At 42.2% G+C, this 127,685-nt stretch overlaps 2 protein-coding genes across 5 annotated transcripts in view; one reads left to right on the forward strand and one right to left on the reverse strand.

Moving 5' to 3' along the window:
• MCTS1 (MCTS1 re-initiation and release factor) overlaps window positions 1-13,383 on the reverse strand; it is a 19,394-nt gene extending 6,011 nt beyond the window's left edge. The window contains exons 1-5 of the mRNA XM_075834340.1: window positions 13,160-13,383; window positions 12,342-12,494; window positions 11,116-11,213; window positions 9,203-9,336; window positions 3,874-3,941 (exon numbers count right to left, since the gene is read on the reverse strand). Of these exons, the coding sequence (XP_075690455.1) occupies window positions 3,874-3,941; window positions 9,203-9,336; window positions 11,116-11,213; window positions 12,342-12,494; window positions 13,160-13,170 (464 nt within the window). The 5' untranslated portion in view covers window positions 13,171-13,383. The remainder of the gene's footprint in view (window positions 1-3,873; window positions 3,942-9,202; window positions 9,337-11,115; window positions 11,214-12,341; window positions 12,495-13,159) is intronic.
• A 24,295-nt stretch (window positions 13,384-37,678) lies between these two features.
• On the forward strand, window positions 37,679-100,762 carry CUL4B (cullin 4B). 4 transcript variants are annotated; one of them, XM_075835759.1, is made up of 22 exons: window positions 37,680-37,948; window positions 38,251-38,631; window positions 50,122-50,237; window positions 55,752-55,855; window positions 56,743-56,812; window positions 67,834-67,907; window positions 68,753-68,915; window positions 70,064-70,153; window positions 73,525-73,607; window positions 73,761-73,841; window positions 74,194-74,261; window positions 74,591-74,709; window positions 74,798-74,990; window positions 75,131-75,235; window positions 79,656-79,766; window positions 83,663-83,748; window positions 88,622-88,729; window positions 89,946-90,059; window positions 93,366-93,471; window positions 93,563-93,735; window positions 97,752-97,904; window positions 100,605-100,762. In XM_075835759.1, exons 1-22 carry the CDS (start codon window positions 37,897-37,899, stop codon window positions 100,698-100,700), a joined length of 2,646 nt encoding a protein of 881 aa, XP_075691874.1. In that variant the 5' UTR covers window positions 37,680-37,896; the 3' UTR covers window positions 100,701-100,762. The 4 variants fall into 4 exon arrangements, with proteins under 4 accessions (XP_075691876.1, XP_075691877.1, XP_075691874.1 ...); XM_075835761.1 differs by lacking the exon at window positions 88,622-88,729 and having other exon boundaries at window positions 37,679-37,948; XM_075835760.1 differs by lacking the exon at window positions 73,761-73,841 and having other exon boundaries at window positions 37,682-37,948.
• Window positions 100,763-127,685: the final 26,923 nt, after the last annotated feature.

The raw sequence follows: 127,685 nt of genomic DNA on the forward strand, positions 1-127,685 counted from the left end.
GTGAGTATCCATGAGTGCTTATAAATGTGGGCATCATAGTCAGTTGTATGTAATATCTGAATGAAAAGGTTTATAAACAGGTTATATAAAAAAAATATATAATAAAAGAACAAAAACAAATATGCTGTTAAAATAGAATTTAAGAAATAGAATATGATTACTTATAAGAATATGATAAAAGTAGCTAAAAACATTATTACAGTAAAAGCATATAAATGTAAAGTTACTACAGTAATAATAATAAACCTATTCGGGCAATGAAGGTAGGGATAATCATGAGTTGAGTTCATTTTAATGTTTTTAGTTTCGAAGGTAATTTTTAGTCTATTTGTTACAGTGCACATGTAACCTACAATATGTAGTACACAAACATTAAGGAACCGCATCAATAAGCATAGATTTAATGTTAACAAAGGTTTCCTGAAACAGAGTGTGTCACAGCACTGTGCATTAAAACATAAATGCAATTTTGAGGACATAATGGTCACTCCAATCGAACAAATACCATCTGATATACCTGATAGAGTCATCAGACTTAAAGAGGCTCTGTCACCAGATTTTGCAACCCCTATCTGCTATTGCAGCAGATCGGCGCTGCAATGTAGATTACAGTAACGTTTTTATTTTTAAAAAACGAGCATTTTTGGCCAAGTTATGACCATTTTCGTATTTATGCAAATGAGGCTTGCAAAAGTCCAAGTGGGTGTGTTTAAAGTAAAAGTACAACTGGGCGTGTATTATGTGCGTACATCGGGGCGTGTTTACTACTTTTACTAGCTGGGCGTTCTGATGAGAAGTATCATCCACTTCTCTTCAGAACGCCCAGCTTCTGGCAGTGCAGATCTGTGACGTCACTCACAGGTCCTGCATCGCGTCGGCACCAGAGGCTACAGTTGATTCTGCAGCAGCATCGGCGTTTGCAGGTAAGTAGCTACATCGACTTACCTGCAAACGCCGATGCTGCTGCAGAATCATCTGTAGCCTCTGGTGCCGATGTGTCCTCGCTCGTCTGACACGATGCAGGACCTGGGGCAGGAAGTGAGTGATGTCACAGCGTGATCTCTGGAGAACACGGCTGTGTCTGCACTGCCAGAAGCTGGGCGTTCTGAAGAGAAGTGGATGATACTTCTCATCAGAACGCCCAGCTAGTAAAAGTAGTAAACACGCCCCGATGTACGCACATAATACACGCCCAGTTGTACTTTTACTTTAAACACACCCACTTGGACTTTTGCAAGCCTCATTTGCATAAATACGAAAATGGTCATAACTTGGCCAAAAATGCTCGTTTTTTAAAAAATAAAAACGTTACTGTAATCTACATTGCAGCACCTATCTGCTGCAATAGCAGATAGGCGCTGCAAAATCTGGTGACAGAGCCTCTTTAAGCAGAGGGAGAATTTTTGGATATTTAAATTGGGAACTCTACATCCCAATAGTCTGAATGACCTCACGGAATCTTCCTTGGAATAATGATTATCCCTACCTTCATTGCCCGAATAGGTTTATTATTATTACTGTAGTAACTTTACATTTATATGCTTTTACTGTAATAATGATGTTTTTAGCTACTTTTATCATATTCTTATAAGTAATCATATTCTATTTCTTAAATTCTTCTATTTTAACGGCATATTTGTTTTTGTTCTTTTATTATATATTTTTTTATATAACCTGTTTATAAACCTTTTAATTCAGATATTACATACAACTGACTATGATGCCCACATTTATAAGCACTCATGGATACTCACCGTTTGTCGTACTCCTGCGCTCGACTGCTGGTTTTTTGCTGTCACTATTCTCCGTGTTCCATCTGCGGTTCACCATGCGTTCCAACGCCTGCTTTTTACCCCACTTCGGCCACCATACTTTTCATATGACCTAGCAACAAGGGACGCTTGTTTAGCGTCCCCTTAGCGATTTTGTAAATTATTTGCTTATTATAATTTCATCTCCTTGTCTCCACAGACATGATGGGTTCCATGTTTCTCGTCCATCCTAAGAATGAGGATTTCATATAGTGGCCGTATAAAGATAGTTCTTATCTGTATTGTATACCGTTTTTAAACGGCATCGCAGTTTTCTTATTTACTTTCATTTATTATTTTCATTTATAACCATTTGTGATTCTAACTATCTCACATGTATATATGTATGTGTATATTTGCTATAAATGTGTTATGTATGTGTTTGTATTTTGGTGACCTTTGACCTGCCTTTTTTGGCGTTTTTTTTGTTCCCTTTGTGTATAAATGTGCATGAACCGCACAGTCTGTATTGGCCTGATGAAGACACTGGTTCGGTGTTGAAACGCGTAGCCTCTGACAAATAAATATCCTTCTTTGATGCCCGTCTAAGCCTTTGGATTTTTCATCATCCATTATAGCAGCGCCGGTGGTCCTTGTTTTTCTCCTTCAAGTCTCAAATCTGACAACAAACTTTGTTTGTTTTGTGTATGGACCTGGCAGCAGCTTCATTTGCATTTGTGACACTTACCAGTGTCTACAATACAAGGTGAGCATACTTTTATCCTCAAGTTTGCTCTCCTGTCCTACCCCGCTTTTATTTGCACTATGTGGCGCCGTGTCTCTTTTTCATTCTATGTTAGACATAAGGAAGGCAACACGGATTAAGTGTACATCGGAACACTTCCAAGACAACCCCCAACCCTCCCTCCAATGACCATGTGTCATTAAAAAACATACAAAGAAGCCACGTGTGTGATTATTACTTAAGTTTGAATAACAAAAGATCAGATCTGTAAACAATACTATACCTCTACCACTGCAGATGACCGATCACATCTTCAGCAGTGTCGGTCCACCATGCTCAAATGTCCGCATAATATTTGCCCACAATCTTTCATTTTGAGCTAGTGTGTGTGTGTGGGCAGCTCAATCATTACAAATGTTCACTTCTTCTATCCTCAAAAATACACGTACAAAAAAAAACCAAAAAAAACGCTTATACTTACCACCCGCCGTAGTCATGGCGACGTGTCCCTCTTTTCTGAGCACAGCCCGGACTCCTGGGATGAAATTTCATCCCATGTGTTTCTGCTGCAGCGGTCACATGACTACAAGGTCATTCCAGGAGGCCAAGCTGCGCGCAGAACAGATGGACTTGTCGACAAGACAACGGCCGGCATGTATAAACTTTTTTGTTTTGTTTTACTCCAGCAGTGTTTGTGCAGCGGACATGCCACCTGAATAACTGCACCAAGATTTGGTACAGTTTTCAGGACGGATATGTTATGTACTTTTACACAGCGTATCCGCCCTGTGTCTTCCTACCCTTAAGGTTGTGGGTATGTTGGGCCTTTAGAACCAGACTATATAGCTGCTTTTAGTATGGGTTGGCTACGGTTTCCCCATGACCAATAGGGCTTTTTTAAACAACAAGGGAGATTTATTAAAACTGGTGCAAAGGAAAAGTGGAGCAGTTGCCGATAGCATCCAATCAGGTCACTGCTTATATTTTTTCAAAAGGACCTCTGAAAAATAAAAGCTGGAATCTGATTGGTTGCGATGGGCAACTCCTCCACTTTTCTTTTGCACCAGTTTTGAGAAATCTTCCCAATAGTTTTTTGCCATACCCAGCAGTTCCTTCATATTATGTGCTGCTCCTGCAGCATTGCTGCGCGCTCATGTCCTGTGGAGAAGTTCTCATGACCCATCTGGGAACCTGTACAGGAGCAATGAGCCAAATGTGCCTCAGTAAGGGGGAGACTGGAGATTTGTATATATTCAAACTTCCTAACAGTAGTTCAGCTCCACACTTCAGATCTTACACCACAACGAACAAAAAGGAAAGCTCTAAAAATGCAGACATTGGTCTTAAAAAAGCTTTGAAATCTTTGGTAAAACTTACATATCATCTGCAGACATCTTCATGACACCAACACACAGGGCGTGCTGCTTTCCCTCAGCCATTATTGCCTGATTGTGAAAGTTAAGGGCGCCAAAATAAAAGCTTGTGAAGATTCAGATGTATTATACAGTCAAAAACATTTTTATATGGTCATACAATATAAACAATTAGTACTAACTTCTGGAGTCTATGCATTTTACTCAAACATGGGCTCTTCACAGTCACGTATTTTTAAGTGGGAAAAAAAAAAGCTTGTATAAATACCGTACCACATATGTACGCCATTCACGCAGTAATATGACAAACAAGAAGAAAAAAAAACTTTTCATTGTGACATTATTTATGGCTGGGGTTATTCAATGTATTTCCCTGAATTCTTAGCCCCATGGGTGATGTCCACTATTTTGCACAAATAGAGGCACCTGCTCTGGCTGCCACGTAACGCTATATACCAGTTGCAACTCTAATCTGGAAGGAGCGGTCTCATGAGACAGACCTGTACATTTCAAATCTCTATTGTGGTCGGAGCACGGTATTTTTTGAAACAGAGCTCCAAATCCCCTGGACAGAATTTAATATACAATTTCAGCTGCACAGTCACCACTTTTGAAAGATTCTGAGCTTACTGCACACAATACCGTATGCAGTTATCTCCAGAGCTCCCCATAGTGGCGGCTTCAGGCAGACAGAATTTTATCATACAAAAGGTCTTTTTCCCATCTCAAATATTTATGACAAATCCACAGGCGGCCCACATCTGCAGCTATATTGACTGACAGTTTGTGTGGAAATCCTATTTAATCCTTTTAGAACCAAGGCCTCTTCATATGCTTGAATGCCCACAGTAAAACTTCACCTTTTGGAATGACACATTCCTAGTGTAAATTTTGTTTAAATTTTTTTTTTTTATACTTTGGCTTAAAAATGGTTTGCTTTTTTTGCGGCACATGTGGGGCTTTAATATGGTGTTAAAACAGACCCAGTGGCTTAATTTTTTGGGTTAAATAAGGAGGGAAAAAGGAAAAAAATAAGACAAAAAAAAAGTCCAAATGTCCTTTTTTTCTCCTAGATATTTAATATAATTACTTTGACTAGAAGACGTTACAGCACAATACAATCCCCTCACTTTCTCATGTATAGGAATACCAAATATGTGTACATTGCACAACATACATCGTTGTTAAAACCCCCAGAGAACAAAAGGTCCCAATATTAATTCTAGGTTGTTCCCCGATGTTAGGCCCCATGCACACGACCATAGATTTCGTCCGTAATTACGGATACATTAATTTCTATGGCCAACTAACACCTTCCCGTATATTTACGGGAAGGTGTCCGTGCCATAGAAAGCTTCCGTAAAAAAATAGGACATGTCCTATTTTTTTATTTTACAGACCGTGCTCCCACTTTTCATTGGGGTACAAACTGTATTCTGCAGATGATTTGCAATAAATGGAAGGGGGTCCGCTGTGTTGGGGGGAGAGAATTCTAGCTGGGGTGGCGGAGTATTTAAACTAGGGCTGAGGAAGGAGGTCAATGTAGAAAATAAAGGGGTAGTTAGGTTAGAGAGGGGTCAGACTATATTGGTGGGGGGAGAAATAGACAACAGGATAAGGAGATCCTTTTGTTACAAAACAGCAATGAAAACAAAAATGCCCAAATAATGTCAAATAAATCACATTTCTGATACTGAAAGTGAAAAACTGAAAGGCAAGTTAAAGTGAATGTTCACAAATGCCAGAAGTCTAGCAAGCAAAATAGTGGAGCTGGAGGTCTTGATACTGGAAGAAAATATAGATATTGTTGGTGTTTCTGAAACATGGCCGGACTCTTCACATGACTGGGCTGTAAATCTACAGGGTTTCACACGGTTTCAGAAAGACAGGAGAAATAGGAAAGGTGGAGGTGTATGCCTGTATGTGAGAAGTGATATGAAGGCGGTGGTGTATGTCTGTATGTGAGAAGTGATATGAAGGGGAGTGTGAAAGAGAACGAGGGTGAAGATTGTGAGGAGGTTGAAACGTTGTGGGTGGAATTACAAAGGGAGGTAAACACTGGAAAAAAATTACTTTTGGTGTAATCTATAGACCCCCCAATATAACTGAGGAGATGGAAGGTCAAATATATAAACAGATGGAGTGGGCTGCACAGGCGGGTACTGTAGTGATAATGGGAGATTTTAATTATCGGGACATTAATTGGTGTCATGGTTCGGCTTCAACTGCAAAGGGAGACATTTCCTCAACCTGTTGCAGGAAAATGTTATGGGCCAGTTTGTGGAAGACCCGACTAGAGGTAAAGCTCTGTTGGATCTGGTCATTTCTAATAATGCAGAGCTTGTTGGAAACGTCAATGTTCATGAAAACCTCGGTAACAGTGATCATAATATAGTTACATTTTACCTATACTGTAAAAAAAAAAACACAGGCTGGGAGGGCAAAAACGCTTAATTTTAAGAAGGCCGATTTCCCCAGGATGAGGGCTGCAATTCAGGATATGGACTGGGAAGAACTAATGTCAAATAATGGGACAAATGATAAATGGGAAATCTTAAAATCTAGCTTTGGTAATTATAGTGCAAAATTTATTCCTATAGGTAACAAGTATTAACGGCTAAAATTAAACCCCACATGGCTTACATCTTCTGTAAAAAGGGCAATACATGACAAAAAACATTTGAAAAATACAAATCTGTTAGTACATCTGCAGCCTTTGTAAATTATAAAGAGCTTAATAAAATTTGTAAAAATGTAATAAAATCAGCAAAAATACAAAATGAAAAGTAGGTGGCCGAGGATAGTAAAACAAATCCCAAAAAATTCTTCAAGTACATAAATGCAAAAAAGCCAATGTCTGAACATGTAGGACCCCTAGATAATGGTAATGGGGAGTTGGTCACAGGGGATCAAGAGAAGGCAGAGTTACTAAATGGGTTCTTCAGCTCTGTATATACAACAGAAGGAGCAGCTGATGTTATTAACCCCTTAAGGACACGGCCAATTTTGACCTTGAGGACCGAACAATTTTTTTTATATTTCCCTCTTTGCGTCCCGGCGCTTATAACTTTTTCATTTTTTATCTGACGTATCTGTAGGAGACTGTTTTTTTGTGGGACGAGTTGTACTTTATGTAGGTACATTTACATTATCGTTTAATTTCTCAATTTTTATTTTGGCAAAAACGTAGAAAGAAAAAATAAATAAATTTAAAAAAAACAGTTCCGCTGCAGTCTTCTTTATTGTTTTTACACCAGACACCGATCATAAATAAAATTACATATTTATTGTACAGGTTGTTACGGACGCCCCGATACAAAATATGCGTATATTATTTAATGTTTTGGGACTTCTATTTAAGTTTATTTATTGTAAAAAATGTGTATTTGTATAATTTTTTCTCTTTTTTTTTTTTAATTTAACAAAACTATTTTTTTTAATCCCATAAAGGGATTTTCATTTAGATTTTTTAACTTTAATGTACTGGCATATATCTATATGCCAGTACATTAGCCTGTGTACTGATCATGCACAGGTTAGGGCATACCTAAGTATGCCCTAACAGGAAATATGGTCAGACAGCCCTGGGATCCTTCAAGTACCCGCCACTCAGGACGAGTATTCTCGTCCTGTGTCCGCCATCAGTTAATATATCAGTTGATACACTGAATTGGCTGAATGTAGATATGGTCCAAGCGAAGTTAAATAAAATAAATGTACACAAGGCCTCGGGACCAGATGGGTTACACCCTAGAGTTCTTAAAGAGCTTAGTTCGGTTATTTCTGTCCCCCTCTTCATAACATTTAGAGATTCTCTCGTGACTGGTATAGTGCCAAGGGACTGGCGCAGGGCAAATGTGGTGCCTATTTTCAAAAAGGGCTCTAGGTCTTCCCCGGGCAATTATAGACCAGTTAGCTTAACATCCATCGTGGGGAAAATGTTTGAGGGGCTATTGAGGGACTATATACAGGATTATGTGACAATAAATAGCATTATAAGTGACAGCCAGCATGGTCTTACTAAGGACAGAAGTTGTCAAACCAACCTGATTTGTTTTTATGAAGAGGTGAGCAGAAGCCTAGACAGAGGGGCCGCTGTGGATATGTTTTTGGACTTTGCAGAGGCATTTGACACTGTCCCCCATAGACGCCTAATGGGTAAATTAAGGACTATAGGTTTAGAAAGTATAGTTTGTAATTGGATTGAGAATTGGCTCAAGGACCGTATCCAGAGAGTTGTGGTCAATGATTCCTACTCTGAATGGTCACCAGTTATAAGTGGTGTACCCCAGGGTTCAGTGCTGGGACCACTATTATTCAACTTATTTATTAATGATATAGAGGATGGGATTAATAGCACTATTTCTATTTTTGCAGATGACACCAAGCCATGCAGTAATGTTCAGTCTATAGCAGATGTTCGTAAATTGCAAGCTGACTTGAACACACAGTGTTTTGGAATCCAGTTGGCAAATGAAGTTTCATGTAGATAAATGTAAAGTTATGCACCTGGGTACGAACAACCTGCATGCATCATATGTCCTAGGGGGAGCTACAGTGGGGGAGTCACTTGTTGAGAAGGATCTGGGTGTACTTGTAAATCATAAACTAAATAACAGCATGCAATGTCAATCAGCTGCTTCAAAGGCCAGCAAGATATTGTCGTGTATCAAAAGAAGTATGGTCTCGCGGGACAGGGATGTAATATTACCACTCTACAAAGCATTAGTGAGGCCTCATCTAGAATATGCAGTTCAGTTCTGGGCTCCAGTTCATAGAAAGGATGCCCTGGAGTTGGAAAAAATACAAAGAAGAGCAACGAAGCTAATAAGGGGCATGGAGAATCTAAGTTATGAGGAAAGATTAAAAGAAGTAAACCTATTTAGCCTTGAGAAAAGACGACTAAGGGGGGACATGATTAACTTATATAAATATATGAATGGCGCATACAAAAAATATGGTGAAATCCTGTTCCATGTAAAACCCCCTCAAAAAACAAGGGGGCACTCCCTCCGTCTGGAGAAAAAAAGGTTCAACCTGCAGAGGCGACAAGCCTTCTTTACTGTGAGAACTGTGAATTTATGGAATAGCCGACCGCAGGAGCTGGTCACAGCAGGGACAGTAGATGGCTTTAAAAAAAGGCTTAATTTCCTAGAACAAAAAAATATCAGCTCCAATGTGTGGAAATTTTTCCCTTCCCTTTTCCCATCCCTTGGTTGAACTTGATGGGCATGTGTCTTTTTTCAACCGTGCTAAATATGTAACTATGTAATATTAAAAAATACTTCTCCTCAACCTCCCAATCATAGTCTTCTATTCTAGTCAAAGGATACAACAACCTTGTCAGCGGCTGCAGTGTAAAGCTTCGCTCCAGGAGATGTTAAACCGGGGCACATGATATTTGCTCCACTTAGTACAAATTTTATTGCACCTTTATCAACTTGTTGATGTGGAAGGATGAAAGGATCTAGAAAAAGATGAAACAAAAATTACAACAATAATCACGAGAGGTTCTCCATTTAAACTTAATGCATGTAAAATGACGACCGATCATTAGTTGTTACCCGCCTGACATGGTCCCACCATGCTCTAGGACACGTAATAACCTTTTCAAATGAATGCCCGTTTGTCCCCAGTAGCGCAGAATACCTTAAAACAAAGTTTTGAAATGTCCCATGCCATATGTAAAGGAGGCTGAAGTGTCCGCCGGGCGTTTACTCAGCTCAGAAGTTTCTGGGGTTTTCATCTCTAGCCCAACCCATCTTTCCCTAAGTTACGTCAATTACGCCTCCTGCGTCATCCACAGTCTTCTTCAAATCGATGAGAAATTGGAGTCTGATATAACCTTCCACTTACGCTAGTCAAAGAACAAACAATTAGCCCCTTATCAGACTGGTGTTATAATATTTTTCACTATTGGGACGCAACAAACAGGGAAGGCTTTTCCCTTTAAATTTCATTTCTATGCCAATTTGCACAGGTATTTTCTGATCCAATAACGGAACAACTCTACAACAGTAACAGCCGAGAAAACATTTTCAACGTCCCACAACTGTTATGACTGATGTAACAGCAATAATTTTTCAGATTGCATTATTAATTAGTTATGTCAATGGCCAGCTTCACACACACACAATATAGACTGATGTAGAGTTGGGTTTACATGATCCCGATCAGACCAACACCTTACACCCTAAAAACCTTCCTGGATAAGACACAGTAGAACTACTACCAAAGTCACTGAATTATTCACAGGAAAGAATAAAGAAGACGCTTGTTAACCCCTTACCACTAAAGGATGTGCCATTACATCCGGGTTACTAGATCTTAGCCACAATCCAACATAATGGTATCCTGGTGATCACAATGGCACAACAACTGTACCCATGCAATCGGCCTGCAATGGACAGCAAAACATTTGCTGTAATAGCCGGGGGGAAAAAAAAAATCTGATCCTGGTTATTGAATCCATTCATCTCCAAAATCAGTATTGTTTTATCTTAGCTCTGGTACTGTGATACAAAAAAGTTTAAATGTTATTTGTGGTACAAAACAATGGTGGGATTTTGTTTTTGTGCATAAACCCCCGCACAAATTTGGAAACGAAGTTATTAGAACGGATTTATTTACGGCTTTGCTGACTTTTTGGCTCTGTTCACACTAGTGTTTTCACATTATCTTCTTCATATCCCCTATTTTTTGATTTTGCTAATAAAATGTATTTGAATTTATTCTTACAAGAAACATTTGTGTGTCGAGCACAATTAAACAACTGGTTTTGTATTCACACGTGTCCATAGTGTACGCTGAGGGGCACTACCCGGTAAGTGAATACACCCCAAGAAAGGTTTTAATTTGAATCACTTACAAATGTCAAGGATAAAAGGTTTATATTTTGACCTAGAAGACTGGGTGTCTCAGACTGAAGAGACCTGGTGACCAGAGTGTCCCCTCCCAAAGAGGTTGCCTCATCTTGTCAATCACTTTCCATATGGACGCCACGCAGGGATTTCCCAGAACTGCTGCAGTTCACATCTGCGTCAGGGCTCCGTTCAGGGGTTCCGTCAGAGTTTTCTGTCAGGGGAACACATGAACGGAACCCTGACAAACCAAAAACGGCCGAAAAACCGGAAGCAGAACGCCGGCAAACATCTGCTCATTGATTTCAATGGGAAAACGGCGTTTTGTTCCGAGGGGCCGTTTTTTAAACGGTAGTGATAGGTGAAGGCCGAGGCTGAAAACTTACATTTGTGAAGCAGCCTCAGTGTCGGATAGAACGGACCTTCCCTTTGTCTGAAGAACAGCAGCTCACCATTTACAGTTAATATTTCAATGTGTTCATGGCTGGGAAAGAAAAAACACAATTCATCATGTTTACTATGGAAATGACATCTGCAGTCAGTAAATACAAACAGAGCTACTGTGTACAGCGCAGGGCCTAGTCAAATAGAACACGGTGCGGATGTAAATTCACTTTACTATAGGTGAGCTTCTGCCACCTGTTAATATGGAGGCCTGCACCAGTCAAACAGCGGACTTTAGTTAAATGAAGTATTACATGGCTCCCATTCAGTTGCTTGCCACCGCTGGCTCTGGCTCAGAGGGTAAAGCGTTCCGAGGGGGACAACCCCCTCATGGAATTGAAATATGAGCAAGTAGGTCTGTACTATCAAAGTGAAACTCTACCTTTATCTCCACGAGCAGCCATAAAGATATTACATTCCATACAGCCACAGAAATAATACAGGCGACATTGACCCCAGTTGCATTCTGTCAATGGAAACCGAGCAGAGGAGCTGTTTCAATGTGTTAACGCACAGTATGACGGCCTCTCTTCTATCACCATTCACAGATTAGGCGTTAACCCTTACCCGCTCTCCTCTACCACCTGAATCACTTCTACTTCTGAAGGAAGTAAATTACATAAATGACTCCGAAGCAGCCTAAAATAGTACAATTAAGAGCTCTGCCATATACTCTCCTTTTATAAGGGGCTCCATTCCGTGCTGTAGTCTGGGGCAGTACCCCTCCTCCAGTTACACTGTAACGTGTTATCCATAGGGACGACATATCACAAGAACGCGCTGCATCAGTCATGTGCCATCCATCTCAACATCCCAGCCCGCAATCAGTGTCTGTCCCCACTAACGGCTCCTCCTGACAGTCTTAAAGGGGTTTTCCTACAAGGGACATTTAGGACATATTCACAGGATATGTCAGATAGATGCAGGTCCCACCTCTCTAGAACGGGCCCCCTAATAATTTCAAAACGACGGAACCCTTGCACTAACAGAAACCAATGGCACCGGATCCGTCACCATAGAGATCAATAGTTTTGCAAACGGAAACCTATGGTTTCTATTTGTTTCCGTCAGGGCTCCTTTCTGACGAAGCCCTGACGCAGATGTGAGCGAAGCCTAAGCGGAGACGGGCCAGCGTACTCTGTGCATTACTCGGGATCTTCAAACTCACCATCGTACTATTTTCACAGGGTCCTTCTTTGGCATTATCTGATTGAGCCATTGGTCAATCCCAGGGAACTGGTCATTTAGCTGATTTTTTATGCCCTTTATTACAGATGTCTTTAATTGAATGCAATTGGATACATTTTCCTTTTCATCAAATCTGTAACAAGGAGAAAAACGTTAACTGTGAAGTTGGTGAAGCAATGTTACACTGTGCCGGTCAGATAATACATCGCCTACCATCATAGGGAATATGGACAGGAGTTGTCTTCTTAACACCGGCCCTTTAAGTTTAATAACTTTATAGATCTCTCAAACTGTTAGCGGTCAGTGAAAGGAAACATTCTTTTTGACATCCAGAGCCTTAAAAACCATGCAGTTACTTCTCATAGCTTGTAGCCAGTGTAGGAAATCCTCTGAGCGAAATACATCAGAACAGACCTCCAATTTATCATGTCCAGACAGTTTGCTGCAATGTTTCAGATTGGAGTCCAGATTATTTCAGCTCACAAATAATTATTTACACTGGATTCACCTATATCCACTCAACTGTGAGAAGTGTTAGGTCGTGATCCTCTGGATGGAGAATGATTTCATTCACTGACAGCAATCACACTTTGTAAATGGTGAAAAGTCAAAACATATAGTATATTATTGCGTTACAGAAACTTCCATTATTCAATGAAAACCTATATGAAATGGTTACGTTCAGGGTAATAATCCAGAGTAACGTGATCAGCACAGCCTCCATAGCCGGCTGTATTCTCACACCGCTGCATGTCCCCTGGTAAAATACAACAGATAAACCGACATTGATGCACTCACTTTTTAAACATGCTGATGCCTTCTAGGCCCGATGGCTAATGGGAAAGTTAGGGTGAAAGGTGAGAGTATTACATCCGGGGTAGCGCACACTGTGGCCCTCAGACCACGCCGGCTCCGGATTACACTCACACCTCGCTACTACAAAACCTGACGGATGTGAGGTGATCCGGGCGGAAGCTGACAACTACTGGCGGAAGAGACCTTACGGGGGTGGGACATTAGTGGACGCGGTCTGCAGAGACTGTTGCCATAGAGACGTTATGCACGTTTGACGGCAAGTTCCTCTATGGCTGTTAATTAAAAGTGTACTGCTCTAGAAAACCTGCAGGGGGCAGTATTCCAAAGGAAAGTCATACAGTGCGCTGCAATGTATAATTCAGTGGTGCGCAGCTGTTGTAAAACACTGTTCACATGCTGAGAGTTGTAGTTAGAGAGTAATGTATTGCAGACACTGATCTGATGTGCATATGTATTGTCCTGAAAATTATGTATTGGTGCATAGAGTATACCAGAGTACTCATATTCTGAAACTAGAAATACAGCTGATCATACATGGGACAAGACATGCGATCTGACAAATACTTGATTTTTCTCTGCAATCTGAAATACTGGGTGCGTTGTAATGATCTCATCATGAATTATTAATCATTTACAATCCTTTTTTGAAAGCCCGAGCCGTGCTTTCTATCACCCAAGTGCATAAAAAGTGCAGAGGTGCCACGCAAAAAGTGCACAAGGATGCGGTCTATCTCAGCCCTTCTCTTAAAAGAGAGAGGCCCCGCATAACCATTCCCCGACCCTCCAAACCATAGGCCTAGAGGATCGAGCATGTCACTTCTTTAGCTTTTGGAGCTAATTTTCCATTGAACACTATGAAAAACGCCTCAAAAGAAGCCTGAAAAGAAGCCTCAAGAGAAGCTCCAAATTAAGGGTATGTTCACACGGCAGCGTCCGTAACGGCTGAAATTACGGGGATGTTTTCAGGAGGAAACATCCCCGTAATTTCAGCCGTAACAGCATGTGCAGGCGCTTGAACGCCGCGTCCATTACGGACGTAATTGGCGCTGCTATTCATTGGAGTCAATGAATAACGGCTCCAATTACGCCCCAAGAAGTGACAGGTCACTTCTTTGACGCTGGCGTCTATTTACGCGCCGTCATTTGACAGCGGCGCATAAATATACGCCTCGTGTGAACAGACAAACGTCAGCCCATTGCTTTCAATGGGCAGATGTTTGTCAACGCTATTGAGGCGCATTTTTCGGACGTAATTCGGGGCAAAAACGCCCGAATTACGTCCGGAATTAGTGTGTGTGAACATACCCTTAAAGAAGCTTCATTTTCAGCTTCAAAAACGCCTGAAAATCAAAGTAATTTTCAGCCGTTTTTGACTCAGCGCGTGCACATACCCTAAGAACTGGGTGAGAACACCGGCACTGACATGATAAAAGGCACTTCATGTCTTCTCACTTACATTGTTGAGGGATTAGATTAACGTCTATTCCTAGAAACAAAATACATTAAAATGAACCCTAATGTTATACTTTGTACTGCATGGTTAATTACTTTTCAATCCAACCTTTGGGCTAGGATCACACACACAGTTTCGATGCAGTTTTTGGCTCACTATTTTTGTTGTTTTTTTAACCAGTTCAGGACCGGGCTATTTTGAGCCTTCAGGACCAGACACCGTTTAGCCATTTTTAGCACGTGTTAGTTAAATGGCTATAACTTTTTTATTTGTTGGGCTAACTGTGTGATTTTTGCGACGTTTTTTCCGTAGACAATGCAGGTTTCTTTTTTTTATCGTTTTTATACACACCATTTTTGCTATTTTAGAATTTTTATTCATAAAGTTTGAAAATAATAGTAAAAAAATAAGCTTTTTTACGTTTCAGCTATTTTTTTTTTTTTGGTAATAACATAGTTTTACCCTAAAATAGACCTTTTATTTGTGATCGTCCTCGTCTACCGTAAATTTTAATATATTACATGTCTATATTAGGGTAATTGGGTCAGCGCTAGCGTTACAAAAATGATTGTCAAGGGGGAACGTTTTTTTTTGGGGTGGGTATTTTAGGTGTATTTATTAAAAAAAAATTTTACACTTTACTTTACTATTTTTTATTACTATGGTCTGTCCCCCAAAGCTCAAAAAAGACCTTTGGGGAACTTTATATATTTTTTTTCTTTCTTTTACATGTTTTTCCACTGTAACTGGAGCTGCACAGCAGCCCCAGTTACAGGGGAAATCAGCCCTCTCATAGTGACGATTGTCACTAATAGGGCTGTGCTGGGTCTAGTGAGACCCAGCAGCAGTCTGTCAGTAGCGGCACCCGGCGATCATGTGACCTGTCACATGAACATCGGGAGGAATAGAGACAGCGGCGCGGCCGCTGCCTCTATTCCTATACACAGCTTCATTGAGCGCTGTGTACAAGTGATCAGAGAAGACAGAAGCAGCTAAAGCTGCTTCTATCCTCTCCTCAGGGTCCCCGGCAGTCACTGACAGCCGGAGACCCGACATTCAGCTGCCCGATCGCGTGGGCAGCAAGTTAAAACCCGAGCCGTAAAAAGTCTATGGCTCGGGTTTTAACCCCTTTAGGACGCAGCCTGTTTTGGCCTTGTGGCACAGCCGTTTTTTTCAAATCTGACATGTGTCACTTTATGTGGTAATAACTCCGGAATGCTTTTACCTATCCAAGCGATTCTGAGATTGTTTTCTCGTGACATATTGTACTTTATGATAGTGGAAAAATTTGGACGATAAATTCTATATTTATTTGTGAAAAACACCAAAATTTAGCAAAAATGTGCAAAAATGTGAATTTTTCTAAATTTAAATGTATCTGCTTGTAAAACCGATAGTAATACCACACAAAATAGTCACTAGTTACCATTTCCCATATGTCTACTTTATGTTTGCATCATTTTTTGAACGTCCTTTTATTTTTCTAGGACGTTACAAGGCTTAGAACTTTAGCAGCAATTTCTCACATTTTCAAGAAAATTTCAATTTTTACAGGGGCCAGTTCAGTTCTGAAGTGGTTTTGAGGGCCTTATATATTATAATACCCCAATAAATCACCCCATTTTAAAAACGGCACCCCTCAAAGTATTCAAAACAGCATTCAGAAAGTATTTTAACCCTTTAGGCGTTTCACAGGAAATAAAGCAAAGTAGAGGGGAAATTGACAAATTTCTCTTTTTTTTGCCGAAATTCATTTGTAATAAAAAAAATTGTATAACACAGAAGGTTTTACCAGAGAAATACAACTCAATATTTTTTGCCCAGGTCCTGCAGATTTTAGGAATATCCCAGATCTGGCCCTAGTGCTGTAATGGACCGAAGCACCGGCCTCAGAAGCAAAGGAGCACCTAGTGGATTTTGGGGCCTGCTTATTTTTAGATTATATTTTAGGCACCATGTCGAGTTTGAAGAGGTCTTGTGGTGCCAAAACAGTGGAAACTCCCCAAAAGTGACCCCATTTTGGAAACTAGACCCCTCAAGGAATTTATCTAGGGGTATAGTTAGCACTTTGACCCCACAGGTATTTTGCTATATTTATTGGAGTTAGTCTGTGAAGATGAAAATCTACTTTTTTTCTGAAATAACATAGACATTTTTAATATTTACAAGGAATAAAGAAGAAAATTCACCCCAACATTTGTAAAGCATCTTCTCCCTATTACGGAAATACCCCATATGTGGTAATAAACTGCTGTTTGGGCCCACGGCAGCGCTCAGAAGGGAGGGAGCGCCATTTGGATTTTGGAGCACAGATTTGCTGGATTGGTTTTTAGTGCCATGTCGCGATTGCAACCCCCTGGTGGGAACAAAATAGTGGAAACACCCCAAAAGTGACCCCATTTTGGAAACTAGACCCCTCAAGGAATATTTCTAGGGGTTTAGTAAGCATTTATACCACACAGGTCTTTTGCAGAATTTAGTAGAATTAGGCCGTGAAAATGAATATAAACATTTTTGTCCACTAAAATTTTCACAAGGGATAAAGGAGAAAAAGTCGCCCTAAATTTGTAACGCAATCTCTCCCGAGTACGACAATACCCTACATGTGGTAATAATTAATTTTTTTAATAGAAATTAATTCAGGACTGATCCTTTTTTGCTTTTCCATTTTAGTTTTTCACTCCCCGCCTTCCAAACGCCATAACTTTTTTATTTTTCCATTAATTGAGCGGTGTGAGGGCTTATTTTTGGCAGGACGAGCTGTAGTTTTTATTGGTACCATTTTTTGGTAGATGCAAATTTTTGATCACTTTTTGTTGCATTTTATTTAGAGCTTTGGTGGCCAAAAACAGTGATTTTGGCATTTTAAATTCTTTATTTCTTACGGCGTTCATAATGCGCTATAAATGACAATTTTACTTTATTCTGCGGGTCGGTACGATTACGGCGATACCATATGTATATAGTTTTTTTATGTTTTGCAGCGTTTGCGCAATAAAATCACTTCTTTATAAAATAATTTATTTTCTGTGTCACCATATTCTGAGAGCCGTAACTTTTTTATTTTTCAGTCAAAAAAGCTGTGTAAGGACTTGTTTTTTGCGGGACAGGTTGTAGTTTTTATTGGTACTATTTCCGGGTACATGCGACTTTTTGATCACTTTTTATTCTATATTTTGGGAGGGGTGGTGACCAAAAAATAGTGATTCTGGCATTGTTTTTAGTTTATTTTTTTTGCCGGCGTTCACCGTGCGGTAAAAATAACATTATAGTTTTATAGATTGAGTCGTTATGAACGCGGTGATACCAAATATGTGTACTGTTTTTTAACGGTTTCATTTTTTCCCTATAAGAGACTTATTATAGGAAAAAAAAATCTTTTATTTTTACACTTTTGTAAAACATTTTTAGTAACTTTATTTTTTCTTTTTTCTTTACTTTTTACACTTTCTTTTTTTACCTGCAGCTCTGATCGCTGCTACAATACATTACACTACCTAGGTAGTGTAACGTATTCCAACTGTCAGTGTGACGTCACAGTCACTCTGACAGTTAGTCTACGAGGACCAGCCAGAGGCTGATCCTCATAGGCTTGCATACATGGCAGACCAGGGGGCCGTTGTCTGGCCCCCGGGTGCCATCACAAGCATCAGCAGCCCCCACAATTGCATGGGGGCTGCTGATGTGCTACAAACCCCCTACATGCGGAGATCGCAATCGAGCCCCGCATGTAATGGGTTAATTGCCGAAATCAGCGGCAATGAGCTGCTGTTCGGCAACTAGTGGAGTGTCAGCTGTCAGGGACAGCTGACCTCCCGGTTCTCGATGCACACTGTCGCCGACACTGTCACAGACACTGTCATCGACAGTGTGCATCGCGAACGGCAGTGACGTCCTGTCACTCTGACAGGAAGTCTATCAGGAGGCTGATCCGATCCTCCGATCGCCATCCTAGTCATCTGCAAACCTCACGATTTCATCGTGAGGTCTGCCGATGAGCTAGAAACCCCTGAATGCGGTGATTGCAATCGATCACCGCAATCAAAGGGTTAATTGCCGGAATCAGCGGAAATAAGCCGCTGATCGGCATACAGTGGAGTGTCAGCTGTCAGGGACAGCTGGCCTCCCGATTCCCGGTGCACACTGTCGCAGACAGTGTGAATCGGGAACCACTCAGTAACTGTACGTCCCTGTGCCTTAAGACACTGGCCGCATGGACGTACAGTTGCGTCCTCGTGCGCCTAGGGGTTAAGGACCCTGACCGATGGCCGTAAAAACACAGCAAGCGGGCGGGAACCAGTTAAATCTCAGGCCTCCTTCAGACACAGATTTTTTTCATTTAGGCTGGATTCACACACATTTTGCTGCATTTTTCATAGCGTTTTTAATGGCATTTTTTAGGTAGTTTTAAAGAGGCTCTGTCACCACATTATAAGTGCCCTATCTCCTACATAATGTGATAGGAACAATGTAGGTGACACAGTGCTTTTTATTTAGAAAAACAATCTATTTTCACCAAGTTATGACCAGGGGCGTAACTAGGAAAGACTGGGCCCCATAGCAAACTTTTGACTGGGGCCCCCCCTCCCCTGGGTGTCACACAACCCCCCCCTTGTAGATAGTGCCTTTTTTACAGCCCCCCCTGTAGATAACGCCATACAGCCCCCCCTCTGTAGATAGCGCCATACATCCCCTTGTAGATAGCGCCATACAGCCCCCCTGTAGATAACGCCATACAGCCCCCTGCAGAGAACGCCATACAGCCCCCCTGCAGAGAACGCCATACAGCCCCCCCGTAGAGAACGCCATACAGCCCCCCCTGTAGGGAACGCCATACAGCCCCCCCGTAGAGAACGCCATACAGCCCCCCCCTGTAGGGAACGCCATACAGCTCCCCCCCTGTAGGGAACGCCATACAGCCACCCCCCCCTGTAGGGAACGCCATACAGCGTCCCCCCTCCCAAAAAAATGCGACCTACAGTGTGTCCTACAAAATACATGTATCCCCTCTCCACAGGATCTCCACAGGATAGGGGATACATGTGTGATCGCTGGCAGCGATAGGGAGAACGGGGGACTGAAAGTCCCCTGAACTTCTCCATGACAAACCTCTGACTTCCGGCGTCTGCGCAGCTCAATAAAAATGAAAGGAGCGCTGGTCACACATGCGCACAAGCACGACCGGTGCTCCATTCATTTCTACGGAGCTGCCGACACAGATCCCGGAAGTCCAAGGTTTGTGATGGAGAACTTCAGGGGACTTTCAGTCCCCCGTTCTCCCTATCGCTGCCAGCGATCACACATGTATCCCCTGTCCTGTGGAGATCCTGTGGAGAGGGGATACATGTCCTGTGGAGAGGGGATACATGTCCTGTGGAGAGGGGATACATGTCCTGTGGAGAGGGGGGGGGGGATACATGTCTTTTTGCTCTATTTTGCGCCTTCAGGACCAGACACCGTTTAGCCATTTTTAACACGTGTTAGTTAAATGGCTATAACATTTTTATTTGTTGGGCTAACGACGTGATTTTTGCAACGTTTTTTCCGTAGACAATGCAGGTTTCTTTTTTTATCGTTTTTATACACACCTTTTTTGCTATTTTAGAATTTTTATTCATAAAGTTTGAAAATAATAGTAAAAAAATAAGCTTTTTTACATTTCAGCTATTTTTTTTTTGGTAATAACATAGTTTTACCCTAAAATAGACCTTTTAATTGTGATCGCCATTGTCTACCGTAAATTTTTATATATTACATGTCTATATTAGGGTAATTGGGTCAGCGCTAGCGTTACAACAATGATTGGCGGGGGGGAACGTTTTTTTTTTGGGGTGGGTATTTTATGTGTATTTATTATTTACATTTTTTTTGCACTTTACTTTATTATTTTTTTATTACTATGGTCTGTCCCTCAAAGGTCAAAGAAGACCTTTGGGGAACTTTATATATTTTTTTTCTTTCTTTTACACCAGGCTTTTCCACTGTAACTGGAGATGCACATCGGCCCCAGTTACAGGGGAAATCAGCCCTCTCATAGTGACGATTGTCACTAATAGGGCTGTGCTGGGTCTAGTAAGACCGAGCAGCAGTCTGCCACTAACGGCACCCGGCGATCATGTGAGTCACATGATCACCGGGAGGAATAGAGACAGCGCCGCTGCTGCTGTCTCTATTCCTGTACACAGCGCGCATTGAGCGCTGTGTACAAGTGATCAGAGAAGACAGAAGCAGCGAAAGCTGCTTCTATCCTCTCCTCAGGGTCCCCGGCAGTCACTGACAGCCGGAGACCCGACATTCAGCTGCCCGATCGCGCGGGCAGCAAGATAAAACCCGAGCCGTAGAAAGTCTATGGCTCGGGTTTTAAGGACCCTGACCGCTGGCCGTAAAAATACAGCCAGCGGTCGGGAACCAGTTAATGGCAGAGCGGGGAGATACCTCCCTGCTCTGCCGTAGTGTTCAGTGGCGTCCCGCTGTAGCAGCCATAGCGGCTGCTAGCGGAGCCTCCGGCCATGGTGGGGGCCCGTGCCGGCGGGCGACACGGGCCCTCTCATGCCGCGGGCCCCGTAGCAGCCGCTACTGCTGCTACGGCGGTAGTTACGCCACTGGTTATGACCTATTTTAGCTTTATTCTAATTACTTTCTTAATGCCCAACTGGGCGTGTTTTTACTTTTGACCAAGTGGGCGTTGTGGAGAGAAGTGTATGACGCCGACCAATCAGTGACCAATCAGCGTCATACACTTCTCTCCCTTCATTTACTCTGCACAAAGTGATCCTGCGTTGTTCACTATGTTCAGCCACATACACTAACGTAACTCAAGTGTCTTGACAGTGAATAGACATCGCGTCCAACCAGGACGGGATGTTTAGGGTATGTGCACACACACTAATTACGTCCGTAATTGACGGACGTATTTCGGCCGCAAGTCCCGGACCGAACACAGTGCAGGGAGCCGGGCTCCTAGCATCATAGTTATGTACGACGCTAGGAGTCCCTGCCTCTCTGCAGGACAACTGTCCCGTACTGTAATCATGTTTTCAGTACGGGACAGTAGTTCCACGGAGAGGCAGGGACTCCTAGCATCGTACATAAGTATGATGCTAGGAGCCCGGCTCCCTGCACTGAGTTCGGTCCGGTACTTGCGGCCGAAATACGTCCGTCAATTACGGACGTAATTAGTGTGTGTGCACATACCCTTATTCACAATCCCGACACTTCGGTAACGTTTGTGTGTGACTTACAGCACAGCAAGTGTAATCTCGCTAGATCACGCTCATAAATGACAGCACAACATGATCTCGATGTGCTGTGCTGTAAGTCCCACACAAATGTTACGGAAGTGTCGGGTTTGTGAATAGACATCGCGTCCCGGTTGGACGCGATGTCTATTCACTGTCAAGACACTTCAGTAACGTTAATGTGTGAGTAATGCCTTATTCACACGAACGCGTATTACATGCGTGATACGCGCGTGTCGCACAGACCTATGTTTGTAAATGGCGCTGTTCAGACAGTCCGTGATTTTCACGCAGCGTATGTCCCTGCATAAAACTCATGACATGTCCTATACTTGGCCGTTTTTTGCGCATCACGCACCCATTGAAGTCAATAGGTGCGTGAAAATCACACTGCACACGGAAGCACTTCCGTGTGTCGCGCGTGATTTGCGCAACAGTAGATAAAGAAATGAAGGAAATGAACTTCAAAACCGCGTGTCATAAGCATGGCATATGCGTGAAAATTACACAGCACATACTGATGACACACGCAACTGCAATCCCGCAAAAAACACGTTCGTGTGAATGAGGCCTAAGTGACAGCACACGCTGTGCTGAGTACAAATGGAATGAATGGAGAGACGTGTATGACGCTGATTGGTCACTGATTGGTCAGCATTATACACTCTGTACAACGCCCACTTGGCCAAAAAATAAAAACACGCCCAGTTGGGCATTAAGAAAGTCATCCGCATAAATCTAAAATCGCTCATAACTTGGTGAAAATAGATTGTTTTTCTAAATAAAAAACACTGCTGTTACCTACATTACAGCACCAATCACATTGTGTAGGAGACAGGGCACTTATAATGTGGTGACAGAGCCTTTTTAACCCCTTCAGGACTGAGCCTGTTTTGGCCTTCAGGACGAAGCCGATTTTTCAAATCTGACATGTGTCCCTTTATGTGGTAATAACTCCGGAATGCTTTTGCCTATCCAAGTGATTCTGAGATTGTTTTCTCGTGACATATTGTACTTTATGTTAGGGAAAAAATTTGGTCGATAAATTCAATATTTATTTGTAAAAAACACCAAGATTTGGAGAAAATTTGCAAAAATTACAATTTTTCTAAATTTAAATGTATCTGCTTGTAAAACAGATAGTAATACCACACAAAATAGTCACTAATTAACATTTCCCATATGTCTAATTTAGTTTGGCATCGTTTTTTGAACATTCTTTTATTTTTCTAGGACATTACAAGACTTAGAACTTTAGCAGTGATTTCTCATATTTTCAAGAGAATGTCAAAAGGCGATTTTTACAAGGACCAGTTCAGTTCTGAAGTGGCTTTGAGGGCCTTATATATTAGAAAGTCCCCATAAATCACCCCATTTTGAAAACTGCACCCCTCAAAGTATTCAAAACAGCATTCCGAAAGTGTTTTAACCCTTTAGGAGTTTCACAGGAATTAAAGCAAAGTAGAGGTGAAAGTTACAAATTATTTTTTTTTTTTACAAAATTCATTTGTAATAAAAAAAATTCTATACCACAGAAGGTTTTACCCGAGAAATGTAACTTATTATTTATTGCCCAGATTCTGCAGTTTTTAGAAATATCCCACATGTGGCCCTAGTGCGGTAATGGACAGAAACACCGGCCTCAGAAGCAAAGGAGCACCTAGTGGATTTTGGGGCCTCCTTTTTTTTTAGCATATATTTTAGGTACCATGTCAGGTTTGAAGAGGTCTTGTGGGGCGAAAACAATAAAAATAAACAAAAGTGACCTCATTATGGAAACTACACCCCTCAGGGAATTTATCTAGGGGTATAGTTAGCATTTTGAACCCACAGTTTTTTTGCTAAATTTATTTGAATTAGTATGTGAAGATAAAAATCTACTTTTTTTCTGAAAAAAGGTAGCCATTTTTAATTTTTACAAGGAATAAAGGAGAAAAAGCACCCCAACATTTGTAAAACAATTTCTCCCGATTACGGAAATATGCCATATGTGGTAATAAACTGCTGTTTGGACCCACAGCAGGGCTTAGAAGGGAAGGAGCGCTATTTGTCTTTTGGAGCTCAAATTTAGCTGAAATGGTTTTTGGGTGCCATGTCGCATTTGCAAAGCCCCGGAGAGGCCAAAACAGTGGAAACCCCCCAAAAGTAGAAATTACACCACTTAAAGAATCTATCTAGGGATATAGTGGGTATTTAGACCCAACAAGTCTTTTGCAGGATTTATTAGAATTAGGCCGTGAAAATGAATATCGACATTTCTTCCACTAAAATGTTGCATTTTTTCAATTTCACAAAGGATAAAGGGGGAAAAAGCCGCCCAACATTTGTAAAGCAATTTTTCCCGAGTACGGCAATACCCCACGTGTGGTCATAAATGGTTTTTCATTAGAAAGTAATTAACCCTTTCTGGACTGATGCATTTTTTTCTTTTCCTTTTTAGTTTTTTCCTCCCCACGTTCCAAGAGCCACAACTTTTTTATTTTTCAGTCAATAGAGCGGTATGAGGGCTTATTTATTGAGGAACGAGCGGTCGTTTTTATTGGTACCATTTTTTGGTACATACAACTTTTTGAGCACTTTTGATTACATTTTTAGGTAGAGCCAAGGTGACCAAAAAACAGTGATTTTGCAGTTTTAAATGCTTTATTTTTCACGTGAGACGCGCCATACATCACCCCCCACAGTAAGACATGCTATGTCGTGGTGCGCGCAGGGGTTAATGTGCAGCGGATGGTGCAGAGTGAAAATTACAATTTTCCACTCATATGCCATTTTAGTGCACTACATGTTATGCCCAGTTTGTGCCACTGAAGACAAATACCTCATAAAATATTAACCGGGTTCTCCTGGGTGTGGCGATGCCATATCTATGGCCGTAAACTGGTGTTTAGGCATGCTGCAGGGCTCAGAAGGGAGGGAGCGCCATTTGGCTTTTGGAGCGCAGATGTAGCTTGGTAGTTGTTCTGTTTGGGGTTTTACTGGTGTTTCAGTTTATAATGTGGGGGCATATGTAATCTGTGCGGGGTACATCAGGGTATAATAAGAGGGTATAATAATGCAGTAAATAAATAATAATCCGCAGATATGTGGCCGGTGTCGCACTGATAAGTGGCGCCCGATCTTATCTGCTTTTGGACACTCTTCACATTTTGCATCGCCATATTCTGAGAGCCAGAACTGTTTTATTTTTTCTCCACCGGAGCTGTGTGAGGGTTTATTCTTTGCGGGACAATCTGTCGTTTTCATTGGTACCATTTTGGGGTACCAGAAATTTTTGTGATCACGTTTTATTCCATTTTTTGGCAAGCAAGGTGACCAAAAACCATTAATTCTGACAATGTTTTTTATTCTTTTTTTTATGGCATTCACCCTGGGCTATAAATTACCATTATATTTTATACTGCGGGTCGGTACGATTATGGCGATACCAGATGTATATAATTTTTTTATGTTTTGCAGCGTTTGTGCAATAAAATCACTTATTTATAAAATAAATTATTTTTTGTGTCACCATATTCTGAGAGCCATAACTTTTTTATTTTTCAGTCAAAAACGCGGTGTAAGGGCTTGTTTTTTGCGGGACGGTTTGTAGTTTGTATTGGTACCATTTTGGCGTACATGCGACTTTTTGATCACTTTTTATTGTATATTTTGGGAGGGTTGGTAACCAAAAAATTGTGATTCGGGCACTGTTTTTTGTTTATTTTTTTCATTAACTCTATAGAAAAACAGCTCCAAAAATGGCCGTGAAAAACGCACCGAAGATTGCCAGTGCCTTAAAAAATGTCTGAAACTCAGGAGCCATCACTGATTGGTCACTGCTTGGTCAGCGTCATACACTCCTTGGTCTAAAGTAAAAACACGCCCAGTTGGGCATTAAGAAACGAATTATCATAAAGCTAAAATCGCTCCTAACTTGGTAAAAATAGATCATTTTTCTAAATGAAAACCACTGCTGTCACCTACATTACAGCACCGATCACATTAAGTACAAGATAGGGCACTTCTAATGTGGTGACAGAGCCTCTTTAAATCTCACACACGCACCGACGGAGAAGTCAATAAACGATTTCTCAGATTTTATTATAGACTTTCATGCAATATCTGGCCGTAGCTATTTTCGTGACAAAAAAACAAAACGTAAACATGGTGTGTGAATCCAGCCTAATACACACAGTTCGGTCGGGAGCAGTGCAAATAGTTTCTTTATTCTGCATATAAAATCCAAGTTTGCTGAAGAACTTTAGGGATATGGTTAACTGCATTTTGAAAAACAATAAAACAACAAAACAGGTCATAGAACGTGTTCATGTTGCCCATGGCAACCTATCAAAGTTTAGTATTTATTAATTCACCTGACAATGGGATGTGACATGTGTCAACGTAGTGGCTGATAAATCCAGGTGTTCGATTGAGGCCTTGTGTCAATGACTGGAATGTTATCAGCTTGAATTCCCAAATGTTTCTTTCTCTGTTGTTCTTAAAATGACCCTTCAGTATTAGGACCTTTAAATCTGCCCAACTGTGGTCTGGTCTAGAGAAGTGTTTTCCCACGGGTGTATCCAGCTGCTGTTTTATTATATGTCTGTGAAGATTCATTCTGGTTTGTAAATTTTGTTTTGTTACTCCAATGTAGATTCCTTTATTGATGCACCTTGTACACAGGATCATGTACACTATATTGGAGGATGTACAGGAGAACATGCCAGTGATTTTATAGTCCTGCTGCGTGTTTGGTATCTGGATGGTGTTTGATGACAGGTTTGGTGGCTGTTTGTATCCAAGGAGAGGTAAATACGGGAATATTTCCATCAGTTTATTGTCTTTGTTAATTATAGGTTGGAGATCAGCAGCAATTTTGCTCAAGACGTTAATTTGGGGGTTGTATGTGACCACTAGGGGCACCCTGATGTTGTCTTCCTTCTTTTTGTACTGAGTATTGGTCCTTGGAATTCTTGTTGCTCTGTAGATCTGATCATCTATAATCCTTGGATGGTATCCCTGTTGTAGGACTGTATTCCACAGTGATAGCAGGTGTTGTTCTTGTCTTCACTGTCTGAACAGATCCGTATGTATCGCAGAGCCTGGCAGTAGATGATGGATTGCTTTATGTGTCTCGGATTAAAGCTGTTCATTCCCAGATATGCTGGACGGCCTGTAGGTTTATGGTAGATTGTTGTTGTTTGTATGGTATTGTTTCTCATGTATATGGTCATGTCCAGGAAATGTATTTGAGATGTTGAGTAGTTGAGAGTGAGTTTGATGGTAGGATGGAACTTGTTAAAGTTTTTATGGAAAGAAAGCAGTTCATGTTTAGAGCCTGTCCAGATTATCAGCAGGTCATCAATGAACCGGAAATATGCCAGAGGTTTAGTTGCGCAGGTTGATAAAAACTCCTCCTCTATTTTGGCCATGAACACGTTAGCGTACTGTGGTGACATTCTGCTACCCATAGCGCTTCCCCCCACACACTGCAGATATATATCTTTGCAGTGGCGTAGCTATAGGGGTCGCAACGGTCGCCCCCGTTGCCACACAGCGCTGACTGCGCTTCCATTTGCGTCCCCAGGACGCAAATACAGTTCAGTGCAATGCTGGAGCCCTTCTCCAGCATTCTCTGTGCCGCGAGCGGCTCGGCGCAGGCAGGCGCGATTTAGTGACGTCATCGCACCTCTCTGCGCCGAGTCACTCACAGCACAGACCGGAGGAGAAGGATTCTCGACCCGTCGTGGGAACGGGAATAGGTAAGTAATTATGTTATTATTTTTCTATTAGGTACATACATATGGGGGCATTATACTGGGTATGGGAGGGAGGCTCATACTGGGGCATTATACTGGGTATGGGAGGGAGGCTCATATTTGGGCATTATACTGGGTATGGGAGGGGGGCTGATATGGGGGCATTATACTGGGTATGGGAGGGTGGGCTTATGTGGTAGCTGCTGAGGGGGCATTATACTATATGGGGGGCATTATACTGTATAGGACAGCTGAGGAGGGCATTATACTCTATGGGGGCCTTATACCGTATGGGACAGCTATGGGGGGCATTATAATGTATGGGGATTTAAACTGTGTGGGACAGCTATGGGGGGCTTTATACTGTATGGGGGCATTATACTGTATGTTGCAGCTATGGGGGGCATTATACTATGGGGGCATTATACTGAATGGGACAGCTATGGGGGGCATTATACTGTATGGGGGGCATTATACTGTATGGGACAGCTATGGGGGGCTTTATACTGTATGGGGGCATTATACTGTATGTGGCAGCTATGGGGGGCATTATACTGTATGGGCATTATATTGCATGGAGTGCATTATACTGTATGGGGCAGCTATATACTGTGGGGACAGCTATGGGAGGCATTATACTGTGTGGACAGCTATGGGGGAATTATACTGTGTGTGGGCAGCTATGGGGGGCGTTAAACTGTATGGGGCAGCTATATACTGTGGGGACAGCTATGGGAGGCATTATACTGTGGGGTCAGCTATGGGGAGCATTATACTGTGGAGGCATTCGTGGGGTCTGTCGGGGAAGGCGGCTGGGCATAGGCGTGTGCAGGGATCTGGTACTGTTGGGAAGGGGAATTCTTGCACCAGGGCCCATGGGCCTTTAGCTACGCCCCTGTATCTTCTTGTAATTGTGATGGAGTATAAACCTGATGAGTGGTAGATTGCAGAGGACACATGTGGTGCCCTGGACATAACTGGGTGTGCACCTCACCAAGGGCTTTAGAAGATTTTCCACCCGACCACAAATATTCTTAGTTAAAGTCCCAACACCTGAAATGATTGGTCTCCCTGGATTGCCTTCTTTATGTATTTTAGGTAACATGTAGAATGTACCTATTCTGGGATCGTCCGGTATAAGGTCCAGTACACTGTCTGACACAGCGTTGAAACTATTGATGATATGGACAAGTTCCTCTGTTTATTGTTTGGTGGGGTCTTCATTAACCCCTTCCCGACATCCGCCGTATATATACGGCGCTGTCGGGAGGTGCTTCCCGCAAAACGCCATATATGTACGGCGCAGTGATGGTGCGGGCTCAGAAGCAGAGCCGGCACCATCACCGCGGGGTGACAGCTGTATTATACAGCTGGCACCCTCCTGTAACTGCCAGGACCAGAGCTATTCTCCGATCCGGCAGATTAACCCCTCAGATGCTGCGCTCAATAGAGCGCAGCATCTGATAGGTTTTCACCCGATCGGCAACCCAGTGATGCAATCGCTGGGTTGCTGTGACAATCGGACGCCAGAAAATGGCGTCCGAGTCTGCCTTGTACGGGAGCCGATGAGGACCCGCCTACGGCGTGTCCTCATAGGCTTGCTGTCAGTGAATAACTGACAGCGCTAATACACTGCACTACGTATGTAGTGCAGTGTATTAGAGTAGCGATCGGGGCATCAGGCCCTCATGTCACCTAGTGGGACAAGTAAAAAAAGTAAAAAAAAGTTAATAAAAATGTGGTAAAACAATAAAAACACACACATTTCAAATAAAAATAAAGCTAAACTGACTTTTTTCCCATAGTAAGTCTTTTATTATGCGAAAAACCGTAAAAATAAAAAAAACTATACATAATTGGTATCGACGCGTCCGTAACGACCCAAACTACAAAACTATTATGTAATTTATCCTGCACGGTGAACGCGGTAAAAAAAAACCATGAAAAACAGCGCCAGAATCTTTGTTTTTAGGTCACATCTCCTTCCCAAAAATGCTATAAAAAGTGATCAAAAAGTCACATTTACTCCAAAATAGTACTAATAAAAACGGCAATCCGTCCCGCAAAAAATAATCCCTGACACCGCTTTGTGCACGCAAAAATAATAAAGTTATGGGTCTTAGAATATGGCGACACAGAAAACAAATGATTTTATAAAAAAAGTGATTTTATTGTGCAAAAGCTGCAATACATAAAAAAAACTATATAAATTTATCGCCGTAATCGTATCGACCCGCAGAATAAAGCTAACAAGTAATTTAGGGCGCACTGTGTATGCCGATAAAAAAAACCAATAAAAAACTATTCCAAAATTGCTTGTTTTTAGTAATTTCCTTTACCAAAAAATGAAATAAAAAGTGATCAAAAAGTCGTATGTGTTCTAAAATGGTACCAATAAAATCTACAGCCCGTCTCGCAAAAAACAAGCCCGCACACCGCTTAATCAACTGAAAAATAAAAAAGTTACGGCACTAGTAATGCAGTGATGAAAAAACATCTCAATGCGCAGGCCGGAGGGGAACATTCCTTCAGTTTCAGGGCCCTAGTATTTAGGAACTAGGAAGGTAAGGGACATAGCACATCCGCTGGAAACGAGGGCGCCCGTATTATACCAGCGCAAAACTTTCCCAGTAAGATTTCCCAAACTACAAAGGAGAAAAAGTCCCCAAAAGGTGCAGAGCGTTACAGAAGGGGGATAAGAAAGAGAACCGTTTATCAGTGTGACACCGGCCTGCGCATAACGGATCGCTTCACAGCGTAACACACATCTATGGATAATTGTATTATTTACCCCATTATTATACCCTCTTATTATGCCCTGATGTACTCCGCACAGATTACATATACCCCTGATATACTCCGCACAGATTACATATACCCCTGATATACTCCGCACAGATTACATATGCCCCCACATTATAAACGGAAATACCAGCAAAACCCCAAACAGAACTATTACCAAGCAAAATCCATTCTCAAAATGGCGGTCTTTCCCTTCTTAGCCCTACAGTGTGCCCAAACAGCAATTTATGTCCACAAGTAAGGCATTACCATACCCGGGAGAACCCGCTTAACAATTTATGGGGTAAGATTCTCTAGGGGCACAACATCATGTGCGGTGAATGGGCAGATCAGTGGAGAAATTGCAATTTTCACTTTGCACCATCCACTGCGTATTCATTTCTGAAAAACACATGTGGAGTCTAAATTGTCACTACACCCCTTGATAAATGCCTTTAGGGGTGTAGTTTCTAAAACGAGGTCACTTTTGTTTGGTACATCAGGGGTTTTGCAAATGCAACATGGCATCCGCAAACCATTCCAGCAAAATCTACGCTCCAAAAGATAAATACCGCTCCTTTTCTTCTGAATGCTCCCATATATGTAAACAGCTGATTATAACCACATATGGGGTGTTACCGTACTCGGGAGAAATTACTTTACAAATGTTGGGGTGCTTTTTCTTCTCTATTCCTTGTAAAAATGAAAAATGTGTATCTAAAACTACATCTTGTTGGAAAAAAAAATATTTTTCATTTTCATGGCTTAATTCTAATTAATTCAGCAAAAAACCTTTGGGATCAAAATTTTCACTATACCCCTAGATGATTCCTCAGGGGGTGCAGTTTCCCAAATGGAGTCACTTTTGGGGTGTTTCCACTGTACTAGTACTACAGGGGCTCAGCAAATATGACATGACACCCAGAAACCATTCCAAAATCCAAATGGTGCTCCTTCCATTCTGAGCCCTACCGTGTGTCCAAACAGATGTTTGTGACCACATGTGAGGTATTGTTTTACTCGGGAGAAGTTGCTTTACAAATGTTACGGTGCTTTTTGTCCTTCAGTCCTTGTGGAAATGAAAAAAAAATACCTAAACCTACATTTTCATTGAAAAAATGTAGATTTTCATTTTTACGGCCTGCTTACAATAAGTTCTGTAAAACACCTGTGGGGTCAAACTGCTCACTGTACCCCTAGATAATTTCCTCATGGGGTGTAGTTTCCAAAATGGGGTCACTTGTTGGGGGTTTCCACTGTTTTGTCCCCTCAGGAGCTTTGCAAATTTCGACACGGCCTCCGCAAACCATTCCTGCTAAATTTGAGTTCCAAAAGCCAAATGGCGCTCTTTCCCTTCTCAGCCTCACCGTGTGTCCAAACAGCCGGTTATTACCACATGTGGGGTATTGTTTTACTCGGGAGAAATTTCTTTACAAATTTTATGGTGCTTTTTCTTCTTTAGTCCTTGTGGAAATTAAAAAAAATTACCTAAACCTACATTTTATTTGAAAAAAATGTAGATTTTCATTTTCACAGCCTACTTGCAAAAATTTTGGCAAAAAACCTGTGGGGTCAAAATGCTCACTATACGCCTAGATAATTTCCTCAAGGGGTATAGTTTCCAAAATGGGGTCACTTGTTGGCGGTTTCCACTGTTTTGTCACCTCTGTGGCTTTGCAAATGTGACATGGCCTCCGCAAACCATTCCTGCTAAATTTGAGCTCCAAGAGCCAAATGGCGCTCTTTCCCTTCTAAGCCCTGCCGTGTGTCCAAACAACCGTTTATTACCACATGTGGGGTATTGTTTTACTCGGGAGAAATTGCTCTACAAATGTTGTGGTGCTTTTTCTACTTTAGTTCTCTTGGAAATGAAAAAAAATTAGCTAAACCTACATTTTATTTGAAAAAATGTAGATTTTCATTTTCATGACCTAGTTCAAAAAATTTTTGCAAAAAAACTGGCCGGTCAAAATGCTTGCTACACCCCTAGATAAATTCCTCGAGGGGTATAGTTTCCAAAATGGGGTCACTTGTTGGAGGTTTCCACTGTTTTGTCACCTCAGGGGCTTTGCAAATGCGACATGGCCTCCGCAAACCATTCCTGCTAAATTTGAGCTCCAAGAGCCAAATGGCGCTCTTTCCCTTCTAAGCCCTGCCGTGTGTCCAAACAACCGTTTATTACCACATGTGGGGTATTGTTTTACTCGGGAGAAATTGCTCTACAAATGTTGTGGTGCTTTTTCTACTTTAGTTTTTTGGAAATGAAAAAAAATTAGCTAAACCTACATTTTATTTGAAAAAATGTAGATTTTCATTTTCATGGCCTAGTTCCTAAAATTTTTGCAAAAAAACTGGCCGGTCAAAATGCTTGCTACACCCCTAGATAAATTCCTCGAGGGGTGTAGTTTCCCAAATGGGGTCACTTTTGGGGGGTTTCCACTGTTTTAGTTCCACTAGACCTGTTCAAAGCTGACATGGTGCCTAAAATATATTCTAATAAAAAGGAGGCCCAAAATCCACCAGGTGCTCCTTTGCTTCTGAGGCCGGTGCTTCAGTCCAGTAGCACACTAGGGCCATATGTGGGATATTTCCTAAAACTGCGGAAACTGGGCAATAAATATTGAGTTGCATTTCTTGGGTAAAACATTCTGTGGTACAAAAAAAATGGATTCAAAATGAATTTCTGGAAAAAAATAATGAACTTTGTAAATTTCACCTCTACTTTGCCTTAATTCCTGCGCAATGTCTAAAGGGTTAAGAAACTTTCTAAATGCTGTTTTGAATACTTTGAGGGGTGCAGTTTTTAAAATGGGGTGACTTATTGGGGGTTTCTAATATCTAAGGACCTCAAAGCCACTTCACAACTGAACTGGCCCGTGTAAAAATAGCATTTTGAAATTTTCTTGAAAATGTGAGAAATTGCTGCTAAAGTTCTAAGCCTTGTGAGGTCATAGAAAAATAAAATGATGATCAAAAAACGATGCCAATCTAAATTAGACATATGGGGGATGTTAGTTAGCAACAATTTTGTGTGTTATAACTGCCTGTCTTAGAAGCAGATACATTTAAATTGAGAAAAATGCTAATTTTTGCAATTTTTCGCTAAATTTTGGTGTTTTTCACAATTAAATACTGAATGTATCGGGCAAATTTTGCCAACAACAAAGTCCAATGTGTCACGAGAAAACAATCTCAGAATCGCTTGGATAGGTAAAAGCATTCCGTAGTTATTACCACATAAAGTGAAACATGTCAGATTTGAAAAATGAGGCTCTGTCAGGAAGGTCAAAAGCGGCCAAAGAGGGAAGGGGTTAAAGAGGCTCTGTCACCACATTATAAGTGGCCTATATTGTACATGATGTGATCGGCGCTGTAATGTCGATTACAGCAGTGTTTTTTATTTAGAAAAACGATCATTTTTGACGGAGTTATGACCTATATTAGCTTTATGCTAATGAGTTTCTCAATGGACAACTGGGCGTGTTTTACTATATGGCCAAGTGGCCGTTTTACAGAGGAGTGTATGACGCTGACCAATCAGCGTCATACTCTTCTCCCCATTCATTTACTCTGCAGATAGCGATATAGCTATATCGCTATGTGCAGCCACATAAACACACTATAACGTTACTGCAGTGTCCTGACATTGAATATACATTATCTCCAGCCAGGACGTGATGTGTATTCAGAATCCTGACCACTTCTGTAGCGTCTGTGTGAGACTACAGCACAGCACAGCGCAGCGAGATCTCGCTGTAAATGACAGTTTACAGCGTAATCTCGCGAGACTACGCCTGCTATGCTGTAAATCACAGAGAAGTGCAGAGAAGTGGTCAGGATTCTAATTAAACATCCCGTCCTGGCTGGAGGTAATGTATATTCATTGTCAGGACACTGCAGTAATGTTATAGTGTGTTTATGTGACTGCACATATATAGCTATATCACTATCTGCAGAGTAAATGAATGGAGAGAAGTGTATGACGCTGATTGGTCACTGATTGGTCAGCGTCATACACTTCTCTCCACAACGCCCACTTGTCCATATAGTAAAACACACCCAGTTGTCCATTGAGAAAGTCATTAGCATAAAGCTAATATAGGTCATAACCGTAAAAAATGATCGTTTTTCTAAATAAGAAAACACTGCTCTAATCTACATTACAGCGCTGATCACTTTATGTACAAGATAGGGCACTTATAATGTGGTGACAGAGCCTCTTTAAGCAGGGTGTAGTATTTTTTTTGTCTGAGAGTTGTCTGTATTCCTCCTTGATGTAATCAGATGTATTCAGAATTACTACAGCCTCTCTTATCAGCTATTTTGATGATGATGATGCAGATGTCTTTGTTGGATTTTAGTGATTTTGTAGTGTTCCTTTCCTCCATGCTATTATTAGGAAATTCAGGAAAAAGGACCAACGGCGCTGCTATTAAATGTCGAGGCAAGGAAATAAATAATTAATATTTATTTGTAGGACAGGGCTACGCGTTTCGACGCCGGACCGGCGTCGAACCGCGTAGCCCTGTCCTACAAATAAATATTAATTATTTATTTCCTTGCCTCGACATTTAATAGCAGCGCCGTTGGTCCTTTTTCCTGAATTTCCTAATAATTACCTGACAGCAAAATTCTTTTGCATGTGTACGGACCAGGCTGCAGCTTTATGCTTTTTTGATACCTACTGGTATCCAATCCTCAAGGTGAGCAATTTTCTTGTGGTCATATTGCACACTATACTCCCTCGCTTTATTGCACTATGTGGCGCCGTGTCTTCTTTTTATCTTTCTAAATTAGTATTTTCCTCCATGCTGAGATTGTGTGTTACCTTGTGCTGTTGGTCCAAGATCTCAGATTTAACTTTTTTTCTGAAACCGTCTATGTAGTAATCCAGAGTTGGATTGTATCCAGGTTGCGGGGTCCAGTTTGTCGTCTTCTTCTTTTTTTATGTTTCTTTTCCCATCCCGGCTTGTGATGTCATATCTGTTTTGTCAGAAAGTCATTCTTTCAGCCGCAATCTGCGGTATTCCTCCACGTCACTGCAAAACTGGGCTGTCAAGTGGTTTAGTGGAACAAAATGTAAGTCCTTTAGACAGAACATTCATTTCCATTTTGCTTGGTTCATACTGAGAGAGATTTACAACAGAGGATGGTATATCCAAATGGTTATGTGGATTTTGCTTTCCTTCTGGTATGTTGGGAACCCCTCTCTTCCTTAGTCTGTTGAGCTTCTTTTGTTTGCAGATGATAAGTTGATTTTGTAATTTATTGTAGAATTCCTTTAATACTTGCTTGGTTAGACTTGATCCAGGTCCTTGTATTGCATCATTTAGGGAATTAATCTCATTTTGGATGGTTCTCTTCTTCTTGTAAAAAAATCCAATAAAGTGATTCCGCAGTCTTTCAGATGATCTGTAGCAAAGTTTGTGAAAAGTGAGTGTTGTAGGTATATTCAGTTGGATTCCTGATCATGAGGCCTTTGGGGATAAGATTCTCCTTTTTGCATCTGGTTAGGAAGAATATACTATTCAGTTGTGCCAGTTTTTTCAGTAGGTTTTTAAGAACCATCTATGTTCGGTACATTGGGGTATCCTCCATTTTGACGAAGTACAATAAAAAATAGTGCTGTACCATGTTAGCCAGAAACAATATGCGATGTTAAATACTTTTGTGTCAAAAAAGACAAAAGTATTGTAGGTACGATTCCTTTATTGGCTAACCAGAAAAATGATATATGCGGCTTTCAGAGCACAGAGGCCCCTTCTTCAGGCAAGTTACAAATGAATGACTTAGAAAGCACAACATTTAATGTTACACAAAGACAATTAGTACATGAGGGGATACATCATTAAGATAAGCCAGGGAAATAAAACTGAGGTTATAGGGGCGATGAATTAGGAGATAAGCGATCTTGAGCCATTCTGATGGGGGATGTGATGTGTGTCCATGTAGTGGCTCATAAATCCAGGTGTTAGATTAATTCACTGGGAAAATGACAGCTAAACGCTATATGGACAGCAATTACACATTTCCTGTGACACTGTTTTGGTAGATGAGGCCCAATGAGTTATTCGCTGCATTGTTTTTATGTATGTGGTTGTTATAAATGTATTAAAGGGGTTGTCCGAGATACCATCATATTTTCAAAAACCCCTTTAATGCATGTCATTTATAAATGTAAATACATTTGTAATATACTTACATTTTCCAAAGTGGCCCCGCTTCCAGATCCTGCCGTGGGGTACTTGATGCGTGACGTCACTCTCTGCACTGGCTCTGGCCGCTGTGTTGATCTTCAATTCTTTGCCGGGTATACGACACGTCACTTGTGACATGCCGTGTATGGGCTGTTCTGCTGCACAGCCCGTAACGCGCATGCGCTGTCACTGCTGTTCTCGCGGTCCCTGCTGTTCTGGAGAGAACAGCAGGGGCCGCGCATGCGCTTTACAACAGAACAGCCCATACATGGCATGTCACAAGTGACGTGTCCTATGCCCGGAAAAGAATTCAAGATCAACAAAGCGGCAGAGCCAGAGCAGAGGGTGACGTCGCCAGTCAAGTTCCCCACGGCAGGATCTGGAAACGGGGCCACTTTGGAAAATGTAAGTATATTACAAATGTATTTACATTTATAAATTACAAGCATTAAAGGGGTTTTTGAAAATATGATGGTATCTCGGACAACCCTTTTAAGTGTAAATATGTTATAATGTAGAGGAACACAGGAATGCTACATAAATAAATAATAAATATATATGCAATATGGATGGATCCAAGCATACATTATGACACATGAGTGGATCACATGCTATGTGGATAATAGACAAAATATGTAGAGAGAAACAGATCAAATATGTATATAGGACAGATCACGATCCCAGACAGATCATGTCATATATTAATACGTGTCATATGGAACCATAAGGTATAGGTGTATACTGCATAATAGATGGGATATATAGAGTCAACAAGTAGTTATATATATATTTATTTATCTAATCTATCTATCTATCTATCTATCTATCTATCTATCTATCTATCTATCTATCTATCTATCTATCTATCTATCTATCTATCTATCTATCTTCTTCACACAGACACAATGTGAACGAGATATTCACTTGACACCTGAGGGGTATATAACGGATGTGGCGGTTGATCTTGATACATATATATTTACGTTGTATCACATAGTGCGATCAAGTCACGTGATATGTATGTATCATGTTTCACATGTATCATCACGTGATACGTTCTCCGTCTTCCCGAGAGAACCACAAGCAGTGTGTGCAGCAGCAGCCGGGTGACGGAGAAGGTTTACAGCACGCTGATGAGCTCCCGTCAAGTGGCTCCACCAATCAGCGCTCCATCCCACGGAGTGACGTAATAACCTAAGCAGCGAGCTGCCTCACAGTGGCTCCGCCCCTCCCGTTCTCCAGTGTCCCTGTTCTCCAACTCCCCGCCGGGACCAATCAGATCGGCAGCTCGGCGAGGGAAAGGCAACGGATGAGGCCCGCACGGTCGGGCATTATGAAAGACCTCGCCGCCAGCCCTTCCGGTAGGTGAGAAGAACGGGTACTGGTTATTTCACCAGCCGTAGTGGAGGGGAGGGTTCTGGGGCCGGGAGGTAGAGGCATAGCGGCCGCCGGTAGTCACTTTAGGCCGTGCTACCCGAGATGCCTTGAGAAAGGAAGTGAAGCCATCTTTGGTGGCTTTTCTTCTGACAATAAACAAGCAGAAAGTGGAGTATCCGGAGGGTAGTGGGAGGCAGGCCGGAGCCTTGTCAGTGTAGGGACCTGGGCTCACGCTCCTGCCAGTGCTTCAGCTCTCCTATGTCTGGTGTTTTCATGTTTCCCACAGGTTTATCATCCCCCAACCCTCCCACTCCGGAGGTCAAGTCAGAGGGAAACAGCAAGAAGAGAAAGCTGAACAACAACAATAACAGCAGCGCAGACAAGGACGACTACGACCCCATCTCCCCTCCCAAGAACTCCAACCACATCCAGAAGAAGTTGAGGTTTGAGGACACTCTTGACTTTCTTGGACTCGATGTGAAGATGACTGAGGAGTCCCCCTCCTCCTCCTCTTCCACCCCCCAGCCCCTGAGGAGTAAAAATGTGCTAATATCTCCAGTGGCCGCAGGGCATCATGCCAATGGGCTCACCAAAGCCTCTCCTGTGGCCAGCTTTGTCAACAACAAGCCTGGCTCAGCCAAGAAGTTAGTCATCAAGAACTTTAAAGGTAAAGCGCGGACTTGTGGATGGCGGCTTGTAGATCGTAACAATGGCATGTTTTGTTGGTTTCACGTTTTTGTTTTTTTTGGTAAATGATTTTAAGGCTGACCTGCATAAGTGGAAAACTGTTAAACCTTCTTGAAACACTTGAAGGGTACGGTTACCTATGTACGCCACTTTAAAGTGAATTGGGGTGATAAATGGAAAGTAGTGGGGTAGTTTCCCATAGCAACCAATCCCAATCCATTTTTTTTTTATCGTCCCCTCTTTCCGTTGACTGATTTTGATAAATATCCCCCATTGTTTACATTGCATTCTTTATCTTGTGCTAGTCCATCCTGTATTATAGCCCAGAGCTGCACTCGCAATTCTGCTGGTTGTTGCTGGGTACGGTTAACAAGCTCGTCATCAGACACCTCCCTAACAGTTTAGCTGTGGTCCTATAATGCAGCGGGACAATGATTTGTTTACTAGATCGGACTACTGTATAGTACCTGTAAAGACGACACTTCCAAGTATCCCTTCTCTGTGCAGACCAGAAAGCTGCTTGATTTGAACGCAGAAACGGTTAGGCTGGATTCACATCACGTATTTGTTGCAGATTTTGCTTCAGATTTTTGATCCAAAGCCAGAAGTGGATCCAGGAGGAAGGAGAAGTACAAGTTCTTTCTTTTTATAGTTCTCATTCCTTTTGAAAACTCTTCTGGCTTCGGCTCAAAAATCTAACAAAAACTTTTTAGGTAATCAAATTCTACATATAAACGGTAAAATGGTGTTTAAAGTGGTATTCACATAAAAGTTTAGGTTCAGTGTACCTGAGAATAAAAGTCCTTTTACACGGGTCAATGATCGGGTAAACCGGGCAACAATCAGCCGATGAACGAGCAAACGCTTGTTCATCGGCTGATCTTCTTCTCATTTTATGCAGCGTAAACTATTATCGTTGTCAGCGGCACATCTCCCCGTATAAACGGGGAGATGTGCTGCTGACATGATAGAAATGTATTGGGACGTACGATCACTTGTGCTCATACGTTACTGATTATAGCTCCTTGTGAAAGGAGCAAACGAGCGCCGATCAACGAGCTGTCTCATTGATCTGTGCTGGTTTTTACGGCCCATATTGGCCAGTCTAAGCCCTTACTCACACGACAGGGTTTCCCGGCCGGGTGACGGCCGTTCATAAATCTATGGACTTATTTTTTGCGTAACGAACTGCAGTTTTGATCAGTACCATTTTTAGGTACATGCGACTTTTTGATCTTTTTTTATTCCATTTTTTGGGACTTGAAGTGACCAAACAATTGTGACTTTTATTTTCTTATTTTTACACCTTTTTTTTTTTATTTTTTACTTTATTATTTTGTCCCACTAGGGGACTTAAGGGCATGAGGCCCTGATCGCTATTCTAATACACTGCACTACATGCGTAGTGCAGTGTATTAGAACTGTCAGCTACTCACTGACAGCAAGCATAGTGGGTCCTGACTTTGTCAGGACCCACTAGGCTTCCGTCGATGGCATAGCCGGACGCCATTGTTTGGTGTCCGGTTGCCATAGTCACCATCGCCGGCCGCTATCGTGTAGCAAGATGGCGATGGCAGCTTAACCCCTAAAAAGCAGCGATCCCTACTGAACGTGGCCTTTAAGGGGTTAATCAGCGGGGACACAGCGATCGGTCCCCGCTGTAGGAGCTGTGACAGCTGCTGAACAAGACAGCAGCGTCACAGCTCCTGTATGTGTCGGGAGGACGGCTGAAACGGCCGTTACTACCGAGACGTACTATTAGGTCATGGAGCGCGAACGATACAGCTACCATGACCTAATAGTACGTCCAGGAGCGGGAAGGGGTTAAGAAGGAACATGTCAATGACGCTGATGTTATGGCTTCAGTGTTAACAGGAGCCACGATGGTTCCATTACTATCCATGTTGTAATAGATCCCAAAGGATGGCATTGACTTAACTGGTTGAAGACTCTTGACGAGTATGGTCGTCATGAGTGGCTGGACGTTGATCCATCATGACGGGCATAGACGTCATTCTGAACGTGTGGGCACATCAAGTATGCCTGTGCGATCAGGCTGTAATACACGGCCGCAGCCCTTCTCTAAGAGTGGAGATAAGAGAGACCTCTGATATCCATCGTTAAAGAGGCTCTGTCACCAGATTTTCAAACCCCTATCTCGTATTGCAGCAGATCGGCGCTGCAATGTAGATTACAGTAACGTGTTTTGTTTTTCAAAAACGAGCATTTTTGGCCAAGTTATGACCATTTTTATATTTATGCAAATGAGCCTTTCTTAAGTACAACTGGGCGTGTATTGTGTATGTACATCGGGGCGTTTTTACTTGTTTTACTAGCTGGGCGTTGTGAATAGAAGTGTATGATGCTGACGAATCCGCATCATCCACTTCTCTTCACAACACCCAGCTTCTGGCAGTGCACAGACACACAGCGTGTTCTCGAGAGATCACGCTGTGACGTCACTTCCTCCCACAGGAACTTCATCGCGTCGGATGATCGAGGACGCGCTGTGTGTCTCAACTGCCAGAAGCTGGGTGGTAACGAAGAGAAGTGGATGATGCTGATTCGTCAGCATCATACACTTCTATTCACAACGCCCAGCTAGTAAAACAAGTAAACACACCCAGATGTACGCACACAATACACGCCCAGTTGTACTTAAGAGGCTCATTTGCATAAATATAAAAATGGTCATAACTTGGCCAAAAATGCTTGTTTTTGAAAAACAAAACACATTACTCTTATCTACATTGCAGCGCCGATCTGCTTCAATAGGAGATAGGGGTTTGAAAATCTGGTGACAGAGCCTCTTTAACCCTTTGAATTCTACGAACAAAGCTGATCACAGCATTCAAAGGGAAAATTCCTGTGGCGTGATCTAGTGACGTGCCATATATGGGCAGACAGCCCAGGGTTCATTGAAGGACCCCAGGGCTGTCTGACCGGATTTCATGTTGGGGCATACTTGGGTATGTCCTGACAACTGCCTGTGTACTATCCATACACAGGCTAATGTACTGACATATCTAGAGATATCCATAAAGAAGCCCCAAAAACAAAATAATATACACATTTGGTATTTTCACGACTATAGCAAATTGCACAATAAATTTATAGCATCATTAATTATGATCGGTATATGCTATAAAAACAAACAAACTTGAAAACTGCAGTAGAATTGTTTATTTTGTTTTGTTGGGACAGTAATAACATGCACAACAAATTTATAGCGTCATTTATGATCGGTGTATGCTGTATAAAAAAAATACGGAAATTCAAATTATTTTTTTCTGCTGAATCGTTTATATAAATTAAACTATAATGTAAATGTACCAAAAAAATGGTACCTACCCAAAGTGCAACTCGTCTCCTACCACTATGTCGAACAAAACCTAAAAAAGTTAACAAGCGCTGGGACGCAAAGAGAAAAAACTGTTCTGTCCTCAAGACCAAATTTGGCAGCGTCCTTAAGGGATTAAGGTCCTTTTAGACGGTGCGATACTGGCTGTGAAAACGAGCGCCGATAGACTTCCCAGTATGGCGGTTGGCGTTCCTTAGCTCCATTCACAAGAAGCAATCATTGGTAATGTATGGCGACAGATGTACGTTACTCCGATCGCTCATCATCTTGGTGGTACGTCTCCCTGTTTACACAGGGAGTTGTGCTGCCGAATAGTGACTATTTTTTAGCTTGGCATAAAAGAAGCGATCATCCGATGAACTAGCGTTTGTTCAAGCGCTCGTTCAACTGATCGTTGGCCTGTGTGATCGGGCCTTTATAATGGGTCTGTCGGTTTCCATGTTTTTATTTACTGCTGTCACAAATGCTAAATACTGTCAGCGTCCACTAGGTGGCCATGTGAAAAATATTAGTTATTTTGATTTAACTGACTGCTCAGTAAAAATAGCTACTAATGTTTTGTGGTGTAAATACTTTTTGATAGCGCTCAGTACGTTGGCATCACATGTCGTGTTCACTCCTCCCTACCGACACCCTCATACATTTAAAGCCGATCTGGGGATCCACAGTTTTAGGGGATTTGGGGGGCAGTTTCTTTATATCCATTTGTCCATATAGATAAAATATGTACATGGTTATGTTTTCTGAATTTAAGCTGATTCTCCAGAACCCCTCCATCTTACTAAACTTGACTTTGCTATGAAAGAAATGATCTCCCTATGGACTGACTTCATGGTTCGCTTAAAATAAAATTGGAGCAGCACTATTGCGTATGCAACGCTCGTCTGCTGGGGGTCTAGGTCCATCTCGTCAACTCCAACACCTGAATATAAGACGTAAAAAGTAGATGACAGCACACATAGACCAGTAGTAGTTTAGTAACAATTGTCTTTATTCCAAACGTTTTGGCTATATAAGAATTTGTTTTCATGCTGAGGAGAGTGGCTTCTTCTTTGAATGATGTTCGAGCAACGCTCAGCAGTCTCAGCCAATCAGATGTATCCCCACAGACACAGAAAGACAGACACTGACATCATCTTCCTCCTCCCTGTCTATTGTTTACAGTGTTAGTCTGCCGCCACACACACGTTGGGTAAGTTGTAGACCGTGTAAACTTTAGACGAGGTAGTTAGAAAAGTGGAGCATGCTGCATGATAAATTAGGTTCATCAAGCTAGAACTTTTTCCTTCTACCACCTAATGGTAGGCTTAGTTTACACATGTTTTGGTGCAGTGTGTCACATTTTAAGTCACGCCCCTTTTTGGCTATTCTCACCCCTTGTTGAGTGGCAAAAAAACAAGTGTCTAAACACGTTAATAAATGTGGTGCAATTTTAGCCAGAATCCGGGCACATTTTCTGAAAAACATTATTTTTTTCTCTTAGGGTGGTTTTTATTTATTTTATTTTTCTCAGGTGTTTCCTTTCAGGCATTTTCTCATAGGCTTCCCTATAGGAAAGAAATGCATGTAAAAAAAAAGTGTGGCGTAAAAAAAACCACCCTAAAACGCTTGTTAAAATGCATGAAATTCATAGTGATTTTTTTTACAAGCTCAAATGAGTGTGTGTGTGTGTGTGTGTGTGTAGTCTGAACTCCTTAAAGGGAATGTGTTGCTAGAATTTTTTTTTTTTTAGTTAAACAATTATTATTTAAGTGCTTACACATTGTTTTAATTTTTTCACAAGTCAGGAAATATAAATTAGATTCTCATTTATAACATTTCCATGTGCTGGTCACTAGGGGGAGCAGTTCCCAAAATTGCAGCATGGTCAATGTGCTAAAGCAACCTCATTGCTTTATGCTGCAAATTTAGGGTAGACATACTCTAGTGTCCTCACACAATCCCCTCTCCCTTATTCTGGCTAGTGCCAGGAGAAGGAGGGGCTGAATCTTCAGACCTCCTACACTGTGTGCCGCCATTTTCTGTGCGAATGCACAGTGTAGGAGGATTAGATACAGTGCTCAGCAGACAGTATAACACTAACCTACACGAACATAATACACACATCACATAAACAAACATAAATTACCTGCTCCTGCCGCCTCCGCTCCTATTCCTTGCGCCTTCGCTTCCTTGAACATATGGCCGGAAGTCGTCATCTGACTGTCTGGCAGTGGCTTCCGGTCCACATGAAAATGGTGCCGGATTGCGCTCTAACGAGCTTCGTTTTGGTCTGTGTAGGAGCGGCGCATGCTCTGTTCCCACACAGACGGCGTACACTGCAGCGAATGGAACGGCTCCCGTTCGCATTCTCTATGTATGTGCCGTATTCCATCTCTGTATGTGTCGTTAATCGACACATACAGAGATGAAAAAAAAAATGGCAGCTGCCATAGAGAAGTAAAAAGTAGAACACACGAACACAAATATAAATTTTTATTTTTTTATCCTACTAAAAGCAATATGATAAAAAAAATAATAATTTCATGACACCTTCCCTTTAACGCTCCACTCAATACTATTACCATACACCGAGCTGAGCGCGTCATTCGTGCTCCGCTCAGTAATCGTGGATTTAATCCTGCGCCAGTTTCCCCCCCGCCACATGTATGAGCTGTCATAACTGCTGTCTCGGACAGCAGTTATTACAGCTTCTTTCCCAGGAACTAATCCTGGTGGTTCCGCCGATTCGCCCCTTAAATTTCGCGGTCAATAGCAACCGCGACCTCTAAGGGGTTAGGAAACTATTAGCGCCCCCCTCCCCACCCTGCGAACGCGTCTATGGATGCTATTCTGCCATCTACGGAATCCTATTAGGCCCTGCCAGAGGCATGTCCTAATAGGCTGGCTGTCAGTGTAAAACTGACAGATATAATACACTTCAATACATAAATATTGCTGTGGGACTAAAAAATAAAAAAAATAATGTTGCAGAAAATTAAGCAACTATGGAGCTAAACCATTGGGAAACAATTAAAAATTCTAGGGACAGGTTCCAGTGATAAGGGGGTCGTTCTTTTCAGAACGGGTGCCCGGATACGTTATCAACAGTTGAGGCAATTTCAGATTCGCTATAGGGAGTGAGACGAGGCACCACTGTGTGATCCCAACATAATCAATAATTTTGCCTAGTACTGTGGAATCGAACACCTAGTGCTTCATAATTTCAGTGTGCATGTTTTGTATGTAAGTGTGGGTTAAATACAAAAAACTTTTTAAATAACCAAGCTTGATTTTATGGGCTTCAATAAAAACTATGTTTTAAAGAGGCTCTGTCACCAGATTTTGCAACCCCTATCTGCTATTGCAGCAGATAGGCGCTGCAATGTAGATTACAGTAACGTTTTTATTTTTAAAAAACGAGCATTTTTGGCCAAGTTATGACCATTTTTGTAATTATGCAAATGAGGCTTGCAAAAGTCCAAGTGGGTGTGTTTAAAAGTACAAGTCCAAGTGGGTGTGTATTATGTGCGTACATCGGGGCGTTTTTAATACTTTCACTAGCTGGGCGCTCTGATGAGAAGTAACATCCTCTTCTCTTCAGAACGCCCAGCTTCTGACAGTGCAGATCTGTGACGTCACTCACAGGTCCTGCATCGTGACGGCCACATCGGCACCAGAGGCTACAGTTGATTCTGCAGCAGCAACAGCGTTTGCAGGTAAGTCGATCTTACCTGCAAACGCTGATGCTGCTGCAGAATCAACTGTAGCCTCTGGTGCCGATGTGGCCGTCACGATGCAGGACCTGTGAGTGACGTCACAGATCTGCACTGTCACAAGCTGGGCGTTCTGAAGAGAAGAGGATGTTACTTCTCATCAGAGCGCCCAGCTAGTGAAAGTATTAAAAACGCCCCGATGTACGCACATAATACACACCCACTTGGACTTGTACTTTTAAACACACCCACTTGGACTTTTGCAAGCCTCATTTGCATAACTACAAAAATGGTCATAACTTGGCCAAAAATGCTCGTTTTTTTAAAATAAAAACGTTACTGTAATCTACATTGCAGCGCCTATCTGCTGCAATAGCAGATAGGGGTTGCAAAATCTGGTGACAGAGCCTCTTTAAATACTAATCCTTCCTTTCTATAATTTTAATGCAGAAAAATAAAGTTTCAACTTAAAAAAAAAACAAAGGCTTTTATTATAGGAAAACAAATAAAAAAAACTGAACAGATTTGGTATTGCCGCATCCATATCGACCCAAACTATAAAAATATTACGTTATTTACCCCACATGGTGAACGCCATAAAAAACAATGCCAGAATTGCTATTTTTTTATTTTTTTTTGGCCACTGCACCTCCTAGAAAATGAAAAAGTTTCACAAACTCACGTGAACCCCAAAATGGTACCAATAAAAACTATACAGTTTTTCCCGCAACAAGAAAGCCCTCTCACAGCCTTGTCGACTCAAAAATAAAAGTTTGGGGCTCTTAGAATACGGCAACACAAGTTTTTCTTTGTTTTTTTTGATTGTTCAAACCCTATAAAACGTAAAAAAAAAATTTTTTTTAAGAAGTTACATTTACCCCAAAATGGCGCTATTAAAAACTACAGATTGTCCAACAAAAAATAAGCCCTCGCACGGGTCCATTAAAAAAAAAAAAAAAAGTTTTGGCTCTCCATATATTTTATTTTGACACAAATAGTGCCCAATCTTATCCCCTTTAGGAACACTGTATCTTCTATCATGCGACACTGGCCACATATCCCAGTAAAACCCCAAACAGAACTACTACCAAGCAAAATCTGCGCTCCAAATGGCACTCCCTCCCTTCTGAGCCCTGGAGTGTGCCCAATCGGCAGTTTACGTTCACATATATGGCATTCCCATAACCTGAGTGCGCGCTTAACAGTTTGAGGCAGTTGTCAAGATTGGCACAACCTATTGTGCACTAAAATGGCGTGTCAGTGGAAAATTAAAATGTTTTCATCATCCACTGCGCATTAATTTCTAGTAAAAAAGCAAAACGCGTATGGGGGACAAAATACTCGCTGCACCTCGTAATAAATGACTTGAAGTGTGTCGTTTCAAAAATGGAGTCACTTTTCAGGGGGTTTCCCTTGCTCTGGCAGCTCAGGGAGCTCTGCAAATGCAACATGGCGCCTGAACGCCAATTCTGCCAAAAGCCAATTCTGCATAAAAGCCAAATGGTGCTCCTTCTGTTTTGAGCCGTGCCGTGTTCCGTTCTAATAAACTCAATAAAACACCTGTGGGGGTCAAAATACTCAATATACTCCTAGATCAATGTCCTCATAGATGTAGTTTTTCAAAATTGTCCCTTCTGAGGCGTTAACACTGTACTGATACCTCGGGGGCTCTACAAATGCGACATGTCACCCAAAAACCAATTCCGCAAAATCTACATGCAAAATATTGCTCCTTCCGTTCTGAGCCTGCCGTGTGTCCAAAGAGCAGTTTATGAACACGTGGGAGAAATTGCTTTACAAATGTTAGGGTTCTTTTTCTCCTTGTAAAAATGAAAAAAACGACACATTTTAGTGGAAAAAAATTTAGATTCTCACTGAATAATTCTAATGAATTCTGCAAAAACCCTGTGGGGTCTAAATGCTCGCTATACTTCCTAGTTAGATTCCTTGAGGGGTGTAGTTTCCCAAATTGAGTCACTTTTAGGGGGTTTCCATTGTTTTGATCCCCCAGGGGCTTTGCAATTGGGACATGGCACCTGAAAACCGTTCCAGCAAAATTTGAGCCCCAAAAGCCAAATGGCGCTTCTTCCCTTCTGAGCCCTACTGTGTATCGAAACAACAGCAGTTTATAACCACATAAGGGGTATTACCATGCTACACCCTTACATGAAGGGGAGTGTAGTTTCCGAAATGGTGTCTTTTTGGGGATGTTTCCGAAGTTTTGGCTTCACACAAGCTCTTCAAACTTGACATGGCGCCTAAAATATGTTCTTATAAAAAGGATACTCCAAAATCCACTAGGTACTGCTTCATTTGTGAGCGCACTAGGGCCACATGTGGGATATTTCCAAAAACTGCAGAATCTGGGCAAAAAATATTGAGTTGGGTTTCTCTGGTAAAAACCTTCTGTGTTACAGAAAACAATAATGAAATTTGATTTTCTGCAAAGAATTTTACCCTCACCTTGCTTTAAGGGAGTCTGTCACCAGAAATTGGCCTATCAAAGCAGCACAGTAATATAGTGTAGCCTCACCAGAATTATTATATATAATATAATTTATTTTTTTTCAGATGAGTGGCTCTGTTGCAGCGATAATAACTTTTAGGGGTATTTGCTGACAAAATCAAAAACGTCTGAAAATACGGAGCTGTTTTCAAGGGAAAATAGCTCCTGATTTTCAGACGTTTTTTAAGCCACTCGCGATTTTTTTTTTTTGCGGCTGTTTTTCTATAGTCAATGAAAACCGGCTCCCAAAACGGCTGAAGAAGTGACATGCACTTCGTTTTGACTTCAATGGGTGCGTGATGCGTGAGAAACGCACAACTATAGGACATGTCGTGAGTTTTACGCAGCGGACACACGCTGCGTAAAAATCACTGACTGTCTGCACGGCCCCATAGACGAACATAGGTACGTGCGAGGCGCGTGAAAATCACACGCGTTGCACGGACATATATCACGTTCGTCTAAATAAGCCCTAAAATGTAGTGGGAAATTTAAAAAAAAATCTTTATGGGGTGCAAGTGGAAAAAAATCTAATTTCCTCCCATAGTTTTTACATTGTGCTTGAGGAAAAATGGCAAAAGGGTTTTTTTTTTTGTACTTTTTAATGCTTTTTATTTTTTTACACTCCTGAAAAATTTATTTTTAATTTTTTACACATTCTATTAGTCCCCCTAGGGGACTTGAACCAGCGATTTTTACAGGCTTCCGCTAAGCCCTGCCACAGGCAGAGCTTAGCAGAAGCAGACCTGGGGGCCTTTCATTAGGCACCCGGTCTGCCATGACAAACATCGGCGCCCCCCTCGTAACGGTTTAAATGCTGCGGTTGCTATTGACCGTGGCATTTAACTAGTTAAACAGCCAAGAACAGTGTGATCGCAGTTCCTGGCTATTAGAGCAGCGTGTCAGCTGTAGCTGACAGCTGCGATGTATTGGGCGGGCTCAGCGCGTGAACCCGCTCCAAACATCACCACACCCGCTCCATGACGTGTATTTTTGTCATGGGTCTGGAAAGGGTTAAACCTTGTAATAGGGGGTCATGCAGGCCGCTGTAATTATGTACAATGTCTGTGAGGTCAGAGAAGAATCGTTGAAACTGTCGTCCTTTGCATGGTAATCCTGTCCACAAAAAGCCTTAGCAAAATGAAAACCGAGCAGGGCAACATAATGAAAGAGAACTGCCGCTGAGCTCGGATGGCACAGTCTTGTGACCATTCGGACACGTATTAGTTCTGGTCTGTTTTTCGTATGCTCTGAAAACCTCTTCACTATCACAGTGATCATTCGAGTCCAGTAATGTGACCAGTTCTGAAATATGTTCAGTTTCCAAAGTTTTTGGAATACCTCTGTTTTAGAAGGGAACATGGATATGGCAAGAATATAAACGTGAAGAACATTCAGGGCCGTTCTTTCACTCGGTTGTCTACCTTTTATCCATTGGGCACATTACGTGGCAGATGTTTTCAGTGACCTGCTTGTGATGTTAGTTGGTGAATATGTCTATTGCATCTTGCCTGCACTGTTAGACTCTGTTCACATGTGTGTCATGGCTTCGGTATATAACAGATGCACTGCTGGAATAGTCGCACAACATTTACCAGTGGCGCACAACAGACCATGTTGACTTACACTGGGGTCCATCAGGCTCGTCAGCACTATTTTTCTTGCAAAATTTGTTGGGATCTGCAACGAAGCCTCCAATGCAGATGTGAACAGAGCCTAACACCCAACACAACCTGAAATAATTGAGTCAACTTTGCAAGCTACCACTGTTTCTGGATGGATACTACTGCAACTTGAATGTTTATACATATTGATCCCTGCTGTATTATTGTGGGATAGTTATTTTTGCACATCTTAGCATATCTATATTTTTATATTCTGACATTTTAAATTCTTATGTCTTTGCAGAAAAACCAAAACTGCCTGAAAACTACACTGATGAAACCTGGCAGAAACTGAAAGAAGCCGTGGATGCCATAGAAAATAGCACTTCAATAAAATACAACTTAGAAGAATTATACCAGGTTAGTAAATGATCACACTATGCGAAAAGTAAAATGTGTTTTATCGAAATGTCCTGTGTGACTGATTCTCCCCACAATGTAGCGTTTCCTGTTGTTTGATGACTTGTACAGATGACAGAAGTGATTATATAATGTAAAAGTCGACTTTTGCCTATAATTATATAACCCTTCAGTGTTACTCTAAGTAACTTCTCAAATACTTTGCTTTTAAGAGGACCTGTCACTAGGCCATATAAGTTTAACGGAGTAACTCCTATAAATAGTTCCGTCTCCCTGATTCCAGCGCTGTTTTTGTTGTTTCTGTCCTGGAACCCCCCTGTTCCAGAGATATTGCACACTGGTGTTGGCTCCCTATAAGCTAATTTGCTGTAGTTCGCCAGTGGTATGAGATTCCCTGCCTCTGATGCTGACAAATCAGCGCAATGCAGCTTGAGTTAGTTCACGCTAGGTCTGGGCATTCAATCGCAAAATAACCAAAACCTAAATTCAGTGTAGATAACCACTGACGTCAGTAACTGCATTCTATCCAATTAGAATTCCTGATATGTGATTAACATATCAGCGATTCTGATTGGATAGCATATAGTTACTGACGTCTGGGATAGCCAGTCGCAGAGCAGGCTTAAAGAGGCTCTGTCACCAGATTTTGCAACCCCTATCTCCTATTGCAGCAGATCGGCGCTGCAATGGAGATAAGAGTAACTTTTTTTTATTTTTTATTTTTTTTAAAACGAGCATTTTTGGCCAAGTTATGGCCATTTTTATATTTATGTAAATGAGGCTTTCTAAAGTACAACTGGGCGTGTATTGTGTCTGTACATCGGGGCGTTTTTACTTCTTTTACTAGCTGGGCGTTGTGTATAGAAGTATCATCCACTTCTCTTCAGAACGCCCCCAGCTTCTGGCAGTGCAGACACACAGCGTGTTCTCGAGAGATCACGCTGTGACGTCACTCACTTCCTGCCCCAGGTCCTGCATCGTGTCGGCCACATCGGCACCAGAGGCTACAGTTGATTCTGCAGCAGCATCAGCGTTTGCAGGTAAGTACCTACATCGACTTACCTGCAAACGCCGATGCTGCTGCAGAATCAACTGTAGCCTCTGGTGCCGATGTGTCCTCGCTCGTCCGACACGATGCAGGACCTGGGGCAGGAAGTGAGTGACGTCACAGCGTGATCTCTCGAGAACACGCTGTGTCTGCACTGCCAGAAGCTGGGCGTTGTGAAGAGAAGTGGATGATGCTGATTCGTCAGCATCATACACACCCATTCCTAACGCCCAGCTAGTAAAAGAATTAAAAACGCCCAGATGTACACACATAATACACGCCCAGTTGGACTTTTACTTTAAACACGCCCAGTTGGACTTTAGTAAGCCTCATTTGCATAAATACAAAAATGGTCATAACTTGGCCAAAAATGCTCGTTTTTTAAAAAGAAAAACGTTACTCTTATCTCCATTGCAGCGCCGATCTGCTGCAATAGCAGATAGGGGTTGCAAAATCTGGTGACAGAGCCTCTTTAATATGACGGCATCGACGCTACTCCAGAACGTCGAAGGTATTGCTGCCTGGAGTGCAGGGATTATCATTTTAGCTCAGTCCGCTACAGCAGCTGCAGGCTCAGTCACATATACAGGCACATGCAGACCTGCCAAATCACCCGGGGGGCCCTGCCTGAGTCAAGAGTGGTCCTTCACCCCCCACATGAGCAGCGCATGGTCAGCCGTTACCGCTCACCCCCCCAACCCGGACAGTTCTCATGCTTTCTGCTTTGTTCCGTCAGCTTCCTCTCTGCTGCCGTCGCTTCTCACCCCCCCCCCCCTGAATGGTCCCCATGCGATCTGCTTGGGGGGGTGAGCAGCGACCGCAGCAGAGAGGCAGCTGACATTGCGCATCGAGCACGGCCTGACCACCTCTGGCGACAGGAACTATATGTGAAACAGGCCTGTGATTCCTCTTATAAATTGCTACTCTTCAATGTTTGTACATTTTTCTTGATGCTGAAAAAAGCTTGTTAGAAGGTCCTCGAAGAATAAGAACACACTAGTCTGGAAGAACCTGACTTTGAGATGCCTCAGCCAAGCGTTAGTGGAATGGTATGCTACTGTATATAATATATACCCCCTGGGCCTGTCTGCTGTATACTATTCTATATGCTGTATGTATACCCCCCTGGCTTTAAACCTTCTTTATACTAGTAGTATACAGCAGGCTCAAGGGGTATATTATATACAGCAGGTTCCGGGGATAATTATTAATTCAATGGCATGGCATGTAAAAAGGGGTGTGGTCTAAATTATCGTTCAATAATCGTAATCGAGCTTCTATGTTCAATTAATCGTGATTTTGATTTGGGTCATAATCGCCCAGCCCTAGTTCACGCCCTGTTGGGTAACTACAGAAAAGTAACATATATGGAGCCAATAGAACAGTGGGCCATATCTCTAGAAAGGTGGGTGCCCAGGAAAAAAAAAAACACAAACGGCGCTGGAATCAGGGAGACAGAGCTATTCAGGTCAGATAACCAGTTCAACTTATGACCTAGTGACAGGTCCTCTTTAAGTAGGGCTGAGAAATTATAACCTAAATCAAAATCCCGATTAATTGAACATGTAACCTCAATTCTGATTATTTAGGCCACACCCCCTATTTGCATGCTACACCATTGAATTCATATTTATCCCCTGAGCCTGCTGTATACTACTGTATATTACCCCTATAGTGTTACCCACGCAGTATAATGCCCATAGCTGCCCTGCACCCAGTACAATGCTCCTAAAGTTGCCCTCCACCCAGTATAATGCCCCCATAGCTGCCTCTACATAGTATAATACCCCTATAACTGACTCCCACTCAGTATAATGCCCCCATATATGCAGCTCACACCGTATAAAGTCCTCCATAGCTGCACCAACAGCTGCCACCCAATAGTGCCTGATAATAATAATATACATACCTATCTAACCCCGTTCCAATGACGAGTGGAGGAGATCCCTCTGCTCCTCTAGTCTGTGCAGCACAGACAGGCGCGATGACGTCTCTGCCTCGCGTCTGGCGATACATAGTGAATGGTAGAATAGGTCCCCTGCTCTACCATTGGATTCAAACGTATCTGTGTCCTGTAGATGCAGATACAGATTAAACTGGGAGAAAAAATTTGCTCAAAACCGAAATTAGCAAGATGATGGTGATTAATTGCGCTGAATTTATATTTTCTATTAATTACCTAGCCCTTTGGTGCTGATATTTTATTATATATATATTTTTTTTTGTTCTTTCAGGTGTTTTTTTTCGATTTAGGTCCAAACCTTAAAGAGAGCCTTTCACCTGCCCATACATGTGTAGCTGAGTGCACCATGTAATAGGCAGGGCTGCACAAATCCTGGGGCCGGTATTTAAATAGTGGAGCCGTTATATTTGGCGCCCGATATTTAAATAACCCCCTGAACTGTCAATAGGGCGTTTAATTGGCAAGGGGGCGTGTTACTATCGGTGTGACACTGTCCAATCCGCTACGGACAGTAGTAATTTAAAGTGCCTCAGGATTTCTGCGGCCCTGCCTATTAAGTAGTGCACTCCGCTGCACATGTATGGGCAGGTGAAAGGCTCTCTTTAATCTTAAAGTTGTTAGGTTCGTTTTAGGAGAGTGCATTGATGTGAATTACGAAAAAATTCTTGGTACAAGATACATAAAGGAAAGTATGCTGGCCATACACCGTAGTCATTTGACACGATATTAAACACACACTTGGATCCCCTAAACATGCATATTTATTTCAGCAAGGAGTCTGAAAATATCTGGCATCACTTATCTCTAGTGGGATCAAAGGGATCAGTGATGTTCAAACTCAAGATGGTGATCTACTCTTTGTAATTGCTTTTGCCTTATTAAAGGCCGTGTACGCCGGCTAATTTTGGCCGATGCAGCGAGCGTCGGTTAACGAGACCGCTTGTTCATCGGCGCTCGTTTGCACCTGTCATAAGAACCTATGTATTGGGATGAGCGTTCGTTACTCCGATCGCTCGTCCCCATTATCATGTCAGCAACGTGTCTCCCTGTTTACACAGATGCGCTGCCGACAACGATAATATTTTCCTTTTTTAAAACTAGATCAGCAGATGAACGAGTGTTTGCCTGATGATTGCCCAGTGTAAAAACTCCTTTAAAGAGGCTCTGTCACCAGATTTTGCAACCCCTATCTGCTATTGCAGCAGATCGGCGCTGCAATGTAGATTACAGTAACGTTTTTATTTAAAAAAAAACGAGCATTTTTGGCCAAGTTATGACCATTTTTGTATTTATGCAAATGAGGCTTGCAAAAGTCCAACTGGGCGTGTATTATGTGCGTACATCGGGGCGTGTTTACTTCTTTTACTAGCTGGGCGCTCTGATGAGAAGTATCATCCACTTCTCTTCACAACGCCCAGCTTCTGGCAGTGCAGACACAGCCGTGTTCTCGAGAGATCACGCTGTGACGTCACTCACTTCCTGCCCCAGGTCCTGCATCGTGTCGGACGAGCGAGGACACATCGGCACCAGAGGCTACAGTTGATTCTGCAGCAGCATCGACGTTTGCAGCTAAGTCGATGTAGCTACTTACCTGCAAACGCTGATGCTGCTGCAGAATCAACTGTAGCCTCTGGTGCCGATGTGGCCGACACGATGCAGGACCTGGGGCAGGAAGTGAGTGACGTCACAGCGTGATCTCTCGAGAACACGCTGTGTCTGCACTGCCAGAAGCTGGGCGTTCTGAAGAGAAGTGGATGATACTTCTCGTCAGAACGCCCAGCTAGTAAAAGTAGTAAAAACGCCCCGATGTACGCACATAATACACGCCCAGTTGGACTTTTACTTTTTCTGCAATAGCAGATAGGGGTTGCAAAATCTGGTGACAGAGCCTCTTTAACTCAGAATTCCCTGGTTGGGTATTTGAAAATGTTGTTTCTTTTTTTTAAATCAATCAACCCCCCTTTAAGGGGGTTGTCTCATCAAAAGCCGTAGTGCCATATGGCTTGGATCACTGTGTGTCTGTCATTGTGGCCACTCAAAGAGCGGACAGGAGATAAAGCGGCTAGACTTTACACTAAAACTAAGAGAAACCCCCTCTTAACAAAAGTGCTAAATGGCAAATCGCCCTAGTTCTGTAGTTCTATGGATGAAGTATGGGAAAGCCTGTAGGAGCAGTAATGTCAATTTGATTGCCACCCAGAAAATGTAATTTGATAAATGGTTGACTAGAATTTCGAATATCTCGTACAAATTCTTTTCGTAAATGTCTCTCCTGTGGTAAAGGTAGATATTCTGGTACTCATTGGGGCTGCATGATATAATAGCGGAGCCTGTAAGCTCTTTCACGAGAGTAGGACTTGTTTATTTGGTTTGTGCTCTTTATAGTGGTATTTGCAATCATGTAAATGTGCGCATGTTTGTAGATTTTGTCCTGTAATTTCTCAGATTTTTTTTTTTTTCTATTTTGTGGGAAATATTAATCTTTATCATATCAAATTTATAGGCTGTTGAAAACCTTTGCTCTTACAAGATTTCTGCAAACCTCTACAAACAATTGAGACAGATATGTGAAGACCACATCAAAGCACAAATTCACCAATTCAGAGAATATCCTTTTTTCTATTTTTTGTATTCTATTTTAATAATGTAGCAAGAATCTGGCATTTTGCATTGCTTGATATTACAGTAAACCGGGTCCTTGAATAGTAATATTTTGGACTGAGTTATCCGTCTGTGAGACAAAGCCTTGTTTCCAAAATATATTGTTCAACTCATACACAGCAGTTCATTAAACAGGGTTTTCCAGGACTTGTATATATTGTTGGCCTATCTTTTTGGATAGGTAATCCATATCAGATCCTTGGGTGTTCAACTCCCGACACTCCACCATTCATCTTACTGCATTTGTCGCCGCGGCCTCTTACCAGTTTACCAGGTACAGCGCCGTACACATTCGTAGTGGCTTTGCCTGGGATTGCAGTTCCGATCCCATTCGCAGGAATGGCAATCCCAGGCACAGCCGCTATGGATGTGTACGGCGCTGACCCTGGTAAGCTTGGAAGAGGCTGATAGGTGGGAGAGCCGGTAGTCGGATCCCCACCATTATGATATTGATGACCTATCCTAAGGATTGGCCATCAATACAAAAGTCCTTTAATATGTTTCTATCATTGGAATTACTGTAGCTACTAGTAAAGATGTCAAGAATTCAAATTCGTTGCCGCTTCTGTCACTTCCGTTAGTAGACACGTGACCAGAATATTGGCTGCCATAACTGGCAGTCTGCAGTCGGCTGTTGTACTTGGGGTCACGAACGCTGTTAAAAAGCAATTCTAAATATAGAAACACAATGAAAATGGCTGTGAATGTCAAACCTACAGATGTAGATCGCTCAGGGTAAACTATGCTTAATTTGAAATTTGGTGTTTGCACTTTTTAAAAAAAAATTATATCACGCTTTTTGCTTATGAATTTTACCTTAATAGAATATTTACAGATTCTTTGGATAGTGTTTTGTTCCTAAAGAAAATAGACAAATGCTGGCAGGATCATTGCAGACAAATGGTAAGAATTTTGTTTCCTTTATCCGCTTCCCGCTTTGGCCACTATTGACCTTCCTGGAAGAGCCTAATTTTTTAAATCTGATGTGTCACTTTATGTGGTAATAACTTTGGAATGCTTTTACCTATCCAAGCGATTCTGAGATTTTCTCGTGACATATTGTACTTTATGTTAGTGAAAAAATTTGGTCGATAAATTCAATATTAGTGAAAAACACCAACATTTTGAGAATTTGCAAAAATTAGCATTTTTCTCAATTTAAATGTATCTGCTTATAAAATTGATAGTAATACCACACAAAATAGTGACTAGTTAACTTTTCCCATATTTCTACTTTGTTTGCATCGTTTTTCGAACCTCGTTTTATTTTTCTAGGACGTTACAAGACTTAGAACTTTAGCAGCAATTTCTCATATTTTCAAGAACATTTCAAAAGGCTATTTTTTCATGGACTAGTTCAGTTCTGAAGTGGCTTTGAGGGCCTTATATATTAGAAATCCCCCATAAATCAACCCATTTTAAAAACTGCACCCCTCAAAGTATTCTAAAGAGCATTTAGAAAGTTTCTTAACCCTTTAGGCGTTTCACAAGAATTAAAGCAAAGTAGAGGTGGAATTTACAAATGTCAATTTTTTTTTTGCAGAAATTATTTGTACATTTTTTTCTGTTACAGAAGGTTTTACAAAAGAAACACAACTCAATATTTATTGCCCAGATTCTGTAGTTTTTAGAAACATCCCACATGTGGCCCTCGTGTGCTAATGGACTGAAACACAGGCCTCAGAAGCAAAGGAGCACCTGGTGGATTTTGGGGCCTTCTTTTTATTCGATTTATATTTTAGTCAACATGTCAAGTTTGAAAAAGTCTTGTGATGCCAAAACGAAGGAAACTCCCCAAAAAAAGACCCCATTTTGGAAACTACACCCACAAGGAATTCATCTAGTGGTGGAGTGAGCATTTTGACCCACAGGTGTTTCACAGTTTTTATTAGAATTGGGCAGTGAAAATAAATATGTAGCTTTAGCTTAATTTTTCATTTTCTCAAAACCTAGGGGTGTAGTGAGCATGTTCACCCTGCAGGTAGCTTCCAGAAATTAGTGTGCGCTAGATGTTGCAGAGTGAAAATGGGAGTTTTTCCTTTCCGTCGGAATGCCAATATATGGTGCCCAGCTTTTGCCACCATGAAAAGACAACTCTCTAATTACCGTATTATGCTGTGTTTCCTGGTTTTAGAAACCTGTACCATGTGAAATTGAGGCCTAATTTGGTGACTTGCAAAGTATTGGTTCACAATTGCAGAGGCTCTGATGTGAAATAATAAAAGAAAACCCTGAGAAGTGACCCTATTTTTTAAACTGCATCCCTCAAGACATTTATTAAGGGGTGTAGTGAGCATTTTCACCCCACAGGTCTTTTCTATAAATGATGGCACAAAGTAAAAATAGCATTTTTTCCCAAATATGCTATTTTAGTGGCAAATATGTTGTGCCACTGGAGATACATCCCAAAAATTGTTAAAAGGGTTCTCCCTGGTTTGGTAATGCCATATACGTGGAAGTAAACTGCTGTTTGAGCACGCTGTGGGGTTCAGAACGGAGGGAGCGCCATTTGGCTTTTGGAGCGTGGATTTTGCTTGGTGGTAGTTTTGTTTAGAGTTTTACTGGTATTTTAGATTATAATGTATGGGCATATGTAAGCTGGGCAGAGTACATCAGGGGCATAGTCAGGTGGTATAATAATGGGGTAAAATAATCCATAGATGTGTGTTAGGAGCCTCACACATGAGCTTGTTTGGTCCGTGATATACGATCCATATGTCGGCCGCATTTCTCAGACCAAACACACTGCAGTGAGCCGGGCTCCTAGCAGTTGTCCCGCAGCGAGGCAGTGACACCTAGCGACCTTGATAACTAGGATCCCTGCAGTGTGTTCGGTCCGGGAAATGCGGCCGACATACGGACTATATATTACGGACCAAACGCGCCCGTGTGTGAGGCTCCTTACTCTGTGAAGTAATCCTTCATGCGCAGGCCGGTGTCGCACTTATAAATGGTGTCGTTTCTTATCCCCCTTTTGGTCCACACTCTACACCTTTGCAGTTTGGGGAATTTTGCTGGGAAAGTGTTGTCCTGGTATAATACGGGCACCGTCGCTTCCAGCAGATATGTTTGGGCCCTCCCGATTCCTGGTTCCCTAATTTTAGTGCCTTGATAAATCGCCTCTTGAAACAGAAGAAATGCTCCTCTCGAGCCGGCACAACTGCGTGTTTTTCTTTCCTGACTTATTGGAGCCTTAACTTATTTAATTTTTTCATAGACGTAGTGGTATGAGGGCTGTTTTTTTGTGGTATGAGCTGTAGTTCTTATTGGTATTATTTTGGGGTACATGTGACTTTTTTTGGTCACTTTTTATCCTTTTCTTTTGGGAGGCAAGGTGACCAAAAATGTAAATAAAAAGTGATCAAAAAGTCGCATGTATCCAAAAATGGTACCTATAAAAACTATAGCCCGACAGAAAAAAAATACATTCTTTTTACAAAGTGCTATAAATTTGGTATCGCCAGCAATTCTGGTATAGATTTTTTTTTAAAATATATATACATATATATGTATATATGTGTGTATATATATATATATATATATATATATATATATATATATATATATATATATATATATATATTGCGCGTTCGCAACGCGTCGTTAATTAAATATTACCCTTATTCTGCAGGTCCGTACGATTCCGGTGATACCAAATGTATAGCACTTTTTTATGGTTTTCAACTTTTCTGTCGCCATGTTGTAAGAGCCATAACTTTTTTAATTTTTCCGTTGACGGAACTGTATGAGGGCTTGTTTTTATAGGTACCATTTTTGGATACATGCAACTTTTTGATCACTTAATTTAAATTTTTGTAAGACAAAGTGACCAAAAAGACAGCAATTCTGGCAGTGTTTTTTAGGTTTTTTTTTAACGACTTTCACGGCGCGGGACAAATAACATAATATTTTGATAGCTCAGGTCATTACGCACACTGTGATACCAAATATTTATGGCTTCTTTTTTTTTTTTCAATAATATGACTTATAAGGAAAAAGGGTCTATTGTATTTTATTTACTTTTACTTTTTTGACACTTTTTTTTTTTTTAGTCCCACTAGGGGACTTGAAGGTCGAACTGTTTGATGTTCTAATACATTGCACTACCTATGTAGTGCAATGTATTAGAACTGTCAGTTGATCACTGACAGCAAGCCAATCAGGCTCCACTTCCGGGCGGGGCCTAATCTTCTTTGGTAATGGCAAACATGAGGCCATTGTTAGGCCCCTGTTGCCCTAGTAGAACTCGGCAGCCCTGCCATCGCATGGCAGTGCTGCCGATTTGCTACAAACCACTCAGATGCAGCGATCGCTCCATCTAAGAGGTTAATGGCTGGGTTCAGAGCTAACTCCGGTTCCTGCCATTACAGCAGGGTGTCCGCGAGCACCCACTACTGATGACGCCGGCTTAGCTTCTGAGCCGGAAGCTGAGCCGGCGCCATCTTGCTGATGGTACCGGAAGCCTTTTAGTGTGGGGCACAGTAGGCTTCCGTTGCTGGCAGACCGGGAGGCCAGAATTAGGCCTCCAGTTGCCATTCCAGCCACCGGCATCCCAGCGATCACGTTGCTGCGGTGTCGGTGGCTAAAAACCCTACAGATGCTGCGATCTCTGTTAAACGCAGCATCTGAGGGGTTAATCGGCCGGATCGGAGGCTAGCTCCGCTCCTGGCTGTTATATCAGGGTGTCCGCTGTATCATGCAGCTAGCATCCAGCGGTGATGGTGCGGGCTCAGCTCCTGAGCCCACACTATCACCGCAATGTAATGGTACTGCACTTTGCTGGAAGCCCTGCACGACCGCGCCGTATATATATGGCAGATGTCGGGAAGGGGTTAATTTGTAATTGGACAATAAGGAAGATCCAGGATGCTGTTATGTCATTGATTGAAGTTACAGGCCCAAAGCCTTAAGCTCCTTAGGCCTCCATTTCTCAGGAAATATTTATAAATATGTGAGGTTCGGAATTTGGCTTTCCATTGGCACAAGCGAATTAATCACAAGAATAGATTAACATTCTCCTCCCAGCAGGCCCATTTCTCATTCAAATTATGCCCTATAGAGACCCCTAATTCATTCATTGTTACTTCGTAGGTATAATATTATTTTACTTTACGTATCATGTTGTTTAATCCTGGGCATAATATCCGATTTCCAATTAGAGGTCACTTCAGATCTGGCAGTTACACAAATCATGTTAACCACCCATCTACATCTCGAAGGGAGGTCTTCAAAGGCTAGCCTTAACAAAACCGGTTCTGGCTTCAGCTGTACCTTAGTTTGGCGTATCCTTGAAATTAAGTCTGAAACGTCTTGCCAGAAACTGGTTAGTTTGGAGCAACCCCTCCATAAATTAACCAAGTCTCCTCTGGCGTTTACAATGACGCCAGCACCTATCCGAGTAATCCGGGAAGGATCTTGCGAGTTTGGTATCAACGCATTTGATTTTTTCTTACGGCCTCCATATTGTCGATAGAACGCGTAGCATAGGAATTGGTGTACGGGCTCAATAGAAAGCCTATGAGCCTGTACACCAACTGCTCAGCTTTCCGAAAAAAGACAATCCGAAACGTAGCTGCACAGCGCTCACTTAAGTACTTCTGCCGCTCAGTGCTCAGACCCCCACTGATCAAAACTTCTGACTGTCACTATGTCAAGTCAGAAGTTTTTTGAAAGTTTAGTTACCCTTTAAATTATGCGTCATGTAAGAAAGCAGCGTCCTGTCAACTCTTCAAGTGTATCATATGGAATTCAATGGAATGGCAAAAACACGTGTAAAAAAGAAAAGGCTCTAAAACCGCTTCAAATATACATTAAAATACATGTATTTAGCCTAAAAAACTTTAGTGTTTTTGATGTGTATTCCCCCCCCCCCCCCATATCAACCAGTTTGCGCCTCTCGTGTTCTTCCTCTGTCCTCAGGGCCCATCCACTCCTAACGCGGCCTTCATCTGACCCGCCAGGATTTCTGGCCTTCTCTCCGACTGGGACAGCAATGAGAAGTTTTGGACAGCATTCGCGTTTTCATGCAAAAAAAGTGAATCCTGTCGTATTTCTATAGGCGGAGTCCTTGTGCTACTGCAGATTACTATCTTTTGCTAAACCGCTCATTCCACTGCAATTAGTCTGTCCGAACCTAGAGATGAAATGTTCCACTTGATTTAGGTGACCATCTTTGACGTTTTTATCCTTCCTGGGTTTTAGTTCAGTGACAAACGCCTGGATGTGATTGTCTTTGAGACCACAGACGTTAAGGGCAATCATCTGTTCAAAGTCTATCCCGTCACATTGGTTTCCTTAAGAAAAGTGGTGCTTAGTTTGGGCCACTTCCTGGGACTTAGATTTCAAGGTCAAGAAGAAGCCTTTCCTTTAAACAGCTCTCCTCTTAGCGCTACTAGCTTCCAAAACCTTCCTCCAGCATGTCTAACTCTGCATGGTTGGGGAGACTACTTCTCTTTCGGAACGTCTGACTCCTGCAAACTGATTCGTTTGATCTCTCCTACTCAGCCTGCCATCCAAGGCTTATGCTTTGTTCCTGGCAGTGCGTTCTCCCCTCTTAAAGGGAACCGGTCACAAGAATTTTGCCTATTAAACCAGCAATACCTGGTGGTAGTGGGTGAAAAATCATTTCTATATAACCTATAATGGTCTTCTTAGTTGGTTCTGTAGCTTTAGTATTCAGTTTTCTAGTGTTCCCACACCGTATGCTAATGAGCAGAAAAGAGTCAGATCTTCATTTGAAAAGAGTCATATCTTCATTCCTCAAGTCTTTCCGAGTTTCCCCCGCCTCCTTACTTTTGATTGACAGCTCCTCGCGTTCCCCAGCACACAAAATCCTGCGCTTGTGCATTGATGTCCTCTTCTGGTGTGTGCGCACGAAGGGACACCGGATTATTACGATAAAAGGTGCAAAATGTTTACAGACCGTTATTTACAGTCAGTGGAGGAGTTTAGGAGAGGGGATAACTGCAATGAACTTTTTATAGCAGCGGCCAGTGAGGGATAAGTAAAGCTCAATAGGTGAAATGCTGGTGACAGGTTCCCTTTAACCCCTATCCGCACCAGGACGTAACTGTCCGTCGTCGCGGGAGGTTACTTCCCGCACGAGGACGTACAGCTACTGAGTTTTTCCCGGTGCACACTGTCTGTGACAGTGTGCAGCGGGAACCGGGAGGTTAGCTGTCGCCGACAGCTAACACTCCACTCTTGCCGACCAGCGGTCCTTTGCCGCTGGTTTCGGCGAATTAACGCCTTAAATTCAGCGATCGGTCCGAAATCGCGGGCTTTGGCGATAGTTACTATGGCAAACGGAAGCCAAACCATGGCTTCCGGGTCTGCCATGGACGGAAGCCCATCAGGACCAACCTTCGGCTGGTCCTGATAGTCTTCCTGTCAGAGTGACAGGAAGTCACTGTGTCGTTCCCGATGGCACACTGTCGGCGACAGTGTGCATCGGGAACTTGGAGATCAGCTGTCCCCGACAGCTGACACTCCAGTGTTGCCGATCAGCGGCTCATCGCCGCTGATTTTGGCAATTAACCCGTTACATGCGGGGCTCGATTGCGATCTCCGCATGTAGCGGGTTTGTAGCGCATCAGCAGCCCCCATACAATCGTGGGGGCTTTTGATGCTTGTGATGGCACCCGGGGGCCAGACAACGGCCCCCAAGTCTGCCATGTATGTCAGCCTATGAGGATCAGCCTCTGCTGATCCTCGTAGACCAACTGTCAGAGTGACTGTGACGTCACACTGACCGTTGGAATACGTTACACTACCTAGGTAGTGTAATGTATTCTAGCAGTGATCAGAGCTGCAGGTCAAAAAAATAAAGTGCAAAAAGTAAAAAAAGTTAATAAAAATGTTTTATAAAAGTGTAAAAATAAGATTTTGTTCTCCTATAATAAGTCATTTATTATAGGGAAAAAATGAAAACGTTAAAAAAAAAACATATTTGGTATCACCGTGTTCGTAACGACCCAAACTATGAAACTATAATGTTAATTTTTCCGCACGGTGAACGCCGCATACAAAATAAACGGAAAACTATGTCAGCATTGCTATTTTTTGGTCACCACCCCTCCCAAGATATAGAATAAAACGTGATCAAAAAGTCGCGTTTACCCCAAAATAGTACCAATAAAAACTACAACCCGTCCCGCAAAAAACAAGACCTCCCACAGCTTTTTTGACGAAAAAATAAAGTTACGGATCAGAATAGCATGTCTCAGAAAATAAATTATTTTATAGAAACTTAATTTTATTGTGCAAACGCTGCAAAACGTAAAAAAAACTATACACATATGGTATCGCCGTAATCGTACCGACCGGCAGAATAAATTAAAACGTAATTTATTGCGCACGGTGAACGCTGTAATAAAGAATTTAAAGCGCCAAAATCGCTGTTTTTTGGTCATCTTAGCTCTAAAAAAGATCCTGAGGGGCCAAAATGCTCACTATACCCCTAGAAAAATTCCTTGAGAGGTGTAGATTCCAAAATAGGGTCACTTTTGGGGGGTTTCCACTGTTTTGGTCCCTCCGGGGCGTTGCAAACCCGAGATGGCACTGAAAACCAATCCAGCAAAATCTGCGCTCCTTCCCTCCTGAGCCATGCTGTGGGTCCAAACGTCCGTTTACGACCACATATGGGGTATTGCCGTAATCGGGAGAAATTGCTTTACAAATGTTGGGCGGCATTTTCTCCCTTTTATTCCTTGTAAAAATGAAAAAATTCTATGTTTCCACAGAAAAATAGGTGATTTTCATCTTCACAGACTAATTCCACTAAATTCTGCAAAAAAACTGTGGAGTCAAAATGCTAACTATACCCCTAGAAAAATGCCTTGAGGGGTGTAGTTTCCAAAATGGGGTCACTTTTTGGAGGTTTCGACTGTTTAGGTACCACAAGACCTCCTCAAACCTGACATTGTTTTACTCGGGAGAAATTGCTCTACAAATGTTGTGCTTTTTCTACTTTTTGCAAAAACGCCCGAATTACGTCCGTAAATAGGCCGTGTGAACATACCCTAACTCCTAGCAGTTTTCGGGCCACTCCATTCCTCTATGGCATCAGGATGAAAGTGCCTACCAAGTCAGCCTCTCTGGAGACCCTTAGGGTATGTTCACACGCAAACTCAAAAACGTCAGAAAATACGGAGCTGTTTTCAAGGGAAAACTGCTCCTGATTTTCGCTGCGTTTTTTACGGCCGTTTTTGGAGCTGTTTTCTATAGTCAACGAAAAACGGCTCCAAAAATGCCCCAAGAAGTGACCTGCACTTCTTTTTCGCGGCTGTTTTTTTTACATGGCTGTTTTTCAAAGCGGCCACGTAAAAAAAAACGGCCCGTCAGAACGCTGTTTTTCCCATTGAAATTGGTGGGCAGATGTTTGGAGACGTTCTGCTTCCGATTTTTAAGCCATTTTTCGTGTGTTTACGGCCCAAAAAATGGCCAAAAATAGGCCGTGTGAACATACCCTAAAGATTACTCACCTTATCCCTCTTTGACTGAAATGTCTTTCTGGGTATGTACTTCGGCACAGCTCAGGTTAGAATGCTCCTTCCTCGTTTCAAACACTCCTCTCACTATAAGGCTGGGTTCACACGACCTATTTTCAGACGTAATGGAGGCGTTTTACGCCTTGAATTACGTCTGAAAAAACGGCTCCAATACGTCGGCAAACATCTGCCCATTACTTTCAATGGGCTTTACGATGTACTGTGCCGACAACCTGTCATTTTACGCGTCGCTGTCAAAAGACGGGGCGTAAAATTACAGCCTCGTCAAAAGAAGTGCAGGACACTTCTTGGGACGTAATTGGAGCCGTTTTTCATTGACTCAAATGAAGAACCGCTCCAAATTACGTCCGTAAAAGACGCCCCGCAAAACGCGAGTACATGCAATTAGGTCTGAAATTCAGGAGCTGTTTTCGCCTGAAAACCGCTCCGTAATTTCATACATAATTGCAGTGATCGTGTGTACATACCCTAACAGTGTGACAGAGCTCTCGAGGGACCCACTCTCGTTCCTATTTGATAATACAGGGGGGGGGGGGTCTTGGGCCATTTTGGTGGTTCTTATTAAGATGATCTGATTCGCAGGGTTCCTCACTTGTTCCGTCAGGGTGGCTTGCACAAATGGGCAAGTCCACGAACATTCTGAACGAGCTGATTTACCTGCCCCGGTCACTGTTTATTCTCTCACTCACTCTCCAAATCTCCCCAAGGGTGACCTTTTGTTCATTCCTTTCTAGCATTCGAGTTGTGGGTCCCTTTTTTAGGAAATACAGTTTCATGGCGTATGGTCCACTAAATAATCCATTCTCCCGATCAGTATCCTGGAGATTTTGGGTCATACTTATGTCTATTCGACACTAGACCCACACCCTCTCTCCGGTTAGCGCTCAGACACACCAACGCCACAACAATTGACTACCAGGACCTCCTAAGGCGGGACCAGCAGTGTCACAGCCTTGTCAATCGTTCAGCATCTTGTACTGGGCAGAGACCCACTCCCCCCACGCCCCCTGGATGTTTACTTGCTGATCCTCAAGCCGTGACCTTGCATCCTCATTTTTGAGCTGCAGCACATAGCCATTATCTGATGTTACTGCAAGACTGGTGAGCTGTATCCAGTATTATTTTTGCACTCTATTCAGCATGTCTGCAAACTGGCAGCCTCTTTTTATAGCTCTTCTTTCCTGGTGCTCTTCCGGGACAGGGTGATGCTCTGCCATGTCTTCTCTTTCCTCCTTCAGGTGAACTCCGGTTTTCATGTGAACATGGACATTGTACTTTTTTTTTTCCTCTGCTCTACGCTTTCCTCCCTAGGGATTGTACATTCCCAATTTGGATTTGGCCTGACAAAGGTATTGTGTACCGGTTGACTGGTATGGGGCTTTTACTTTTGGATGGTGATCCTTTGCTGAACTGCTTATGACGCTCCCATGTTATTGAGGAAAGGCCCTTTGCTCTGCTGGTGCGTGAAGCCACTACCTGGTCTACTATCCACATCATTTCTAAATTCTTGGGTGCCTCCAATGCCTCTGCTGGTGGCATGGTTTTGCAGACATCGATGCACTAACAGCGCTCGCCCTTCTTTATTTTAGTCATTTTTTTTAACCCTACTGCTGTTAAACGTCTTAATGTCATCTGTGTCCCCTCCCCAAAGACACGGACGCGAAGATGGATTTTTGTTACTTACCGTAAAAGCCTTTTCTTATCACATTTATTGGGGGACACAGCACCCGTCAAATTTTTTTTTTTTAGTTACTATATCTTCCCTACTGGGGGAGTTCTTTCTGCGCGATACCATGTGGCTTGTTCTTTTCATTATTTGTTTTGTTTTTTTGCTTCTCCTACTGCTTATGTACAAACTGGTTTAGCTTCGTGCATGCAGGAGGGATATAGCTGGTAGGAGGAGAGAATGCTTTTTTTTTTCTCAGTGTCGCCTCCTTTTGGCAGGAGCTTTACCTTTTAGGTCAATATCTGTGTCCCCCAATGTGCATGACGAGAAACCGATTTTATATTACGTGATGATCTAGTTTTTCATTTGATTTTGATGGGATTTGTGGAAAAGGACTGGATCCATCAGTGTGGTAACGTGCGTGCAAAGTGTTTTTATTATTGGCAAGTTAATGTTCATGTGCTGTTTTCATTGGCTATTTTTCCTATGTCGTCAGTACTGCAATATTTTTGCACCCCTGCCTGTCGTTCTGTTAATCTCTGTATGCAAAATGTGCGTTATCATGTGACGTCCAGGGGTGGCTTTTCACCCCCAGCTAAGGTGACGTCATGTCCTCACGTTCTCGTTGTATACAGAGGTGCAGGAATGGTGGAAACATGATGGTATTTGAATGTACAGTATATGCTTAGAAATATTTGACATGTTGAAGTAAATTTGGGCTAACTATATATATTTTCTTCTTCTTAAAGATCATGATTAGAAGTATATTCCTATTTCTGGATCGCACCTATGTTCTTCAGAATTCTATGCTGCCATCTATATGGTAAGATTATCCTTTTTAGTGTTGCAAATGGAAATTAAACATGACCAGTTACATCCAGGGCGGCCGCTGCCAGCCAGTGCAGCATCTTGGGTTGCTTTCTATAGGGTAATGAAGAATCCTTATTGTCCGGCTACCTTCTACTTTGAAATTAGCACGTATCAACATGCGGATTTCAGCCCTCACATTAGATTAGGACAGAATAGAGCATGCTGTGAATTTTAAAATTCACGTGAATCGTACCGTATGTTGTTGTAGGTTTTCCGTGTGGAATCCAAAACAAATACGTCAAGTGTGAACATGGCTATATAGTAAATGACACTGGTGGGAGTTTATGCTTTCCCCAAACGAAAGTACCACAGCAGCGCTGGAAATTTCTGGCACAGCTCTTGTTATAGGACTCTGTTGATTTCTGACTTTTTTAGGTGTCTAATATCAAAAGATCAATTTAGATGCAATTCCTCTTGTGACTGATCAGGCATGTAACGGGCAGAAACACTGCAAGAGCTAAGATGTACAAGTTACATTTAATCTACAAATAATGTGTCATTTAATACATCAACTGGATAAAGCTATGGGAATTCGAAGTATTCTATTCAATTTATTAAATCTTTGAGCCCATATGCTGCATCATTGTGATTAAATTGTAGTGTAGGGTCCCCTATAAAGTAAACTCCTTTTTATGCACAAGTTTAGAGGGATTGTGCAATACTCTGGCTAGAAGCAGGGACTTGCAGACCCTCGTCCTTGTTAATAGTGGGCATCCCAGAGGTCAGCCTCTACGTATTTGTATGATGTAATCGACTGCTTGAATGTATATTTTAACAGTCCTTGTTTTGCATGCATAGGGACATGGGTCTAGAACTATTTAGAACTCACATAATCAGCGATCAAAAAGTTCAGAACAAGACCATTGATGGCATTCTTCTGTTAATTGAGAGAGAAAGGAATGGAGAAGCCATTGACAGAAGTCTGTTACGAAGTCTTCTGAGTATGCTTTCTGACCTACAAGTAAGTCATACACGTCCTTCGTCCAACTTTATCACCGCTTAACCAGGCAGATTTCACCTTCCTGTATCTAAGAAATCTCAAGTTCTAGTCCAGCCTGTCCATACATATTAGGAAATGATATTGGGTTCGCTGTACCTAAACTAATAAAGCGGCTGTGGCGCTCTTTATCTGAGCTCAAAGTATAGTTATATAGTAAAAAACGCAATAGAAGACCCTGCTCTAACTGCAGAACTATTCACCGTATTTCATCTTTATTTATACATTAAACTACAAGGAGGGTCTATGTGTTTAAAAACCCGAGGTTCGTTGTTTTTGAAACAGTGTGATTTTATTCATGTAAGGCCCCATGCACACGAACGTGCTTTTGCGGCCGCAATTCCCCCGAAAATCCATGGGAGAATTGCGGCCCCATTCATTCCTATGGGGACATGGTTTCCACGGTCCGTGTATGGCTCAGGAGCCTGGACCGCAGAAAGAACGTGCAAGTCTTATTATGGCCGTGTTCTGCGGTCCAGGCTCATAGCAAATAATGGCCGCGGCCATGTGCAAGGCCAGCAATTTGCGGGCGGCTCGCGGGTGACACTCCGCCCCCGCCGACCCGAAAATCACAGCCATGCACATGGCTACGGTCGTGTGCATGAGGCCTAAATGCTATAGTCTGACCAGAGAATCCAATATTTACATTGTTTCAATGTGTAGAACTACTTCCTAAAACAATTGGCCTTATAATGATCTGTGTGCACGTCATTACGATCCATTCTTCTGAGGAAGCCATTGGAAGGCTTTCTAAATGTCGCTACAGTATTTGACCGCTTTCACTGTAAAAGCGCTGATACTGGAAAATCTGTCAATCCCTCAGTGTGGGTTTATTTTTTATGAGCCCTGGTAACATTTCAAAGCTTTTTACGTGAAAATACTGAATCAAATAAAAGGAAATTCATATATTCGTGAGCTCAGCAGCTCGTCCTTTAGAGACCTGATACAGCCACTTTAGCGTAATCAAGTGGTAGTAGTATTATTTTTCTTTGTGCATAAATCCCTAGAATTTTCTTAGTGAACTCGACTTAGACTTGTTTTACACTGTGCTGCTACAGACACTGCATAGTTCTATATTTATTTGTGACTGTCATTGTGTCTTTCATGTGTAGATTTACCAAGATTCATTTGAGCACAGATTTTTGGAAGAAACCAACCGGCTGTATGCTGCCGAAGGTCAAAGGCTTATGCAGGAAAGAGAGGTAAGTTCTCAATGATCACCGGTATTATATTGACCTTTTTAAGGTTAATAAACATTCTAGAAATGCATTGTGCACACCTGGCAATAAGAAGCTGGAATACTACATCTGTTAGTGAAGAAATTGTTAAAAGCAAAAATTCTGATGGGACGAATGCTTTTTGTGGGGGGAGGGGGGGTGGGTTGTCTGTCTCTTTTTGAAGTGAACTGTACTAACTTAACCATTTGACTGCAAAGGACATATTCGGTACATCATATCAGACATTTCTGGCCAGTAAAATTTTTAGTAACTCATTGACTAAAATGCTTATAACCTCTAAAATTCGGATCATCTTCTAGGGGGCAACCACGGCTGTCCAAAACCGTATTTTGGCGACCTTAAAGGGAATGTGTCGCTAGAATTTTTTATTTTATTTTTTTTAGTTAAACAGTTAGTATTTAAGTGATTAAACATTGTTTTAATTTTTGTAATTTTTTTCACAAGTTAGGAAATATTATAAATTAGATTCTAATTTATAACATTTCCCTGTGCTGGTCACTAGAGGGAGCAATTCCCAAAATTGCAGCATTGGCATGTGGTAAAGCAACCTCATTGCTTTATGCTGCAAAATTGGAGAAGACACACTCGCTCTAGTGTCCTCACACAATCCCCCCTCCTTTATCCTGTCTAGTGCCAGGAGAAAGGAGGGGGTTGAATGTTCAATCCTCCTACACTGTGTGCCGCCCTTTTTTTGAGCGAATGCACAGTGTAGGAGGATTAGATACAGTGGTAATCACACAGTATAACACGAACATACACACACAACACAAACATAACTTACCTGCTCCTGCCGCCGCCGCTCCTAGTCCTTGCGTCTGACCATATGGCCGGAAGCCGCGACCGGAAGTCACCCTCTTACTGTCCGGCCGCGGCTTCTGGTCCACATGAAAATGGCGCCGGATGTCGCTCTGCCGAAGACCTTCCTTTTGGTCTGTGTGGGAGCGGCGCATGCGCCGTTCCCACACAGACGGCGTACGCTATAGTGAATGGAACGGCTCCCGTTCCCATTCTCTATGAGGATGTATGTGCCGTATTCCATCTTTGTATGTGTCGTTAATCGACACAGAGATGAAAAAAAAATGGCAGCCCCCATAGAGAAGTAAAAAGAAAATCGTACAACACAAATAAATAAAATGTATAATCTATTATAATTATTATAAGCCATAATATATAAAAAATAAATAAAAATTGTGACACCTTCCCTTTAAGCTTGATCTGCTTTTTGCTACCTCAAAACTGAAAAATTCCCATAAAAATATGAATTTCCCCTTAATTCTTTGATTCCATCAATCAAAATGGCAGAACGAAAATTTAATTGATGTATGGGGCATCTTATAGCAATAATATATACATGCGCAATGCTTTGGTGTTTCTTGAATCTGTTGTGCATATTCCCTTCTGGCCCTTCATCTAGACATAAGAGTTTTACCCTTGTAATATGTTTAGAATTGGACAGATAAAAACAAGGGGACATATATACACAAAACACTGAAAAAAGGCCATACTTACAAATGGACACAGCCAGGTCAGAAACGCTGATGAAGAAGAGTGAGCAGGTGCTTTAAATAATAATAGCCACTCCCACTAGTCTTGAGGTGAGGGGCGTGTGGTGCATGGGATGTGTAGTAAAAAAAAAAAAATGAATGGTGTATGTGGGAGTGATAATATAAGTGAAATATAGGGGGCAGTAATGAGTAAAGTGCATAAAATAAAGGTAAATGAATAATGGGGTGCAAGTGTGTGAAACATGGAGGTTCACTATCCATGTAAGTCATGAGGCGCAGTGTTTATAGCCGGGTAAAAGCCTATTTGTGACACCTTGATAATTCATAGAGCGGGCTACCCTGCTTGCTATGCCAAACAACAACACACCATGCTCTCACCGGCGTCAAAGACCCGGCTGTGTCCAAAATGTTTAGAATTGGGACTCAAATGCAATGAAAGTAAATTTTGCATTTGGGCCAATGCCTTGGAAACCTTTTGAGCTTGTGGTTTGTGACCCACTCCTGGCTCACTTCTGTTTCTCTTGCTTGCAGGAATATTACTTTTTTCGTATAAAGTTGCAGCAGCCATCTTTGCAAAACTGACTAGAGGACATACAGACAGATTGGTTGTCACTTTGTCTGTATTTTCGATCAAAAACAAAGTGAAAATTTGTCATCCGTTGCTGAGGAGCAAACTTAATATTTCCTGTTATCATTTTTGCAAAAATTACCCCTGCGATTGAATAGAAAAAATGCCAATGTATGTAAGTAAAAGAAACCAAGCTTGGAAACGAACTGCTGCTTTATATTTTTTATTTTTTTTTCCTCGATATATTGTAACTTTTATCTTTTTGGTAGAAATACTTTTAAATAACACTAAGACATGCAATAAGACACTGAAAATATGAATTAAGTTTGGCATCTTCTGCTACGAAATTGGGGCTGGGGGGCTTCTCTTAATACAAGCACCTAAGTATACTCACACAATATATTGTATATCTGCTTCCCTTTGTACGTACACCGTTGTTTCACGTTATAAGGGGTATATGCATACAAGCTAGTATTTATTGTGATTCAATCTAGCGCCACTACCTATGCGCTTTGCGTAATCAAGCAAATACAATAAAGGGTAAGGCCAAAATATAACTTTTAATTAACTATCGAATCATAAAGTACAATCGCATAAAAAAAACTTACTATTTCACTTACTTTTTCTATTCTGCTGAAAGCCGCAGTAATAGCATCTACTGGTTCTACAAAATAAGGGGTACCATCTCCTTGATAGTTTTATATACAGGAAACTATAGGGCGCTACTGGTGTGTTAGCGATGCAGTCCCTGATTTGACTTTGATTCTAGTGAGACTCTTCCCCTAACAATAGTCAATAGCGGGGGGTGACCGCCCTGAAAAGTGCGACCCCCCCCCCCCCCCCCAGCAAGCTGGAACCTGTGCCCTACTCTCACTGAATATCCATAAATAATCAGTGCTCCTTTTCTCCACTGCCGTTTGAATCCACACTGCTCTATTTTGCTTCCCTGTCGAGCCAGTGACTGCCTGGTAAAACGCGTTGAAGTAGGATCACTGATTTTTTAGGGATAACGTATACGTCAGGAGTTTTTTCCCAGTTAGAAGTCAAACATGGGCAAAAAACATTATGTGAGCATAGCCTACCCCTGTTGTGGGGGGAAAAGTATTGCATTTTTTTTTTTTTTTTTTTTTTTAAAGGTGTAAAAACACGATATGAAATATTGCAGTAACAACCTCTTAAGATCTTTAGATCTCTTTTTTTTCTTGATGAATATATATATATATATATATTTTTTTAAAATCGAAATTTTTCTTATGGTATAGGTCCCAGAATATCTTCATCATGTAAACAAGCGCTTAGAAGAAGAAGCAGATAGAGTTATTACATATTTGGATCAAAGTACACAGTAAGTGTCAGCTTCTAAAATATATCTGTTTTGGCTGTAGATATATAACTTGAGTACTACACTAAAAGCATGAAAAAAGGTGTTGACTGCAGTTAAAGGGTTATTCCCAACCTAAACATTCATGGCATATCCATGCCATAAATGTCTTTATAGATGCGGGTCCCAGCTCTCACCCGACCACCGTCCCACCTGTTTAGATGGCAGCCGCATCAAGGTGGAGAATAAATTGGAGAGGTGACTGCTCTATTCATTTAAATTTGTGTTATGGAAACTGCCAAGAAAGTGGGTAAAAATGCTGCTACCAGTGGTGTCCCAACACTTTAACTTTTCCTAACTCCATCAAACTGCTGCTGACATCTTCGCTTCCAGGAGTATTGGCTGTTAGGCTAACCGCAGTGTCCCCTGGTTGTTCATCTTGTTAGTGAAGATATAACTTAAACTAGTCCTTTACATAAGCATACTAAATGAATTCTATTTTGAGAGTCAAATCTCATAGTTGAAATTTTTATACATTTAATAATTTTTTACTTTTTATCTTTAGAATTTTTATTGCGCCCCTTTTTTAATTTTTTTGCTTTTTATGCAGGAAACCTTTAATTGCCACGGTTGAAAAGCAACTTCTTGGTGAACACTTAACAACCACTCTCCAGAAAGGTAACATTTTTGTTGATTTTAGTATCTGTCATGGCTACAGAAATGGGAATCGGCTACCTGCCTTCATCCTGGTCAATACTTTCTTTGTTTAGAATTGTTTTTTGTGGTGTTTATGTCCATTGACACTTATGCATAAATGGTGCATGCACAGATTGTCACAGTTGTTCATACATTCCGGCTTTAGGTTTTCTTTGGACCCATTTTGGCCTTAGCAATATCAACGCTGCACAAGTAGTGTATGAATGAGACCCTTTGTGTCTTGGAAAGGCTCATGTCTATAGATGTGGATTGATCTGTGTTACATGATTTGCTCTTGTGTTGCAAAAAAGGTTTGAATCACCTTCTGGATGAAAACCGGATCCAAGACCTCTCCTTGCTTTATCAGTTGTTCAGCAGAGTTCGAGGGGGTGTTCAGGTTCTTCTGCAGCATTGGATTGAGTACATCAAGGTAGATACTTGTGTTTTTTAAAATGTCTTTAGGTTTTATGTACTAATGTAGAAGAGCTGATGGTTCTTTAATACTAAATATTTTTCAGGCCTTTGGAAGCACCATTGTCATTAATCCAGAAAAAGATAAAACCATGGTACAAGAACTGCTGGATTTCAAAGACAAAGTTGATCATGTGATTGACATCTGTTTTATGAAGAATGAGAAGTTTGTCAATGCCATGAAAGAAGCATTTGAAACTTTTATCAACAAGAGGCCAAATAAACCAGCTGAACTTATTGGTACGTAAAAGTTCCTGTGTGTGTTTATATATTTTTCCCAAAACTCTCTGGGTCTTCAAATGTGCCAACCATTGCATGTGTTGCATCTTGATAACATAAAAATATATATATTTTTTTTTTTTTTTTTGTTTCCATTTAAGCAAAATATGTGGATTCAAAACTACGAACTGGAAACAAAGAGGCGACAGATGAGGAGCTGGAGAAAATGCTGGATAAGATTATGATCATATTTAGGTTTATTTATGGTACGTGATGTTCCTTCCTCCAGAACTGGAAATAAAAAATTTAGTGTCATAAAAGTCCTTTAGAAACACATGAGTCTTATACAAAACCCAGCCAATGATACAGATGTTAGTAATTAGAGAAATGTAAAATAAATAATTACTGTGAAGCTCTCTGCCTTAGGCCCTCTTCACACGACCAGGATTCTCGCCCATGTGACGGCCGTTTTCTGAACTGCCGCAGTAGGAACAATAGACCCCAAATGGGGCTATTTACACGGTCAAATTTTTTTTTTTTTAACGGCACAGTATTTTGGGCTGTCAAAAAAATCGAGCATGCCCTATTTTGGAATGTTCTTCCAGCCGCACGGCTCCTATAGAAATCTATGGGGCCGAGTAAAGCACGGCTGCCACTTGGATGTGATCCGAGTGACGGCCGTGCTTTCTGACGCTCGCTCTCTTCTTCTCACAGTGCGAAGTGCATGGGAGGAGGAGAATTTTTTTCTCCCTGTAGGAGTGGAATCCCTAATCCCCATATATTGGCCAGTGAAGTCTGGGACTGTTCCTAAAGCGGAATCCCCGGCCACAGCAGCCAACGATGTGGCCGGGGATTCCGTTCCAGGAGAAGTCCCTGCCTTCACACAAAGGATAATGATGATTATCACTGTGTAAGACAGTGTGCAGGGAGGGAGCTGCCTGGAATTAGAGCAGGGAATGAACCTGTGAACATAGAGGGGAGTGGCAGAAAGCATCAGTGACGATGGAGATCAAACAGAAACTGGTTAGAACTTTAATAGGGGGTATTAGGGAAGGCAAACCAAGGCTGGGGACACTTGTTAGAATCCCCCCCCCCCCTGGACAACCCCTTTAACCCTTTCATGACCAAGGGTCGTTGATGCCCCTGTGTCCAGGTCACAGTTTCCATTTTTGATATGCACTTCTTTAAACTATAATATCTTTGGAACAGCTTTGAATATCACAACTATTTTTACTTTGTTTTTTTACAAGACTTATGAGGCGCTCATTTTCCAGATTAGCTTTATTAATTCAGTGTTTTTGAATTTTTATTATGAGCAGACAAGTCACAAAAAATGTAAGAAAAAACACTTTTTTGGTCACTTTTTATATATATATATATATATATATATATATATATATATATATACACACACACACATACACTGTGGAGCTCTGTAACCATTAGCCCTCTTCTTTCCCGGCTGTCTGATTTTTAACCGGAATTTGCCGTCCCTTTTTTAAAACAAATGGATGAATTTTATTCGTTGGGGCTTTTTGTCCCAACCCCCTGAAAACATCACAGTGCCCATGTAGGGTAGTGACTCAATATCACTGTAGATAGTGCCAGTGCCCACATAGTGCCACAGTTCTCCTTGTAGATAATGCCCACATAGTGACACACAGTGCCCATGTAGATAGCGCCACAATGTCCCTGTAGATAGTGCCAATATAGTGCCTCAGTACCCATGTAGATAGTGCCGCACCCCCTTCCTTTAAATAGCACCACTGTAGCTCACTGTAGGAGCGGAATCCCTCTGGTCGAAGATTCCGCTCCTACAGGAAGCCCCTGATGTCTCTGTCCATATATGGATAGCGACACCAGGGGCTCCTCCAGTAGCGGAATGCCCGGCCAGTGCGATCTGACACCGGGGATTCCGCTTCTAGAGTCCGTTCAGGTGGCACTATTTACACTGAGGGGTGCGATGCGATCTACAGCAGGGGATGGGGGGTTGCTATCTGCAGGGGTGGTGGCACGATCTACAGCGTGGATGGAAAGATGGCGGGGGCTCCCTCTAGGAGTGGAATCTTTGGCCTGAGCGCTGGCCGGTGATTCAGATGCTCGAGGGAGCTTAGGTGGCGCTATCTACAGTGGGGGGTGTATTCCGGGGCTCTCAAAGCCCCGGCACGCATGAGAGTGCAGTGCTGCTCACACTGAAGCAGCACTGCACTCATTAAACTATTCCTGGCTGCCGACGTCTATACACGTTCTAACTGCACGGGGCATCGGCAGTTAGAACATATATAGCCGTATGACAGTCGTGAAGGGGTTAATGACCAAGCTATTTTTTACGTTTTTCCATCGTCTTATTCAAGGAACTATAATATCTTTTTATTTTTGCGTCGACATAGCTGTATAAGGACTTTTTTATTTTTTGATGGACAAGTTGTATTTTTCAATAGCACCATTTTGGGGCACATATAATTTATTGATGTAACTTTTTTTGACGGTAATAGAAGAAAAAACACCAATTTCACCACTTTAAAAAAAAACAAAAACAATTCTGTCCTTAATTTCCGCCATTTACCGTGCTCTATAAACGACTAACTTTATTTAGCGGGTCGTTACGTTTGCTTTGATACAAAATTTATATAGTTTTCTTATATTTTACTACTTTTACACCGTAAAAAACTTTTTTTAAATTGATTTGTTTTTGTGTCTCTGTATTCGAAGAGCCAAAACTTTTTTTTTTTCTCTTTTTTACGCTGGTGCAGCTGTTGTATGAGGGTTTTGTTTTTTTTTGCGGGACGACTTATAGTACCATTTTGGAGTACATGCGTACATGTGACTTTTTGATGACTTTTTCACTTTTTTTTTGAAGGTGGGACGAACAGAAAACAAATTCTGGCATTGCTTTTTGGTGTTCGCCGAGCGGGTTAAATAATTTAATAGCTTTATAATTAGGGTCGTTACGGACGCAGCGATACCAAATATGTGTAACCTTTTTTTTTTTTTTCATAATAAAGCAAAAGTGGGTTTTTAATGAAACTTTTATTAAACTTTTTTTAACTTTTTTTTTTATTGGTCCCACTAGTGGACTTCACTATGCGATCGCTTTTATAATACTACAATACTTCTGTATTGCGTTGTATTACTGCCTGTCTAACTGACTGTAAAACTGACAAGCATCTGTTAGGCCATGCCTCTGGCATGGCCTGACAGGCATTAACTAGAGGCAGATCTGGGGTCATTTGTTAGGCCCCAGGCTGCCATAGAAGTCATCGCATGGTGCCAGTGGGGGGTGAGAGGGATGCGGCGCTCGCTATTGAGTGCCTTCTCTAAGGGGTTAAACGGGCGGATTTCGATCCGCCTGCTCGAGCAACAACCTCCGGCACCTGAGAGCACAGAGCTTTTACTGCTCCAGGCGGCGCTGCTTTATTCTGATGCAGCACCGTTAAAAGACATATGCATCAAAATGAAGCCCGTTAGTGGCCGCCGTGAAAAGGCGTATTGGCAGTCACTCATAGGTTAAACAAGGTATTTTATTTATTTTTTAATTTTTTTTCTACTAGAACAATTTAGACTCTTTTGTCAGGACCATTACATAAAATTACAGTAAAAATCCGTAACAAAACAGGAAAAACACATAAGGGGTAAATACTTTTGCAAGGCACTGTTGATCTGCTACATTTCCCCTACTTGTTGTAATGTAGTTCTACATTCCAAGCACTGCAGCTTTTCCTTCTTGCCATCATTTAATAGTTTTCACATAAATCAAAAATCCGCTTCTTTAGAACTAAAGGAAAAAATATCTGAAATTGTCACAAATCCCCACACTGGTTTTTACATTGAATAATTAATTTGAATTATTTTGTTTGTATGTATTGTGAAAATGTAACACTAAGTTTACACTTGCGTTGTATAATCAGTCACTCTGATCCGTTTTTAGATCAGAATAAGGGTAAGTTCACACTACCGTTAGTATACGTTTACCTCTCTTCCGTCAGAGGAAGAGAGGATCGAAAGATTAAACGAGTATTCCGTTAGAATTACAATTGATTTAAGTGGTAGTTCTTTTGTTTCAGTTGCTTTCCGTTTGTCTCTGTTTGCTAGGTTTCCGTTTTTTTGACGGAAGGGAAAGTGCAGTCTGCAGAATTTGTGTTTCCATGAAAAAAAACGGAAACCTAGCGAACGGAGACAAACGAAAAGCGACAAACAAAATTACCATTAGCAACGTTTTAGTCACCATTGAGATAAATGGTGCTGCAAACGGAAGCTAAGGTTTCCGATTGCCTTTTCGTTGAGGGGTTCCCCCGACTGAAACCTCCGACGGGACCCCTCAACGGAAAGTGACGCTGTTGTGAACACAGCCTTATCCTATAAAAATCCCCTTGAAATCAAAATAACTGATGCAAATGTACTACAATCCGTTTGCATCTGTTTTACGTTGACACCAATGATAAAAATAAACCATCCGTTTTACTCCATTCAAAAATAACGGCTGTCTAAGTCTTGTATTCTGCACTTTTATCTCCGTAAAAAAAAAAACGGATGCTAACAGATGCAATTAAGAATCCCATTGATTTTAATTTGGTTTTTAACGGATCCGTTTTTCTCCTTATTCTGATGTAAAAATGGATTATACAACGCATTTTGATCTTCGCCTAAATAGACAAGACATGAAAAGTGAAATGCTCACTCTTACAGGGAAAGATGTCTTCGAGGCCTTCTACAAAAAAGACTTAGCTAAGAGGCTTTTAGTGGGGAAAAGTGCTTCCGTGGATGCTGAAAAGTCTATGCTTTCCAAACTTAAGCATGGTAAGAATACAATTTGCTCATGTTTGCTTAAAGGACATGTACATCTTTTGAAAAGGTGTGGTTTTTTTTGTTTTTAATAGAAATGTTTATCAATGTGTTTGGTGCAACTTTCTAAATACCTTTTTATTAAAAATAATTTTTACGTTTACAGATTGAGCTGCTTTGTATCCTGTATACAGAGCAGCTGTATCTAGCGCAGAGACCTGAATCTTTCAGGTCAGCGGCGCTGACTGGTTCAGTGTCAGCGGGTCCTGCGTGTCTCTGTATATGTGGTTCCCTGCTAGAAGCCAAGGGGGGGGGGGGGGATTCTCTTCCCACAAGTGGGGTTTTATTCCAACTGATACTTGTCTAGTTACGTCACCTTTTATCTGTTAACATGTCTTCCTCTCGGGAGGACTGGTGGTGATGCACTATTTTTGTGGTTGCTGCAATAAAAAAATTCTCCAGCAGCCATCCTATCTCGCTATGCTCTCATGGTAGGCAATGTAAGAGGCCCATAAGCGCCTTGGACAGATCTCACTCCTCTTCGGGTTCTTCGCAATTGTCCCCTGTTAGGACCAGCACTGGAGAAATGGACTCCCTGCAGGATCAGTCTGCCTCCTCTAGCGAATTTGATTTGGAGTCCAAAAAAGACACTGAATTGGCAGCTGCTATGCAGAAATGCATCTCTATCGTTTACACATTAAGGATGACTCCCCACCCCCTCTCAGGGAGAAGGGCCTTTCCCCTTCCCCCGTGCCAGCCTCTGGATTTCCCGAATCACAGCGAGTTTGAAGAACTCTTAAGGAATGGAAGCACCCTGACAGGCGCTTGTCTGCCTCCAACTTAGCCATGCCTCCAATATTTTACGTGAGGCCTCCCTTGAGTTGTCTTGTTTCACTGCTAGAGTAGCAGCTAATTCAGTGGCAATTCAACACTCGGTCTTAAATCTTGGGCAGCAGACCCCTCTTCAAAAAAAGCCCTAACTGGCCTGGCCTCATTGGTGGGGTTAGACTCTTTGGCAAGCGTGTGGTTGAAAACCTCTCTAGGGCTACTGGCGCCAAGAGTTTTTGTATTTTGTTGTAACTTCCTCTCTTAGAGGTCAGAGAAGAGGACGTCCATCCATCAAGCCTAAACCCTCCTGGCGTGGCTGCCTAGACCCCAGCATTCCTCCACTTGTAATGCATCTTCTTCCTAAATGTGTCTCCCTACTCAAGCCTTTTTTTTGAGTGGTGGGGTCGACAAGGTATAAAATAAAATTCCTGGCTTTTCCTCCCACTCTTCCGAGAAGTTAGACCAAGACACTAATCCAGAATGGATTGCTGGAAAGACAGCAGGGAACGGAGACTGTGTTGCTCAAACCAATGCAAATACTCCTTCTATATAAGGTGGTTCACCTTGCCTGATTGAGCTTCTGGGCCTTGATCGTGCTTCCGCTTTTTCCAGGATATTTTCTACCTTGTCCTTCAGGAAGTGATTGTCCACATTCCGAAAGTTTCCAAGGATTCTACTTGAATCTCTTCAGTCGTCATAAAGAACCGATAAGTCCATACAGGGGGAGGAAACCTCCAGAACCGATAAGTCCGGCTTATCTTGGAACGAAGAAGTTGATTTGCTTTGTACGTGCTCATAGGTTCCCGGCTTAAATCCCTGCAGTCAGTAGTTGCCTAGTTGATCAGGGCGAGTATATTTCCCCCATTGACATCTGCGATTCCTACGGTACCTACACATTCCGATCGCAAGGGCCCGTCAGCGTTACCTTCGCTTTTCTGTTGGTTTGCAACATTTCCAGTTTATCCCGCTCTCCTCCTGGTGGACAAGATCAGTGCCATTCAAGCCAGGGATGCTCTCCTTCGCCAAAATAATCCCTCTTTTATCCGCTTATACATGGGCAAGATGGTGCTGACCATCGGGACTGATCATTATGCTCGGTTTCACACGAGGCCTCTCCAAGGGGCAATTCGCCAGCGTTGGGACAAGTCGATCCTCTTTCCGCCATGGGTTCATCAGGAGTTGCTCTAGTCGGAAACCTCCCTAACCATGTTTTAGGGACAGTCCTTCCTGCCCATCCAGTGGCTTGTGATCTTGAAAGATCTTCGCCTTTCCAGTTGGGAGAGGCAGTGTTTGGCCTTCTTACGGTTCAGGGCACAGTTGAAATAAGAAGCTCTGTAACAGATCAATCTTCTGGAATTGAGAGACATCATCCTGGCTCTCTCTGATTGGACTCCCCTTCTCCAGGGTCGTCCAGACTGATATCTTCTGAAATGTCAAGGCAGTGCCGGGAGGCAATATTGGAGTCCTCTCAGATCCTCCACTGGGTGGAGCACCACGTCCCAGTTCTTTCTGCGGTCCATGTGCCAGGAGTGGACAACTAGGCTGCAGACTTCCTCAGTTGGGGAAAGCTGGATCAAGGTAATGGTCGCTCCATCCAGGAAATTTCTTCCAGATCTTTGGGAAGTGGGAGACCCAAAATGTGAGCTTCTTCTCATCTCGTTTGACCAAAAGATTCCAGCCTATATGGCAAGATCACAGCATCCCAGGGCTCTTCCCGCCAACACCTTGTCACTCTTTAGGAAGGGTTTGAACTCCCATTCCGCTACTGCCCAGAGTTTCTCAAGCAGGTCAAGGCAGAGGGCATTCCAGCTGTTCTGTTAGCTCCAGACTGGCCTCGTCTGGCCTGGTACCCCAACCTCGTCAATCCACTTGGGAGAGCGCTGTGGCGCCTTCTGCTGCGACCTAATTTCTCAAGGCAATATGGGAGAATTTCCATGGCACTCACCATTCCGTTAAACTTTTTGTATTTATTGAGGCAAAACAAGAATAGGCAGCATGGATGTGGAACACAAGCCTAAGGCCGGTTCACGTGTACCCACGCTTTGTCACGGCCTTTTATTGAATCCACTTGAGAACGATTATCGGTTTCTGGTGCTGGGGCTCATATTGCTCAAAGAGCCATAGCTGTTCTGATCTTTTTCCTTATCTTGTGGATATCTAATTACTCAAGGTCCGCAGTTCCACCCCATTTTCCTTCCTTGCAGTTTAACGGCATGACTATTGAAGATTTGAGATCCCACAATCTTTTTGAACTCTTTGTCCAAAGGATGCTAAGTGCTTGGAAGCCTCAATTGGGCAAAGTGTACCATCGTATATAAAAGGTCTATTTGCGTTGGTGTGGGCAACACAGTCTCTGTCCCCTGCTGTCTTTCCTACAATCCATTCTGGATCAGGGTCTTCGTCTAACTTCTCTGAAGAGTCAGGTTTTTCAGCGAACATTGGCTTTCCGTGCCTAGGTGAAGACCTTATTGCATGGTATTGCCCATTCCATCCCACTATTTTTTGGCAGCCCTCTGGGCCCTGGAATCCTAGCCTTGTCCTGGGGGTTCTTTAGGCATCCCCTTTCAGGCAATGGCTCTATATTTCGCTCCAGCTTATTTCCTGGAAAGTTGCCTCCTTGTTGACATTACTTCCATCAGACAGGTTTCTGTACTGTATGTCTCCCTTCCTCGTGATCCACAGGGATTTGGTAGTAGTCTGTTCACACATCCCGTCCTCTCTTGGTTTCTTGGGCCCAGGATTGGTTCTGGTTGTTTCGTTGTACTGCTGGGACCATGGGTGTGTTCTATTTTTCTCCCACTTTCTGCACAAACTGAATAGTTCTGTGTCTGTGGGAAGGGTATGGTCTACTTGGGCAGAACCAACACACTTTTCCCACCTAGTGGCAAGGGCTTATAACCATGGTGCCGTGTCCCCCAATGACTTCTACAAGAAAAGGATTTTACGGTGATTACAAAAGGTTTTTTTTTTTTTCTGACGTGATACATTAATCTATTCTGTACTTTCTTTTTGTCTAATAGGGGAAATCACTCTGTAAAACTACCACTGTAAATACCAAAATGTTCTTGTTTTCCTTTCTCTAGAATGTGGAGCTGCCTTTACTAGCAAACTTGAGGGAATGTTTAAAGACATGGAGTTGTCTAAAGACATAATGGTTCACTTTAAACAGGTAAGGAATAACACCCAACACGAATAGTCATTGTGTGAAAGCTAGGGCTCCGTTCTGTCTGAGCTTTCCGTCAGAATGGAAACCATAGGTAATTCTTGTTGCACCTCGTGAAGTCTAACTCAGGGGATCTACTTGCTGTATGGACCCAAAGGTTTATGGAGCAGTTCTGTTGGTGACTTCTTCCGTCAGATGTCTCCTGTTTACTGGTCTATTGTCGTCCTTAGACCAAAAATACCTACCAGTAAGGCTCTATTCACATCACCGTTCGTTTACGTGGAGGGGTTCCCTCTGAGGTTTCCGTTGGGTTAACCCCTCAGTTTCCCTAACCATTGAAGCTGGCTAATGATTTTCTTCTGTCACCGTTGTGACAGGGTTCCGACTGCGCTATTGATTCAGTCCAAAACAACGGAACCCTGTCACAACGGGGATAGACGGAAACCATTAGCTATGTTTCCGTCACCATTGAGTTCAATGGTGAGGGAAACGGGGGTTTCCGCTTGACTTTCCACTGAGGGGTTAACCCGATGGAAACCTCACGGAACCCCTCAGTGGAAACTAATGGTGATGTGAACACACCCTAACACATTATTGTTCTGCTTCCCCGTTCGTTTTTTTTTTTTTTGTAAAAACCACTTTATTAATAACAATAGCTCATATCTACGTAATCCATACACCAACCCAGTTGACAGGAAGGAGAGGAGAGGGGAAAAAAACAAAAACAAAGAGTACTCGATCAATCCCAGCAGGCATTCCATTTTTTTTTTCACTGAATTTATCAATGTCTCTTTTACATAAGCAATTTCCCTTCTCTAAAATCAAAAAGTTATTTACAGACCTGCCCCATTCCTCTTTTGTGGGAGCCTCTGCTCTAACCCTATCTATCACGATCATTCTTTATTTACTTTTTCCAGATATAATAGCTGTCCTATAGATTTTTGTTTTCTGACTGCAGTTAATTTTTAACTTTTTAATAGATGTCCTAATAAACAGATCTCCATTTCAGCTATAGTATTAACGTTATATCTATTGTTAATTCTGGATATGATTTTTGACCAGTATATAAATGGCTTTGGGCACGAGTTGACCAGATCTGCTTTATTCGTATGACCGCTTAGGCCCAGTTCACACTAAGTTTTTTTACGCAGAAACCGGAGTCTGAATCGGCACCAAAAAACTTGCGCAACCGCCTCCCATTGACTTCAATGGGAGGCGGAGGCATATTTTTTCCCCAGAGCGGCTTTTAGCTGCTTGCGGGGAAAAAAAAGCGGCATGTCCTTGACGGGTTCCGCCTCTGACCCCCCCATTGAAATCCATATTCGATAGAAAAAGCGTTTTTCGCAGCGTTTTTTGGCTACTGGTGAAAATATGCCTCAAATTCCCTGAAAAAATTTTGAGGCAGATTTTTTTCTGCCTGCAAAATACTCAGTGTGAACAGGGCCTTAGCGTTTCGGTAATCTTTGAGGACAAAACTGAGATTATAGATTATTTCCCGTGATCTCCTGGTATAATACCCACTTCTTACTACAATTGATTTCTACATTTAAGTGGCCATTGTTTACCCCAACTGATAAAGTGTTTTATAAATATTAGATATACTTTACAAGTACTCCATAAGTGGTATGTGACATATAAATGTAAATCTTTTGTTTAAATTGTGATCTAAGTGCGCTATACAATTGTATATAGTGAAATTTGTGTCTTTCTAATATGTTTGTCCTTTCTGTAGTTGAGATAATGCGATGTTTCCATCTTGATACACTTGAGAAATGTGCATAATTCCCTTTTTTACCCAAGAAGATGCCACAGATATTTTTTTTCAAATTGTGATTACCCCAGAGGGAGTAAATTCAAAAAGGCCGACGCGATCATATTTGGATTATTATGGATTATATGCATGATCTGTGGAAGAACATTATCATTAATAATACATTAATAATGTATCATAATTAATCTGGCCCTACCCACCAATGATTCTCCCATTTTAGACCAAATTTGAATTTTTTTTTTTTTTTGGCAGGCTTAGGCCTGCTGTCCGGGTGATGGGACAGCTGAATGTAGGGTGCCCGGCAGTCAGAGACTGCCAGGGACCCTGTAGAGGAGACTGAAGCTGTTTTCACCACTTCTGCCTTCTCTGTACTCACGTCCATAGCGCTCAACATTTACGGTAGACAATGATCACAAATAAAAAGTCTATTTTAGGGTAAAACTATATTTATACTAGAAAAAAAATATCTAAAAAGTTAAAAAAAACAAAAAAAAAACTAGAAGACTTAAAATGCTAAAAATTCAAGCGCTATGTGTATATATATATATATATAAAAAAAAGAACCCGGTGTTGATCATGAAAAAACCATTGCAAAAATCGCATCGCGAGCCCAACAAATAATGGCAGCTTAACAAACGTGTGCTGAAAATGGTGCCTGATGTATTCCCTTGTATCTCTGGACATTATTACTCCCAAATATTTGAAGCTACCCCCTTTGTTCCAGGGTGACCATCCTGTCTCTAGTCCTAGCTATCTTTTTTGCTTTAGGGGCTTTAAAATGGACTTCGCCCAGTCTAGACAGAATTTATTTATTTTTTCCACACTTCTCTGAAGTGCGTTTTCTACGTTACCCAAATATAGCAGCGTATCGCCTGCATAGAGTGAGATTTTATTATGGGGGCCCGTGTAACCAAATCCTTTTATACCTACATCTTTCCTAAGTGGCGTAGCTGGGGGTTCTATTGATGCATATAGTAGCTGTCTAGTTCCTCTCGATAGACAGTAGGGTGCGGTCACTGTGCCACTTCTATTCATTCTTGCTCATGGTTTCACCTACAATAGCGTCTGAACCCATAGTGCCTCGTACATTTCTATAGGTAGCCCCACTCCACTCTGTCAAAAGCTTTAATAGCATCTACTTTGTTTTCTTTGTCCTCTGAGCTTAGATGTAGGTTACTAGCCGTCTTCTAATACTATATAGCTGATGGAATTCTCAGACATAACCCGGTTTTATCTGAATTAATTCGTTCAGTTATCCCTTTAGCCAATCTATTGGCTAAACTTTTTGCTAATATCTTAGTCTACATTCAATAATGAGATTGGTCTATATAATTTTACTGCATGTGGTTCTTTAACTGGTTTTAATAATACTAAAATATCCACTTCTCTCATAGACTTAAAGAGGCTCTGTCACCAGATTTTGCAACCCCTATCTGCTATTGCAGCAGATGGGCGCTGCAATGTAGATTACAGTAACGTTTTTATTTTTTAAAAACGAGCATTTTTGGCCAAGTTATGACCATTTTCGTATTTATGCAAATGAGGCTTGCAAAAGTACAACTGGGCGTGTTGAAAAGTAAAAGTACAACTGGGCGTGTATTATGTGCGTACATCGGGGTGTGTTTACTACTTTTACTAGCTGGGCGTTGTGTATAGAAGTGTCATCCACTTCTCTTCACAACGCCCAGCTTCTGGCAGTGCAGCACTGTGACGTCACTCACAGGTCCTGCATCGTGTCGGCACCAGAGGCTACAGATGATTCTGCAGCAGCATCGGCGTTTGCAGGTAAGTCGATGTAGCTACTTACCTGCAAATGCTGATGCTGCTGCAGAATCAAGTGTAGCCTCTGGTGCCGACACGATGCAGGACCTGTGAGTGACGTCACAGTGCTGCACTGCCAGAAGCTGGGCGTTGTGAAGAGAAGTGGATGATACTTCTATACACAACGCCCAGCTAGTAAAAGTAGTAAACACGCCCCGATGTACGCACATAATACACGCCCAGTTGTACTTTTACTTTTCTACACGCCCAGTTGTACTTTTGCAAGCCTCATTTGCATAAATACGAAAATGGTCATAACTTGGCCAAAAATGCTCGTTTTTTAAAAATAAAAACGTTACTCTAATCTACATTGCAGCGCCTATCTGCTGCATTAGCAGATAGGGGCTGCAAAATCTGGTGACAGAGCCTCTTTAAGGAGGTCACCGGAAATGTATGGGGCGCTATACGATACGTCTCCAGAACATTTACCTAGAGCAGCCCGATCAAATCTTTGATAGAATTCAAAAGTTAACCCAGCGGGTCCTGGGGATTTATACCATGGCAAGTTTTTAATTACCCTCTGGATTCCTCCATTAATATCGGGAATTCCATCATTTCATGGTCTCATGAAGTCCGTGTATATAAATAAGTTTTTTTTTTTAATATAGTCCGAAGTTTGTGCTGTTGATAGTTTCTTCTGACGTATATAGTTTTCCATAGTATTTTAGAATATCGCCACTATTTCTTCTGGGGTGTTCCTCACTATTCCATTTTCATCCTTCACCACTACAACTTGTAGCCTTCCAGTATGAATCTTAATAATTCTGGCCAGTCATTTCTTTATTTCAGTCCCTCCTTTCTTGTTTGATCTTTTACCACTTTACATGGCTGTCAGCTTGAGAAAGCACCCGTTGTATATGCGCCTCCCTGGCAGATAGCCAGTTATCTTGACTTTCAAGTAAGAGATTTTGCAAATAGATTGTTTTCTTCCCCCATTGCGGTTCTGTAAGAACCTCAATTCCTCCTTTTCCGTATTTTCTTGTTTTACCGCTATTCCCTGTATAAATGCCTTACAGGCATCCCATGTGTTGTAATTATAGCTTTGTCTTTATAATATTGAAAAAATGTCTTCACGTATACATCTTTATTCTCCCAATCCGATATTTAATTTCAAGCCAATAAGGATTTCTTTTCAATTTTTATTTTTTTTATGCTGATTGACCTTCCTCAACTCTATTTCTACTTCTGTTAACTTATGGTCAGATAGCCAAATTTACTTTTTTTGATTGATCTACATGTATTTCTTTATAATATGCAACTTCTCAAGCGCACATTTATGTATTCCAGTATATGCAGAATCAGAATGTGCCGGGTAACATTGAGTTAACTGTGAATATCCTAACCATGGGTTACTGGCCAACCTACGTGCCTATGGAAGTTCACCTACCTCCTGAGGTAAATGTACAGCATCTCTTGCTTTGTGTGAAGCGGTCTAATTGTTACCATGTAGTTGGAAGGAGAAAAAAACATAAACCATTTGTCTAAAATTCCTATATATCTGTGTACTGTGTGCATCACTTATATAATGGCTCAGCCTTGGCCCCCTACCTGCTAGTACCCGGAGAACAAGCCTGGCTGAAGTGACATTTAATAGCGATCACAGCAGGAATAGGGTTTTGATGAAGCGTTTCCAGGAATCAAACGTGTCCACAAAGAAATATCCAGCTACAGATGCACTGTATAGGAAAAAATCTGCAGTAAGCTACACGAATAAAAATGAATGCTAGCAACTTTAATTCTTCCAACGTATGCGCGGAACATTAAAGCGCCAACATATGCCACTGTATACCATAACGTGGCATACGTCATCTATAGATGACCCCCAACCACCTATGTTAAAGAAAACTGTAAACTCCTTTTTTTATTTTTTGTGGAGGGGGGAGGCGATGCCAACAGTAAAGCAAGGCTGCGCCTTCATGACGCGACAAAAAACAAAGATGTACCTATGTATATCTACCTGTTCTCCCTATGCACTAGGAGTATTTCTTAACACATTCATGATGTTAAAAATCCTAAACCTGCTTTGTATCTGGCTAGGAGGCAGCCTTCTGTCACAGAAACCTCCCCACTCTAAAGTAGAAACCAGGCAAGGCATTCCTATTTATAAAATAAGCCTCTTCCTCAGCTAGCCCCACCTAAAAATGGAGTTTACCGGGAAGAGATTCACCACTGTTTTCCCTGCAAGATTAGGTAACCGTCTCGCTGACTGCCAAGAATGCAAACGTCTTCTCATTCACCTGTAAGTTTTGTATACCTTAAGGGAAAATGTTAGTTCTATATTTGACAATTTCTTTCACACACTAACTTTTTATTGCAAAGAGAGTTGTCTGAAAGTTAAAAAAAAAGCCAACAAAAAACCTTCCTCAATCCACCCAACGATCCTGTGCAGATGCCGGTCTTTGTTTACTGGCTGCCAGTGAGGGCGTTCCATAGAGGCACATGACTTGCAGCAAATCAATGGCTTCAGCGGTCACATGCCATGCATACTAGCATCACTGCTAAGCCTTATGTCTGATCCTGGACTCTGTTCGCCTCCATCTGAAAAACTGATAAAGTATGTGTTGTCGGGGCATACAGATTGTGGAATATGAAATATTTGTTTTTATTTTAGATGGTGAAATTACAGGAAATATTCAAGACCTTTTATCTTGGGAAGCACAGTGGTAGAAAGCTGCAGTGGCAGTCCACATTAGGACAGTGTGTCTTGAAAGCAGAATTCATTGAGGTAAACTTCAATGCTTTAGGTGTTTTATGATTTAGAGGGTTTGTTTTTTTTATTTACACCCTTTACTTAGCTTTTGATAGCTTTTTGTTGTTTTTTTTTTCTTAGCAAATGTTTTTCAATGTGGGTTCTGTATAATAGCCAGAAGGTTTCAGAGGATTCTTGAGCATAAAAATGGGTAATGGTAGAAGGAAAGGGGGTGTTTTGTCAGCACCAACTTGAAGTTTATGTTGCACAGTATGTTCTATTGCTACAGCCACTTCCCTAGTTTACTCTCTACCCATTGAGGGTGAGAGGCATCAACAGAAAGCATCCATAAGTTTGTCTGTGCTAAATCACCCAATATATGATAAAACCATGGTAATTGTAAGTTACTGGTTCCTTATGGTGTAAAATAGTTTGAGAACCACTGCTTTCATTAGATTTGTTTTATGTGGCCGTGCGTGTGTGCGTATGTGTATGTATGTATTTCTCCTGGATTTCAAAGACCAAGTTGATCTTGTGATTGACATCTGTTTTATGAAGAATGAGTAGTTTGTCAATGCCATGAAAGAAGCATTTGAAACTTTTATCAACAGGAGGCCAAATAAGCCAGCTGAACTTATTGGTACGTAAAAGTTCCTGCTGCAAGAAGTATATATATATATATATATACATATACTTCTTGCAGCAGGAACTTTTACGTACCAATAAGTTCAGCTGGCTTATTTGGCCTCCTGTTGATAAAAGTTTCAAATGCTTCTTTCATGGCATTGACAAACTACTCATTCTTCATAAAACAGATGTCAATCACAAGATATATATATATATATATATATATATATATATATATATATATATATATATATATATATTTCGGACTACAAGACGCAGGTTTTAGCAGAAGAAAAATAAATCTTGCTGAAGAGTCCCTGCGTCTTATAGTCGGCAGCCAACTGCTTCCTTAGGGCATGACCACACGTGGCGGATTTCCTCCGCAACTGTCCGCATCAATGCCGCACCTAATCCGGGTTGCGGATTACGGCTGCGGATCTGCACAAAATGTGCAGAAAATTGATGCGGACTAGCTGCTGCGGACTGCGGGAAAAGTGCTTCCCTTCTCCCTATCAGTGCAGGATAGAGAGAAGGGACAGCACTTTCCCTAGTGAAAGTAAACGAATTTCATACTTACCGGCCGTTGTCTTGGTGACGCGTCCCTCTTTCGGCATCCAGCCCGACCTCCCTGGATGACGCGGCAGTCCATGTGACCGCTGCAGCCTGTGCTTGGCCTGTGATTGGCTGCAGCCGTCACTTAGACTGAAACGTCATCCTGGGAGGCCGGACTGGAGACAGAAGCAGGGAGTTCTCGGTAAGTATGAACTTCTATTTTTTTACAGGTTGCTGTATATTGGGATCGGTAGTCACTGTCCCGGGTGCAGAAACAGTTACTGCCGATCGCTTAACTCTTTCAGCACCCTGGACAGTGACTATTTACAGACGTCTCCTAGCAACGCTCCCGTCATTACGGGAGCCCCATTGACTTCCTCAGTCTGGCTGTAGACCTAGAAATACATAGGTCCAGCCAGAATGAAGAAATGTCAAGTTAAAAAAGCAAAACGCATCCGCAGCACACATAACATGTGCATGACAGCTGCGGACTTCATTGCGGAACTTAGAATCTCCATTGAAGTCAATGGAGAAATTCCGCCATGAGTCCGCCACTGCTCCGCAACAGACAGAGCATGCTGCGGACACCAAATTCCGCTCCGCAGCCTATGCTCCGCAGCGGAATGTTACGCATCGTCTAAACGAACACTTCTAAATAGAAGTGGAAGTCAATGCAGAAACTGCTCCGCTGCGGATTAACGCTGCGGAGTGTCCGCAGCGGAATTTAAGTGAAATTCCGCCACGTGTGAACCCAGCCTTACTTAACCGACACTTCATGGAGTGGGGAGAGGATGTTTGGTCCGCTCGATATGCTGCAGGTGTCAGCTGTGTTTTACAGCTGACACGCTGCTCTAACGGCCAAGAACAGCATTCGCGCTGTTCCTGGCCGTTTAACTAGTTAAATGCCACGGTCAATAGTGATCGCGGCATCTATAGGGGTTTTCCCATGAAGGATATTTATGACTTATCCACAGGATATGTCATAAATGTCAGATAGATACGGGTCCCACCTCCGGGACCTGCACCTATCTCTAGAATGGGGCCCCCTATACCCCGTTCTATCTTACTCGGCTCCGCTGTCTCACGGCCACATCCTGCTTAGGTGGTCGGGAGTTACGGAAACAGCCGAGTGCTCGCTGAGCTACGCTGTTTCCGGAACTCCCATAGAAGTGAATGGAAGTTACGGAAACAGCGTAGCACCGCGAGCTACGTGGTTTCCGGAACTCGGTAGCTACAAAAACAGCATACATGGTCCAGTTACGGAAATAGCCTAACTCATTGTGCTATGCTGTTTCCGGAACTCCCATAGAACTGAATAGTAGTTACAGAAACCGTGTAGCTCGTATACGACGCTGCCTCTGTAACTGCCACTCACTACTATTGGCGTTATGGAAACAGCGTAGCTCAGCGGGTTACGTTGTTTCCGTAACTCATCCATGTATTGCAGTGTATTGTACGAGCAATCTAACGATCACTGGGTCAAGTCCCCTAGGGCAACTAATAAAATGTGTAAAAAAAAAAAAGTTAGATACATTTTCAGGAGTATAGCAAAATTTTAAAAGTTCAGAGAAAAAAAAAATTTCTTTCCATTTTTTTTTTCCCCTCATGCACAATGTAAAAAAAATTAAGAAAATTGTTATCGCTGCGTCCGTACAAGTCCGAACTACTACAATCTAGCACTATTGGACTCGCACGGTGATTGGCGTAAAAAAATAAAGCCCCAGAATCATTCTTTTTTGGTCACCTTAGCGCTAAAAAGTGAATCAAAAATCGTATGTACCAAATAATGGTGCCAATAAAAACGACAGCTTGTCCCGCAAAAAATAAGCCCTCACATCGCTCAATCGCTAAAAAAATATAACATTTATGGCTCTCTGGATGTGGTGAAATAGAACAATTTATTTTTTTAACCAATAGTTTTTTCTTTGTAAAAGTAGTCAAATATGCAATTTTTTCCTATTTTCTGTTGTCTAAAACCTGGGTGCGTCTTATAGTCCGAAAAATACGGTGTGTGTATGTATGTATATATATTATAATATTTTTTCTTTTATGATTTATATATTTATATTTACTCATTTTTTTAATTTATTTTTTGTTTCCTTGTTTTAACTAAAAGTAAAGTGTACTTAGTATTTATTTTTTTTTTCCCCCGATGTCCTTTAGGGTAGAAAAGAGTTGCAAGTTTCACTCTTCCAAACGCTTGTTCTGCTCATGTTTAATGAGGGTGAGGAATTTAGTTTTGAAGACATAAGGCAGGCCACTGGTATAGGTGAGTTTTCATTGTGACAATGCAATTGTGAGTTAAATATGAAATGTTCTTTCATCACCAAGGTATTTTTATCCTTTCTCTCTCCTGTCAGAGGATAGTGAGTTAAGGAGAACCCTCCAATCGTTGGCCTGTGGCCGTGCCAGAGTTCTTACAAAGAATCCCAGGAGTAAAGACGTAGATGATGGAGACAAGTTCACATTCAATGATGAGTTCAAGCATCAGCTGTTCAGGATAAGGATTAATCAGATTCAGATGAAAGAAACGGTACTTTCCTGTCACTATGTTTTCAATGAAGCTGCTTGCAGGAGAACACTCGGGAGATCCGTTCTCCCATCCGTTCTTCCATCTTTTGTCGGTTGCAAAAAATGGCAATGGATCCCAAAATAGGGAACATATGAAACCTTCCCAAAGGAATACAGCGGATTTAGTATTCGCTGTATTCCTGAAGAGCATTCTCCTCCCTGTAGAGTGGTGACAATCACTTTTTACAGGCTTATCCGTTGTTAAAAGATCACTAAATCTAGAAATTGATGATGGGATATACACTTGCTCACGCTGTTTGTCAGTCTGCAGTATGTTCTGCATGTCCCTGAAACAAATGGTCTTGTATTAATCCTGTAGAGAACTCGAGAGGTATTTTCCTGCTGACCCGTTCCAGAACATCAGCAGGATGGGACTTAGCGAAGGGGTGTCGCTTAACGATCCTTGTGTCCTACTGCAGACAGGACAAGGGAAGAAAGGCTCCTGCTGCAGCCACACACGGGATTGTGATGAGAAGGAGGAAGGGAAATAGCTGATCTTCTAGAACACATACATAAGATTTTTTCACAATGCCTTACAAAAGTATTCACAATGCCCCCCCCCCCCCCATCATTCTTGGTGTTTATCCTGAGTACTGTGGTTGGCTGTTTCTGTCAGTCCCATAGACTTTGAATAGAGTGGCAGCGCACATGCTAGACTGCTGCTCCATTCAATGTCCTCCTCACTGCGGTCGAGTTGGGTCGGTGGGGCCCCTATCGATCATAAAATTATCACCAGTCCTGTACATTGGTGATGATTTATGATTCTGGGAAAACCCCTTTAACCTCTTCCCGTGCCATGACATACTATTGTGTCGTGGTGGGGGAGGTGAGGTTCAGAGCAGGCTCATCTGGTGAGGACACTCCGTACACAGCGGGTGTCAGCTGTGTTCTACAGTTGACACCCGGGACTAACAGCCAGGAACAGCGATCGCGTTGTTCATGGCTGTTTAACCCCTTAGATACTGCGATCAAGAACTATTGCAGCATCTAAGACGTTACAAACGGGGGCACCCCCCTCTGACAGCTCATCGCCCCCCGCAAAGCAATCGGGGGCGCCAATGGTTGTCATGGCAGCCCAGGGGCCTACTGAAGGCCCACAGGACTGCCTTTCTTCGTGTCTCTGGCACGGCTTAACAGGAGCCTGTAAAAATCACAATATACTGCAATACATTAGTCTTGCAGTGTATTGTACCAGCGATCTTAAAGGGAATATGTCGCTAGAAATGTTTTTAAATTTTTTTTTCTTAGAAAAATGTTTCATCATTTATATACCAACAGTTTAACTAATTTTTTTAATTTTTTCAAAATTCAGGAAATATTATAAATTAGATTCTAATTTATAAAATTTCCATGTGCTGGTCACTAGAGGGAGCAATTCCCAAAATTGCAGCATTGGCATGTGGTAAAGCAACCTCATTGCTTTATGCTGCAAAATTGGAGAAGACACACTCAGTCTAGTGTCCTCAAACAATCCCCCCTCCTTTATCCTGGCTAGTGCCAGGAGAAAGGAGGGGGTTGAAGGTACAAACGTCCTACACTGTGTGTTGCCATTTTTTGAGCGAATGCACAGTGTAGGAGGATTAGATACAGTGGTAAATACACAGTATAACACGAACATACACAAACATAACTTACCTGCTCCTGCCGCTGCTTCCGCTCCCTCCACTCCTAGTCCTTGCTTCTGAACATATGGACGGAAGCCGTGACCGGAAGTAGTCCTTTTACTGTCCGGCCGGGGCTTCCGGTCCACATGAAAATGGCGCCGGATGTCGCTCGGCCGAAGACCTTCCTTTTGTTTTGTGTGGGAGCGGCGCATGCGCCGTTCCCACACAGACGGCGTACACCATAGTGAATGGAATGGCTCCCGTTCGCATTCACTATGGGGATGTATGTGCCGTATTCCACCTCTGTATGTGCCGTTAATGGACGCATACAGAGATGAAAAAAAAAATGGCAGAAATGGCAGAAAGAAAAAAGTAAAACACAAAAACACAAATAACATTTATTTTAATAACACACTAAAAGCAAAAACATATAAAAAAATATTTTTTCGTGACACCTTTCCTTTAACGATCACTGGTTTAAGTCCGCTATGGGGACTAATGAAATGTGTAAAAAAAAAAAAAAGTAGTCTTTAGTAGTGTAAAAACTTTTTTAAAAAAGAAGCAATGTAATAATTTTTTTACAAAATTGGTATTGCTGCGTCCGTAAAAGTCAGAACTATTACAACATACCATTATTTAATGTGCACGGTGAATGGCGTAAAAATATAAACCGCCAGAATCACTATTTTTTGACCACTTCATCTCATTAAAAAGTGATCAAAAAGTCTCATGTAGCCCAAAATGGTATCAATAGAAACGACAGTTTGCCCCTCCCAAAAAATAAGCCCTCATACCACTCAATCGATGGAAAAATAAAAAAGCATGGTCTCCGAAAAATACAGTAATTGTTAAAAATAAAATGTGTTTTGTCACAATATTCTGACTTTAGGACGCACTGGACCATAAGACACACCCATAAATTGTAGCATATGAGGAGAAAAATAAAAGTTTTGCCATTAACTGTACATTTCCTGGGTAATATTGAGACAATAGGGTACCACTGTGCCCCAATACAATGCCACCCACTGTGCCCCAATTCAATTCCAGCCACCGTGCCCCAATACGATGCCAGCCACCATGCCCCAATACAATGCCAGCTACAGTGCCTCAGTACAATGCCAGCCACAGTGCCCTGTAAACAATGTCAGACGCAGAAATACAAGATATTGGCAGCTATAGTGCTCTCACCCTCCCCTGAATTCACCAGACATCAGAGGTGTGGAGTGGCAGGGGTTAATGGTGTTGAATCTGCTGCTCTTGCTTCTCTGTACATAGGAGGGGGTGTAGTTAGTAGGTTCTTGCAGATCAGCACCTGCACAGATTAGAGAGGGTTTTACACTGGGCGATTATCGTGCAGACGAGCGTTCGTATAACTCGAACAGAAAAAAAACTGCAATTTCGCCACACTTTTTTGCATCCTAAATTTACGCCGTTTACCGTGTGGTATAAATAACACTAACTTTATTCAGCTGGTTGTTACGATTGCAACGATACCAAATTTATATAGATTTTGTATGTTTTACAAAGTAAAAACACTGCAGTCGTATGAGGGCTGGTTTGTTGCGGAACTACTTGTAGTTTTTATTGGTACCGTTTTGGAGTACGTGCGCGACTTCATGACCACTTTTTATCACATTTTTAAAAAATATCTATACTGAAATTGACCTCGCCCGTTCGAGCGGGTATTTTCCCAGCCCTCCGCTACCTCTGATAGCTGAGAACAGGGAGATTTAACTGCTCCCGACGCTGTTTATTCTGATGCAGCGCTGTAAAAAGGCTACTGCATCAGAATAGAGGCCCTTAGTGGCCCCATAAAAACCACCCATAGATGGTCACTAACTGGTTAGACGCTTCTATCCGCCAAACAGCACTATTTTGTTTTTCATATTTTTTTTCGCTAATAGGGGAGCGGACCTTCTCCCATACTATGCTGCCCTTTTATATAACTGCATCAAAGTCTGACATCTGCTTTACACCTAAAAATCTGTTCAATGAAATAACTATTCTTACTTGCGGTGCGTCATGCTCTCTTACTAGGATCTTTGTCAGGATCATGTTCTGTACTTGATGTGTATTTCAGTCCAGGTTGAATTTTCAATTCAGCAAAGTTTGTCTTTCAAATTTGTGCGGTCTGAACCTTGTAGAAAACTATGCTGAGCCAGAAGCAGGCTCGTAACTATAGAACCGTCCTCTTCCCCAAATGCAGGGATCCTGATCTTAATTCTCGGGCTGTAAGCAGTGTAGGTGACTGGTCTGCCTGATAACGTTCCTAATTGCATTTCTGTTTTTGCCCTTCTAATAAGACCTGTAAAATGTGAGGTTTTCCAATATTTAGTGTCTGTCTGGCTAATCATTTCTATTTGGTCTGTAATAGGTGGAGGAACAAGCCAGCACTACAGAGCGAGTTTTTCAGGATCGGCAGTACCAGATTGATGCAGCCATTGTTCGAATCATGAAAATGAGGAAAACACTTAGCCACAATCTTTTGGTTTCCGAGGTGTACAACCAGCTTAAATTCCCAGTCAAGGTAACTTGTTCACGTCTCGGCTTTGTGTCTTCTAAGAATCCAGGCATTTTACGAGTTTAAAGAGGCTCTGTCACCAGATTTTGCAACCCCGATCTGCTATTGCAGCAGATAGGCGCTGCAATGTAGATTACAGTAACGTTTTTATTTTTAAAAAACTAGCATTTTTGGACAAGTTATGACCATTTTTGTAGTTATGCAAATGAGGCTTGCAAAAGTCCAAGTGGGTGTGTTTAAAAGTAAAAGTCCAAGTGGGCGTGTATTATGTGCGTACATCGGGGCGTTTTTACTACTTTTACTAGCTGGGCGCTCTGAAGAGAAGTATCATCCACTTCTCTTCAGAACGCCCAGCTTCCTCCAGATCACGCTGTGACGTCACTCACAGGTCCTGCATCGTGTCAGACGAGCGAGGACACATCGGCACCAGATGATTCTGCAGCAGCATCGGCGTTAGCAGGTAAGTCGATGTAGCTACTTACCTGCAAACGCTGATGCTGCTGCAGAATCAACTGTAGCCTCTGGTGCCGATGTGGCCGACACGATGCAGGACCTGTGAGTGACGTCACAGATCTGCACTGCCAGAAGCTGGGCGTTCTGAAGAGAAGTGGATGATACTTCTCATCAGAACGCTCAGCTAGTAAAAGTATTAAAAACGCCCCGATGTACGCACATAATACACGCCCACTTGGACTTTTACTTTTAAACACACCCAGTTGTACTTTTGCAAGCCTCATTTGCATAACTACAAAAATGGTCATAACTTGGCCAAAAATGCTCGTTTTTTTAAAATAAAAACGTTACTGTAATCTACATTGCAGCGCCTATCTGCTGCAATAGCAGATAGGGGTTGCAAAATCTGGTGACAGAGCCTCTTTAACTGTAAAAGGCATTGGTGATGGTGGCAGCTGTTCCTATGCACAGTTTTAACATGCAGTATAACAGCATAATGGGGTAGGTTTCTCAAAACGAACAGAAAACTGACCTTGTTGTACATAGCAACCAATCCGAGTCCAGCTTTAATTTCTTAAACTGCTGTGGGAAGCTGCATTCTGGTTGCTTCCTTTGGGTAACAAGGCCATTCTTTCTGTTACAGTTTAGATAAATGAGGCCCAATGGGTTTAAGATTCGTTAAACAGACTTTAGTGTGCTGCTACCTGACGTTTAATTGAAAATGAATGCCTATTAGCAGTATAGTGTGATAGTGATCCAACTGCTGGTATCCCCATGAGCATCAGGAGTGCTGTGGCTTCTTCACGGTTTTTCCCTACACAGCAATTCCTCCAGCTACCCACTGTGCATACAAGTACAACTACAGCCCCATCCACTTTAATTACAAGTAGACGTGAATATCACTATGCTGGGAAGGTTGAAGGGACCTTAATACCTCTGTGTTCGGGACTGTGGGGGGTCCCAGAGGTAAACTCCTACCAACCATGTTATGCAGTGTGGGATTAGAGTACCTTGGTCCCACCAGAAGAAATAACTCTTGGTGCTGACCCGCACCTATAGTGAGAACTGGCTGCGGAATCAAGATGGAGACTAGTGGAGAGAGGGTTGTGACTGTGTGCCACACTCCATTCTGTTCAATGGTAGTTGAACAGCGCGACCATCTCTCCACTAGTCTCCGCCTGGATTCTGCGGCCAGATCTCTATATAGGTGCGGGTCCCAGATCTGGGACCCGCATCGATCAGACATTTATGGCATAGACATGTATGGCATATTCACAGGATAAGATGGGAAAACCCCTTTAATATAGTATAGTGAAATCCAGTGGCTCACCGGTGACCTCTTCTCAGATTGGAGTCGGTCACTTTTTCCCTTTTCTTTATCTGGCCCAGAACGCCATGCCGACGACTTCCAGCCACGACTCTGCATAATTTGTACCACAAACCTCTTTTGGCTCTATGCTTTTCCAGCACCTCCCCACCTATTCCCCACTCTCTACAAAAACTTGCCATTTATAGTGCCCCAGATGGAAATAATGCCTATTTTGATGCCCCACACTGTAATAGTACCCCCCTTTAGACCTCACACAGTAATAGTGTCCCTTTGTACCTTCTACAAAGAATTGCCTCCTTATGTTCTCCCACACAACAGCAATGTTCTCCTCCCCCCCCCCCCCATACAGTAGTCCCGTCCTCCTTTGTGTCCCCATATGGTAGTCAGGACCCCTTTGTGCCGTCCCTACAGTATTTAGGCCCCTTTTGTTCTGCTGATAGTTAGGCCCCCCTCCCCTAAGTTTGCTTCCTATATGCACCAATTGGGGGGGACAGGACTCACTTGACCCCGTTCCTACAACGAGCGGCTAGGGCGTCTGCGTGTTGTTCGTGGCCCGGCGCTGTGACATCATCGTGCCTCCTTTTCAGGGACGCTGATGTTCTCTGCATCCTCTAGTAGGCCATATGCCTTAAACAGCCTGTGGCCTAGAAGCGTAAGTGGCGGCACAGGGAGCAAATGGCTCTTTGCTCTACTCTAGGAGAGAAGCAGCTCGGCGCCTGGGCCCACCGGAAGATCCTCCAGTGGGAAAGTCCGATGCTGATGTTATGGCATATCCTAGCAGTATGCTATAACAGTCTAAGATGGTAATAGCTCTTTATGATATGAATGGGGAAAAAAATGCATTGCGTTATCCATACACACTTGAAGTTTTTTCAGTAACTGCCAATCTTAACTTAACTTTTTTTTGTTTTTTTTTGTTTTAGCCTGCAGATCTCAAGAAAAGAATAGAATCCTTAATAGACAGGGACTACATGGAAAGAGACAAAGAGAATCCCAACCAGTACAATTATGTTGCATAACAAGCCTTTGCCTTGATGGGCGCCTAGCGGATAATAAACGTAGCTTGATCCCATTAAATAAACTTGTTACACCATTGATAACGGAAATGAATCCCGCATAAAGAAGAAAGTGGGCAGATTTTTTTCTGCCAATTTGAGAAACCTACTTTTAAAGAGTACAAATTACATTTAATAAGAATGCTGTTGAACTCTTTTTTGCATGTTGTTTAGAATGACGTGTTCAGGGTATTCCCTGGGTTGTAATCTGCTGGACACGCTCAAGATTACATGGCCATATGACATCATTTTTCAACTCATAAAGCGAATGAATAAACCAACATAGTATCATCTGATCTTCAAATCTGCATGCCGTGCCATGCCATGCCATGCCAGCAAAAGATGTGTGTGCAAAAAGGCTTGCTGAAGCTCCAATAACTGAAGTCTATCATTAAAGCCTGACCTGGAATTCTGATGCTTTTACCACTTCCAAAACAAGAGCCTCCACATGTATCTATGTCATGGTTTATATGAGCTTTTAAATGCTAGTTCGTATTGTAAATTCCTCCTACATGTGTGTGTTCCAATCTAAAATGTATGGGAAGCACCATCTACAATTTCTTTTTTTGACACCATTCAGCCGCACACTTTGATCTAGTTGATTGTACGGTGTAGTTTTTGTTTTTTGTGTTTTTTAATAAGGGGTACAGCTTTAGCCCAGAAATTTGTCCGGGACTTCCCAAATCTCAGACTAAGGCCCCATGCACACGACCGTGTTCGGTCCGTGATATACGGTCCGCATGTCGGCTGCATGTCCCGGACCGAACACAGTGCAGGGAGTCGGGCTCCTAGCATCACACTTATCTATGACGATAGGGGTCACTGCCTGTCCGCGGAACTACTGTCCCGTACTGTAATCATGTTTTAGTGTGTGACAGTAGTTACGTGGATAGGCAGTGACACCTAGCGTCATAGATAAGTATGATGCTAGGAGCCCGGCTCCCTGTACTTTGTACGGTCCGGGACAAGCGGCCGACATGCGGACCGTATATCACGGACCGAACACGGTCGTGTGCATGAGGCCTAACACCATAAAATCCTGCACAGGCAAGAAGTCAAAGTCTGCGATACTGTGGCTAGTGACTGGTCACAGCTTTTATATTGGCTTCCTACTATACATGCCCATTGCTATTCATTTGGCTTTTTATTAGGCCTTAACTGGTTTGGTATTCAGCGTGTGAATTGCATGCAATTTAAATTCACTGAAGGGGTTTTGTGAATTTTGTGCCTTTTTTTTTTCTTTTTTTTTTAATCGGACCCCACTGGAATCTACTGCTACAAGTGTGTCTATAGGAAAACAATAGGTTTTATAAGACTCATTTCCTTTTTATAGTTCTCTTTCTAATAATATAATATACATTTCAACTCCAAATGCAGCCATTTACTTTTATCTTTCTAAATTTTATTGCCTCAAACGATCAATGTATTCTCTGATCAGGCCGGAAAATTGTGATTTTATCCTCTGAGCAATTTTTTATTTTTTTGTTGGGGTTTTCAAGATAAGAGGCGTTTGTCTGAGCACCTTATACTAGTTGACATGTAGTTGCACGTCTGTGAAGCCCGTGACTCATCCATGCAAATTGTAACACAACTAGGGCCTATGTCTCTTGGTTGTCCGTCAAATATTGTCATTTAATTTCTGCTTTTTGTTAAAGGGACACTAAACCTAAATTCTATAGTATATGTTTGCTGTGCAGTTGAATGCAATGCTTTGTTTCCTCTTGGCAGTGTCGTGCCGGAGAAGGACTGAGTATTGTTCTTCAGTGGGAGATGCAAAAAAACCCTCGCCCCCATGATCTATATAATCTAGTTAAGGGAACCTCCAGAAACCCTTACATACCCATGTGTGAACGATATTGGCAGCTTTTTTTTAGATTTGGCTACCAATTAAAGGGTATGTTCACCTCAACAATACTTTATCTTTATTGTTCCAATGCATTTTAAATACAACCTGTCGTTTTGTGTGTACAGCTCCTATGCAGACCTATCGATTTTATAGACCGATCCTGCAGTCATATTGCCATCTATCTCTACATCTCGCTTACCTACCTAATGTATTTTAGCAAGAGATAGGGGACAGATGGACGTGACTGCACAGGGATTGTGTATGTGTGTGTATATATACATATATATATATATATAGCGCAGAATCGGAACCAAAGCATGCATATCGCCAAGCTGTGGAGACAATCTAGCTATTTTCAGTGTGTCATTGCCTTCACGACAAGGAAAGTCTTGTTTGGAAGAGGTTTGAGAACATTATTGTCCACTGAAGCCCACTGTTTGCATACATTTAAAATAGTTGAATTTTCTTTGTGCTATTGATTCAAAAAGCCCCCGCCTGCTCCGAGTTCTCTCGTCATAAAGTTTATTAGTTTATACTGGAATGCAATTGCTGACTTGGTAATAATTGCATTAATATCTCTGCTTTCCTCTAAAATATGCTGATCATTTTTTACTTTCCAGGCAGTTTATTTCTTAACTTATTGCTGATAACTGTCTGCATTCTTTCCCCCCTTCAAGGACCATGCGTTTTTATTGTTTAGGAGTCTGAAAGAAACCATATTTGTTACGTAGATTACACAGAGGTGCCAAAAAAAATGCAGTGAGTAATCCGTCACAACTGAAAAATGTTTTTTAGTTTTAAAATGCCGATTATTTTACAGAGCTCTTGTACGGTCTCCTCCAAGACACTTTGAATATTAGGTTTTAAGTTTTTATGTGTAACCTGTGTATATAAAACACACGACTCGTTATAAGCTAGAGGCAATCACAGCATTCAGCATGTCGTAGCTGCAAAATAACGGACAGATGTACAAGAGATGGACGACAAGCGAACCTCCGATTTCACCAACTTGCGGCAGGTGTCCGTATAGCTGTCACATTTTCGGCTCTTCTCTCGTGGACTTGTAGAGGAAAAGTAAAATGTGCAAACCTCACCTGCTGAAGAGTACAGCAGCATTCAGAAATGTAATATACCTTTAATATGACCGTTTTCCGTATGAGGAGTGAACGTGCCTCCTTTTTTATTATTTAGGGAGCATAGTCACGCACTTGTAGATTTGGGAAATTGTATCTGTTCACTGTATTAAAACTTAATGTGATTTAAAAGGCGTGACCTCATCGCATCCTTTTAAAACAGCGGTCGAAACCTTTTTAATGTTTCATAAAACAAGTATGACAAGGGTACAAGGTCTTTCTAAGTTGATAAATAATGTAAATATGTGTCCCTTCAAAGAAGAGTGAGTCTGTATCTAGTTATTTTGTGTCATTTAATAAATATTAAGCAGTTTTGTGTTGCTAAAAAAACTGGGTTTTTGTTTAATGTGTTTTTTTGTGTTCATCAAACATTTCTTCTTCTTACTATTGCGAATCACATATTTCTGTAAGGCTGATAATAGCTTTTTCCAAAACCGCATATGCTGAACCAATCTAAGGCTGGGTTCACACGAACACATTACGTCCGTAAAGGATGGAACGTATTTCGGCCGCTAATCCCGGACCGAACACAGTGCAGGGAGCCGGGCTCCTAGCATCATAGTTATGAACGACGCTAGGAGTCCCTGCCTCTCCGTGGAACTACTGTCCCGTACTGAAAACATGATTACAGTACGGGACAGTTGTCACGCAGCGAGGCAGGGACTCCTTGCATCGTACATAACTATGATACTAGGAGCCCGGCTCCCTGCAGTGTGTTCGGTCCGGGATTAGTGGCCGAAATACATTCCGTCCGTTACGGACGTAATGTGCTCGTGTGAACCCAGCCTAATATTGAACTCATTGGCAGCTTTATATGTGCAATGCACAAGAGTCCGCCAGAAAAGATCTTCAAGACTCGACCTTCATAAGGGGCACCCAACGCCTTAATCTGCTGGCTTGTACAATCTCTTGAAATGAGCCCATTTCCAACAATATTCACAAATAATTGAGTTGTATTAACCCCCTTGACGACCAATGACCAAACTACGTCACAGCTTGGGGGAAGAAGCATGGAGCGGGCTAGAGCTGAGCATGCTCCATATGCTGCAGGCGTCCTCTTTATACTGCAGCTAAAACCTTGGCTTGGATATAATAAGACAAATGTAAACACTTTTTTTTTTAATAAGGTCTTCAACAAAAAGAATAAAAAAAAGTTCCCCATTACTGTAAAATAATATAAACAATAAAAATAAACCGTATTGCCACATCCGTAAAAGTTCAAACTATTAAAATATTACTATTTACGCAAGGAGAATGGTATAAAAAAAATAAAATCATATCGACCAGCAGAAACCAGATAATGTGTGGTTTGTACTGCTGGAAAAATCCGGCAAGGTAACTCTGATCCCAGCCATTTAACCACTTAGATGCTGCAGTCGATAGCCGTTAGAAAGAGGGAGGCCACCCCCTGAAACTGCCCATCGGCTCCCCCGCAAAGAGATTGTAGGGTGCAGATGGTTGTCATGGCAGCCATGGATCCGAAATGAAGGCCCCCAGGTTTGCAATCTTTCTCCTATTGAACTCTCCCTATTAAGTTGGTAAAAAACACTAAATGCTGCAATACATAAATATTGCAGTACATTGTGCAAGTGTTCTATCGATTTTAGTTCATGTCCCCTAGCGGAACGAATAAATAAAATAAAAAACGTAAAACACGGTCTGTTCACTTCGTTTTTTGGCGCTGGTTTTGACACAAACCGCATCGGAATCGGTGCCAAAATCTCCCCCCTTTGATTTCAATGGAAGGCAGAGACACTTTTTATTTTTATTTTATTTTTTCCCAGGTAGCTTTTGGCCGCTTGCAGGGAAAATAAAACAGCATGTCCTTTCTTGTGTTTCTTAGCAATTTTTGCTGTTTTTTTTTGCCCGCGCTCCTTGCATTAGCTTCAATGGCCGCAGGCAAAAAAACGAAAAAGAAAAAAATTGGAAAAATATGTGCAGGCAGTTCAAAATCTGCCTCAAAATTCCAGTTTGTGTGAACAGGGCCTTTTTAAACTTTTTCCCCAAAGTTAATATCAAATAAACATAATTGGAATCGCTGTGGCCATAAATGTCTGAGCTATTACAATATTACATTTAACCCACCAGAATTGCTGTTTTTCGATCACCTCGTCTCCCGCAAAAAATGTAGTTAGAAGTAAGGCTGGGTTCACACAAGCATGTTACGTCCGTAATGGACGGAACGTATTTCGGCCGCAAGTCCCGGACCAAACACACTGCAGGGAGCCGGGCTCCTAGCATCATACTTATGTACGATGCTAGGAGTCCCTGCCTCTCTGCAGGACAACTGTCCCGTACTGTAATCATGTTTTCAGTACGGGACAGTAGTTCCACGGAGGGGCAGGGACTCCTAGCATCGTACATAACTATGATGCTAGGAGCCCGGCTCCCTGCGCTGTGTTCGGGTCCTATCGAAATAGGTTCCGTCCATTACGGACGTAACATGCTCGTGTGAACCCAGCCTAATAGTCGTATGTACCCCAAAATGATACCAACAAAAACTAAAGTGCTCCCTGCAAAACACCGCTCAATTGACCGGAAAAATAGTTATTGTAAAAACTAAAAAAAATCTATATACAAATTTGGTATCGCCGTAATCGCCACAGAATAAAGTTAACGTGTTGTTTTTACCCCACAGTGAATACTATAAAAATGAAACCCAAAAAAAACAATGGTTGCATTACATGTATTTCCTATTCCATCCCAAAAAAAGGATATTTTTTTTCAGTTTCTCAGTACGTTATTTGGTAGTGAATGGTGGCATGAAAAAAATGCAACTCGTCTGCAGAAACAAGCCCTCATACAACTATATCAAAAGAAAAATAAAGCTACAGCTTTGGAATTAAAATTATAAGTGGCCTATCTTCTACATAATGTGATCGGCGCTGTAATAACAGCAGTGGTTTTTATTTCGAAAAACACTCAATTTTGACGGAGTTATGACCTATTTCAGATTTTTGCTAATGACTTTCTTAATAGACACTTCAGTAACGTTAATGTGTGAGTAAATGACAGCACATCATGATCTAGCAAGATCACTATGTTCTGATTACATGAATTGAGAGAAGTGTATGACGCTGATTGGTCAGCGCCCTACACTTTACAACGCCCACATGGTCAAAAATTATAAACACACCTATCAAAATCGAACGTTTTTAGAAAAAAAGCACTGCTGTCCCCTACATTATAGCGCCGATCACATTATGTAGGAGATAGGCCACTTATAATGTGGTGACAGAGCCGCTTTAATAGCTGCACTAAATAGGGGGAAAAAAAAAAATCGCTAGAGTGCTTAATTAAATCAGTAGGTACAATGATACGGAGTATTTTCCGTGTGTGTGTATATATATATATATATATATATATATATATAAAAAGTAGTTGAACAGACTAATATTTCTATCACATGCTGCCCTACAGATACATCTAGGGTAGCAATTTCTGTAAATTAACGGGATTGTCGAGTCAGAAGAGATTGATGGCCTATCTTCAGGATAGGCTGTTAATATCTGATTGGTGGGGGTCCGACTGGCATCCCCGCCAATCAGCCGTTTTGAAGGGGCCGCGGTGCTCGTACGAGATGGTATGATTGATTGTATTGGTCTTTGTGGTAGATATATACGGTATATATAGGATTACAATTTAAAAACTTTCCTAAATTGCTATGAAAGTAAATATGCTACAAGCTATGCATTTAATAAATTAATACAATAATAATATATTTAATCTTTTTTAAATCTTTTTTAAAAAAAAGTTTATTGGAAACCAAAGCATGATTACAAGTTTTGTCACAATACATGTCAGAAGATATAGATATAAAAATACGGTAGAGTATTTCAACGTTTTGGCATTCGAGCTAGATAACAGAAACCTCTGCCTAAAATGAAAGACCTAAGCAACATGTATAGTGTGAAGTTGTATAAGATAAATAAGATAAACTTGCTTTTGTCCCCCTTTTTTTAATTTAATTTTTTTATTTAATATTTTTAATTTGAAGCCACAGTTGGAGTCTGTACATTTCTACCTGCTCCAACTCCACATAAAACCAACTCTAACTCCACAGCCCTGCTAGAAACAAAACCCCTTGTACCTCACCCCTAGGATTATTTCTACCTCCACCCATTCCTTCTAGTCATTCGGTGTCTATTTCTATGGACTATATAGTAGAACCACCATCTTCTACGGATATCAATACTAGTTTGGTATAAGTTGGTTGCAGGGGCGTAACTAGGAAAGACTGAGCCCCATAGCAAACTTTTGACTGGGGCCCCCCCCTCCACCGGGTGTCACACAACCCCCCCCCCTTGTAGATAGTGCCTTTTTTTTACAAACCCCCCCCCTTTGATAACGCCGTACAGCCCCCCTGTAGATAACGCCATACAGCCCCCCTGTAGATAACGCCATACAGCCCCCTTTGTAGATAATGCCATACAGCCCCCTTTGTAGATATCTACAGAGGGGGCTGTATGACGTTCCCTAGAGGGGGGGACTGTATGGCGTTCCCTACAGGGGTGGACTGTATGGCGTTCCCTACAGGGGGGGACTGTATGGCATTCCCTACAGGGAGGGGGACTGTATGGCGCTATCTACAGGGGGGGGGACTGTATGGCGCTATCTACAGGGGGGGGCTGTATGGCGCTATCTACAGGGGGACTGTATGGTGTTATCTACAGGGGGGACTGTATGGCGCTATCTACCGAGGGGGCTGTATGGCGTTCCCTACAGGGGGGGACTGTATGGCGTTCCCTACAGGGGGGACGACTGTATGGCACTATCTACAGGGGGGGGGGGGGGCTGTATGGCGTTATCTACAGAGGGGACTGTATGGCGCTATCTACAGGGGGGACTGTATGGCGCTATCTACAGAGGGGGGCTGTATGGCGTTATCTACAGGGAGGACTGTATTGTGTTCCCTACAGGGGGGGGTCTGTAGGGAACGCCATACAGCCCCCCCCCAGTAAGGAACGCCATACAACCCCCCCCCCTGTAGGGAACGCCATACAGCGTCCCCCCTCCCAAAAAAATGCGACCTACAGTGTATCCTAATAAAAGACATGTATCCCCTATCCACAGGATAGGGGATACATGTGTGATCGCTGGCAGCGAAGGTCCCCCGAAGTTCTCCATCACTAACCTCTGACTTCCGGCGTCTGCGCAGCTCACTAACAATGGAAGGAGCGCTGATCACGCATGCGCACAAGCGCGACCGGCGCTCCATTCATTTCTCCGGAGCTGCCGACACAGACCCCGGAAGTCCGAGGTTTGTGATGGAGAACTTCAGGGGACTTTCAGTCCCCCGTTCTCCCTATCAATGTCAGCGGTCACACATGTATCCCCTGTCCTGTGTAGAGGGGATACATGTCTTTTGGTTAATGGCAGAGCGGGGAGATACCTCCCTGCTCTGCCGTACTGTTCAGTGGCGTCGCGCTGTAGCAGCCATAGCGGCTGCTAGCGGAGCCTCCGGCCATGGTGGGGGCCCGTGCCGGCGGGCGACACGGGCCCCCTCATGCCGCGGGCCCCGCTACTGCTGCTACGGCGGTAGTTACGCACTGGTTGGTTGTATTACTAAGATGGCTCACTTTAAAGAGAACCTTTCACCTGCCCATACATGTGTAGCATGTAATGGGCAGGGCTGCACAAACCCTGGGGCACTTTTAAAAAAAAAAATCTACCCTCCTCCGTTATTTAGATATCGGTGCCGTTATACTTGGCGTCCGATATTTAACCCCTTAACGACCGGGGTATAGTGTTTTTTACGTCGGTGGTTTAGGGTAGTTCTTCTGAAGTCTCAGCTTTTCACGTCGGCACTTCAGAAGAACTTTTCTGTCATCGTGTGTGGTGCTGCTGAAGCCCGTGCTGTTAGTAACAGCCTCGGGCTTCAGGGCAACAATCGGAGACCACTATCAGTGGTCTCCGATAATTTTTTAACCCCTCAGATGCGGTGCTGAATAGCAAGTACCGCATCTGAGTGGTTTGGGAGGGAGGGGACCGCATCGGAGCGGTTTCGGGGGGATCTCCTGAAGTCCGGGCTGCTGGTAACAGCCTTGGGCTTCAGGGCAATGATCGGAGACCACTAGCAGTGGTCTCCGATCTTATTTAACCCCTCAGATGCGGCACTCAATAGCGAGTGCTGGCCGCATCTGAGTGGTTTGCGAGGGAGGGGGCCGCATCGGAGCGGTTTTCTCTGGGATCTCCTGAAGACCGGGCTGTTAGTAACAGCCTCGGGCTTCAGGGCAATGATCGGAGACCATAAGCAGTGGTCTCCGATCAGTTTTAATCCCTCAGATGCGGCACTCAATAGCAAGCGCCACATCTGAGTGGTTTGGGAGGGAGCCGCATCGGAGCGGTTTTCCCAGTCATCGGGTAATCTGCTTCTGAAGCCAAGGCTGTTAGCAACAGCCTTGGCTTCAGAGTGATGATCGGAGACCAATAACAGTGGCCTCCGTTCATGTGATCACTGTGAGAACCATTCACAGTGATCACAAAATGAAAAACGAAGCGTTTCTCCTAAGGGTATGTGCACACGAGAAGTGGCTTTTACGTCTGAAAAGACAGACTGTTTTCAGGAGAAAACAGCTGCGTCGTTTCAGACGTAAAAGCTCCACCTCGCATTTTGCGAGGAGTCTTTGACGGCCGAACATTTGAGCTGTTCTTCATTGACTTCAATGAAAAACGGCTCAAATTACGTTTCAAAGAGGTGTCCTGCACTTCTTTGACGAGGCACTCATTTTACGCGTCGTCGTTTGACAACTGTCAAATGACGACGAGTAAATTACTGGTCGTCAGCACAGTACGTCGGCAAACCCATTCAAATGAATGGGCAGATGTTTGCCAACGTATTGTAGTCGTATTTTCAGGCGTAAATCGAGGCATAATACGCCTGATTTACGCCTGAAAATAGGTCGTGTGAACCCAGCCTAACTGTCTCTCTGTCTCTCCTCACACTTGTTACTCTGTATGAGAAGAGACAGAGAGAGAATTTTACTGTGACACCAAAGACACAAAATTACAAAAAATCTAATATATAAACTTTATATAAACTTAGGCTAGGGTTATCCTTAGGGCACGTTCACAGTTTTTTATCCTAATCTGAGGGTCTCCCCTCTTGGCCTAGTTCCTAAAAAAGAGCGGGGGAAGTTTAGGCTTATTCATCACTTGTCTTTTCCCCGTGGTGGATCGGTCAATAATGGGATCTCCAGGGAGGATGCGGCGGTTTCGTACACTTCTTTTGATGTTGCGGTTAGGTTAGTGCAGGCAGCAGGCCAGGGCGTGCTCTTAGCAAAGTCTGATATAGAGGCTGCGTTCCGTTTGTTGCTGGTGCATCCGGAATGTTTTCACTTGCTGGGTTGTTGTTTGGACAGTTCCTTTTATGTTGGCATGTGCCTTCCCATGGGATGTTCTATATCTTGCAGTTATTTCGAAATGTTTGGTTCATTTTTAGAATGAGTAGTTCGTTTTGAGTCTGGGTTTTCCTCGGTCATTCATTATTTGGATGATTTCTTGTTAGTATGCCCTAAGAGCTCTGGTTTGTGCAGTGCGTTGCTGCAGGTTTTTTGCCAGATGATGGCTCGTTTTGGGGTACCTATTTCAGAAGAAAAGACTGAAGGCCCGGTGACTGTTTTGTTCTTTTTGGGTATTGAAATAGATACCGTACAGATGATTTTTCGTTTGCCCGATGATAAGTTGGCGACTTTGGTGTCCCAAATCGACCAGGTAATGGGACTTTGAAGCAGTTAGTCGTTATTGGGCTTACTAGTTTTTGCCTGTCGTATCATTCCCATGGGTCGTGTTTTTTCTCGGCGTTTGTCTTTAGCCACTAGGGGAATACAGAGACGGGAACATTTTATTCTGGTAACGTCTTGCATGAAGAAGGATTAGTTTGTATGGCATTCCTTTTTGAATTCGTTCAATGGGCGAGCAGTTTGTCAGGACACCGAGGTGTCCAGTGTTGATTTGCAACTATTCACTGATGCGGCTGGGAGTGATGGGTTTGGAGTAATTTTGGGCCAGAGTTGGTGTAGATCCCCTTGGCCCTCTCATTGGAGTGATTTGGGGTTAGTACGTAATTTGACGTTATTGGAGTTGTTTCCAATCTTAGTTACTATAGATTTGTGGGGACACAGGATGGTGAATAAGCAGATTATATTCTGGACGGACAATATGGCGGTGGTACATGCCGTGAATGGTTTGTCGTCTAGTTCCTTACCTGTGCTAGCATTATTACGTTTCTTGGTTTTGAGATGTTTGCAACTGAAGGTATGGTTTAGTGCGAAGCACGTTCCGGGGGCTTGTAATGTGATGGCCGATGCTTTGTCTCGTTCGCAGATGTCCTTGTTTTGGGAATTGCACCCGGCAGTTAGGGATACGGATGTTACAAAGCAGTTTGTAGTTAGGCAGACGATGAAGGGTTGGAGGAAGGAGGTGGTTTCCTATGGTACTAGGCGGCCGGTATCCTTTGCACTGCTGGGCCGTATTTTATCTAATTTGTGTTACGTTTGCCGGGATGAGTACGAGTGTTCTTTGTTTGGTGAGGCGTTCTCGTTGGCTTTCTTTGCAGCGTTGCGAGTTAGTGAGTTAGTTAAAGCGTAAACAAACGGGGTGGGCTTTATGGGCCTGATGTAGTGGTTTTGGGTAATTCCCTTAGGGTTTGTGTTAGGTGTTCTAAGACCGATCAATCTGGGAAGGGTTCGTGGTTGTCTGTAGGGAATGTTGGGGGCCCGTATTGTCCTGTGACGATGGTTAAAACATTTTTGTTGTTTGGGGCGGCCGGATCACAGATTTTGATACACCAAAACGGTTCTTCTTTGTCGCGTTTTCAATTTGAAGCAGTTTTTAAGGCTAGTTTTAGATACCTGGGGCTGCCGCCTAGCGAATTTGGTACTCATTCCTTCCGGATTGGCGCTGCTACTGAAGCAGATGCCTTAGATTTAGATTCAGAGGCTATTATGCGGTTGGGTAGATGGAGCTCCAATAGCTATAAGTCTAATGTTAGGCCAGATTTGGTTTGCGATTGATAAATTTCTGTGGTGGTTTTATATTCGTTTTCTATCTTTCCCTCCATTCTCTACCCCCCCCCCCTTGCTTTGTTTCAGCTTATTTCTGTCTCCGACTGTGTCACTTTCTTTCCGTCTGTTCATATATTGAGTTTGATTTTCTTTTTTATCAGGGTCTTGCCGCCCCCAGATATGGATCTTGGGGCACTCCTACGTGCATTGGGCGGCTGTCCGTGCTATACGGAGACCTCTTGGCCCGAATTTAGGCCTTTCCCAGGCCGACGTCCTTTGGAAAGGTGTCCGGGGACTATGGTGGGTGCAGTTGCTGCCAGAAGGTGTGGCGGTTACTAGTCACACTGATGGACCTGTTGTCCTGATTATACATCGGTCAGGTTAAGATGGCTGAATTATTGACATTAATTCGGACCGATTTAGCGCGTTTCCAGCAGCTGTTTTCACGTTGTGTAGTTGTATGGTCCGAGATCGTGGCACGTACAGTTTGGCGGGGTGCCAGGAACTTGGACAGAGCGAGCAGGCTGCTGAATGTGCGGGTGTCGCACTATATTCGCTCCATAGGTGGAGTGGGACTGCGGCATCAGTCCTTGGAAGGGGATAACGCGGATTTGCTTGCGCCGGATGGGGTACATTTGAACGATATCGGTCTCGATATCTTCCTTTTGCACATATTGGATGGTGCCGAGAGAGGACTGGCTTTGCTTTGTGGGGGTGGTCGGGGTACTGAGTAGGTTTCTCAGTTCCCCTCCTTGGCGGAAATTACGGCTATGAAGGCGGATTTAGAACCCTACATGCCTGATGGAGTACAGCGAGCATCGGCATTACAGGAAGAGGAGAAAGGAGATAAAGATGTCTTCATGCCGATTTGTATATAATTAATAAAGCTGTGGCCCCTTACACATTTCCACAAAGAAGGTGTCTGCGTTTTATTATAAATTAAGTGATGGTGTAAGGTCCTGGGCAGGTAAGGTTGGTTGATAGGTCCTGGCAGACCTGTGCAGAGGGGAGCTAAGATGGATGCAGAGAAGATGTGATATGCGTCTTCTCTGCATGTCTGGCTATACAGATCACTGGTAACAGTAATCAGTGATGTGCGTATGGGGACAGCAGGGAACACATACATAATGTGTACCCTGCTATCCTCTGCCCCTATAGTTAAAATATGTTAATACATAAATACAGTAAATTTGGAAAACATAAAAAGCCCCCTCCGCCCAAAAATATCACACCTCCCCGAACCCACATGCACCAATTTGAGACATTCTACGTGACACGAACATGTTTTGCATGGGCGTCAGGTGCTCCAGTATTAATACCTTCTTGTCAGGGAGAACGTATAACGCATCTGTGGCATCTGCTGTATTCCTACACTCGTTGCCACAATGTCCCTAGTGCACATGTGCTCCGGCCAGTGTGCGCAAAATTCTAAATTTCCAATCACTGTTGCCCGAGAACTATTTAAAGCACCTCCACCATCCACCTGATGCCTGACAACATTGTAATCATCTAGTTCTGTCCTGCAAAGCTTCCTGTGTACATCTGATTCCAGTCCAATATTGCTACCTGCTTGTGTCGAGCTATCTGCTACCTGCCTGTGTCCAGTCATCCGCTATCAGCCTGTGTCCAGCGATCCACTATCAGCTTCCATCCAGCACCCGCTGCTGGTCTGCCTCCAACTGTTGGTGACAAAGTCTGAAGCTTTCATCCATCAAGCTCTCATCTGCCAGTGCCTGTTCCTGGTATGATGGGCCAGCAGCTACTCCACCGGGACCACCTCAAGAGGTAGCTACCTGGTAACCTTCCCGCAGCGAACACCAGGGTTAAAGGGTGAAGACCAGGGAGGCTACTTAGAAAACACCCTCAGATGTGGCCCCAAGCCAAACCGGTGGAGAAGCCCAGTGAGTCCACAACCTGCTGGTTGTAACAGAATGTATGTTACGCCGAAAATAAAACATTTCTGTACTTGGATAATTATCACCCATGTACAGATGCGGCGTCTAAAGCTAAGAAAGGGAGATACATTTATGCTAAAATAGTGTTTTTGTTCTCTGCACCATAGCGACATCATATGTTACACAATGTACACATATTTGACATCGCTAAATGCGGGAGAATTAGAGGGTTAAACAAACTAACTGAAAACAGGATTAGAAAAATTAGGAAAAACAGTATTTTTGGGGGGTTTCTGACATTGATATTGGCTCTAACTTTAAAAAATAGGAACGTCCCAGGTGTCCTGCAAAAAAAGAAACACATTTTTTTTATGGTAGACTAAGAAAAAATAGGTTACAATATAAACATAAGGAGAGAGTATCCTGCTTGCAAGCTTACAGTCTACAAGCAAAGGGTATAGACCAGGGACCTAACTAGGAAAGACTCGGCCCCATAGCAAACTTTTGACTGCCCCCCCCCTCCCCTAGGTGCCACACGCAGCCCATGCTTCTAGTTAGAGCCCCCCTGTAGATTGTGCCATACAGCCCCACTGTAGACAGTGCTATACAGCCCCCCTGTAGACAGTTCCATACAGAGCAGGGAGATATCTCCCTCAAATGTTTTTCTTTTAAGCCACGCCTTTAATCCCACCCATAGACCCAGTTCAGCCCACGCAGTATCATGCTCCCATAGTGCCTCCCACATAGTATAATGCCAAATAGCTGCCCCCACACAATATAATGCCCTCTAGCTGCCACTATACAGTATAATGCCCCCATAGCTACCACCATACAGTATAATGCCCCCATAGATGCACCCATACAGTATAAAGCCAACACAGGGCACATCGATACTTTAAGCGCTGTGCTCAGGGAAGCCCTTGACGTCACTGTCCATATATGGACATTGACTTGAGTGGCTACTCTTTGACAGCAATCCCCGTTGACGATCATGTGGCTGGGCATTCCACCGTGACAGCCCCCCATACAGTATAATGCCCACACAAATTCTCCCATGCAATATAATGCCCCATAGCTGCCCCCATGCAGCATAATGCCCTCATAGCTGCTCCATACATGATAATGCCCCATACAGTATAATGCCTACACAGATTCTCCCATACAGTACAATGCACCCATAGCTTCCCCATACAGTATAATGCCCCATAGCTGCCCCATACAGCTTAATGCCCCCAAAGCTGCCCCATACAGCATAATGTCTCCATAGCTGCCCCCATACAGTATAATTCCCCCCTAGCTTCCGTTATACAGTATAATGCCCCCTAGCTGCCCCTAGTGCCAGCGCCCACATATAAAGTGGCATTGCCCTTGTAGATAGTGCCACAGTGCCCATGTAGATAGTGCCAATGTAGATAGCACCAGTGTCGCCTGTAGATAGCACCGCTATATACTGCTACAGTGTCCATGTAGATAGTGCACCCCCTTGTATATAGCGCCACCCCCCTGTAGATAGCGCCATTGAGACTCCCTCTAGGAGCGGAATCCCCAGCTAGTGCATAGGCCAGGGATTCCACTCCTAGAGGGAAGCCCTGATGTCACTGTCCATATACAGTATGGACAGTGACATCAGTGGCTACTCCTTGAGCGGAATCCCCGTTGCCGACTCTGGCCGGGAATTCTGCTCCAGGAGGAGCCCCTGATGTCAATGTCCATATATGACCTCAGGGGTTTCCTCTAGGAGCGAAATCCCCATGATCTGCAATGGGGATTCCTCTCAAGTAGTAGCCACTCACGTCAATGTCCATATATGGACAGTGACGTCAAGGGCTTCCCTGAGCATAGCGCTTAAAGTATCAATGTGCCCAGGGAGTCCTCAGCGAGTGGAGGAGCTTCCTCTGCTCTGAAGTAATTCTGAAGCAGGGAGCTGATGGATCCCTGCTTCAGCATTGGGTTCAACTGTATCTGCGTCCTGAGAACGCAAATATAGTTGACAGCGGGACATACCCCCTGCCCGGGTCACCACCCGGAATCCGGGACGTTTGGGAGGTATGGGCGGACTACCGCTGTAGCAGCCATAGTGGCTGCTAGCGGCACCACTGGGTATGGGGAGGCTGTCACAGTGGGCGGCACGGGCCCCCCATGCGGCAGGCCCTGTAGCAGCCTATGGCTGCTACAGCGGTAGTTATGCCACTGGTATAGACGTATGCAGATAAATAACAAATGTATGATTTGAGCTCAAACTTTTTATAAAACTTATCAAACAGAATCAGAATCTGGGGAGAACACTGCTAAAGTATATGCAAAGCTTTCCAGAAGTTCCTTTTTACATGATTCTATCTTATAAAGGACAAAAGAACGGAGATTAACTCCAACCTTACAGATGAGATTGAAAGCATCAGGGAACAACTTTTATTATTTTGTGACCATCCAGACTTTGCCAAACTTGAATTATCCCCACCAAGCATTCTCAAAAACCTTTAACCTCCAAGAGCCACTCACCAATGGTTACTACTCATACACTAGGACGCATTAGGAGAAACACTGTTTTCAAATGGAACATCAATTCCACTAACCTGCACCAGTGTAAGCAATCTACCACTGACTTTGTCACCCGGGCTGACACAACCGTTATCACTACCCCTTTGCTTCCTAGACATAATTCCCTGAACAATAAACCTAAATCTATCTATAAATCTACACCAAGTTATAAACCTCTAGGTTTAGTTCCAGCCAATGCATTCAAATCATCCGAACTTAACACTCATCTCAAATGTTTAAACCTCCAAACTACCTCTCCAGCCATTAGTTCCCCTACATCGCCTTTCTTCACTCACTACAATGACTATAGGGATGACTAGTTCCCAACATATCCCCTCCTCCTTACTCCAGTTTTCTCTACATGAGACACCACATTCTTACTTAGATGTCGAACAATCAATAGTCACCAACCCTACCCATACTGACGGCTAACTGCTCCCGACAGATAACAGCTTCTCTACCATTTCTTTTTTAGGACTCCCTTCTCAGTTTACGATGCCCCGGGTCACCCCGGTATCTTAACCAGAGACGTCCTTCTACCAATACTCAAGAGCCCAAAATCCCAAATCACCAACTTCTTTACAACGGTTCAGAGATTTACAACAAAAAGAAAATTAGAAGATACAGAGGTTGTAGAGGAGGTAGGAGTAGAAACAAATATCCCAACAGTGAAAGCAAAGAAATACAGACAAAACAGTTAAAAATATTTAAATTATCTACTTATCTACTTAATCAAAATGCAATTGATTTGTTATCTAAAGGACTTTACTTCTGTCCTACAGCCTCTCCCAACGGTTTTGAACTTTTTATGGCTCTCAACAGATTTATTAGGAGGTTGACATTATTACGCCACTTTGCTATTACTCCCACAGCTCCTCCATCTACACCATTGACGATTGGGACAGATCCTACTCCAATTATGGTAGATATACATCATAAAACAAATTTTTACCCTGCACACCATTGTGCGTCGGCACTTGACACTTTTTCATCCTTAGTAGGTAATGATTTTAATTGCTTGGATAGTCCCCTTGTTACTAATGACAATTTGACTAGGTCTGAAAGGAGAGCAATCCAATTCCTCGAGAATAATATATCTTAAGTGATCCGTTCCGCAGACAAAGGGGGTGGAATCATTTTACAAGATCGGTCAGATTATATTCACGAAGCCTTTAGGTTATTAGCGGACACCTCTTTCTACAAGAAACTAAAATGCAACCCTTTATCTTCATACATCATAGAATATAAATCTCTCATTGATTTGGCTTTTAGTGATGGTTTAATTACCAAAAAAGAAAGGAATTTTCTGTCTGTATCTTTCCCCACAATGAATTCATGAATGTATCATCTTCCCAAAATACACAAATCACAAACCTCACCTCCCGGGCGCCATATCATTGCAGGTATAGGATCCCTTACTAGTAACTTTTCCCACTTTGTAGACTTACACCTCCAACCGTTTGTCCTTAAATTACCATCCTATTTAAAAGATTCAATACAACTAATTAGAGACCTCTGTATGCTTAATTCTGAATTTAATTTGTCATACCTTAGTTTTTTAAACAGCAGATGTGTCTGCCCTTTATACCAATATCCCACACAACAAAGGTATAGAGACTATTGAGTTTTACATCTGCTCTGATCTGAATATACGTGGCAACCAAAAATGTTTTTGAACTAATTGTATTGATTTTATATTAAACATAATGTTTTTACTTTTGATAACAAATTTTATAAACAAATCAGGGGTTGTGCCATGGGGTCACAATTTGCTCCCTCATATGCCAACCTCTATATGGTTGCTTTTGAGGATCTTCACATTTATGGAAATCATCGTTTTAAAGACATTTTATTCTAGATGTAACATAGATGATTTACTTTTTATTTAGAAAGGGGATAAACCCGAGGCCCTCCTTTTTATGTAATTTTTAAACTGAAACCATTTTGAATTAAGTTTCACACACAATTTTTCGGACACTTCAGATCTTATGATCAGTAAGGATACCAATGGAAACCTGGTCACCAATACACATTTTAAAACAGTTGACGTGAACAGCTATCTCGATTTTAAAAGTGCTAATTTTCCTTCCAGGCTTAGAAACACAACTTTTGGCCAATTTAGAAGATTTAGAAAAAACTGTTACAATCCCAAACATTTTAAATCAGAAACTGACATCCTAAAAAATCATTCAAAGAATTATTTTTTCCAAAAAGTTTGATCAAATGGGCCCACATGAAAGCTGTTAGTTTAACCCAGGATGAATATATACTACCAGTGGCTAGGAACACTGAAAATTGACACTGAAAATACCAAATGTAATTTTATCACGACTTTTAATATTGGAGTAATCTCATGACTTCTGTTTTACGCAAACATTGGTATATTTTAAAAATAGTTCAAATTCCTCCTGGTGCTGACAAAAAAAGATTCCCCTGTCTAAAACAGCGAGAGAATTATTGGATTTATAAGCTAGCATGTTTACATCCTGGTGGCCTTAACGATATTACGGAAACTTCTCTTGAGTAAAGTAGATTGACAAATACATTTTTTTCTTTTTATTCCATTTATAGTTCCACTTTATCATTATATAATAATTTTTAACCATCTTGTGTTTTTTAGACGTCGCTTTTTCTTAATTAATTTTTTTAAATGATAAATCTATTTATTAATCAATTAATTATTCATTTATTTATTCAGTATTATTTTTCTACTTTTTTTCGACCACTGTTGCATTTTTCCTATATCATGTATTTTACTATTATATATATATAATTTGTAGGCAAAACACCAAATTCTCTCCCTTTTATGCAATATATTATACCTTATAATTGGTTACCATTCATTATCGGATTAACATTACGGAAGTCCAGTTAATGTTCTTGTCCTAGGTTTTCCTCTTCAATTATCCTATGTCCTTTTTCAAACATAGTGGTTGCTCACCGCTATCCGTTACGAGTCTTGTGGATGTCCTCTCTCGGCTTCCGTAGGCTGGGTGCAGCTGGGGTTGCTATGACGCCAGGGATGCTTAACCAGCACAGCACGGAGTTTCCCGCTTTCATCTCTTCCACCCTGCGGTGAGCTCCGATACCCTTACTCATTGTTGTATTTTCAACCTCATCCAATGTTTCATTTTCGGCTCTATGTTCCTTTCTTTCATTATTATATCAGCTCGGTTGTTTTTTCCGACCTCCGATATACGTTTTATTTATATGTATCATCTTCTTTTTAGACCTTTATGACCATGTTTATTGTATGTACCTTGTAAAGTGTATAACTTCCACAACCAATGATGTATTTGCACTGAACACAATGTTTTATTTTCCAATTGTTGATCTTAACCTGAACTCCGTTTCCCACATGACGTCAGAGGTGTACTCTGATCTGTGTTTGGCGGTTTTTTTCAAGGGTTGTATATGATACTACACTGACTATATAAGGTGTTTTTTTTCTTTTAGCCTGTGTACCCGGCCTGATGAAAACGCTGGTTCGGTGTTGAAACTCGTAGCCCTATAATAATAAATTATGTGTTTTATTACAAACACTTTGACCTTGCCTTTACTATAATATCAGCTGCACCTCTCATAGTCCACAGATTTTCTTCCACTATGCAATTTCTATCTTATAAACTCATGGATAGTAGGTCCTTGTTCACACAGTGCAGTTTTCGAAAAGTATAATGAAAACCTTCAGATTGTAAAAGACACCACCGAAAAGTTTTAGATTGTTCAGCCAGTTTCTCACCAAAAAAAGATTCAAGATGGTCACTATATGCCATTCTTCAAAGATTTCTGGCATCCCTACAGCCAAATAATAATTATCTTCACATTTTAATTCAGGAAGACACAGGAGGTATCTCAGTATTGCAGTCCAAACTACAAGGAATTTTATGTACCTCCAATTCAAGGCCTCCTCTTTGGCCCGTCTTCTGCAATGAGAGCCTTTTCAAAGATGGCTTTGAACTTGACTGCAATGTGTATTTGTGGCTCTACATTTAGATGACCAATTGATAGATAGTCTCCTCAACAATCTACCTGTTCTCATGACCTGAAGACTATTCAGGTGCACCAACCTCTGTCTGAGCAACTCTCATGTCATGGCAGATCCTTGGAAGTTCCTAGGTTTCCCAATCAACTCTGTGAGAGTGTATTCAGACAGTGCGGTTTTGCCGTGCAGCCAAAAACTGCTCCCAAAAAGCGCATGTGTTTTTACCGCGATTGCTGAACCGCGGCAAACCGCTTGGGTCTTTGAGTGCAGTTTTCAGCCGCGCGACAAAAAACACGGAAAATTGCTCTGTGTGATTACACCCTAAAGAGAGTTTGCAGAACTGAAAAACCAAATAAAGCAACCCCAGCTGAACCTGCTTCTATAAATGCTGTGCTTTGGAAAAAGGCCCATATTGGGCCCCATGCACACGACCTTAGGTTTTGTCCATAATTACGGATCCATTCATTTCTATGGTCAATGGACACCTTCCTGTATATTTACGGGAAAGTATCAGTGACATAGAAAAGCTCCGCAAAAGATAGGACATGTCCTATTTTTTACTTTTTACGGACCATCCTCACATACTTTGTCTGGAAGCACGGCCCACAAATGAGGGGGCTGGCCATGGCCGTCCATGCCCATAATCACGGACCGTGATTACGGGCACGGTCGTGTGCAGGGGGCCTTAACCCCTTCAAGACTGAGCCTGTTTTGGCTTTCATGACGAAGCCAATTTTTCAAATCGGATGTGTCACTTTATGTGGTAATAACTTGGGAATGCTTTTACCTATCCAAGCGATTCTGAGATTGTTTTCTCGTGACATATTGTACTTTATGTTAGTGAAAAAATTTGGTCGATAAATTCAATATTTATTTGTAAAAAACACCAAGATTTGGAGAAAATTTGCAAAAATTTAAATTTTTCTAAATTTAAATGTATCTGCTTGTAAAACAGATAGTAATACCACACAAAATAGTTACTAGTTTATATTTCCCATATGTCTACTTTATGTTTGCATCATATTTTGAACATTCTTTTATTTTTCTAGGACGTTACAAGGCTTAGAACTTTAGCAGCAATTTCTCATATTTTCAAGAAAATTTCAAAAGGCTATTTTTTCAGGGACCAGTTCAGTTCTCAAGTAGCTTTGAGGGCCTTATATATTAGAAAGTCCCCATAAATCACCCCATTTTGAAATATTCACCCCTCAAAGTATTCAAAACAGCATTCAGAAAGTATTTTAACCCTTTAGGCGTTTCACAAGAACAGCAAAGTAGAGGTGAAATTTACAAATTTCTTTTTTTTTTGCCATGTTAAATACTTCTGTGTCAAAAAATACAAAAGTATAGTAGGTATGATACCTTTATTGGCTAACCATAAAAGTTCTATATGCAGCTTTCAGACCACATAGGCCCTTTCGTTAGGCAAGTTAACTGGTAATGTGGAGGAAGCATGCATTTCTGTAATGGTGTCAAGGCCTGGGGACCAAATACATGGTGAACCTGTAGATTAGTCATGGAAATGAGACCTAAAAAGTGAATTTACAAATTGGAAATAAAGGGTTGAGCTTGACCTTGACCATAGATGCAGAAAATCCTACCTGGTAAATGATACAACATTAAAATTTGCACAGAGGACAGGCACTGTATTTACCGCTGGTGGTGGTGAGTTGAATGTGACAGACTTGCAAGACTCAGATAAGGACTGGTCAGATTTAGAAGATGATACTGATGTTACCAACTTAGAGGAAATATCGGAGAAACGTTCAGACAGACAGACTTTTCCTAAAGAAGGAAAGCCTAACATTAACACACGTCACCAGTAACCAGACAAAACCCCTACCTGGCCATAAACACAACATTACTACATTTTAACAAAGGGCAAGCACTATACTTACCTCTGGTTTTGGTGGGTTGCAAGTGATCAGGATTGGTCAGAATTAGAGGATGGCACTGATGTTACCAACCTAGAAGAAAGACAAAAGCAACGATCAGTGTACAAGGCATCACCCATCTACAGACAGACCTGTCCCCAACACTATAAATCCCTCTCCTTACAGTCCTGCCCCATCACATAACGTCTCTGCCACTAGTTTCCCTGGCAAGGCACTAGTTGAAGATTTGTGGTGGGTGACCCTATTTTGTCTGTTTAATTTATTAATCTTATGAACACATGTTATGCTTAGATGAAGTGCCCCAGCAGACAGAACACATGATAGGATTAGGTACAACAGCTCAGCAGACAGTATCATACATGAAATGCTTAGATACAGGCTCCGGCAGACAGTATCACACATAATAGGCTTAGATACATGGCCCAAGCATGTAGCATGATACATGATAAGATTAGATAGATAGCTCAGCAGAAAGTATCACGCATGATAGGCTTAGGTACAAGGCACCAGCAGATGGTATCCCACATGATAGGCTTAGATAAAGGGCTTCAGCAGACTGTATTACAGTTGGTAGGCCTAGATACAGGGACCTAGCAGACAGTATCACAAATGATAGACCCCAGAAAGATAGGCTTAAGGGTCTTTCACAGCGGCTGACAATCGGTCGGTGCAGCAAATGCCGATCAACAAGACATCGTTTGCTTGTTCATCTGCTGATCGCTGCCCTGTTTACACAGAGCAATTATCGGCAACGAGCGTTATACGAACGCTCGTCGTCTGCACGATCATCGCCCAGTGTTTAAAGGGCCTTTAGATACAAAGCCCCAGCAGACATTATCACACATGATAGGCTTAGATACAGGGTCTCAAGGTTAACATCAGACACTGCATTTAAAGCCTTAAGAAGAGGTAGTGTTATAACTTCAAGAATCGCCTTATAGAAATGGGCTCTTACCTGATTTCAGAATTTTAATGGCACCCCTTAACTACTCCTCAGTGAAGTCGCCCTCTTAGTCCTCCATGTTGGGGTCCATTAGGGATGCAGGAAGGGGCATGTTGTGTTAAATAATCCCTAAATTTGCCTCTAAGAGAGTCGGGGATAGGGGGTAAAGCATCCACCTTTATCGACCACTTGGCTTCTACACTTCATTTCAAATGACATCCCCACCATCACCATGGTTGACTTCAGCATTCCCAATGACACATCCCACTCAGCTGCCTCCAAACTGCTATCACTTGCCTCCACCTTTGGCCCCTCAGTAGTCCTCCACAGCCACACACAAACAGGGCAACACTATAGACCTTATTTTCACACATCTCTGTTCCCTATCTAACCTCTCAAACTTGCCTCTCCCCCTATATGACCACAACCTACTTACGATACATTCTGCTCCCATTGTTTTAGGTGACCCACTGTCAGCCGAGCCGATAGTATGGTGGTCCATTTTGTCAGAGATACACAGAAACCACTTTCAACCGAGCCGCCTGTTGTGATGAACTGACAGAATCAGCTTACAGTGAACGATAAGGTCCTGTCCACACACAACGGAATTGCGGCAGAAAATTTCTGCAGCAATGCCGTTGAAAGTCAAAGGCTTTCTGCTGCGGCAAAAACTCATCATTTCCTGCGGTTTTTACAGCAGAAAATGGTGCGTAAATTGCGGCGTTTTTCCCAATGTTAGAAGATGGAGAAATCTTCTCTGAAAAACGCAGAAATTCAGTCCACTTTCCTCAGCAGGAATTGACATGCTGCGGTACGAAAAATACGCACCGCAGGTTAATTTTGGCTTGGAAATTTTACGCAGCGTGTGGATGAGATTTGTTAAGGGTATGTGCACACACACTAATTCCGTCCGTAATTGACAGACGTATTTCGGCCGCAAGTACCGGACCGAACACAGTGCAGGGAGCCGGGCTCCTAGCATCATACTTATGTACGATGCTAGGAGTCCCTGCCTCGCTGCAGGACAACTGTCCCGTACTGTAATCATGTTTTCAGTACGGGACAGTTGTCCTGCAGCGAGGCAGGGACTCCTAGCATCGTACATAAGTATGATGCTAGGAGCCCGGCTCCCTGCACTGTGTTCGGTCCGGTACTTGCGGCCGAAATACGTCCGTCAATTACGGACGGAATTAGTGTGTGTGCACATACCCTAAATCTTATCCACTATACTACTACTGTATTCTGCTGCGTTTTTTCTGGATGAAATTCTGGCCGGAAAATACGCGTCAATTCCGCAGCGTGTGGACCAGCCCTTAAGCTTCTATGTATAGAGGATACATAAAAGCTGTCTCGGAAAAACAAAACAATGTTTTTAATAAAAGTACATTTAAAAAATGTTTTAAATCACCTAAAACATTGAATATACAGTATATATAAACGTTTAAAGTGTACAGAGCATTTAAGGTCTTTATGGGGTTGTTTTACCAGGGATTCTTTCATCTTTCAATCTCTCTTTAAAGTAAGGTGTGTGACAGTCCGTCCGGACAGATTCATGGCGCACGTGGCCTCCTCACAACATGTATTTGCATCCTGTTGGAATTGACTATTTTTTCTTTTGCCAGATTCAGCATTAATACAGGATGCAACTGGACACAAGAATGCTGCCGGCTGATTTTTTGTGTGTCCTGTTGAAGAGGATTCAGACGGATGACGAAGCGCTGCTCTATAACCGTGAGAAGTGGTCAGAACCAATCACAGCAGACCTAGTCAGTGAGTTGGGTTCCAGTTATTTTTAGCAGATTACAAAGAAATTAGGAGTTCACCCCATAGACCTCATGGTTGTAATAAATAATAGCAATTCCCCAAATTATATCTGCCCCCATAATCTTTTACTATATCTTTTACCCACAACTGTCCCTATAATCTGGCACTACACAAAACTACCTTCATAATCTGGTACTACACTGTGTTCCAAATTATTATGCACATTGGATTTAAGTGTCATAAACATTTAATTATTCGTTTTTCAATTAAACTCATGGATGGTATTGTGTCTTAGGGTATGTGCACACGATAACGACCATTACGTCTGAAATTACGGAGCTGTTTTTAGTAGAAAACAGCTCCGTAATTTCAGACGTAATTGCATGTACTCACGTTTTGCGAGGCGTCAATTACGGCCGTAATTTTGAGCTGTTCTTCATTGAATTCAATGAAAAACGGCTCAAATTACATCCCAAGAAGTGTCCTGCACTTCTTTGACGAGGCAGTCATTTTACGCGTCGTCTTTTGACAGCGACGCGTAAAATGACAGGTCGTCGGTACAGTACGTCGGCAAACCCATTCAAATGAATGGGCAGATGTTTGCCGACGTATTGGAGCCGTATTTTCAGGCGTAATTCGAGGCATAATACGCCTCGTTTACGCCTGATATAGGTCGTGTGAACCCAGCCTTAGGGCTCTTTGGATCATTGTAATCAATCTCAGACACCAGTGATAATTAGTTTGCCAGGTTTGCCCAATCAAAGGAAAACTACTTAAGAAGGACGTTCCACATTATTAAGCAGGCCACAGGTTTCAAGCAATATGGGAAAGAAAAAGGATCTCTCTGCTGCTGAAAAGCGTGAAATAGTGCAATACCTTGGACAAGGTATGAAAACATTGGATATTTCAAGAAAACTTAAGCGTGATCATCGTACTGTGAAAAGATTTGTGGCTGATTCAGAGCACAGATGGGTTCGTTCAGATAAAGGCATAATGAGGAAGGTTTCTGCCAGACAAATGAATAGGATTAGGAGAGCAGCTGCTAAAATGCCATTGCAAAGCAGCAAACAGGTATTTGAAGCTGCTGGTGCCTGTGGAGTCCCGCGAACCTCAAGGTGTAGGATCCTCCAGAGGTTTGCAAGTGTGCATAAAGCTATTATTCGGCCACCCCTAAACAATGCTCACAATTAGAAATGGTTGCAGTGGGCTCAGAAATACATGAAGACTAATTTTCAAACCGTGTTGTTTACTGATGAGTGCCGTGCAACCCTGGATGGTCCAGATGGATGGAGTAGTGGATGGTTGGTGAATTGCCACCATGTCCAAACAAGGCTGCGACGTCAGCAAGGAGGTGGCGGAGTCATGTTTTGGCCTGGAATCATGGGGAGAGAGCTGGTAGGCCCCTTTAGGGTCCCTGACGGTGTAAAAATGACCTCTGCAAAGTACGTAGAGTTTATGACTGACCACTTTCTTCCGTGGTACAAAAAGAAGAACCGTGCCTTCCGTAGCAAAATTATCTTCATGCATGACAATGCACCATCTCATGCTGCAAAGAATACCTCTGTGTCATTGGCTGCTATGGGCATAAAAGGAGAGAAACTCATGGTGTGGCCCCCATGTTCCCCTGACCTCAACCCTATTGAGAACCTTTGGAGCATCCTCAAGCAAAATATCTATGAGGGTGGGAGGCAGTTCACATCCAAACAGAAGCTCTGGGAGGCTATTCTGACATCCTGCAAAGATATTCAAGCAGAAACTGTCCAAATACTCACAAATTCAATGGATGCAAGAATTGTGAAGGTGATATCAAAGAAGGGGTCCCATGTTAACATGTAAATTGGCCTGCTAAGTTTTTTTGATTGAAAGAGCTTTTGATTTCTGTAAATATGACCTCCTGATGCTGCAAATTCATCAAATTACCATTTTAATTCTCTTTACAACCTTT

This window comes from Rhinoderma darwinii, chromosome 8, assembly GCF_050947455.1.
Source record: "Rhinoderma darwinii isolate aRhiDar2 chromosome 8, aRhiDar2.hap1, whole genome shotgun sequence".
NCBI classification, from domain to species: domain Eukaryota; kingdom Metazoa; phylum Chordata; class Amphibia; order Anura; family Rhinodermatidae; genus Rhinoderma; species Rhinoderma darwinii.

Bases quoted from the DNA above. Each gene is read 5' to 3' on its own strand.
- CUL4B (XM_075835759.1), top strand. From the start codon at position 37,897: ATGAGGCCCGCACGGTCGGGCATTATGAAAGACCTCGCCGCCAGCCCT. The intron at 55,856-56,742 runs ATATCCTTTTTT...TAGAATATTTAC, and splicing joins CAAATTCACCAATTCAGAGA to AGATTCTTTGGATAGTGTTT. The intron at 73,842-74,193 runs GTGACTGCTCTA...CTTTTTATGCAG, and splicing joins GTGGAGAATAAATTGGAGAG to GAAACCTTTAATTGCCACGG.